Source organism: Molothrus ater, chromosome 4 (genome assembly GCF_012460135.2).
Source record: "Molothrus ater isolate BHLD 08-10-18 breed brown headed cowbird chromosome 4, BPBGC_Mater_1.1, whole genome shotgun sequence".
In the NCBI taxonomy this organism is placed as follows: Eukaryota; Metazoa; Chordata; class Aves; order Passeriformes; family Icteridae; genus Molothrus; species Molothrus ater.
Window position 1 is genome coordinate 30,901,797 of NC_050481.2, and position 144,179 is coordinate 31,045,975.

Below are 144,179 nucleotides of genomic sequence, written 5' to 3' on the forward strand. Positions count from 1 at the left end.
TTTGATTGAGAATGATTTCTCCCATCCCATTTTGGACAGAAGAGTTTGCCCATTGTGCAGTTAAATGAAATAACTGAAAAACACAGGAGTCACAGGCTGGTGGCAGTGCTATTACTATGCCTAATATGTATCTCAAGACACTGAAATGCTGCCTGTGGGGGATATTCCTAAGAACACATTTTCACTACTGTAACTCTACTTCCCTTTTTATGTGTCTTGCCAATTTTAGCTTTAACATATTTAGTTGGCTTTTAATTTCACCAGTCCATTTCAAGAGTGCAATGAATTCTGTAGCTAATAAACAAAAAACCACAAAAAGATACTTGTGAACACAGACAAAGCCAGATAAATTGCAAAGGTAACAAGGGTTTTCAGTTACCAAATGTTTGGGCTTGTAGTCAGAGGTTCATCATACAAGGCTTGTTTTTATTAATTGTTTTTATTAATTCCTACTTTTTTTTTATTAATTCTCCTCAAGATTGAAAGAATGAGAATGAGTGGGTTATATCATGCTTGAAATTACTTTTTTTTAGTGTAAAAAAAAATTGGGGTAGAAGTTGAAAAATTGAGAGCCTGTATTTTTTCCTGTACAAATGAATGTATTTGAACAAGGAAAAGGATGATTATGGTTTGCATAATCATCTGTCGCATGGATGTTACTATGCAAAATAGTATTTGAAGTTCTTTAACTTCTTTAGGAATAAACTTATGACTTTGGAGAGTTATGCCTAATGATCCATCATTAATAATAAACATTTGAGCAGCCTTATAGGTTGATTTTACCTTGTGGAGAAAAAAGACTATTAAAAAATAAGCTGTAAAATGTAATTCAAGTCATATAAAATTATTCTCAGGTCCAGATAATTATTTTATTCTGGTCTTTTTAATAATTGAGTTTTGTGTTATATCACTCTTTCCATTTCAAAGGTACCTGAAATGAACCAGAAAGAATAGTCCTAGTTGTCATTGTAGTACCTATTTTCCCCCAGCCCTATGCTGTTTCTTGCCAACTTGTGGCTCAGTTCCAAGGTTACAATGACACTGTTAGAGAAATAGAAGAAAGTGTCCTGTCAGTCAGCTATTAGCAAGAGATACCAGAAATCAAAAAAAGGTACGTATTTGTACATACATATTGGATTATGGAGCAGAAATCATCTGTTGCATTTGATGACTACAAATGCATACGCTGAATTTTGTTCTTTCTCATGAAAGAAGTAGCTATGTTCTCTTAAAATAAAACAACCCTCCCCAAATGCTTAACTGATAGCACTTTTTAAGGTCTATTTCCTGTGCTATGCTGCCACTGTCTTTTCTCAAGATACTGTGAATCTTTTTCCAGGGAAACAGGGAGAAGGAACTTGGAAAAAAAAATAGCAAAGCTAGTCTCTGAATTGGTTTTGCCACTGCTCTTCAGAAGATTTGTAGAGGTGGACCCAGAGCACCTGTTACCTTGCCAACCATGAAGTAAGTGTATTCAAGTTATTTAATTGATAAATGAAGAGCTCAATGGCTGTTCCATTGGTCTAGGTCTCTAGTGCAGTGGCCAGGTCAGCAGAATCACTACTTCTGTGAGGATAACCTTCTCTTCCTATATATATATGCACAGAGCCCATAGCAAAGCTTTTTTTTTTTTTTTTCAAAGGCAGAAAAACTGGCAAAGTTGAGCAGAGGAAGTCATGGGAATAGGGATGGGTGTAAAAAGGAAGGCTTCTGTCAAGATGAATGGACAAATTGGTCAACCTAAAGATAGATGACTTTGAAACACATGAGACATGCTGCCTGCTTATTTATCTTATAATGAAGAAATGTAATCCAGATGTGGTTTAAATGACCCAAATCCAAGCCCTTTATGCAAAATCAGACTCTTCTTTACTAAATACCAAAATTAAACTCCTTTGAGTAAGAGCTTATAAGAAAAATTACAGTAAGGTAAGCAGGCATGATTGTAATGAATTTTTTTTTGATTAGTAAGAAAGTTCAGCTAGATTATGAATACAGGTTGTTTACTTGTTTGCTGGATTTGCTGAGGAATTAAAACTACTTTAAGTTGAACCTGTCATTCACTATGAATAATCTGTTTTTTTTAAAAATATGTTTCTGTACTTTCTCCAACAACTAGTGAGTGCTGTTCTTTTAATGAGAATTTTGTTGTGTGTTTCCTTGCAACTCCCCCTTTCTATGTTATTTACTGGGAGAATGTGACCTTATTCTGGGTCACAATTCAGTTTAATCTTTTGGTATGATTTTTATCATGGAAGAAAGGACATTATGCAATAGATCACAACATGAACAAGGTTATTTTCATGAAGATTATTTACTGTAATTTTTCAATAGCATGCTAGTAAAGAACCTTTATGGTTGCCATTAACCCTGAGTACAGGGTTATTTCATCCTTCCCGAATTGCTGGAAGGACTTTTAATGAAAATAAAGCCTTCTGCCAGGAGAAACTAGAAATTTCTGTTCATAAAAAATATTTAAAGGGCTGATAAAGTCTCAAACAAAGAGTAAACATGAATGATGTGTATAGATATTATGTTACTGTAATTTGTGGAGAGTGGGTTGATGGACAAAACATTTCTCATCTGTTTTTTCTACGGATTCTAAATTGGGCCTTGAAGAATTCTACATGAATATCTAAAACAAAAGCCTGCTCAGGAAGGCAGGTGTAGGACTGTTGGTCTTATGAGATAGCCATATATTTTAAGAAATTTACCTTCTAAGTCCAGAATCTAGGCCTATCTGTGCAGATGTACTGTAAATATTCTGCTCCACCAGAAGGAGCATTTCCTTAAGCATTTAAAAATGTCAGAAATATTTTTATAATTAACAGAATGTCTGTAAGAAAATGAGAAATGTGAACTTCCTAGGCTTTTTCATGTATTGAAGCCCAGATGTTACAGGAAATAAGAGAGATCTTACTGCCTTCATTGGTCTGCTCTGATCCATCAAAATCTCTGTAGAGGAAATGTATGTTGATTATGAGTCTAATTACAATTCCTTTTTTGAAATCTAATTGCTTGTAAAAGGTAGAAGAATGAGCAAGTAGGAGGTTACTACCCTCTGTACATGTTGGGTAAAATTCCAGCTGACAGGGCACTGCTTTCCTCATCTCATTTATCCTCTGTGCTTTTAGCCTTGATGTGAATATAATAGTGGCTTCTTTTATTTTCAGCCTGATTTGGGTTCCACATTCTCTGGGAATTATTCCTGGTCTGCAGAGATGTAAGGGAAAGAAAAATAGAACTGTAATCCTCTTTTGAAAGAATCAAGGTCTTTTGGATATTTATATATATCTATATAATTGGCAGCTGATTCAGATTCATTGGAGGGCTCTTTTTCTTTCTGCACTTAGGATGTGGCCAAATATGAATCTCTAGGAATAAAAAAATCTGCGGAACTGAGAACAATGAGGCTACAAAGGGGAGAGTGGTTCCAAGGTTATACTTCCCTCAGGTATGTAACTGTGAATGGACTTTGTATTTTCACGTGGAAGGGTCTTTTATCAAAACTGAGATAGCACTGCAGACTCAAAGAAACAGAAAAATCCTGTGAATTCTGCCAGAACTGAGATTAGTGCCATAGGTTATAGAACCATTTTATGATAATAAGACCATTCTTATGGTCTTACATCTATGACTGTATGGCTTATTGGAAAATGAGCAACAGAATTTTGGACAGAAGTAGTGGCATAAGTACTGTTTGTGGAACCTTAACCTGGGCCCAGCAGGCATTTCCCAGAGGAAGGAGCTGTCAGGGGAAATTTCCTTAGGCAATCCCCTTTGGCAGACTTTTTCTGGCCCTGTGCATACTGTAGCTCTGGGTTCTCTTTGGCAATCTCTCCCTAACTAGATGGTCAGATGACTCTTTACCGTGGACCAACAGCCATGACTCACAGAGAAACGTTTCAGGAGAAATTTCTTTTGTCAGCCTTCTTCTTTGGCAGGCCTTTTAGCCCTACTCATACTGCAGCTCTAGGGCGTGTTGTTTTCTCAACCTTAATTCTATATCTTCATCTGAGCCTTAACCCAAGAACTATAAAAATAATTTTCTGCAGCCCGCCTCTTGCTTTGGCAGCCCCTTTTCACACTTACTTGGCAGCTTTAGGCTTTCTTTGTTTGCAAACTATAAAAAAATTTGCAGGTCTTAACAACAGTTTATGAGAGTGTGTTTGGCAACTTTTACTCTTTTAGGAAAATGTATCAGTACTTCATTGTTGCGCTGAATGTGCTGTAAATTCATATGCTGCATGCTGAATAGGCAGGCTGTTAGTGCTACTCTTCTCAAATACTTACATAATTTAGTTTGTACTAAAATTCATTCTGAGGGGAGATAGTTACTTTTATCGTATGGAATGAATGGAAACGAAAGTCTAAACTCCTTCAGATGAACATATGTGGTATCTAAAAGTTTGTGTAAAGAAGACTGTCTTCTATCATCTGACTGCTATGTTCTCTCACTCTCCTAAAGTAATTGAAATACCTAATTTTGTAGATGTTGCATTCATGATTCATACCGAACCAGAGTGCATAACAAGGATATAAGCACCTCTATATTTTACTTCTAGGAGGAAGTGGTCTCTGCTGATTTGAGTGAATATCACTGTCACACTTATTTTAACAGCAAGTCCAACTACATTTTAAACTTGAAATTTAATATATATAAACTTGAAATATATATAATATATATAAACTTGAAATTTAATAATATACGATACCTTTCACTAGAGCATCTGTCAGAAAAAAATAAATTTTCTTCTCTGTGTAGAGGGAAAAGAATCAGCTTTGCTCAGTATGCACATGAAGAATGTAATTTCATATGGTATATCTGTTTTACTGGCAGATTTTGTAACATGGCTGGAGTGATAAAGCTCACAACATAATTAAGTGGCAAGAGTTTAACAATCCCCCAGTTTTATTGCTTAAAACATAACCTGATGATGTTTCAGAAATCATGAGATTTTCAAGTGCTGGGGATAAAAAAAGTAGTATGATAAAGCTACTTCATCTTGAAATATTCAGGAGAGGTGGAATACTAACCCATGTGAGGGTGACTCCATTTTGGTAGGAAAAGGCTTAAAAATATATATGATCAAGGTCTAAAAAGTAATAGATTAGGAGGAAAGTGATGACAAGAAGAAATGTTACTCACAAAATTCCATGGTTCTGGAGTTAAGGGGCAGTCCCTGAAACCACTAGGAAGTCCGTATGAAATGGGTACTTTTTTGTGCAGAATGTAGGAATTCTGAAATTTCTCACTCAGGAAGTTATGGAGTGGCAATGTTTGAGACAAACTTTAGCTGCATGGAATGTAGAATGTCACAATAGAATCTTTTACATTCTTAAATGTCAATCAGTTTCACTTATGTTCTGGTTTCTTTGGTTTTTTCCTTGATAAAGCAACACCTCTTCTGATAACACCTATCAAAAATTTCATCAAAATAAAGACATGTATTTTAAAAATATGAAGAATCTAGTAAGATTCTAAATTTCTTTTTTTAGACTATTAAAATGAAATATTCCATTTATGACCCTTTTCCTCAGTAAATATTGGAAAATCAACATAAATGTTTCATTCTCCTGTTCTTACACACCAATACCAGCAGTCAGATAGTCTTGTCATTGTTCACCAGGGTCTTCCCTTGGGTCTCTTAGAGATTGGGTCTCTTCATGATGGTATGTTTTAGAAGAGACATCTAAATATGAGGCAGCCAGCTAGAGTTCCCCTGGAGGAGTATGAACATCTTAAGTCTATTGGAAATTCTTTTTTATTTTTCAGTAAAACAAGTCAAATTTTTAAAGATAAGAAACATATATGTTCTAGACCCAAACAATTATCTCTAAACAGAAAATTGCTGAGAAATTTGGGTATATTCTCTCCATGCAGTTTGCAAGAGTTCATAATGGAGGCTAGTTAGAACATTAAAGGAAAAAAAGATGGTGGTTTCTCGACCCAGGAAGGGATTGAGCTGCTCAGCAGAAGTTGCTCCAGAAAACTGACTAAGCCTCCTCTACCATTAAGAAAGAGAAAACCAAGGATCCATCACCTTTTCTTCCATACTCTGAGTTTATTAAGTAGCTCTTTTCCACCTTCATCCTATGCAGAACATTATATGTGATCTGTTTGAGAGGATTATATTGTGCAAAACTAGCATGCATGCTTTTTTATATCCTCTTAAAATAGAATAATATTGGTTGTAGATTTTTTTAAAATATCAGAATCATTGCATACAGCATCCCAATTTAAATGATGGCACTGCAGTTTTTCATTTCTATTACTTTTCTCTGAAAACTTGTTCTGCTAAAGGCTCTGCTGTTGACAAGATGATCTCATTTCTCTTTTTGTAAAAAGAAAGTCAACTTTCCAAAATTTTGATTCAATAGAAAACAATACTTATTCTACTGGTACTAAGGGCTTAGAGAGGATTTTTTCATTTTTCTTTTCCCAAAGTAAACATTTCCCTCAGAGTGGTGCAGTCCATTTTGAGAACAGCAGCAGAAATTGATAGTATTTAAAGTAGGACCAATAAGGAGCTTGTCTGTACTTTTGTATCCAGTCACCTTTTTTGAATTTTGGCTAGGAGAAAATAATTTTTGACTCAAATATATTCATAGTGCCTATGCAGAGAAGGCGGTAGACTCTAATTATCTTTTTAAAGTTCCATTTAAAACATAAAAGCAAGGGTAACCAAAAATATTAGAAAGAAAGTATTCTTTGCAAGAACACAGAAATTTATTTCTACTTAGAAAGGCTTAAGAAATTGGAAGATTTTAAAGATAAGATTTCTTTAGTCACAAACATAACTTCTGCTTGCCCCCAGTTCCCCATTTTTATTTTCCTAATTTTTTTTTTTTTCTTTAATATTCATTCTAATTTCAGGACACTGACTTTTAACTGACCAAGTGAAGCGTTGCACATTCTTGGGAGGAGTTTTACTTAAAGATTTGAAAATATTTAGATTTGTCAACTCCTTTTTTAATACCCTTCTTCAAAGAAAGTTCTTGACAATAACCTTCTGGTCATCGGAATTCACTCATGGTTTGAGTTTTTCGTGTCTGTTTTTCATTGTATTTTTTACTGTTATGTTTCTGTTGTGGAAGCCTGTCATGTTCTCTGTGAGTGACTAAGGTAAAAATGATTGAGAACGGTTTAGGTGTTTTTTTTTTAATCTCAGTAATGTTTCCAGTAAATGAATGGATATTTATATATGGTATTAAAGTAAATTTCCTGCATTTTTTTTTAAATAGATTTCTGGCATTCAAGATAAACCAAGGAAAATATTCAGGTACAAATTATGTTCTTTAGTTATTTAATATAGAGGTAGATTTACCTGTTTAATTTTGTGTGGTTTGTTTCCTACCCTTTGATAGTATTGTTTTCTTAACTTATGCTTCAATGAAATTCTAGGAAATAGCCTATTTAGACTTGCAAGTGTATCTTCCCAGAAACCTGTTAATTTCTGAGTGATTACTCTTTGTGGTGAAAGCATATTCATTTTTCATATTTTATTCATCTTAAATGAACTATTTGTTTCAGAAAAGGTCATACTTGTTATATGATTGTGAATTACTAGAAATAATTAAGCATTGGTTTATGTACTGGTAAACAGCATATAATGTAAATTTGCCTTCTCAAACTGTGGTACATTTTAAAGTTTCTTTTCATTGTTTATGTAGTAAACAATGATTGATTTCAGATCTTCTGTTTATTTTCCTGTAGGTTGTTCTTGATGATATAAATTTCAGATTCATTTTAGACAGAATGCTCATCTTTGATGAAAACACATCATTTACTTCTATTAATGATTTCTAGAAAATGTAAATGATGGATTCATTTATGGCTGAGCTAAAAAAATTAGAATTTTAATTTATAATTATTTTTGCTTTGGCTAGTTCTCCCTAGAATGTTAGGAACCAGGACTTAGTCCTAGCAGACATTTGTGTATTTGATCCCAAATAGTTTCAAAGCAATCTTTTCTTGTAGTAAAGTTAGAGCCCGTGATTTAATGTATTATTGCTGCACACCATGGAAAGTTTAATCTTTGTTAGTATACAGTGAAATAGCATGTTTTCTGTGATCCAGAGCCTCAAAAGCCCTTGGGTCTCAGTGATGGAATGGAGTGCCCAAATGGAATTACTTCCTGACATGGTGCTGCCCATCTTGCCTTCATTTAAAGTTCTCTGGGCATCTGGGCTCCTGCAGAGGGTTTGCCTCCATTTCATCACAGTTTGATGACCTAGTACATATTTTGTGCTTGAGTCTGCTCCAGATCCTCACAAAAGTGTCCTTCAAGAGTTTACTGAGAGAGGCTACATTCAATCAGCCTCTTCTTTGATACACCACAAGCATGTGCTTGAATTCCTTTAGCTCAACATTGTAACTCCATTTTGCAAAGGTATGGTAGTCTGAGATCTGCTGTCTTTTAGAGTGTGAGGGATTTTGCCTACTTTTTCCATACAGGGGGATGTTAGAGCTGAAGGCTTTTGCTAATTTGTTTGGAGGCACTTGCCATTCTTTTATTGAAATTGTTCCATTATGCTGTGAGCAACTAAATTATTGTTGGAGCAGAAAAAAAGCAAGCAAAACTGTCTGAAGGGATTTGGAAATTCTGAAGAGGCCTGCTCTTCAACTCATACTTCAAGACAAAGTCAATTTAGAATAGACAGATATTTTATTGAAAGCACAAATCCAGTTTTCAGAACAGGTGTCCTTTCAATTTCTCTTCTCCTGCCCATCTTCCCTCTCCACAAGGTCGAGACATTTTGGGCTGCTGCAGTGACTAAATTTCTTCCTTCCCTGTCAAAATCTCTTATGAAAATACAGTAGACAGTTGTTACTCTCGATCAGTTATGTTCAACTTTTTGAACCTCTTTAGAAAATTCACATTAATAGTGCTATGCAGCATAAGAAATTCTTGTCTTTATGTAATGTAGATTTTTTTAGAGATAGTTGGGACATACCTTGTATTAGCTATAAAACAGACATAGTATTACCTGTAGAAGAAGCAGAATTGTTGCATATTCATGGTTCCCCTCTGAGAATACCAATTTAGATAGAAAACCGAATTTAGTTTTTGTTTGCTGCTTTAAATGATCTGGAATTAGGCTAATGATCTCCAAATAAGAAACTCCATCAATTACAAGTAATTTGGTTTAAATTCCACAGGGTTGGTTTTTTTTTTTCAGCAGAGGAGGTTCAGGGCTAATGATTACTTTGGAGTAAATTATTTAGTGTGAGTGTATAATGCATACATTCAGATACTCCGACTTTTAGCCTGAGATACTCAATAAAAGCATTAAGCCTATATTTAGAATACCTTTAGTTCTTTCATAAAGACAAGCCACCTGCAAAGTCTGTGTGTACATATATTGTGGGAGTGGTGCATTTAGAGGTTACATCTCTAGCAATCTGGTTCACTTAAAGTGAATTCATTTTCTTATGTAACTTGAGTCCTTTTCACTAGGGCTGAAAAAAAATCAATTTCTATGATATGTCACCTCTTCAAAGTCATAACCTATGCTGCTGATTCATGACATGATTACCATGCCTTCAAAACTTCAATTAGCTCAATCTGAAATAGAATTTCTAAAGGCAGTGTTGTCCTTTGAGGTAATATAAATGTCAGAAAAAATGTACTAGCTGAATAAATACCATCCACTTACCGTTAAATACTGACTGCAGATGGATTATGGCACTTAAGCATATAGAGCCATATTATAGAAAAGGTTGCAAATATGCCTTTCAACCCTGTAAGTTCTGTCCAAGAAGAATCAATAGAAACAAAAAATAGACTTGCAGAGTTCTAAACTAAGTTGTGTATTTTTGTGAAAATTTTTCTGCTTTGAAGTCAAATGCACGTGAATTCGTTTAGTTGCTGTTTTGGTTTTTTGTGTACTGCTGATACTCTTAGTTCTTAAGTTTCACTAAATTTCAAATTGAAATTCACATAAATTGAGAAAACAGTACTATTTTCATTTTGAAAGAGTTTAAGTTTTTTTGGTGCACAGAAACTTTGGCACCCAGTGCAGCATCCATGGATGTGGGCTGGGCTCTTCAACTTTGCACATCATGGATACACCTCTGGCTTTTCTTTGGAGAGATGACAATTGCATGCTTTGTACAGTCTTCACTTCTGTTAATCTGGTAATATAAAAAAAGGATTTAGTAGTCACTGGAAAGGGAGGTTGATAGACAAAGTGGTTTAAACGTAGCCCAAGGTTACTCTGTGTTTTTTCTTAAGGGGGCAGAAGAATATCCCAAAAAAGCTGTGAGCTATGGTGACAACTGTGAGGAATGCTTGACTGGCAGGTTTATATGAAGGGTTTGAATGGTCTTGGATTGTGCAGCATGCAATATGTTACAAAGCTGGCTTTAAAAGTTTGCCTACTTGGCCTCAAATTCTTCCAGTAAGTTGTCACAATTTCTTTTCAGAATGTTTGTACTCTCCTTCTCTTTGTGTTGCTGAGTGACTAATGTGGATGTGGGGTATACAGCTTACTGTAACAGATCTAAGGCTTAAGAATACTGTATGTTTAAGGCTTTCACATAAGAATATGAACAGTGAAAAACAGACAGTGGAAGTCTTCAGAAAAAAAAAATCAGAAGCAGTGTGGTTACTGCTACATGGATTTTTTTTGGATATGTGATTCTGAATTCTCTGTATTCAATATACCTCACAGAATATTCTAAGAGCTGCCTAGGCATGCAATGATGTGCTCTGTCCAGGTGATGTCAACATCTTGGTGTTCTTTCTACATCAGACCCTAATTTAAGACAATGTAAAAATGTTTAAGGAGACAGTAAGTGGAGGAAAAGCAGTATGTTTGGTGCTTTTGCAACCCCCTTGTTTCAGCTGTGTTCTGCAAACCTATTTGTTGTGAAAAATATGCAGAAAATAACTAACTTTATAATTTTCTTCAGCCAAATTATGATATGAGGGAACAGGTTGGGATTCCAGTGCACAGCTGAAAGTTATGGGGCAAGGAGGAATAATTTAGTAGGGATGCTCCTCTGTCTAACATTAAATCAGTCAAAACAATGGTTTGGGTTCAACATTCTCATCAGCAAAAATTCCTCCATGAGCCAAAATGGAGAACAGGACAACTATTCATTTTCAGTTCCTCTGCATTGAAAATGGTGGTGGTGTTATAAATGAGTTTCTGAAAGCTGCTAGAACTATCAGGCATAATCCAAGCCCTGCAATTTATTTTTCAGCATTATTCTCTAAATGGCAGATTTTAATACTGCTCACCATCTTTTTTTATCTTCTGGTTGGTGTATCTGAGATGCAGAGCTGTGATAATGACCTTTATTACACAGAACCCTGTGTAACAGCTCAAGCATTTTTTCCAGGGCATAATGAATGGATTTGATATGAACAGCTTACTTTTAGGTTTAGTATTGGAAAAAGTAATTACTACAAGTAAATTGCAATGCTGCTAGTTTTGTTTGGAACATAGAGTGGTTATTCCAGCACAATTTAGGATGAAATCTGGCTGAATTTTGATAAAATCCCAAGTAAAGATGCACCTGAAAGAATCATGCTCTGTCTGATAAATATCCTTTATCAATAAACAAAAGTTGTAGTGGAAACCAAGCAAAACTTCATGTTTCCTATGTTAATCAGATAACCCTGGTGCTGGACAAGATGGATGTTGAAGGGAAAGACCCTTAACTGGTTGAATGTTTTGGGTTTTTTTTCCATGGCATGTCTGCTTTTAATTTTTCATGGTATTTGCCATTTTCTATGTTTTACTTTTTTTTTTTTGCTTAAAAAATAAAATATTAACTTGTTGTGCTTTGGGAATGGTATTCTCCAATTTAATAGTCTTGCCAAAACCATGCCACTGTTCACTTCTGCCCTCCCCCTCCAACTGGAAGCCCAAAAGTCAAAGATAATGGGTGGAGCTGCCTTGTGACATAGGAACTGGCTTTCTGACTATTTCTTTTTTTTAATTACCAGAAATATTAATGTGAGCATAGAACTACAGGAGCTCAAATAGACTCTTGTATTGTTCACTAAATAGTTCACCTTTGTGATGTTGTAACTGGTTATTGTAGAAAGGAGTACAGGGTACCAAAAAGAATTGTGACTTTAAGTATTGAGTAAGAGAAGAAGCCCATTAACACTTGTGGGAAATATTTGAATGATCTCAGAAAGAGAGATATAACTGTCTTGATTTCTTCCTAAAATAATATTCTCCAGGTTTTTGAAAACTGAGTAAGCACTTTTCTCTTGCTGAGGGATACCCGTGAAGTTTGTCATGTGATGTTATGCAGAATATATGGTGTAGAAGTACAGACATTTGGAAGAGCCTGTGGGACAGGTGAATGAAAAGTGTATATCTCCTTTATCAAGTATTACCATAGAGAAGATAGCTCTCTGGCTGTGTAAAGCAATGGGAGGCAGATACTTGCAGTACTTTCCAAATTCAGATCTTAAGCTGCATCAGTCTCTTTGAAAGGTTTGCTTTTGATTGACTCTACATAACTTAAACAGTATCTACTTCATGAAGTTCTGATTTTTTCTTTTTTTTTTTTTTTGCAAAACCAAGTGATACCACTGAAAAATTTTGAAGCAAATCTATTTCACTCTTTTTGATGAGGAAAACAAGAATATAGCTTTACTGACAAGGAGTCCAACAATACTGAAAGAGTAGCACCTCAATTACCTTATCTCTTCAGGACATAAATTAGATAAGTATGGAATCTGAGAAATGGTATTTTTGTAAAGCTCCAAGTATCTTGAAAATAATGAACTTGGTGTAATCCAGTAAAAATATTTCTAACTTAGCTTTATGTTTAAAAGTGTACTTTTTTTCAGCTAAGAAGTGTATATTTAATTGAAGTGTGTGTCAGAGAGTGGCCCTGCAGTTATCTGTGTAAGACACAATGAAACTGGAGAAAGCTGTAAAACTGATTGAAGTTCAAAACTGTTCTAATGAATAGATTTATCCAGAAAGAACTATTTTGTTTTATAAGGACAAAGGGCTGCTTTTTTTATGTTGACAAATTAGAAGCACTGGTGCCACTGAGACTGAGACACTTTCTTGATAGGTCAGTGCTATTTAAAGATCACACAAAAAGCTATCAAAGGAAATACACAAAGAAAGGGCATACAGTTGACTCTCTACTGGAGGTGACCAATAACAAATATAGTTTATGTGGAACTTGTAAGGAATGTGATTATTTTAGGACGTCGGGCATGGAAAGAAAAATAGGAACACCTGAATCTGGTAACACTTTGCATTTAATAAGCACTTTGTGTGCAATAAGTGGTGTTATTTGTAATTGTAAAAGTCATATTCCAAAGCCTTTAGCTTAAGATATTTTGATGTGACTTTCAGAGAGTCAGAGCTAAAGGATATGGAAATAATAATGTACTCCACAGCAGAAATGATTCCTAAGCTTTTGGTTATGCAAGCTCTGAAATGGGGTTTATCAGCATTATAAAATACACAAATTGTTAGAATGACCAGTTTGATATTAGATTAATAACAAAACTAGAGAAGGATGAGTGGGAAACATGCAGCATGAAATTAGTAAGAGAAAGTTGAATGGCTTTCAATTAATCAAGTAATATTTCCAAAATTAGTGGTTACTAGATTTTTCTTTAAAGCAAAACCAAACTATTGAAAATAATATCTTATTATTTGCCAGTTGATCACAACTTACAATATATAGGTACTATATGTTTCTTTGTTTGCTAAAATTATTTTAAAATTTCTTGAAAATATTTGGGAACATATAATTGTGCAAGTAATATTGTGCTGCTCTTGTTTTATGCTGTGGTAACAAAAGCTTTAACTTTTCTTTTTTAAATGCTGCTTATCTTTCTATGTGCACTTAGCCATGTTTTTTCAGCATTTGACACATTTTTTATTAATTATTTTCATTAATTATTGTTTACTTTTTAATTCTGCAGTCTTGGATTTTAGTGTTCTTATGTCTTGTAAGTACCAGAGTATCTGTATCCTTCATTGATTAAGTTAATGTAGCAGCAGACTTAAGGGTGGATTTCTGATTATTTCATGCATTTTCTGAGATTGAGACACATCAGACTGGATGGCTCCTGTTGTCAGCTATTTTCTTACTCTCATCAGGTCAAAATTGAGTTTTTTGGTATGATTTGTATTTAAATACTTTAGATTTGTTTTTGAATCCTCTGGCATCAATGATTGTGTGAAACAGAACATCAGATAAATAGTACAATCAGATGAAGTCTGGATTAGTAAAGTATCAGACTGAAATATAGGATATGCAGGTTCTCTTTACTCTTAACCTAGTGACAGAGCTGGACAACTGCAATCTTTTGAATAACCTAAATTTTTAACTTAACTGTTGAGATTTTTTTTGTTTGTTTGTTTGTTTTTTGCTTTGTTTGTGTCTTGTCTTCCTTTCAAAAGGAAGAAGTAGCTCTGTTCTTTCAAAGATGTACATGTGTGTATATATATAGTATAAGGGAAAAGTGGTGTACTTTAAAAGCCTTATGAAACAGATCAGTAACTTTAAAGTGGTATGGAAATAAACAGTTCTGTTTGATCTAAAAGTATAGCAAGACAAAATATACAGATGTTAACTCACACTTCTAATTTGTAATCCTCTGTGAAGGTGATTCCCTTTATCTGAATTTCTGTCTGCACACCAGAAGTGCACTTATGGAATTAGGAGGATTGGACAACTAGAAATTAATGAAATACTGATAATATCCAGTTTTGAGTAAAAGCATTAAAACAAACTTTAATATGCTCCTCATAAGTAGTAATAGTAGTATGAAATTAATTTCTTGTTAATAATCAAGTATAGCTCTTCTGTTCCAAGCAGTACTAAGATCCTCCTAGTTTGTCATATAAAAAATTACTGCTCAAAAAGTTGCTTTTGACCTTACTTGGTGTTGGTGTGGCCTCCTGCAGTACCTTCCAGCATGCAAAGGTTGCAGCAGGGATTGACAGACAGTAAAAGGGAGCTAAACTCTCTAACCACAGTAAAACACAAGACTGTAGGACAGCAAATACCACTGTAAAGGGAAACTGAAAGGAATTTCTGTTCACACATTATAGTATCCTGGGTTCTGTTTCATGTCTCACCAGCTTGGGCAGGGGATGTTCCCTTGTCTCCGCCCACATTACGGGGTGTCAGTACAGTGAAACAGAGAGTGGCTGCTGTCTGCAGGGGCTTGTCTAGTGTGAACAGAAGAATAAAGTCGGTGTAATAGTAAGAACTAAAGCAGTATGTAATAACACTGAAAAGTACCTCCCTATTCTGTGAATAGTGTGAAACAAAAATTTCTTTGGTACCTTATCCATAGACTGAAAGGACATTGGAAAAGAAACTCCAATCAACCATAGCAAAGATAAAAAAATAAGGTTTTTTTTTTTTCCTGCATGAAAATAGAGTTTTTTAACCATGCTATTTTTATAAAGTAGAATATGGAAGGAAGAAAAGTTTACTTAGAAATATCCAAAAAGTAGATGTGTAATCTGGGATGTGTGAGAACTACATTCCTATTTCGAATCTGTAGGAATCAAAGAACCCAGAATTTCTGACATTTAGGCAAATCCTAAAAGATGATGATGCACTGGCTTGTAACAGTTTCTTAGAAAAGTTTGCCTATGACTCTTTTCTTTAAGGTCCTGTGTGGTCATCAGATAAAAAGGGTGTGAAGTGGTCAGTTAGGAAGGTAAAAGAAGCCAGAGTACAGTGATTTTGGAGGGGCTTAGAGGATTATGCTGCACTGTGTGAAAGGAAAACAGTAATTAAGGTCTCCAGACCTAAAACATTTATACATGCAAGAAAACATCGAAAATGAAACAAAATAATTATGATTCAGCCACTGACTGAATCTGACAATATATTTTGCTACATTCACCTGATTAAAGAGTTGTGGCAGTTGAGGGGTTTTGCTTTGTTTTTTTCCTTAGGCTGAATTTATATAGTTTCAAGTTGAGGTTCTCATTAACTAGGAAACATTAGGATGAAAGAACTTGAATGGCACCTATGTAACCTGTCAAATGGATAAATCTGCAGCCACAATTACAGAAAGGCTTTCATGTGCAAAGTGTGCCCTCAAACTTTAAATAGAGTGTTTGAAATCAAGTTCATCTGGTAGTGACTTGGTTGAAAATATTGACAGGGTCCAGGTAAAAAGCTATATTCATTGTCATCAATGCATGGCAAATAGTTGATTCAGTGTTCAAGAGTTTATCTAGATGATTTAGTACCCTGTAGTATAATTCTTGATATATCACATCTTCATTGCCTTAGCAATTTTGCTTAAAATACCCTGTACTTGCCTTAAAAAATTAATTTTCCCCTTTTTATTTTGAGAAAAGGTTGATGTATATTTATTTGTGGGGAAATAGAAGCAGATACACTTCTACATAATTTTTAGGAACTGTTATTTAAATTGCTTTTTAAAAATTCTGCCCACATCTTCAATGGAAATCTTAATTAGGTTCTCGATGCCAGTCTTATAATGTAAGGTATAGTATACACAGAAGCACAGAGGCTTCTTGTACCAAAAATGTTAAATTGTTGTTTTTTTCCATAATAACTGTGACCTTTTAAAACCATTTTAAAATGAGCTTCTTGGTTTCTTAATTTTATGTCAGATTATATATAAACTCTGTTGTTCTGCTTTGGAGGAAGTCATGCATAATTTAGTAATAAAACAAATATGCTTTGTTATACTCTTTAAAATCTCAGCAGTTCTAGCTCGTATCTGATGTGCCTGGGCACTGCAGTCACTAGGAGATGCCACAGTTCGTGTCCTACAGTGCATTTCACAGGAATCTGTACAATTCTAAGGGAACTGTAAAACACATAGTACATGCCTATATTCTTTTCTATAAAACATGTGTGTATCATATGAATCTCCTGAAGAATCTGATTAATAGTTTCTTCCTTTGTTAATTAAAGGGAAACAGAATAAAATCCGCCCTACAACTTTTATGGTCCATATGAACTAAGATGTAGACTATACCTAGTTGTCATTTCATTTCATATAATGAAAATGCATTTCTTTTCTCTCTAATTGAGAATTGGGATGTCTTTATAAGTCTGTTTTGGTGTCCCTGAGGACACTGTCAGTGAAAATGTAAAACCCACACTGTCTCCACAACTCTCTCCTAAGACCATGTTTTTGTCTGGGAAGTAACAGAGTGCAATATGAGATACAGCAGTTGCCAAGGTAACTGTTCTTTTCCCATTTAATAGCAGCAGGTGAATGGTTGCCTGGATATCCACAGTAATTTGCTGGGGCTCTAGTAATTCATGAAGGATGTACACATTCTTTTCCAGGCTTGTTTTTCTCTCACAGAAGCTTTGACTAAAACCCCAAGGTACATGACCAAGATCTTTTTAAATTATAATAGTTCTTTTCAGAAGAACTTCTTTGATTTTTTTTTTTTAATCTTGGTTTGCTATTTGAAAACACTTCAGAAATTAAACTAATTAACACCATATTTAAGTCTGGGGCTAATGAGACAAATTTTCAAGTGCAATTTCTGGTTTGTTCTTATTGCACTTTCCTTTAGTGATACCAATAAGATGTTTGGAAATAAGACTAGTCTCATTCTAATTCTGCTGCAGCATTCTCCTGAATTTAAAAGGAAATACTCCCAGCAAAGAAGTGTTCAGATTTTATGGACTTTGAGAATAGATGGGAAAGTTCTCATGAAATGTGGCATAATAATTATTTTCAGTGACTAGAACATAAGTCTTCAGTGTGTCATAATTAAGTTTTAGGTTTACTGTATAAGACTGTTTAATTCAGTCTGCTGGCAGGTCTAGAAAGAATCTGTTGCATTGTTTGTAACTCAGTTTATTATCTCATTACATGCAAATAATCAGAATGGAAATAAAATCTTAAGTTTGGGACAAACAAAATATATTTTAGAGATTTCACTTGTGCATAAATTTGGCCATCCAAGTCCCTGAACATGTCATCTATGTGTGGTCTGAATTCCAGCTGTTAAATACCTTAGAACTGTGAAATCTCCTCACATAATCTCTAAATATGCACTTTATGTGAAATAGCATTGATTAAAGAAAAATAAATCTCTCTTAATAATTCAGTTGTTATTATGAATAATACCCAAGTCCCCACATACTAACATTGCAAACAAGCTGGCAGAACATAAGTAATCAGCTAAATAAAGCCAGAAGCCATATTTATGAAGATAAGGACAAGACAGGGTCAAAGCTGTTCCACCTTTAAGAGTTTAATCCATATTCTCAGTGGAACTCTTCTTTGTAATGGCAATCATGACATTCTAAGAGATTTGATGGAAGTCTTGTATTTATTTAATTTCTATAGGTTTTCTCTTCGAGAACTTGCTTTCTGAAAAGCACAATTAGTGCTGGAGATGAGTCTTTTAAAGCTGACAGTGAAACTGCTTTATAACAGAAGTTTAGTCTGCTTTCTTTCAGTTTCTGAAATAAAATAGGAGGTGTGTCATTGTGTGGGATAGACAGTTCTTGGCTCAGAAGCAATTTGTTTTGCCTCCCTAAAAAGGGGTTGGAGAACAAGTAGATTTGTTTTCGGCATCCATCTTAGCCAAGACTACCACCTGACAGGTAGACTCAACATCTTGACACCCTGTCAATTTTAATGCCATCTCTGATTTGTTTTGATAGCCTCATCAGACACCTATTCACCAAAAGTACTTATTTAAGTAGATCAGACTCTCAGAATTAACAAAACTACTGCAATTCCCAGTCTGAGGACACATTTTTACTGGGGTGTGTAACTTCAGAGAGATGTGATAGTTGTTTTCTTCTCCCTTTATGACTTGACACTAAATCCTGTAGCTAAAGTGAGTGACAGCAGTGACCAAAGCACAGCTCTAAGATTCTGAATTGACTTGTAAGTTACCTGAAGTGCAGCAGTTTGTAACAAATAAACCTCCTCAAGGCTTCTGGAGAAGCTTTCACTGAAATTATTTTTAATGTTTAATTAATAAAATAAATTTCTCTCTCTTCCTATAAAGGTTTCCAAATTCAAGTCTGCTAATAAGTAAAGGTGAACCAAAAGAATATTAGTAGAGCTGCTAATAAGTTCTGAACAATAGAAAGAAAATGCCTTATTGATACATGTTTATTCACTCTGGTTCCACATATTTTTGATTTATAAAGCATCTCAATAGTGGAATAGGTTGGAAAATACTGTCCTTTTAAGCTGTCAAACTAGTACTCCTGATTATTTCAGTAGGGCAAAACTGACCTTTCTTCAACAAAGCCCTTGAAGTTTGCAGCTTCAGTACAGTTAAATGTTAGAAACAAAATTAACCCAACCACACATAAAACAACAAACAAAACTGAGAGTATTTAGATCCTCCTATAGCTGAATTTCTCTGTGGTAATTATATTATTTTCTCCCATAAGTGTAAAAGAGCTTAAGAAGCTGTAAGTACCAGGCATGTGTTTTCTTCAAAGTGAGTATTATTGCAGAGGTGAATCATCAAATCATCCATGTGCTGTGTTTTCAAAATTCTTTTTAGTTTTTAGAAGTAAGGGTTGGCACTCACTGAGAATTTTAACAACTCTGGTGAATCAAATCTATGAAATACAGACATGGGAGTCAAGAAAATAGCTTTGAAAGGATTCAATATTACATTTGAATAGAAGAAACAGTGAATTTATTTTTTTTTTACTATTATGTTAAAGGTTGAGTGTTTTTTGTGTATGCAGAAGCTGCATGCACAAAATTAGCAACTTAGCAATGTTTGAAAACACTCATCTTGTGACATGAGTGATCTTTACAAATTAGACAACCATGTGTTCTGCAGCAATCTTCTCAGCATCTCACTTTATCTACTCTTCTTGTGACTGATTTTTGATATCTGAAAGGGTAGGATGGAGGTCACTAGAAAGCAACTTAACCCCTCTGCAGAAGAGTAAAATTATATATGTAAAGCTTTCTTAGGTGAGTTGGTTCTTCCTTATAATATGAGTGAAAAAGTTTTCAGGCTATGGATTGAACTTCTGTCAATAGCGAATCAATATGAGATCAATTAAAATTATGTCTGAACGTCTTTTAAATTTTCTATAGGGCTTCAGTGCAACTACTTATATAAACACTGTTTTTTTCCTTATTGAAATGATACAGAAGTAATTTTACTTGCTATAATTCTTCCAAGGTAAGTTGGTTTGAGCTGGGGGAAAAAGCTGTGAGAAAACAAATGCTTGGACTCATGCAGTCAAGGAGCAGAAATGTATTATTTGCTCTGATTTAGTTACAGGAACTAAAGTAGTTAATAGAAGTGAGTCCTGTGGATGAAGAGGCAGATTAAAATAGATTTTAGTTTGTTTTGAAAAAGTGGCTGTACTAAGGTGGTTTTACAGCAGATTGAAGTGAGCCCTGTGAAGATCAGAGCTCCTAAAACCTATTTCTAGAAATAAGCTGTGACTGCTGTTTACCAGGCAGTGGGAACCCAGTGTGTGTGTTTGGGCTTCACTGCACTGTGGCAGTAAATACTGCTATGGACTGTGTGTGAATTACTGACTATTATAAATGGAATTTATCAATGTAACTGGTTTTGAAAATAGTGGCTTTAAAGAATGGGTTTGAAATGAGCAAAGTTTTTTCTATTGCTTATGATGTACACTTTAAAAAAACACTGATTAGGAAAAACAGAAGTTAAATCACAGTTTAATCTTGTGTCAATCTAAATGGCCACCACAGAACAAATGCTGGTAAAATTCTACTTTGAGTTATTTTGACAACATCAACAGTATTTAGGGACTTAAAAATTGAATGTGTGCAAATGCCATCTAGTATAATGTAAAACTTCAGCTTTCAGTAGTCATTCTCAAGTTCTGTGTGTTGTGGCTAAATACAATCCAGGCATTTATGAGTGCAGATGGTGTTTTTAACCAGCTGTACCACTGTGATGTAAAAGGAATTCCTTGTAACATAGAAGGGCACCTCATCAGCTGAGGGGAATGCAAGGAGAAGTGCTCTAAATGAGCCTGTAGAAACATCTGTTGCAGTCATAAATATATATGAGTCTGTTCAGCTGTATAGAATTAAAATTATGTTTCAATAACACTTATTTTAATAAGCCATAAAAGAGATTGCATTGCAAATTATAGATGCTGACTGAATTTTAAAATCAAACTAATGCTTATTTTTGTGCTGCATTTTCATATCAAGATAACATTGTGTTTCCCTTAATAAAGTTAGAAATAAAGCATTTGGCAAAGAAAGTAACAGGCATGCCCTGTATTTTTTGTGAAGAGTCATAGTCTGGGCTAGAAATTATTAATAGATTTGAAATATATTTGTATATTACTCTTCACTTAAGAAAAAAACATAAGACATTATCTCCTCTTTATCCAAGCATAAAGTCTATTTAACATTCCTGTCATCTTGGAACTAGCAAAAAAGGCTTTTTTAATGAAGCTTCTCATCATCTTCAATGGTTAATGGATTTAATTAGGTTATAAATTAGGTTAATTGTTTTGCAATATTTACAGTCTTAGAGAGCTCTTGTCAGTGCTGGTAAGGTCACAGTGAGTTTGTATACACTTGAAAGAAAAGAGAGAATGAGTCATACCTATATGCCAAGGATGGATTTGTTTTCTTAAGCCTTAATGGCAGAATTCCTAATCACCTAACTAGGGCAAAATTTCTCTTTTCATCTCTTATATCTCTTACCTGCAAAATAACTTTCTTAACATGTTTTCTAAGTCGTGCTTCTGTCAATCCCCAGTAATTTTTCTTTCTGTTTTTTGTTTTCCGGAATGATCTTGTGGTTTAACCCTGGCCAACAACTAAGGACCACACAGCCACTTCCACTTTTCCCCTCTCTCCACCACTGCCATGAGGGGAAGAGAATTGGAAAGGTAAAAGTAAGAAGACTCTTGGGTTGAGATAAAGACAGCTTGATAGGGAAAGCAAAAGCTGTGCACACTGCAGAACACAAGGAATTTGTTTCCTACTTCCCATGAGCAGGCAGGTGTTCAGCCATCTCCAGAAAAATGTGGCTCCAGTGTGTGTGCTGATTACCTGGGAAAACAGGTGCCATCATTTCAAATGTCCTCCTGCTCCTTCTTTCCTCAGCTTTATAGGCTGACCATGATGTCAGATGGTATGAAATATCCCTTTGGTCAGTTGAGGTCACCCCTGCCTCCTTGCTGGCGGGGAGGTGTGAGCAGTAGAAAAGGCTTTGGCTGGTTGTAAGCACTGCTCAGCAATAACTGGAGCACCCCTGTGTTTGGCCACAGTGTTTTCAGTACATATCCAAAGCACAGCCCCATACTAGCTACTGTGAAGAAAATTCACTCTATCCCAGCTAAAACCAGCACAAATGGCTAATTCCAGACTTTTCTCAAGTTGACTACTTGTATGCCCTCTTTAGAGTGATGAACTCAATTGATGATGATTTTTTTTCCATTATTCTATTATTATTTTGTTCTACAGGTACAGCCTACTCTGTTTTCCTGCTGCAAATCCTGTTCCTACTTACTGATCATCTTCAAGCAAATATGGAATACATGCCATAATCAATCTATCTCAGTACTCTAATCAACATCCATTTAAATGCATCACAGGTTTTATGTCTGTCTGGACTTGTCAATCTAACTGACATAATTTTGATTTATTAGAAAAGTCCTAAATACTGTTACACTGTCAATTAAAACTCCTGAAGTAGTCTGAAGAACATGCAAGTTGATATTTAGCACTTAAATTTTTAAAATAAACCATTTAACTATAAATAATGTCATTAATACTTGAAGATCAGATTACTTACTTACAATGCTTAGCAGTGTATTAAAATTGTTATCTCAGAATATTTGAATAGTGATTTAAATGAAACATTGAAATGTATTAATCTTTTTACTCTTCATTTAGGAAGAATACAAGAATGAAAAAATTAATGGTCTGAAATTTGTGTGCACTACTCAGAGAGAAGCCTGGATAAGGACTGAAGGACTATTTCTGTCAGGCCTTGTTATGCTTGACTTGTACCATCCTTGGGAACTGCTCTGTCAAATTGATGTTTATTTGATATATATTTAATTTCTCTCCAGTAAATTTGTCCAAACACATGCATCATGTGCACAAATGCCTGCTTGTATGCTAAGAACATGAGAAGAAAGGGACGCTGGGAGATGTCAATCCATGTTTTGGGTAGTTGTGGCTGTCTGTATGCTGATAGGCATAGTCAGCTTGACTGCACCGTCTACTAACATTCGCTGGGTTCTGCCTCAAGGTGGAGCTGTTATATTTGCAATGGAGATCAAGACTTGAAGAGCATTTTCTTCCCCCAAATGCTGTTTCTGATTTGAATAGATGTATGAGTTATATAGGTAAAGAAAAACAGCGAGCGATTTTCCTCCCTTCAGCGAGAGCTGGAGTCATCAGTGTGTCACGCAGGTGGATGGGCCTCCAACTCTGACTTTTATTCAACCTGACACCACCTTTTGTGGGCTCAGGAAGATGCATGCCTTTCACTTACAGTAGGATTATGACAATGTGTGCATTCCAGCTGTCAAAGGCAGTGCTGTTCTTCTCGTGGCTCTTTGTAATTGGGAATGTTTTCCCAGAAGACAGTATGTGTGTGTGTATTGTGTTCCAATTAAGACTATATGAGGCAGTTATGGCAGGCTGTCAAATCAATGGGACGCTGGGAATATTTTAGTCTCCATGCTATAGTCTAAATAACCTTTTAAGGACTCTGTTCCCTCAATGCAGTAAATAAATGCTGAATGTTTTGTACTTAATAGGCCTTGGAGTAATGTGTTCCACATGGCTTTATTGCTGGAATGAGACCTTCTTATCACGAAATACACAATAGTGACATGAGGTCATTTCAGCATGAAGAGATGTGTAAATCTTATAGATGAATGAAGTCAGTTTATTGTGAAGTTTAGTTAAACAGGAATACTCTAATGTAAACCTTGGTGGCAAATTTAAGGAAAATGAGAGAAATCCATAAGTACTTAATCTAGTCATCTTTAACCTCTCAGTTTAATACTATAAATGTCTATCTCAGCTGGATTTGTGAAAGTGATGCTCATTTCCTGCCTATTTATATTTCTTTGAGTGAGAGTATCTTTATTCTGGTCACTTAAAACTTTGGCTGTACAATGCATTTCTGAATTGGGAGCAAGTCTGGAGGACTTTGATGGGCTGGGTACAAAGCAGCCATTGGTGAGGGGGTTCACACTTTGAAGCCAGTATTCTATACAGAGCTGGGTGACATCCTTTTTGTTAAGATGCTTACTCACCCAAAATGCAGCTTCTAATTTCTGGCAGTTTTGGTAAAATTGGATTCAATTAGGTTTGACTGGCACAAAAATGGAAAAAAAGAAGCATTCTTGAAAGGTGAAACATTTTAGTGTTCTAAAAATCAACATTTTGATCATTTGGGCCTAGACTAGGAACATGGACACTTGAAGATAATGCACAAAACTGAACATTAATTCCTTATTTATATTCAAATCTTGATTTCAATTAATGTTTTATTTGCATATTAATGATGAATGGTTTTGTCCATTTTGTCCAATCGCCTCCAAGTTTTTTATTTTTTTACCTGTTACTGAGAACTTTTTTTGTGCTTCTAATGTATTGATGTATTGATTCATGTATTGATTCATACATGTATTGATTCATACAGGAAGAGAATTCATTTCAGGTAAGTACCCTTCATCACTGTGACAGATTGGTAAAATTAAAAGCGACACTGATTCATATCTTAGTGATGTAAATGATAATTCTGCATTTAACAGAAGAACTAGTTCTTCTGTTAAAAATTACTGTGTTGAAAGTAGTTCCAGCTGGTTGAAATAATTAAGTATTTCCCTAAATAATACTGGGCCTGAAATATTAATAAATAGGACTTATTTGAGCTTTTTGCCTTTTTTTCTTTTTTTTTTTTTTTTTTTTGATTGTTTGTTTGGGGAGCTCTTCCTCGGGAGGAGCTAAACCTTGTGGAATTAGTCTGTTTGCCTTAGTCTGTGTTGGTTGCCTTGCCTAGTGTTTTTCGGAGTATTTAGGGACATATTTAATACCCTTGATGAAAACAGATGTTGAAATTCTCTGCTAACAGGAGTCCAAGGTATTTGGCTGTGCAGTTAGTCCTGCCAATTCACTTCTGTGTTTTCTATGTGTTTTAGGTGCCCCAGGCCCAGTTTTGAGTAATTTTCGTTCCTGCCTCGTATGCTATTTATGGTTCTTGGATGGTTCATGCTTGTTCTGAGGAAGATAATTCCTTATAGCAATATTTAAAGTTATTTGAAACTAATTGGAGGCTGTCTGAAACTCAGAGCACAGTTTTGTCAGTTGATTCTAAGTTGGTGAGAATTAACTTGGACTCATTTTCAGACTAAGAAGCAACTGAACTCAGCCTTGGCAGTTGTCAGGACTTTATTGCAGGATGATGATGATGATGATGATGATTATTTATTGTTGATGTTGTAGTATGCATGCATGAGTGCTTCCTCTTTGTTTTATAGGTAAATTTCTTAACTTTAGAGCTTGGATCCACAAGAATTAAAATTAGTGTGGAATACACCTTCTATCCCAGTCCCATCTTTCTTCTCAGCTTATTCTGAGAGCTTTACTTTCTGTCTTTCTGCTCAGATTTTCAGAAGTACTGCAGATAGCAGCATTTAAAAATCAAACTGTCAGTTTCAGACCCTGCTCTTGCTTATCTGTGCTGGTTCCAGCTGGCAGCTTCAGCTCAGCTCAGCTTGGAGTGGTTGGTGTTGTCAGAAGCAACCTTTGCTATCCTCTCAGCTGAAGTGATCTGAAAAACATGGCAAAAGGAAGAAGATGAGGTGAATAAGCTTCTAGACAGCTAATAAGGGTAAGTTCACAAACCCAGCAGGGCTTGAATGTCTGAAAAGCATACTAATAATGCTCACGTTTCCTGAGAAGGGCTTGCTGTGCTGTTTGGCCTTAGCAGAGCTATGTAGGTGGATAACTCATTTCACAAAGATACTGCTCCCCTTCTGTCAGACAAGGTATGCCATCAGGAAAGAATCTCTAAAATTTATGAACTGCAGACTCACTTGCATTTTTCAGCCTTTGCTGGTATTTTATACATACTGATAAAGTAATGAATAGGATATTCAAAACATACCCCCATTTTCTTTAAACTTTCTGGCACATTTTAGTTTGTTAGAACTAAAAAGAAATCTGAAAGAGAATAATTTAATAATGTTGAGAGACTGACTTGATTATGAAATTAAATTATAGATGACAGCCAAGTTGTCCTGTCCCTCTTAATTCAGTGGTCTCAATCCTCATCCTCCTCTAAATAATTTTCAGAGAGAATGAACTTGGAGTATTTCCTTGGGATTTCAGCAAGTTGTGACACTCTACAAATATCAACTATACTTATTTATGATGAATCTGTACTGGATATTATGATACTCTCAGAATGTACCTGAGTATCTGAAAATGCTGTATTTTGTGCCCATGAGAGTGGGTACCCAGTTGATCAGACACATGCTGAACAGACACCACCTGTATAGAAGAATAGATCCTATACAGAGCACTACTGTGTGAATCGATTTTCACAGTAGTGAAAATGAATGCCTTTGGCGTAGCAGCCTGAAAGAAGAAGAGTCTGTGGGGGGAAAAACCCATAAAAAAGCAACCATCTGAAGTGAATTTTCTAGGGAATGTGTTTTAATACATCTGTAATTTTTTTATTTGTGCATCACACATATAATGAATTTTGTTAAGTAATTCTAAAATAAAAAAAATATTAATCTCATAGGTTGTTTTTTCTGTCAGTCAGGCTGTTAGAGAATCTTCACACTATTTTGAAGTTCTGGAAATCTTGCTCTTATCAAAATAACATTTCTTGAGCAATGAGTTACCCGATTCTGTTTGTGCTCTTCTGCTGTGTCCATCACCAAGTTATTTGTTTTCCTGATCTGTTCCTATGGGAACCATGTGGTTTTAATTACATGTTATGATGTGGAATTATCTTTTTTGCTTTGGCAAGATTGCTTAATGTCATTCCATCTCTGTAATGAAAAAAAATGTATTTTTCAGTTGGCATAAAAATATTGTCAGATGATAAATTAGTGATGATACTTTCCCGAAATTCCATTAGACCGATATTTTGGGACTCCTTATTTCTTCTTTGGGGTTTATTGTTGTTGTTTTTAAAGTATTCTAATTGAAAGTCTTGCTTTAGTGTGCTGATGTGGTGGATGAAGGAAGTAAATGTAGTCATTGTGGAAGATGTAAGCAGAAGTAGAACTGCATTTACTTGCAGAGGAGGAGAGGAGTCAGATGAGGCAGTGTACCATGTAGAGTTTGAAGGGGTATTACAACAGCCTTTGTATTCAGAAGTTCTGGCTTTCTTAAAAAAACCCTGCATTTGCTCAGGATAGTATATTCTCAAGTTGTAGAAACAGTACTGCTCACAGCTTTTTATGCATCTGAACTAATGTATTCAGCAGTAATAACTTTAAAGAAAATTTACTGCCTGGTACCCCATTTTTTACAGGAGCCATTTGTTTGACAGGTAGACCTACTGAGAAGCTGGCAAAAAGTCAGCAGGAGTGCTGGAGGTGATCCATGGTCAGAAGGAGGCCCAGAGGCAGTGGCTTTGTCTACTGACTCTTCTTTTGACTTCTCCTCTTTAATTTTGTGATTTAGTGACCTTTTATAGTTCAGCAGACAAGGGAGCTGGCTGGCAAATACATCAGTGGGGCTTTGGAGACAATTGTATTTCAAGATGCACAAAATACAGTTGTACAGTAGTGGTGTTGAAGGGAGTGTGAAAGTCAGAACTCTTTTGCCCAGGTGTTTCTTGTATGGATTTAGTCAGGTATGCTGCCATGGGTAGTGTCAAAGTGTTTTGTGAGTACAGTGCTTGAAAAAATAGTTATGACCAGCCTTATTCTGGAGTGTGCTGTCTGAGAAATAAATTAAAACCTACAGAAACTGAAACCCTTAATGGAACTTGTCTGAGACTTCTAGTAATGAGGAATTTTCAAGGTCATTTCATAATATTTCATACTAAGGTGAAAGTTGATATAATTTCAGTATTATTTCTCTTCACATGGAGAGAAATCTGCTGAAGGTAATCTGCTCAGTAAATTCTGTAAATTATGCAATTTTTGAAATAAATTCCAGTCTCTTTTTTCTCTCCCTCTCTTGTTTGAAAGGTTTTATGGGACTTCAACATAATCCTTGTATAATAAAAAACAGGGAATCATATTTAGTTTCTAAAGTTTAACCCCTTGAATTAAGAAAGGTGTCACAGCTTTGAGTTTGTGTTAAGAAATTGCTCAGTTTTTGTAATAACTAGGGTGGTTTACATTTTTCTGTCCCTCTTAACCACAGCTTCCAGAAAAAATAACCTTACTTTTACAGTACAGTGAGGACAGTAAAGGGTGTGTGTAGGGTGAGGTAGAGTAGGGTTAGTGTTTTCTTTTACCCTAAGTGTTTTTCTAAGCTGACATAAGCAGAAAATTATAACATTTTCTACACAGTATCAATGCATGGGTTGTTGTCTTCTTAGGGAGAATAGAATGATCCCTTGATTTCTACTTTATGCCAGAAAAACGTCAACTACAGTTTTTTAGTTAGGTATTTGAGTACTTTTAAAACCTGCAGAATAAAAAAGGGTGATGTTATATCCAGGTTTTATCCAATAGCTTCATGATTTCATGTCAGTCTTTAGTGTTTTCATGAAAATATAGATTGGAAGTTAGCATTTTCTTGCATGCTATTCACAAGAGGATGAAATGGTTAATCTAGTTTCTTAAGTATTTCTATTAATTAGTTGGAACTAATTACAAAATGTCATGGGTCATGACCTGAAATTACTTGTATATTTCTATATCTGCTTTTTAGAAAAAAGAAATATTTCTGTTGAGATTTGACATACGTGTTCAGACAGAACAATCAGTTACAAGGATTTCTATGCTATTGGTCATGCTTGATTTCTTAGCATTACTGATCTATAAGTATTAAGCTGTCTTTTATAAAGCATATACTTTATATGGAGATGGAAGTTATATATGAATGGAGTGGGGTTGTTTTAGAATTACAGTGCCCTAGCCAGATGATCTAAGCCTGTAATGTTCATAAACACTGAACTGTAATGTTCATAAACACACTCTGCAAATTCACTTTAACTGCTTTTTAATTGATAGGGACTTATTGAGTACTTTCAAATGCATTTGCAGGAATTAATTGTTTTCTTGTTTTGTATAATCTCAGACCTCACTGACTTTAGTTATAATCAATGATGATCACAGTTTCTAAAATCAGATATATCATAAATATATTCCAGTACTTTTTGTTGACTTTAACAGTAAAAAATTGTGAAATCTAACTTAACAGTTTTAGGACAAGAGTTGTAACATCATTATCCTTTTGATAATCTTACTGTAGAAATTGGTTTTGTTGATGCCTATGTTACAAGAGAAGGAATTTCTCTCTTGAGCCCTTCTAGTGCCACTCAATACAGAAAACCATGCCTCTGATGAGAATGTGTATTTTGAATCATATTTAAAAAGAGAATATTTAAAGGAAATTAACTCCATTATTGCAAGCTCTTGTCACTTGTCTTTCATAGTAAGACCAATGGAGATTGTGTTGCATGGTAAAGAAAATTGGGCTGCTTTTATTCACTTTATAATCTAATTAATTGTAGTATTGCAACATGACCTTTGGTTAAATACTTGTATATTGATGGGAATAGCATTCTACCACCTTTTTCATTATATGTGAACATTTTTTTCTAGTGGAAGAAACTATCTTCCAACAGCTTGAATATCAGGTTTGCATACATTCTCTTCAAAAGCCAGAGTTAATGTCATCACAAAGTTCACCTGAAATAGTCTTCTAAGAGAGGCTTTCTATGTGTGCTATTTAGTGATTTGCTTTCCTTTTGCTATTTGCATTTGGGTTTTGATTGGTTTGCAATCTTTTGAAGATTTTTCAGAACTTTGCACTTGTGTTGTAACAGCGTGTAACAATCAAGGTATTCTGTGTTTAATATTGTATTTAAATTTTATTTTCCTTTTTTTTCTTTTTTTCAATCAGCTTGAACTGTAGTGTTGTGCACAAAGTAAAATATTTCAGGATCACATCATTTCAGTGTGTTACTGTCTCACTTTGCCTAAAGCATTTGAACAGCTGTCTTTAGTAGTTTAATGATCTCATTGCTCAAGTATTTGCTGGATTTAATTCTGAATTTCCACTTAGAAGATAACCTTCTTTTGGAGAAATGCTTAAGAATTGTATGTATTTTAATTGGATCAGTATTTTGAATCTATTCTAATTTTTCTCTAAGGAATATGCCAGCATAAGAAACAAGTTTGATGACTCACTGTAGGGCAACATTTACACAGTATTAACTGAACTTCTGAATCTGTAAAGTGAATGATACAAATGATGAAACTTTTATCACAAATTTTACTAGAATGTATCAAGTAAAATGTTATTAAGTTGTTAATAGCTACTTTATTTACCTGCGAGTGGCCTTTTCTTCATTTTCCCCAGAATTCAATTATTGCTTACTCTTAAATGAAGATTTTTACTATATTATAACTAGGTATACTGGTTTTTTTTTTTTTTTAATTTGGGTTTGAATTGTTTTATTGAGTGATTTGGGTGGGCTTTTTTTGTTTGGGTTTTTTTTCAGGGAGTGGGTTGTTGTGGTGTTTTGTTTTATTTTTATCAGGAGAAATCCAATTGCTTATTTTATATTAAAGTCACATTTTTTACTAATTACATTACTGTAATTCTCAGTACCAGGAATTATTTAGTTATGCATGGATGCCTTTGTCATGGATACTCAGCATTGTCTTTTATGTGTGTGTAGAAATAAATGAAGAAGTTTTAAAGCTGTTGAGGTCAACTAATCTCCTTTCAGTTTTCATGTATATTTTTAATAGGATATGGCTTTTGCTTTGTTCTCTGGATTTTTTGCTAATCTTTTAGTTCTCCAAAATATCCATACTCACAAATGTGTGAATTTCTGGATATCAGTAGTGTCTCACAGCATACACCATTGTTGAAGTAAAATTGTAGTGAGTGGTTGTGGGTTTTTCTAGGTGTGGCTTTTGATTTGAATTTTTTTTTAGCTGAGTATAGGCAAAAAAAAGAGAGTCAGTGCCTGAAACTGAAGTCCTAATAAGAATCACAAGGTAAATGCCTTTGTATCCATAGGCACAGGCAATGGGGTACACTCAGAACAAATTTATTTCCCAAAACACCAAGGAGTAAGTGATTGTTTCTGGAGATTGTTGCTCCTGTATTAGCAATAACTGGAAAAGCTGACAGTATTAAGATAAAGCATCTAGCTACAAAGTAATATTAAGTATTCTGAAAACTGTGTTTTCAGGACCTCATATACTGTGAATTTGGTGCTAAACATGCAGTAGGAGATCTAGAATTTTATGTCTTGAGCTAAGAAACTGGTGTGTTCCACCCTACATTCTTAAAGTAGGAGTATCAGTGGTTTGGAGTGTGATGTTGCACTTTGGGTCTTGTCTGGAAACATTTTCTCTCTTAGTTTGTGCAACTGGACTTCATAATTAAAACTGTTAAGATCTTCCTCTAATGAGTTTGAAGGGGCTTAATGGAAACTTGGAGGTATTTTTATTTACATTTTCACCAAAATAAACAGTTCAGAGCTCTTGATGTAGCTCTGCTAGATGATAGTCTGAAGTAGTTTTGAATTTAAGGCTTGTACTTGTTGGCCACATTATTGGAGATTGGTCACTGCCTCATTTTCCAGTGCATTCTGAGTTTCACTTTATATGCTAGGTAAAGGCAGAGCATGGATAGAAGATTTGTCCCTTCAGGAGTTGCAGGTAAGGTTTGACAAATGTCTGGACATAGAATGTACAGGGGGAATGTATGGATATATACATGGGGGGGGGAAATCTAGTCCTTATATACATGTGGAAGACATTGAAATTCCAAGGTGTTGCACTGATACTCTGGAGTTGGCTGTGATTGTCTACTCATCTTGTTATAGCTGCAGGTCTTCAAGTGTGTATGTGGCAATGAAAAGGAGTAAAAGGAGGGAGGAGTCCCATTAAAATCAAATCAAAAATCTGGCCCATGAAATGTGAGTTGGACACTGATTTAGTTAAGGATAACTAAGTGTAGTTCCCTGCAGTCATAATTCAGTATCATTACATTTTTTCCATGAATTTGCTGGCTGGCACCTGCTCCTTTCTCATCCTAGGTGTCATCCAGCCTTCTGACATGGACAGCTGCAGCATTGGCTCAAGCAGGGCTGTGGGTGGTCTAGTGTGGCTTCTAGCTAGGCCAGCGATCCAGTTCTGTAATTTATCACCTTTTGCAGGCAGTTCTAGTGAGGAGGTGAAGAAAGGCTGGAATTAAAAGGAAAAAAAAAAAAAGCTGTCCTCCTCATGCCTCTGGCAGCTCTTGTCAAACAGCTGAGGTGCACAGTGGGAAGCTGGGCTGCCCATCCTGCTCCCAGCTCTGAGGGAAGGAAGCCCAGAGATTCAGAACCCTTAGTTCAGCACTGATTCTGAAGAATTTACTGAATTTATAAACCTGAAGGAAACTCAGTTTGCCTATCTGTCTCTAGTAATTTGTTCACATCAATTTGGTGAACAACATAACTTGGTAACCTGTCAATGTGTTGCATAGAGGCCTGCTTTTATTCTGGGCTTTTGTGGGGGGGGGGGTTTGGTGTCTTTTTAGCAGATCCTCGCATATTTGCTGGTTTACCAGATTTTATTTGTCACACAAGATCTTGAAAACCTAACACAGAATTTGGCTTTACATCAGATGGGAGATCTCCTAGTTCTGTTTGTATTGAGATGTTTTTTTGAAGATCTCAGCCACTCTCAGCTTTCTGTTAATACAGTGGTCTTAAACAGGGGAAAAAAATCTAAGTCATTAGGTATCAGTGCCTTGTTGTTAATCATATCTTTTAAATAATACAGATATTCAAATAGAATACAGAAATCCTAACATGCTTCAAAATGCAGATAAAGGAACACTACTGAAATTACTTCTGATCAACTTTTAGTTGTCTGCTACATGAGAACTAATTCTTAATGGCATAGTGGAAAAAGAATTTCTACTTTTTTGGTCTATACACCTGGTCCTCTTCATGTATGTCTTGAGAACTTGGCATATGTGAGCCTGGAAGCAGTACTTGACTTCTTTCAGAGAGGAATAAATCTCAAGATATTTTGTTTGTTTGTTTGTTTTAAATTAATTTTATTCCTGTAGTGTCTATGAGGCATTGAAAATACTTTTGGCTAGATTACTTGATTGCATGGCTGTGGGTTAAAGATCTATCTCAACTGTCTCTTATTGCCAGAGGTAAAAATTGTGCTTGTTTTAGGAGAGCTGGTTATCACTTTGACTAGAAAAGTAACCTTAAAATACCTTGTTCTTTATAAACTAAATTATTTTTTTCATTTTTGCATCTTTCTTGTCTTTGTGCATCTGCCATGTCTATAAAACCAACTGCTTACTATATGTGATTTTAATGTGTTGTTAAATTACAGTTTAATGTAACAATTTACTTTAATGAAGTAAATTTCAAGCAGTAAATAGAAAGCAGCTTCAAATGTATTCACAAATGGCTAGAGCATTATTGTACTCGAATGTTTGCAATAGAAATTTTGTCTCTTACATGAACTAAGTAGTTTTTTAAATTTGCTATTTCTCATTTGAAGTTTTTTAACTTAGGAGAAAATAGATATAGAATTTTGCTCTGGTGCCTCTTTCCTTTCATCCTCCCACCCTCACCAGTCAAAAAGAGACTTAGAAATACCACTAAATCTCTCATGTGAATTAGTTCAAGTGCCTTGTGTCCCTCATGCTTGTTCCTAAAGATCCAGTTTTCAATTTAGATTGTTTCCCATGACATGCTGCAGAGATTCCATTAGTTCATTTATTTTTCAGTGCTATAGCATGAACAAAAAGGTTGAAGAATATTTTTTGTAAGGGACCGTGGGACTATTTCCCAACTATTTTATTTTGTTATCTAAAACATTTGGACATTAACATTTATTTTTAGTTATTATATTTTTCTCTAATGCATTGTTTTAGTATTTGAAAATTTACAGTTTCTCATAGGGAAGAACAATACACCTTTTCAGCCGTATTTAATTCAGTAAGTAGTGTTGCAATGTTTCCATTTTGGTCTTGAATTTGTTATTATATTTCTTCCATTAGCACACAGTATTTCATCAGTCATCATTATAGCAAATGTCTTCAAAGATAGTACATTTTCTCTTAGTCTTTTGGCTAAAACCACAACCACTGGCTGCTGCTTTTCATTCCTGTGTCACAAAACAACAAAATACAAGAAGCAATATTTCCACATACTGATTATAAGAGTACGTAACACAATAAAAGCTGCCTTGCGAATGCCTCTCTTTCCATGCAAATTAACTTATTAAAAGTTAAATAATGGAATTAGTGATATTGAACTTATTAATAGTTTGGCAGGCCATGGATTCTCAGCCCCTGAAGTTCACAGGCAGGCTTTGGGGCTGTAACAATTCCAGTGCTTTATAATTGCTGTATAGAAAGGAGATTTTCAAGCAGAAAAGGCTGAAAAAGCTCAGCTTCAAAGTTTTTGCTTCTCAAACTGCAGGGTTTCTGAAGGCAATACTGAGTCAAATCTGACTATTGGGACACAATCCCCTCCAGTTTAAGAAAGTCCCTATTGACCTCAATTAGAGTAGAACCAGATTGTCACTGTGTACTACAAAGGCTTTTGCTCTCATAATTTTCAGAGTATCAGTATTAAAATTGGGTACTATCTTATTATGTGCAATGAGAGATATTACTAGGGTTAGAGAGAGCTTGTCTTCCTGATTCTTGCCTTCAGGTCAGATCTAAATCATTTCTATTGGAAATTGTAAGGTTTGCTCCCAAATTCACATTTTTGAGAGTGAATAGTGTTATGCAGTTTGGTGAAAATGTAAATTGGCAATAACCTTGTCAGGTTGGAAGCAGCTTGGACAAGAATAAAGTAATTTACATAGTTTTGTCAGTTAAAGGAAAGTACTTGATATTTCATTGCCTTTCTGGGAGAGAGGGATTTATGGGGAAAAGGCAGAGATTAAAAAAAAAAATTAAAAGTCCCAAAACCAGGACACCACGCTCTTTAAATTTCTTCTAGGTTATCAACACTTAAGGCTTGAGATGTTGATTCTGAATTTGGCTTCATGAAGCAAAAATAGTTTTTGTTCCTTCTCTCTATGATTCATGTCTTGGAAAACACGGCTGTCTTTGGAAGAACTCTTACCATTCTTGCCATGGTGCCAAAATCAGTTCTCTTAGAATAAGAGATGAAGAGAACCCTTGAATATTGCTGCTCATCCTTAAATTAGGAAAAAAAATTGGCATAAGAAAAGAGAACTTTATAACTTAGAATAATAAATCCAAGTCCTAGATAAGTGACTGGAAGAGAATAGAGAGGAACAAAGTCTGTTTAGTTGAAATATAAACACGTACTTACACTTTATTTCACTGATTTAAAATATATTACCCTTTTTAGCTTTCCCATAACATTTGTTCTACTGGAATGTCATAAACCATTTATTTTAACTTTTCTGGTGATCAGAAAAAAATAAGCAGATGGAGAAAAAGTTGCTTGTCAAAGCACATAATTATTTTGGTAGCTTGCACACCAGGGTTAGCTTTTCACTTTTCTGAGTTCTTCATTCATACAGTGGCTTTTAATTTTGATCTCTTACCGTAAAAATATTTTAAAGTGAAGAGAACTGGAGAGGGGTGAGGGGATGTAGTAACTGGTCACAGTGACATGTTTATTGTGACATGTTAATTTGCAAATCACGGTCACAGTGACGTGTTAATTTGCAAATCAATTGCTAAATAAACATTTTATTTTAGGGCACTGCAAGGATACTTCTCAGTCTGGAAGTTTTTCCAGTGATTTTTCTCTTGGAAACTACAGAATACCAAGAATTCCAGAACATGAAAATGTGCATCTGTACTATGATACTGGTAGCTGGAATAGCTGTCCCTAAAGTCAGTTAGGAATATTTAATCCTAGAATTTTTGAAGAACAAAAACGACCACTCTTTATATTTGTGCAATGTAATCATGATTAAAATTTTTATCTGAAACAAGTGTCCTATTTAATAATAATTCAGTCCCACCAAGTGACATCATCAGCATATATTCTTAAACTAAAAGCGAATATAAAGTAGAACATGTTTGAAGCATTAGGTTCAGATCTAAAAAAATCTTGCTACTGCAAAGGATGCATTTTTTCAAATGGCATTTTAAGTCTCCCAAAAGTGTGAAACAGACTAATGAGAAAATACAGATTTCATGAGAAGAATTTATGTTCGAAGGTTTTATTCCTAGTCCATGTTTTATTATTAATAAGATAATATCTCATAGGAGGAACTTTAAATAAGAGAGCATTAGCAGAGGGCTTTGGTTTTTTGTTTGGGTTTTTTCCCCTTTTCTTTCATATTTTGTTTGCTTAGAAGGAAGTACACCTCAATGTTGATAACTTAGTTTTATACTCATATACTATCAGGTATGCTTCAAAGAAAAAAAAAAACTAAAGTGGCAAGTTCCCTTATTTCTTTATTGACTTTAAAACCAAGTTGCTAGCCTAATTTTTATTGTGAAATAGTTTTTGTGATGTATAAGAAAAAAAAGAAGCCTTTTGCAGCCCAGGTAGTCTTACTGTCTTTTCCACAGCATGGCTACATTTAAAAAAAAAGAAAGGAAAAAACAATGCACTTTTCTGCTCAATGATACTGCATGGAGAATTATTTATAGAGGCCTTATTGACTTCTATGGAATCTTAACATCTGTACTGTTACATATACTTATGTATCGTCTAAACGTTAAGGTACCTAGTTTAGATGTGCACATCTAAACTAGGTACCTTCACTTTAACTACAGGCTTACTGATAGACCTAAATAAATCAGTGTTTATGGAAGTGCTATTACAACAGTCCAATTACCTCTTCCCACTAATCCATTTAATAGCATTGGTATTTTATTTTGTTTAAACACATACTTCATTCAGTTTTCTGTGATAACACAGGAGATGTGGCCAGTTGTTATTCACATGAATTCCATACACAACCAAGCCCAGCTTTTCAGCTGGGTTCTATTTTCTGAGTTTATCTATGTCACACAGGTAGTAAATCTGTTCATTTATACTGGGGCTACCAAAACTTTATTCTTCTGGAACATAGACTTTCATGGACAACTATCCGATCTTTTTCAATGTAATTTTGTTGGGAATGGTCTGGTTGGCTGGCCATGCTCCTGGTAATGTACTTGATGTCAAGTGAGGCAGGGCTCTGGGCTGGGGATGCCAGTGAAGTCGATGACGTACCCTATTAGCTTAAGATGCATTAGTGTCTGTATGGCCTGGAATTCAGGGATGCTGCCTTTGCTTGATCGCAATTCTTGGTTTTGCTTCAGGACTTCTCACTCTGCATCTCACACATACACCACCAGGGGGAAAGGGCAAAGGAAAGGACTGAGAGTATGTTAATGGCAGGGCTGAAGAACACACAGGTCCAAGCACATACAAAAGTAGATGCAATGAGTTTGCCAGATCCTTCTAGACTTGCTTATGTCTTTGTTCCACTTTTACAGATTGGAAGGGAAGGTATTAATACAGCAGATTGTATCTTAATGGTTTTTCCATGGAAAACTATTAAAACTATTGAGAGTGACTCCAAAGGATAGAAAAGATTATGATCTTAGTAATGAAGGTTCCTCCTCCAGAAGTTAATAAGAACTGTTATTTACAGGCATTTTTTAAATGTCTGTACAGCCATGTTCCCATTTAAACCTGTTGTAGTACTTGGATTCTCTAGTTTCCTTTACACATTAGTCAACACCAGAAAGATGATTTCATATATCTACTTAATTAAGAACATTCAACTGTCTTTGTTTGGGAGGGGTTGTTGTTTGTTTTGGGGTTTTTTTGATATTTTGGTTTTGTTTGGGTGGTTTTTTTGGTTCTTATTTGCATCTTGTTTTGGTTTTTGAGTGGGGTGTTGATATTATGGTAGGTTTTGGGTATTTTATGGAAGAAAAATGGATAGTGGTGAGTTAGCCAGATTAATTTCATCTACTTAACTTGTAGTTGAATTTTGTACTTTGACTTGAGTGATATCTGGGACTAACAAAAAAAAAAAAATGAGCCTCTACCCGAACACTGTGAAGCATCTATATTTGATCTATTTTGTTTTATATAAATTAAAGAGGAATGGAGTTCAAGTCTGGTTCAGGTCTCCAGATTCAGAGCCTCATTTTACTTAGCTGCCCCACAGTCTTCTCTTAAACTGGACTTCCACTACTTCCCTTAAAAAAAACATGGTCCCTTCTTAGTGATCTGGGGTTGAATCCATCTGAGATAAGTGTTATGGCAAAGAGAGAACTGCCTGGCAATGACAGTGGGTTTGGAAATGCTCTGTTTACAACCATGGTGAGAAGTTGAGTGAAATTTTTGAGAGAAAGCTGAAGGATATTAAGTTTATTAATTCATGTATATCTGCTCTATGCCCACACACACAGCTGCAACAGAAACTTCTGGTTAAGAGAATTTGATCTATGTGTGCATTTATATGGACAGACCATATTGAAGTATTGCATTTGCTGTGAGATATGATCCTTCTGAGCATGGAAATATTTTATTTCCTAACTAGACATACTGTAGTCTCTGAAATTAAGTTATCTTTGTCTGGTGTAAAAGACCACTTGTGAGTTAAATGGATTTATCATCATCATTGATCATCTTTTAAGATGCAGTCTAGATTTAGTTTCAATCTTTCTTTAGGCTAAATCTAAAGAAAAAATAAAAAAAAGTTTTGTTCTGCACTGAATGTATATATATATATATATAAGAAAAAGGGAAGAAACTACTATTGCTAACTGTTTTTTTTTTTTTCAGCTGATTTTTTTTCCTAGTGTCTTATAAATACTTTCTTACCCTTCCTAGTTATCACAATAGTCTCTTTTACCTTATATTAATAAGGAACTTTTTTTGTCATAGCCCTAATAAATTTTTAAACCAAAGTATTATTTTCTTACTTCAGGAATTTTTTCCTATGTATGCCTGAGGCATAGCAGCAGTGAAAGAAGAAGGAAACATAATGCTTGTTTTGCTTTAGACACCTTCCATATAGTACTAAATAGTTTCAAATGTGGGAAGCAGCCTGTGAGTAATTCTGCTGATAAAAATCTAACCTTTGCACCTACATTTCTGAAAAACCTTCCTTTTTGAAGCAACTTTTTCTTGCAAAAAGACAAAGAAAACCTTCCTGTAGAAAGAAAAAGTGTGTCACAAAATAAATATTAGTGCCTATGAACAAAAAAACACCAACAGGACACTCTAATATATATTTCCTTGTTTTCCTCATACCATTAACTGCCTAACCTTTTACTGGTCTGATTACAAGCCACACCTTCTAAAAATTAAAATGTCCAGTCTTACCACTTCTATTTCATCAAGTGAGCCTGTTCGAATTCTATTAGAAGAAGAGGGTAATGATGCATAAACAGATTAAATTAGTATTGCAATAGCAGTGGGTTTTTTTCAGGTACAGGGCAAATGAGGAAAATATTCTGTTTCTATTATTAAATGCTGCCTAAGTCAGTGAGTGATTCAGAGAATAGTAGAAAACTTCAGGCATCCATTTTCAATATTTGACTACACAGAACTGCTGCAAGAGCTGCTGGAGACCCCAAGTTTCAGACCAAAATTGCACCCTTTCACAGCAGCTTTCAATTAAAATGAGACATGTTCACTTCCATTCCCACCACCAAATCCTCTCATCAATACTCTGAGTGGAAGCCTGTTCCAAAACTTGTTTTTTTGATGGCTAGAAATCTTCTTTTATTAGGCTTTTTTCCCCCTGGTGTTTTTCTCTATAATAACTTCTTGATAAAGAAATCTGTTACTTGTTGTATCCAGGATTAGTCCACAATCTGTTTCTGGAAATTCAGCCTCCTGTAATGATGTGTTTCTTCACTTTTTGTAATAGCAATATATAGATCTTTAATATATCCAGGGTAACATATCTGTATGGAGGAAAATGGACCTCATTAAACTTCCTTTAGTACCTTTGTCAATTTTGGGGGTTATTTTTTAATTTCCTTCCTGAAACGGATTCTATTTATTTTTTTTTAATTCTTTGATCCCTGACAAAAGAGGAGATGCTTTGTGTCTTCACAGTATGAAACATCGGTTTTCTTAGAGCCACTTTTTGGTTTTATCAGGTGACAGCATCTTTTAATTTCATAGCATGTCATTATATTAAATTGGGTATTATTACTGCCATGGATAGATATACTTGTTATGGAAAATCAGGTCCTATTAAATGGGTGAAAATTGCTTAGAAAGAAAAAAAATCATACGTGTGATAGAAAACTTGCTATCTGAATGGAATATTTAAAACATGATATGGAAAGAGAAAACTTCTTGCTCTACATTTGATAGCACCATGGATCTCTGTGTAATCACAGAAGAGAATGACAGAATATTTTGAGCTGGAAGGGATCCACAGGGACCATCAAGTCCAACTCTTTATGTAAATGGTCTGTACAGGGATAAAACCCACAATCTTGGTGTTATCAGCACCATGCTAATCAGGTTATCAGGTCTGGTTTTTTTCCTAAATGGACCTGGTGAGAATAGGCTGAGAGAACTGAGAAAGGGCATGAATAGTCAATTAAAAAAAAAAATTAAAATCAGATCTTTAAGAGACAATAGCATCTTAGCCAAATATGAATATTTGTTAATTAGCAATATGAATTAGTTTAGAAGTAAGTGTTGAGCACTGTATTAGAGAGTAATTGAAGCAATGACAGCTGTGTTCTTGTTAAGGACTACTACATAAAAATGTGTAATATTTCTGTAGTTCTTCTTAATTAAGCTGATTCATAGCAATGCAAGAGCAGAAAGACTAGTGTAAAAGTGTTAAAGCAGCTGCTGTAGGTTTTATCAGGAAAGGAGCCAGCCTGGAGAATCAAGAGTTACAACAAGTTTCTTCATGGACCACAGATATGAGGCCAGTGGGGCAGAGAGAAAAGGGTTGTGATTCTTGTCTTTCTAACAGATTTTAAAATAGGAAGTTTTAGAGATATGGGGAAAATATATCAGAATGGCCTCCTTTTCAGTACTGCACCATAGGAGAATGTTTGATTAACAAGGAAGGTATTGATTTAGTGCAAGTTAAGATGATACAGTTGTGTTTTCTATTATTGCAAATTCAGTCTCTCTGAAACACAGAGATTATGGGTTGTGAATTGATACAGTACCTCCTCCCATACTTGCTTTAATCACTTGGTTAACAACTGCAGTTTCACTTCTTGTTTTTGACTGCTGAGAATAGATAGATATTAATTTCTGAGCTAAGCAAAAGTAATTACTTAAAAATACTTTCAGATGCTTTAAGGAGGTGACTTTTATGCCCTTTTCAGAGAAAATAAAAGTAATTTTATTAAAACTTGATTAATATTTTTACCAGAGCTCTGTAACTTTAAACAGAAGGTCATTTAAAGCTATGAAGCCAAGAAGACATTATAAGATATAAAAAAAAAAAAAAAATGGCAATGTCAAAAGGGTGCTACTTCAGCACTGTTTTGATAAGATCAGGAGGCATTTTTTTACCATTATGAATGTCTCCTTGTCATCAGAGATAAGCATTTCTTCATGACAGGGATTTTGTCTGTTCATCTCTCTGTCCTGGGCCCTTACAGAGGGCTGCTCATCATCTCTCTATCAGAAAACATTCCAAATTGATATAGTGGCAAAGAACCAAATGATTTTTCATGGATTTTCTTGTTGTCTCCCTTTTCAAATGTGTACATTTTTGGATTTGAAGTTTCAATTTGTCTTTTGTTTCAGGGACTGAAGAAGTGTTAATGACCTGGGGAGAGTATAAAAACATAGTGAAAAAAAATTCATATTTCAAAAAAGGATATTATACAAAGAGGGTTGTAAAGGTGCTAGTTATAGAAATCTGCAATATAGGGTTTTTTGCCAGAAAAGTACTATAAACATTGCTATTTTGGCAGGACAAGGAAAGGACTCCATGTAATTTATATCATCCTATACAGTTAAACATTTTGACCATGTGAGTAGAAAAATAATGGTAAATCAAGAAGGTAAAATGGGAAGGCACCTTGTCTCCTGTCATGTGCTCCTGTGCCCTGCAATGTCCCCTGAACAAAGTCCAGGATAGAGAGTAACTATAGGTTAGTTGAATATCTGATGTTTCATGATGTAATAGTTGATTTTGATGAGGAAAGTTTAAAATTTAGTTAATAAATACATTTATTTTGATTCTGTAAGCATAGTCTGCATTATAGCCACCTCCACTAGCAGCAACAGTAAAGTGCCAATTAAATGCCCGCAATGAATACAAACAGTGTAGCTTTCAGAGATACTGAAGCTGAAGAAACTTATGCTCTTAACCTTGTTTTCCAAGTATCAGACCTCAGATAAAGGCAATCTGTGGTTTCTGTATCTGAATTCTGCACATGCATGGAAAAAGAATTTTGGTGTGTTTTTAATTTAATTTTTTTTCTTATGAAGCAGCTATTCTGCATGGGCACTGCTTTCCCAAGAAATTAAGGGTAAGAGCATGATAAAGGTTTATCTTGGTATTAGGGGAGTGTATCTGGGGGAACCCTCATTACTCACAGAAAAAACTACTTATCCAACATAGATATGTATTGTCTAGTGCCTAGAAGGATTGTGTTCTGATCCAGATACTTCTCAGGATCTCCCTTTGGACTCAAGCTTTTGTAGAACTTGGTAATGCATCCAGCAAAGTTGATAATGCCAGGAATGCAACAGTCTTTAGTTGACAGACCATCAATTGAATGCAATAAAACATCTCTCTTTACATTGTTGTTGTAGTTGCTGTAGGTCAATTAATGACTTCTGCATAAATACAAAAATCACATAGTCCAGTGTAATTTTGAATATGTAGCTAATAAAAAAGGTACAGTAATATCAGTTAAAGACTAAAAATACAAATCCTCCATTCATTTGTGGAACGCTGTTCTATTAAATTTCTCATGCTTCTGTTTATGACTGTTTGTGCAAGTAGGTTAAGCAGTTTGCAGTGTAACTTAGACAATGAACTAAATGCTCTAAAGTGTAGTTGTCAAAGAATGGATCTCTTTGATTTCCATTCTCATGTGAATTATCCAGAGATGCAGACAAGCTTAGGCAGATAAAAAAGCTGCTACGTACAATTTTAAGATGAACTCTGTGGAAGAGTCAGCCACTAGAAACAAGAATTCTGAGTCTGATGGTCTATTTCTTTAAACAGCATGAGGATTTATTTGGTGTGTTTCAATCTGATAACCCTCAGCCAAAAAACTGGCTGTGGCACACTCTGCTCTTGCTGCTGATGTGCACTGCATACAGATTGCTTAAACTAAAATGATCTCCTCTTCTTGTGCTCTGATGTTTGCTTTATAGAGATGAAAACAGACTAATTCCCCTTTTCCAGCTGTATCATTCACTTTTTTAGGCACCTAACCAGAACAGATAATATGATCATTACAACTTAGAAATGGAAAAAATATACAGTATAAACACATCTCCTAATGAATACTCAAATTGAATTGAGGTAAAACACACTACTCACTAAACATTACTAAGTGGCACTAAGTGATCCCAGAAAGAATTATTGCTCCTTCACATTATTATTTTGACCATGTGTATGTAGTCCCTGATGCTATGAATGTCTTGTTTTCTGAATATGCCTGTCTGTGGGTCCACACAGGGCTGGAAAAAGATTTTCATATTCTCTCCAGATCTTGAACTGGTTAGAAAGTGAAATGTTTAACTTTTCTCTTGGACTCATTCACCCTTATAGAAGGTGGGAGATGCAAGAACCTCTGGATTTTTTGCTATAGCTATGAACAGCAAACCTTTGTGCAGAGGATTCTTCTGAACAATTGTTTTCAGCTGTGGTGAGATGTCAGGTAAATGCTCTAGTGAAGACCAATAGACCAGTGCTGTAGAACAAGATGAGAGAATTTATCTGTGATAAGCAAGTAAAAAAATGACAATCATGTAACTGGTTTCTTAAAACCACACTTAAATATTGGTGGTTATTGTTGGGAGGTCAAAACAGAGGCCAGAAAATTGTCATCTATTGAATGTGATGTTCCTTGCTAGTACAAAGAAAATTTTCTGGTCACTTTAGAAATTCTTCTTCAATTTAAAGATTTTTCAATACTTCAAATGTGACACTGTGTACAAGCTGAGAAAAAAAACCCCAAAACCAATAAACCACCATCACAATGGGAGGGAGGAAGATTATCCATTTGACCAATTAGACAAGTGATTCTTGAGTTCTGACTGCTATGCTGAACTCTGAGATGAATGCCAAAGCTTATCCAGCCCAGAGGCAGTTCCATTTACACCCTAGAATATAAAAATCATTTTCACTTGTTAAGTAGAATGTAATCTTCTGTATACTGTTCAGAAGACTAATAAATCAGCATTTTTTAGGTATTTCAAGGTGCTACTGAAAAGTAAAAATTCTTATTGTTTCACATTTACAGTTTCCTACTGAGAAATAAGGGAGGCTTACCTTGTATTAAATTTTTGCAGATACTGTATGTATGTAAATAATAAATGTTGCTGTACTGTTACTTGGCAGGTGAAATACTTAATAGCTTAGGAAAATGTTTAATGCTGAGTGAGTATATCCCTAGTTAATAAACTTCCTAAGAAATCAGAAAATCAGAAATCACAGCAAAGTTGATGCTTTCAAAACTGATTATTACAAGAGAATTCTAATAGATCACTAGATTATCAGTACATTTTAAAATAATCCTGAAGCATTTCCAATGCTTTTATCTCAATCTTTTCAACTCCAAGTACCCTGATTTATCTTCTTCAAGATACTTTTCATAGTGTTACTACTGCTAATAATGTCTCAAGTCTAAGCAAATAAATACCTTCAATCTATATGAAATTTATTAAATCTATTTATCAAATAATAAAAGCAATAAAATATCTTTCAGAGTGTTAGGAAAATGTGACCATTGCTTCTTTTTGGCCTTGTTTATATTTTTAAAATATTCAAGCAGTCAAGAGAGGCAAAACTTCAATTGATATCTTTGTCTGGACTAACTCATGAGTTTTCTGGTTTAGTTTCCATTAACCTGACATTTTGGAGTGGAGGGAAGGGAGAAGTAAAATTTACATGCCGACCCTGTGCTGGATGAGACTCTTGAGTCTGTGTAGTTCTGTGCTGTTACTGCTTGAGGAACTGTCCTGATTACACAGCCCTCTTTCCAACATTTCTGAACAGCGGTTTTGGTTGGATTTTCTGTTTGTTTGTTCTTTGGTTTGAGTAGCTTTTTTTCTTATTTCACTCTGAGGAGAAAGAGAGAATTTTTGGGAAGAGTTGTGCTACTGTGTTTTAAAGAGAATTGGAAAATTCTCTAGAAGACATGAGGGTGGATGATTCTGAAGCTGTTGTCAGATTCCTCTTAGCAGCCAAAAATATTCAGTATTCTGCATCTGTGTTTCAGAGAGTACTTTAAAGTAAAATAATATTTTATTTAATTCCAGGAAGCACTCTTTTCTTCTTAATGGCAACCCCCTAAATTTTAAAAGCCTGTAAAATCTGGCATTACACAGAAAATTGAGAGAAGAGAGTAGTGTAGTACTTCTAAATACTGCACTGGTAATTAGATGTTGGATGGCGTAGCTACTGCTGATTATTGACTTCTCTGTTCTTCATATACTCTAAGTGCTTAAAGGATAGCAGAAAATGTCACTGCTTTCCCTGGAGGAAATTGGAAAATCTAATTTGTCTTGCGATCTTTCAGTGAAGCTAAAGACAATAAATTAGGAAGTATATTTTCTACTCTTCACAGACTCTGACATGGACTCCATGTGCTTGCAAAGCAGCTATCAGTGAAGGCAGCATTTCATATTGAACAGCACATGTGCAAAATCCTGAATGATGCTAGTTAAATTGTACTTCCTGATACTGAGCTGATATAAAAAATACAGACTATAAACATGCGTGTAGTGGATGTATTTAATGGATGTTGTAAGTCCTTCCTCATTATTGAAACAAATTTCTCACCTTGGCCCCAATGAAAATCAAATTCCACAGCAAGCAGAAATTGAGTATTCTTCCAGTGTAACATTTCCTCACACATCCATACCTAATTCAAAGTAGCAATTATGAGATTTACATATGTATGTTGCCTTATTAATGAGGAATCCTTGAAGTTTTTCATATTATATTAGCAAAGTTTAAATTAATGCCTGAAAGGCAGACCTTCCCAAGGACTATGACTGTTGTCTGACAGTGAAAATTGGAATAAAACCATTTACCTTTTTGTACTGAAAATATAGATAGCTGGACTGTTAATGGTAGGGCATGGCTGGGCAAGTGTATCAATTGGACCAGCTTATAAGCAGAGAATAACTGAAAGGAAAAAATACTAAAGAAATTATGAAATAATAAAATAATGTTTGTCAGACCTTTGGGAAAATACCAAGGCTGGAATCTGAAAGACAATGTATTAGCATTCTGCAATATTTGTAAAGAGTGGGACAGAAGAGGCTTATAGTGAGTGTATGTGTAAAATTTGTGTTTACCTTTCCCTGTTTGTTTTCTTTTTCTCATATTTATAATCCTGCATTTTCAGGATGCTTTGCTTTATGTGGGGAGATTAACATTGCCATTATGAGTGAAACAAATAACTCTGTCCTTGAGTATCTCCTTGCTATCAAATCTCAAAGTGCCAACTATGCAGATGCTATAATTATTTGAAAGGCCACTTATATGCTAGGATTTGTTTTTTCCTTCCTCTGCTGAGTGAGAGTAGTTTGGTATAAATGCTGAAGAAGCAAAAAAATTGTTTTTACTTCCTTCTTATGAAAAATAATCCTTATTAGAATTACACTATTCATAATCATAAATTCTTAAAATGCTCAGCACTTAGAAGACTACTGAGCACCAGAAAGTTTTCTGAGAATGTATTGCATAAAACCAGATATATGATAGTAAAGGATAATTTTGTACTGATGCTCTCTACATTTTTTTGCTATGCATGTATATATTCTTTTTCAGTATATACTCTGGTAACTGTGACCATCCATATGTGAAATGCTCATAATTTGTAACTTCTTCCCATAGTTTTAGCAGGACTACATTCCACTACTTATTTAGGAAGAAATACAGTAATTTATCCTTACTTAATTATTTGAATGTTGGCTGGCATATAGTATATACAGACGACAGCTGAAAGAAAACAGAGATAAGGGAATTCTAATATAACAAAATGCCTTTTAACACAGAGCTTTGGAAGATTATTAAGACTGGAATAGAAAGGGTATGAGGTTAGTTTTCTGCAATATTAATGTTAATTAAGGCAGAAGAGCCTTGTGCAGTTTTTATGCATGCAGGGAGTTGGTGACTTCAAAGTAAGCAATGTGATGAGGACTAAAAGTCAGAGAACAAGGAATAAGAAGCTGTGATGCATTATGCTGCTTTTCCAGAGACAGAAGTTGCGGAGAGCCTGAGTAAACAGGAGGAAGACTAGGGCAGCAGTCCAGGCAAGCTTGCTGGAAAGAAAAGTTGACAAGTGCTGCTTCTGCTGTGTGAGGAGCCCGAAGAAGACTGCTGATGAGATTCCACAAAAATGAGACGGTCACTGAATTGCACCTTGACAAAATTCAGGTTAATTATGAGCTTGATGAAAAGCATCTTCCATCTCTTCTCTAACTGTATTTCTATATTGATTCATTTGTGTGCCTTTATAGCACACGATACATAGATCATTTTGATATTTCATTGTTGAATTCTGTTAAAGATCCCTGGTGGGTGCTGTCTGGCTCTGGTGGTGTGCTATCCTTTGCTTGGCCTGTGTGTGCTCTATTCTATAGGATTCCCAAGTTAGGACCTTGATGGTTTCTTCCACAGAGAACAAATTCAGAGAATTCACTTTGCTTCTTTGTAATAATCTTGTCCTTTCCCTGTACTGTCTTCATGCCATGAATGCCAATTGGCACTATAGACACTTTGGCAGGCTTTTTTCTTTTTTCTCTGAGGTGTTAGAAGAAGATATAGAACTAGTTTTGATCCCTGCATCTGCTTGCTCCTCAAACTCTTTTCTCAGCCTTGCTACCTAAATTATTAAATTTAATCTGAGTTTGTGATCCTTTCTTTATTGTTCCTTTGGTTAAAATTTTATTATTTTAATGTTATCTTCTTATTTCTATCCCATGCATAGGATTCTAGCTTTTGTGTGGAAATATTTCTGGCTAAATTTCTGTAAATCTTCCCTTATTAAGTGAAAATTCCAGATTTCAAAATTTTAATAAAACTCTTTAAAAGCCCAAGACCTGCTCCTTATTTTGAAAAGTATATGAAAATTCCTTTCAGATTTTATGAACAAGACCCCCTCCCTACCAAAAGTACTTTGCGTGTTGAAAAATTTTGAAGAGGAGAAACAAACAAAATCTAAGAATACATAAGCACATAAGCTAAGAGTAAAGGCATAATTTAAATTATAAAAAAATTATTTTGCAGGAAAGTAACTATAAAGAAAGCAAATGATGCAAGCCATAACCTTCCAAAGTCATCTATTTGTCATGGTGTCTTCTTCGCAACTTCACCCTTCCTTGAATTTTAAAATTTAAAACATTTTGAAATTCACTTGCTAAACCATCTTAAGGCTATTTTTGCTGTTTTGACAATAAATAAATTACAACACATTGTCCTTTTGCAGCATATCAGAGCTGGTGTGGGCTGTTAAGTATATTTCTTGATAAGCTTAGAACACTTTTTCAATAGTTTCCTGTATGCTGACAATCCCATACTTCTGGTTTCAGAATGCTGAAAATTCTCAAGTTTATTATCGTCTATGCTTGTATTTATTATGTAGTATAAATGTAACATTATGTTAATAACTCTTGTCACATTTTCATAACTGTTTCCAAGAAAAAGTGTCCAAGCCAAAGGCGTGAGTCAAAGTATATTCCTCCCTCTCCTACTTTGTTTGTATGTGCCCAGACAATTACCAAATTTCCTTGCAGTGCATTGGCTTTGTGGCCTGGGTGACGTAAATTACTGCAGGAGATGGGAAAATGCCCTTTAAGACTGCAGAAACTGTAAGCCTTTACAGCTATTGCTGTCCTATTTTTATCATTTTTGAGACTGTTTTTTGAGGAGTGAATGCATTTCAATGTATTCACAGGAGGGTACTCCTTATCTGTAGATCTTTGGGGCTTCTCAAAGTGTTCTATTATTTTGTAAAATAATATTGAACTATTTGGTGATGTGAATACTGCATACTATGCTGAAGCAAAGCATATTTCCTGAGGCTGCCTCATTGATCCTGTATGCCTTTCAGCTTTTAGCAGCACAGGACCAAAGTGTGTTTGTGGATCATGTGCTGGAAACATCTTTAATTGTCTAGCTGAGTATCTAGGAAAATAAATTCTCATCTCAAGAGCTGAAAGTAAGACGATTGAGGACAAAAGATTAGCCAGATGGCAGAACTGGCAGAAACTATTGTGAAGCAACTATGATGTTTTTGGAGAAATGATCTGTGCACAAGAGAAGGTGCAAAAGAAAGCCAAAAAATGTGGGAAGGCAATATCAAGAATAAAAAAGAAACTGAGAAAACACAGAAGTAATAAAAGATAAGTGTAACAAGGGAGGCTGAGTTATAGGAAAGTGAAGCTTGATTATGGTAGCTGGCCATTTAAATCAATGTTAATTTTTCATTTCAGTGCAGTTTGGTTCCTTCTGCTTTAGTTTGGTGGTGGTTTTTTTGTTCTTGTTTGTTTGGATTTTGGGCTTTTTTGTGTTATTTTGGGTTTTTTTTTCTTTGGTTGGTTGTTTTTTGGTTGGCTGGAGGTTTTTTGTTAGTTTGGGTTTGGTTTGGGTTTTTTCCTCAAGATGTAAAAAGGCTAGGGCACAGCTGAGGTGTCTCTGGAGCTTATTTGGGCTCTGGTCATCTCAGAAAGCAGTAGTGTAGTACATGGCTCTCCACTTCTCCAGAAGGAATCCCTGCAATTATTAACTGTGCTTGGAAGAAATTATGGCCAAATCATGAGGTAGGACCACAATCTCCTTTTTTGCACTCTCATTATTTATCATTATAGAATATGCTTTTCTGCCTGCTGGACTGCTGTGTGGATCACATTTCCTTTCACACGCTTGTGTGAAAATGTTTAAAGAGTCCCAATGGTGCTATAAGCCTGACTGGTCAGTGAGGCATGTATTGGTAGTGAAAACTAAATATACTGGAATATAAGAGGGACTGAAACCCCAGCATGGTCTAGCAGGATGCCTGTGCAGCGTTGGATACCAAAAGCCTGACCCAGTCACAGCCTCTGGCATGGACTGCAGATTTAGGAATGCAGCTGCTGAGGAATTCAGTAAGTAAGTAAGCTTAGAAAAGCAAGGCAGGATTCTGTTGACTTTTTTGACTTTTTTTTTTTAATTTTTTTTTTTTTCCTGAGGAACCTCACCAGAATCAAGCATTCTCCCTAAAACACTGACCTGGAAAACACCAGTAAGAACATACCTCCATATTTTCCAGCTGACTCTAAAATCCAGAATTATACTTCTACTATGTTGTGTTATATGAATTCTCGTTGCTTAAACAAATATGATGATTAATAACCAAAAGTTTATACAAGGCTGATTTTCTGGACTCTCTGTAATGGCTGACTTTAATTTTCTTTATTTTTTTAAATGCATTGTCAAAGATAAAACTGAAATACGGAGGAGGAAGTGTGTTCTTTTTTTCTCAAAACAGAGAACAGAACTTTCTTCAGGTGGTACCAGCTTGCTTGGGACAAGTTCATTCCAGTGACCTAGATAATGAGGATTAAAATATTTGAGTGAACTAACAATACCAATAATAGAGATCATAGATAAATGTCTATCTCTTTTAAAATTATATAAATACTAGATATAAGTCTAGGTATCTGTTTTGATCTGTTAGATATAGTTAGAATACAGATATCTATGGCATTGTGGGAACTTTCTTGATGTAAGTGAGAATATTAAAAACAATATATTAAAAACTTTTCCTTCTACCTACCTATTGTTTCAATTTTGTAAGGACACCATTAGACTTCAACATGGAAAAGGCAAGAAGGAGAAACCTTTTGGACATAATTTCTTTACAGAGTTTGGGACATTCAGATTAAACTAAGTAATATTAAGACATTTATAATTCCTAAGGCTTGCCTTCATTCCAATAGATTTTACTAATTTTAATGATGCAAGTGTCAAACAATCCTCCCAGGTACTATGCACATAAAATCTAATTGTGAACACTTATCCCAAAATGCCTGATTCATGAGTGCCACAGGGAGCACCAATTAGGCAAACTGCATTCCAGATGGTGCATCCTCTGACTTTGGATATTTGCTTGAAATGATACAGTGTAGAAAAAAATAAAGTAGCAACCTTGCTGCTATCTAAACATAGTATCTAAAAAGCAAAGGACCTTAGCAATTTTCTTGGGCTTTAGTTTTACAACTCACAGGCAATACATTTAGTGAATTCCTGATTCTGGTTTAGTGAATTCCTGATACTGAAGCACTTACTGCAAATGCACAGCAGAAACAAGTTGTTTCACCAATATATTTATAAGGATCAGTTCAGCAGCAATTACACAGAACATTCAGATTGCCTGAGAGTGAAAAAAGCATTATACACCTCTGGCCTCTGATGTGCTTTATCATCATAACATGATTACAAGACTGTAAAAATTTGCCACTCTGTTCTAGTCCTCTAAGAGGGGTACATCCTCTTTCTAAACTGAGACCAGAGTGGTGTGGTAATAGTGTCTCCAGCTGTGGATTTGAAAAGTCCTCCAGTAAAATAAGTAGAGTGTAAAGATCAAACAGCACAGTGTAATTTTTTCCCCTAATTTCTTAGTTTATTGGCTCTCAAAGCAAGGCGCATCATGTGTGAATGTGCATTGTGGAGCTTCTGTTTTGCTGCATGAAACTTCTTACAGCCCTTGGTTACCTGGGCTGTACTTGGTTACTTTTACTATGTAAAACCACAAAATGTTTAGAACCTATTACAGAAGCAAATGAAGGAAAGAAATCCACTGGATAAGAGACAATCTGCTTATGTTGGTGTTACACTTTAATGGACAGAGGGAGAAACAAACTAATTTTTTTCCTCTTTAGTCAGGTTCTGTGTGTAGAAATGGCAGTTGTAGAAGCTTTTCAGTGCTGTCAACCATTGCTGAATGTCAGCTGGCTCTTGTGCTCTTTCTGCTTGAAATGTGCTGGACTTTGGTGAGGGAGACTTTCAAGGGCAGCCTAAATTTCTACTTCTGCAGGGATATCATGGTGTCTTTACATTTTATGGAAGTTCTCTCCATTAGAGAAGGGAACTCATTTTTTATCTCCACAAACTTCTACAATGTTCAGTTTTCTGAGCTGATGTGAGGAAACCTGTCCCATCTCCCTAAGCAGAAGTAATCTGAGTGCTTCTCTTGTTTTCCTTGTCTGACAACTTTGAAGTGAAACTGTAAGAACAGAGCTGCACAATATAGTGTAAAATTATTAATGTTCTAACTTTTTCAGTGGAAACTTTTTTCACAGTGACCCAATCTTCCTATAATATATATCAGATAGTATATCTCTCCCTCTACAGAGTTGAGAGAGATTTCTGAAATACGTTAATAGTTCAGTCTGGTGTGGTTTTGGGTTGGTATTATTGAAAAATCTGTTCTGAATGTTACCTTTCATGTGTTTATAGTTTATCAGCAGTTTAATTTATCCCGGTGTTTTTCTGAACAATGAACTTCAGCCATTTGGTTTATATTTCTATGTCATTTTCTCATTTTTTAAAAGTACCTTTCCTGTTTCCCATGGATTTTTAGAGAGAACTACTTACAGCTTTGAGTTTTCATTGGCAGTTTGATACAATATTCTAAAATGCAGCTTATCATGCCCAGTCCCTCTGAAAACATCTAATTTATCTATATTTCCTTCAACCTGTTCTCTCTTTATCTAGTACTTACCCCTTAAATACAGGTGTGAAAACTAATAGCAAGCAAGTCATAGTTGACATCTTAATGTGTATTGAGGAACTTGAGGCAATAAATACTTTTAAAGTGGGTTAGGAGTTTGGTTTTAATGTGGATTAACAGCCTGAATTTAACCTCAGTTAATCCAAGAGATATTCCATAGAGCTAAAAACTGAAGCTACTAATTAACCTAAATAATATAACTTCTGTCCCCTTCATACCACAATTCCCTTAAATTGACACAGGAGCTATGTACCACCCTCCAGCACATATTCAGATTTCACACATGAACTCAGTTTGAGAGCTATTGTTTTTCTGCACTCTCAGTACTGCTGTTGTTTATGAATTGTTTTTTTATCAATTGGATTCAACAAGTCACATTTTTAAATTGGTATTCCTCTTCCTGTAGTCATGGAATGATTTTAGAATACTTTGCTGCAGTATACCAGGATTAGAAACAAATGACCTCATCAGCATGAAACAGTTCTTTGCTGGACTGCATCTTGCAGTACTGTTCTCTGCAGGTAAAATCATAAAAAAAGAGAAAAGGTGCTGCCCTTTTGATTTATTACATTTGGACTGCCATTTAACTATCTTTCCTTAATAAGTGTCTACATAATGTTCTAGGAAGTAGTCAAAGTATGTCACTTCCTCTACATCATTTTCTATTCTCTCTGTCCCCTTGTATTCATGTCTTTCCTGGAAGAAGTTACTTTGCTAACTTTAGAAACTTTTGTCATGTTTGGGGGCAGAGGTGTTGTGTGTGGGTGTTTTAACAAATATTCTCAATTATATATAAAATATAGTTATAGAACGTAACAAATTCTTTTCCAAGCAATTTAAGAAAAGTCTGTGAAAGTAACACTGCAGCTTGAGTAGTGTTATACACAAGATATACTTAAACCAGTTTCAACTGAACTGTTTCAGAGCTTAATGAATGCAGGTTTTTCAAAGGCCACAAGACTTCTGAACTCTCTCCTTGCTATTTGATCAGTGTTAAATGATCTGAAAAAGAGTCTCCATTCATAGCTGTGTGAAACATGTTGGGTTTATAAATTTTTTTAAAGACTTTAATCTACTTGCCTTTATATTCATTGAATTTTGGTTTGTGTTTGGATTCAGCTGGATCCCAGAACTCCAAGTAAAATACTGGTTTCACCCAATTTCACAATGCAACCATGCAAAACCCACAATTTTCTGACAGGTTTTGATGTGAAACCATAACATATCTTGGCCCAAGTTCATACAAAAGCTATGTAAACCTTTCAGTTAATGTGGGCTGTGTTCCCAGTTTGTAATGAAACATTAAACCAAGCAAGTTTTTTCCATGGCTCTGTATGTGTTGTACATGTTTTGTTTAGAACCCATGTCAAAACATTTCCGATACCTTAAAAGCAAGTCTGTTCTTCTATAGCCTTCAGTGTATAATTGCTTTTTCAGCTGAAACTAGAGGAAGATGTTGAGCTGAAGCCCTTTGAAGGGAAGTTGCTGCCAGAATGTCTCCTATTCAGTTACTGTGGGTCAGAGTCTCATTCTCTCTTGCCTCATTTGTTTCAGCATTAGTCATTGTTCATGATTTCATAGGAAAGAAAAATAGGACTCTGGATATTCTGTTGTGATTTTGGTTTACCTGTTAGCTAGGTCATGTCCCACTCACTGTTGGTTCAAGGTTTTAGTGGGACAGTTATAAATTCGTACTTATTTTGGATCCAGTGTATCAGTAATTAACTCTTTCTGTTATTACAAATATTATGCTTATTAAGCCTGGACAGAGAAGTATTCTTACGGAGAGTGGGAGAAGGTAGTCAAACAAAGGGCTTAGATTTAATCACTTCTTTTGTGAGCCAAACAGTGTGAGATCTTGCATATAATACCAAGAAAAAATATGACTCAATTCTATGAATCATTATCTATATACCCTTTTTACTTTTTCCTGTGCTGATATCTACAAAGATTTCACTGATAGTGAAATAAATTGTTGTCCTTGTTACTTGCTTTTAAATCTATGGCAGTATTACATTCCATTTGTGACTAAGTGAAGACTGTAAGACCTGACACTTTGAGTTCTTTTCAGCTTCAGAAATTCCCAAATACTTGAGAAATTTAATTGTCTGTGTGTGGGAAAAACAGAAGTCGTAGTTCAAAGAGAAGTTTGTCAGTGGTTTTTATCCACCTTAACCAGACCCTTCATTTGTAGAAGCAGAGGGAGGAGTGGCACTTTGGACTTCCTGTGCTCCGCAGTAGGCTGGTTGTACCTAACCCAGCCCACACCTTAAAAGCAGTGAAAAAATGGGGAATGGGTTACATTCAACTCATCCCAGGTACCCATGGAAACCAGTGCTGTAAGGAGCAGTGAGGAATGTCTTAAGTGAATTTAAAAGGGGACATATAATTGGAGGACTCTTTATTTCATATTTTGTTACTTGGCATTGCTGAAAATGCCTTTCATAGTTTCCAGTCTATCTTTAGTCTCGTCTTAGGCTTAGATTGTGTGCTGCTTGGGGAGGAGGTAACCTTGTTTTCTTGTTTCTACTTTTCCAGGTACAAAGGATCTCAGCCTGTTATCTGTTCATACATCCATTTGCAATCATGTAGAAACACTTCCCAAGTTGAGCAAAACAAGAAGTAAGCTTAAAAGCACATAATAGGGGTTTATGATGGTTTGAAACAAGCAGTGGTGAAACCTGCTTATCTTTTAACTCTCTTAGCTAAAATAAAGTCAGCATTGTTTATAAAAGGGAATCATGTTACTAAGAACTATCTATAAAAATCTCTTATGTAAAGCTCAGAGAGGCATATTGTTGTTACTGGTTGTAAGAGGTGAGAGTTTCATTTGTGGGGCCTATTTATTGCACAGCAATGCAGTTTGAGCAGCATGTAATTATTAACCATAAAGAACATCTAGCTGGTATTTTTCTTTCTGTCTACCAGCAGGTGAGATTTCACATACTTTCCCTTTTTTTGGTGAATGCCAAGATTACTCTTCAGTGCCATTCATAAAGATAATTTACACAGGTTTTAGTTGCTTACAGTAATTCTTGGTGTTTTTTGCTTCTCTTTTACTAAACATTTCGGTGTTACCAATAAGTCTGTCTACAGGAACATTTTGTTCTAATTGATCTCTCATTCCTGTATATCCCATCTACATGTACATTTAGGTCATTGTTTGAGTAGATAGGCTTGTTTTTCTTCCTATGCATCAGAATGCTGACCCTGTTCCAGGTTCAGTGTAAAGAGAGTTTTAGAGCTGTTTTTAGCAAGTGAGATCTAATATCTAATCTTATAATTGTTTATAGTGGGCTAAATCCCACCTAAATAACAGTGGTAAACAGTTGCCACAGAAATCAAGAGGGTTCTCCTTTGTCACATTGTTTTGCTACTGCAGAGAGAAAGAATGTAGAGGAAAGTAAACATTACATTCTTCATTTGCTCAGGTTAAATACTAGCTATACTGCATCAAAAATGTATTGTTTTGTTTTGATGGCATTTAGATTGAATTCCAGGGATTTCCTATTCCTTCTTTGACCCAGGTCTTTAGAAGGAAGACAAAGGAGGATGGAAATAAAAAAAAAAGTGCTCAGCTATGCCAGCATCATCAAAATACCAATATGCTTGTGCTAACTAACTCAAATAACTCTTTCTGTGGGAATGATAGTTCCTTATACTCCCCTTGTGAGTGCATCTTTCAGCACTCTCCCTGTAGCATTTGCTGCACAGGAAAGCACAATAGCCTGTTACCACGTTATCTTTTGCTGCCCAAATGATATGGATGGAGGAGACCCAATATGTCAAGGGGAGACGCAAAGTAGTCAAACTGGTTCCTCTACCCATGTCAACTACTTTTGATGCAGCCCCTCAGCATTTATGTGAGAGCTACAGTGAATGACAAGCTCCAAAGAATGATTTCTGCAAAGGGTAGAGCCAGAGGTAAATTTCAACCCTTCTGAGGCTACACTCTTCCTTTCCCATACTGGCACAGTGGGATGCATGCACAAGCAGCATCTGCCCTTCTGAGGCTGAACAGAATTGTTGTACCTACTCAATACTGTATACTATAGATCATAGTTCAAACAGCCCTTTCTGTTGTACTTCTGTTTCCTGAATGACTATTTGCAGTTTGAGAGTAGGTTTGGGTTGTTTTGGTTATTATTATTATTCTACTTTATATAGCTAATATACCCACTGTTTTAAAGGCAGCCTCAACATGCCACTGTATGTAGCATGTGAACAAACCATAAACAAGTAGATGTTTAATGATTTTATTCATCTTTAGTAGAACTTAATAATTATTGTGATTATGTTATTAAATGGAACTCTTCAGTTAGCTCATAATAAGTAATATGATTTAGATATTCAGTAAAGTATCAGAAAAAATTACAGCATACCTTCAATGTGTACACAACTCTAGTTTGATGATTAGTTCTCTTGGGATTGCTACTGGCTGGAGCAATGTACTATAATTAAATAGCTAAATTATAACCAATCTGAAAAATGTAATTCTGAACTATCCCAAAATAGTATAAACCAAAACCAATCATGCTGAGAAACTAATAGGCCAAACCAAAAATGATAATTTGCTACTAATTAAGATGACATGGAGACAGGCATTTAAAAACTAATTGCTAGCTGACTTTTTTCATTTTTTAAAAAGGTTTTGATGCAGTTCATTAAAGCTGATTTTTTTCTGAATGTTTACTGGCATTTTGTTAAAATCTAGTATTAAAGAAGGAATTTAAAGGTTTAAAGCTGGCCTACCCTGATACTTTGTTTATTTCATATTAAATTTATTGCACATGCAGTATACGACAGTTATGGGACAGAAGTTTTGCTAGTGAGTTGGCCCATATGTTGAATTTACTCACTTATTTAAAGTGATAGATTAAGTCTAGAATTCTTTTTGCCAGCTTTGCTCAGAACAGAAGCTAATTGAAACTTGGCAGTAGAACCGTGGGTAAAACATTGGCATGATATTCTTCAAAAGGCAATATAGGAGTATAATAAAAGGGGGTGTTGCTTGCTTTAGGAATTAAGTCTTAATTCTCTAGTAATTGTTATTGTTTCATTTAACTTGTTGCTCTTAGTGACATCAGTTGTAATTTCCTATTGATGAAAGACTTTTTAAGTTATCTTCTGTTGTTATAAAGTATTTTGGTGCATTTATTGTGACAGATGACCAGGCTTCTTGTCCAATAGATGCTTTTACATGACAATTAAATATCACTGACACAGTGAATGACATTTCATAGCTTTTGTCTCTAAGAGGGGTATGGATATTTTTATTCTATCAGCTTCATGTAAATAATTGAAACAAAATATAGGAAACTCATTTCTTCAGGTGCTCAGGCTATTTTAATTGCCACACACCTAAAATTTTCAGGGCTATGCTCAAATATTGGTACAGATAAAGTGTTACCTCTTGTTGACTGAAGTTACTGCAAGCCAGTTGTTTTCTGGCCTGCACATTCAAAAATCTCAAATTTAACCCAGAAATGATAGAAGCCTTATTTTTTGTGGTGCACAGCTTCCAAGATAACTATATTTACAAAATTTGAACACATTCTTGGCATTTTTAAAAATCAATGAGCATTTATGTTTTTTTAATCCTAAGATGACAGCCAAAGTAGAATGTGTTGACTACAGCTCAGTAATCACAAAACTACCAGTCAGAAAAGAGGCTGTCTTTTGATTTTATTTAGAAAAATTTATTAATTAGAAAATAAGAATTAAAAAAAATTAATTTTCCTATTCTCTTTTGAAATAGAGACATTAAATATGTTTCATCAATTTCTGTTCACGTGGGAGAAATTTTATATGTAAACATAAATATATGTAATTAAACATAATATATGTGGAATGTATTCTAAAATTTGAAAAGCTTTGTTTGGGTGTTTGGAATTTTCAGTCCATAAGGCTAAACATTTCATCTCTGTGTAGTAAGATGGTACAATCTGGCTAAGAGAAACATATTAAACTACTACAGCATACAAAATTCATTTACCATAAGGATAATTTTAATGCATTTGTTTTGAAATCCATTAATTCTGCCAATGCCAGTTAAAGCAGTGAATTCTACCCTTCAACAGTCAAGTAAATAACAGTAATGATAGTGATAATGGTGTTTTAGCATCTGTTCTTAGGCACTGCATCAAAGAATAATGGAACCATTTATGCTGGAAAAGACCTCTAAGATCACTGGGTCCAAACACTAACCTGGCACTGCCAAGTCCATCACAAACCATGTCCCAAAGTGCCACATCCACACATCCTTTAAATATCTCTAGGAATGGTGGCTCAACCCCTTCCCTGACATCTTATTCAGCTGTTTAAGCACATTTTCAGAAAAGAAAAATGTGTCTGTTTTTCTACAGTAAATACCTGATCTGCACAGTTGTGAGGCTGTCTGTTGGAGAAAAATAATTTGGGGAACAGAAATTATGCAATCATACCATCATTGAGGTTGAATGGGACCACTGAAGATAATCTAGATGCACTTTTTTAATATTAATTTGACTTTGAGAAGTAATGATTTTTCTTGAGATTAAATCAATCTCAAAGGGTAGCTATTTTACATTTAGCTCATTTATGTTTATAGTGAGGCAATAGTAGACAGATAATATTGAAATATGCACTAATGTTGTTGGACTGCTGTGAATCCAGTATCACTCAGTGAGAGGAAATCAGGCTTACTGTAGATATTTACCCCTAGGTGCACTGCAGACAAAAAATAGATGAAAAATAATCTTAACTTGGTCTTGACTGAAAGACTGAAAAAAGTGACGGCTACCAGAAAATATATTATGAGCATATTTTCTGCATTTATGAAGAAGATAAAAATTAGGTTTTTGATGTTTGAGATATATCTGTCAGAGCCTCAGATGCATGTTTTCAGGTAAATACAGCTTTGCTAGTATGCATTGTTTTGTTAAAATAGGCTATCTAGATGTGTTTTTTATTTTGAAAAGGGGAAGGTAGATAGTGGCCTGCTTTCTGGTCAAAGAATTGCTTATTCAAGTCCTTCCTGTGTTTGATCCAAAACAGAAATCATGAAAAATTCGTGTTAAGCAGTGACTTAATCCTTGTATATTTTGCCTTAATCAAACATGTAATCTGACTGTGGAGGGAGGAAAAACAAAAGTGAAAGTTTGATTACTTCTTTCTAAGGTAAAAATGCATAGATAGAATAATCAAAGCCAGTTAATGTTGCTGTCACTTGATTCAACTGTTGAGAGAGAGGTGCTAAGGAAGTTATGTTGAGGAATCCCTGTAGTGCAGGTAGCTCAGGGGGCAGCTGCAGTACCAGCTGCAGGTTGAGCCCTGGGTGAGGAGAGCCAAGAGGCAGGAGGCTGTGACCTGGCACTGACCCTTTGAACAAATGGCACAGGGACCTGTGGCCCAGCTGGGTGAGAGGACACTCAGAGACACAGCAGGAGCTGGGACCTCCAGAATTTGGCACACTCAAACTGTGAGGGTGTAAAAGCTCAGGAGTTCCTCAGTTCAGGATCCTTCCTCTGAGGCACCAGTTCCAGCTCTTACTTTGCTATTTAGTCATTGAACCGAGATTAAATTATTTTAGGAATTGGGATGTCTGGGATTCTGTCCTGGACCAACACTGGAGGGAAACGTGGCCTGACTGTGGATGTGGGTGTGTAGCAGGAGGGGCCTCGGTTCCAGCTCAGGTGACTGTCAGAGTGGATCCTGAGTGGTTGGACAGGGAAATGTGCATAATAATAAGGAATTTACAGAAATACTTTTACTTTCACAAAAAAGAGTTATATGCTGCATTAGAGTCCTTCTCTTTATTTTGGAGTTTGGAAAAGATGGGACAGTTTTTGGGTTTCAGTGGAAAATGGTGACAGTATTGTCACCCTTCTGTGGCCTCATAAGAAAGATGCTAGGGAAAAAAGTGGGGTTTGAATTTTACCCTGTTTTATTTTGGTTCCTGAAATCAGCTGAAGGAAGTCTTGTGCCTCATTCAATGACTGTAGCTGCCTCCTTGCCCAGTATTCAAAATATTCCTATAGGCTGCACAAAAGAACGAATTGGCTAATATAGGAATTTGGATTATGCTGCAGTGCCTGTGTGCCTGTTTGGAATTTTTTTTTCCCCTTCATAAATACCAAGTGTTGATGTAGTTATGCTCCTGCTGAAGTTGGCTGTGCCACCAACTTTTGGAAATTTAACATCATTGAAAATTCCTGTCCTATGATACTGTTGATGTTGTATTGAGTAGCATTTGAAGATAAATATATCAATCCAAATATGCCACCATTTTCCTTCTTTCAAAATATGTGAAAATATATGAAAAGAAAGGGGGAGTTTTTCAGTGGATGTTAACTTACTTGTACATATGTAAACCAAAACATTTTACCTTCTCCTTCTGTTTTGAGGACTTCATTAGTGCAGCCACCTATTTCACTGCAGAAGTAACCAAAGTCAATGTGCTTTTCTTCTTAATCATTCTTCCTACTCCTTTTATGCTTCTGCTTGATTGTTTTACTCTTTCCAACCTAAGAAATAATTTTGGCCATTGTCTGAAATGTCCAATGTTTCACAGGCAGTTTGAGGAAAGAAATGCACATTTGCCAAGCATAAATTATTGAAACTTACAGCTTGATTAGGTGCCAGAGTTGAAGCATGGCATATTTAACTCTACAGTTTGCTTCTTGCCAGTTGCTTAATGGTTCCACACCAGTCTGCTCCAAGCAAAAGATTAGTTATTGTGGTAAATGCCATTCTCCCAAGCTTTTCAGTGATTTTGGAGCCAGTGTAAGCCTATTCTCTATGCTTAAATTTTACTTCTCACAGTCATAAATTTGGGTTGTAAGTGAACAGATAAAGAATAATAGGTGCCCTAGCTCTTGTGTAAAAAAAACCCCAATCAAACAGCAAACCAAAAGCAGATTATTACATGTAGCATAGTAAGTACGTGCATCTATAGTGACAATCATTTCATTGATCAAACATGATGAGGCTCTGTTCTGATACTGAGAAGTTAAGATCAGGAGTTGAAGCCTTGGTATCGTGTATGGGTGGTATGAATACTGTGTGGAACAAAGGTTCCTGTGTGGGCTATGAAAGACTAAGTGAAATCTTGTGATATTCAAAGCAGCCAAAGCATCAAGCAATTTTAAGTTTTCTTTCTCACATTTAGAGCTAACCAAAGGAAAAACAAAGGACAAAAATAATCCAGGTTAAATCCTTATTCAGAGGTGGAGAAAAATTTCTCCCTGTAGATAAGGTAGCTACCAAAAACTTTATTTGAGAAAATTTGACATGATTTTTTACTTATTTTGAAAAAAAAAGAAATGTGCTAATTCTGCAGGTGTTCTGATTTAAAAAAAAAACCCCATCTAAACTGCCATTTTCTGTCTTACATACTTTAGAGAAATGAACCAATCTCCAAATGAAATGGGTAACTGAAGCTTTAGAGTGAGGTACTTTATAGAAATATGCCTAGCAGAATGCAGAAACTCTTTTCAGAGAGAATCTGTCTTGACAGGTTCAGCTTGATAAGTGAGCAATGATGTTTTGATTAAAATAAATCGATTGGATTTGTATAGAAGGTAGTCTTGGAGCTATTCATCCCAGCCAATGTTTTGTTGGCTTGGGGTGCTCTTAGAAGCATAATAATAGGCTCTGGGAAGCTTTGAAGTGAAAAACAAGGTGATGAAAGATCAGACACTTGTATGGCTAGGCAGCTACTGATGGGGAGTTTACAGAATTTCAGGGAGTTTTTTTGGGAAGTGTTGGTTGCCCAAGGTCAAATTAAGTATGTGCTTTTCTAAATTTATTTACTCGTCATCCTTTATTGAGATGCTCACATAATTTGTTCAGTTAAAGAAAAGAAATATTTAAGAGAAACTGACAAGTGGAGAGGTGGGACACCAAAAGTCACAAGAGGTGATGGATTTTATAATTGCTAAAGTCTGAGGAGGCTGAATAAAACATCAGTAATAGGGGTACAGTTATGGTCTACAAAATGCATTGACTAGGAAAAACAGCTAGTATTTTCTTACTCTGCAGCTGTCTAATCTTATGATTCATCTTTGAATTTTCCTGTATGTGACATCAACCCACTTGTCATTGCTGCTATTTCTTTTTGTTGTCATTTGTTTACCTTCTTTCAGAAACAGTCTTGAATTTTGCATTGGTTTTAACCCTTTCCTTTGTTTCTTTTCTTACATCATCCTATTCTTCAGATGGTGGGCAATTAGCTTTGATACATAGCTAAATATGCTCATATTAATTTTTTCTATGTCCTCTGAAGTAGCAAGTGTTGCTATCCTCAATGATATTTATGCACTTGCTGAGCAGCCATGGCACTTAATATGATGTAGCCCTTCAAAAGCTTCAGTCATGACCCCATCTTCTGCCACCTGGCTTCATTTTACTGACCTGATTGGATTTAGTGTGATATGATTCCTCAGTCCCAAATGCTGCCTCATCATATAAAATAAACAAAAAGCCCCCAGCTATTTGCATTATTTATGGCATTATTATTGACCTGCTTGTTTATTTAAACAAGCAGTTCAAATGATACACCGGAAACATGTGTGTGCTCAGTAATTCAGGTAAGATCTTTGGACTTTAAATGGAGAATCTGGTATTGCAGTAGCAGCTGTTTATGAATCACAGCTGGTTCCAAACCACAGAATCAGTGTCTTACAGTGGGAGTGCAAGAAAGGGAGATGTGGCAAAAGTTTTCAGAGCAGCAATCTAATGGTGCCATGGTTACATTTAAGGAGCTTGAAACTCTTTGCAGAAGCTCATGTTTTAAAAATACCCCACTGGAACCAAATAGTTCCCAAAATGTCATTACATGTTGAAATACAAGGTTAATGACACCCAACTTCTCCAATGTGTAACTCTGTATGTGTGGTTTTATGTAATTTAATTTTTTTGTGTTCACTTTTAGGGAATCTCTCTAAGTTTTGAAGAGCAGCATGGAGTATTGTGCTGGCAACTCTCCAGATGCCTGAGGGTAGCAAAAATTTGCATATTCCTTTGAATTATTTTACATTTCTAATACATCTATTTGAATTCTGGATTAGATAAAAATGAAGCTGCCTTTAATGCATTAAGACCTTTCACTATGCTGTTGTGGATGGAGAAAAGAGAAGAAAATTCCTGAGATTATGCTTATTGTCTTTGAAAGCTATGCTGTATATTTTTTGTCTCTCTGGTGCTTTTGTAGCCGTTAAGGAACAAACAAAAAAACCCAACAAAATATATAGAAACATATCCTCAAAAAAAAAAAAAGGTATAGATGGTATTGATGATGATATATCTTCCCATTTTTTCTTAATGGTTTAATTTTTTTCTTTCATCTACAGTATCTCATTTCACCTCTCTGTTGAACAGTTTGTCTTCCTCACCTCTCCAAATGACTTTCTTACTCCTTGGGTTTTCTTTTTTTTTTTTTCTAAGCACCTTTCTCTATGACTTTTGCAGAAATGTTTATATAAAAGGTATATTAGGTCAGTTGGAGAACTTCTCCCAAACTAGGGCTGTGGTCCATATAAGCAAAGGACCCTAAACTCTCTGTGACTTTGCCTGAGGTCTGAAGGGCCCACAGGTCTTCCTAAAAAACTTTATTACAAAAGCTACCCAGCAGAAAAAATTAACCAATTAATATTTGAAAGTAAATCCATATTTTATAAAGAGGTTGGTGGTGCAAATAATGTGTGTGATAGGAATTGTATGTACAGAGAGAAAAAGCATTAATTTTGTAAGATCTATGTTAGTAAGGTAAAATTCTTTATGAAAACTTGGCTTTTTACTAAACTATTTTTAAGCCAAACAGTGTGGCTATAAGTGATAACAGATATTGCTAATTTGAGATAAAATATCAAATGTTGCTGCAAAGAAAGTGCAAATAATATTTTATTAATGTAAATTTTCTTTCTCTCACCTCATATATCTAATTATGGGTGAAAGAGAAGTAAATCCATTTTTCATGTAAGGTTGTTAACTTGACAGTGTCCCTTTAAGTTGTGAGGATGTGCAGAGTAGTTGGGAATGTGAGATACTGTAGGGTACCAAATGTGTGATGTGATGTTGCTAGGCAACTGCCTTATTGTTTTAAACAAACCTCATAGAGCTGGCAACAGCTGTCAAAGCTCTTGGCTCTTGACAGTAACACAGACCTCAAAAGAACTTAGAACAAAAATCTCCCAAAATAAGCTCTAATATATAACACAATCCCACAGTGCTAGCAAACATGTGAACCTATTTGTTAAGTTAGCAGATACAGTTATCTGTTACAATTCTATAACCAGTATTTCATGACAACTATGTAATTTGTTTACATAGATTTTAAAAAAAGCCCAAACCCCAACTGTTAGTACATCAATTTGTCTTTTTAAAAGAATGCCTTTCAGAGCTGCCAATGGTAGCAAATCTGTTTGCATGTATTCAAAAAGAGCATCATATGTGTGCAGGCAAGAAAGGCAAAATGTTACATAGAAGAATAGCCATGTGTATGTTTGTGGATTTTTTCCTTTTATCTGCTGTTGAATTTTGTATATTTTGGTATGTCAGAAACAGAGGTGAGATCATTTCTGTCAATATTACAGTCCATAAAAATTGATTTAGATATAGCACACTAACATCTATCTATATGGCAAAGCTTTTTAAAACAGGAACCAGCCCCCAAGATTTCAAAAGGGAACCCAGATCTCTACTGAAATAACCCATGATCTGTCAAAATTTTTGACACTAGGAGATAAGTAGGTCTGTAAACAGCTTCTTGTCTGGAAATATGTGTGGAATGCGAAAAATAGAGAGTAGCTCCTTACAGGTTGTCCACTTCCTCCTGACTGCTTGAAAACAACCCAGCTTAAATCTAGCTGCGGGGTCAGTGCTGGGCTTCTGTTAATGTTCCTTAGTGCAGCATCAGAGCTCACATGCAGCATCACACAAGCTTGTCTGGCTGGCTGTTGTATTATTCACACCCCACCAAAGTGCAGGTGAAGTCAGCGTCTCAGTGTCCGGGTATTCTCCTCATTGCTGTGTGAATGATCTCACCATCACACTGCTGGCAGCAGCTTTGCTTTATCTCTGCCAGTAATTGTTCAGTTTTCTCTGTTCTGGTCAACAAAACACAAACTTGACTGCCTAGCTAGTTAAAGCTGTCACAGGAATCTTCTGAGCTCTAGAGATGCTCTCTGTGGTGAAATGAGTGTTTAAATATAGAGAACAGCTGTTTTTCAAGTTGCTGCTTCACCCTACAAATGACAGACTAGCAGAGATTAAGCCTGACTACCCTAGACCCTAGAATGTATGATTTTCTACTTTGTGTGATGTTTTTATCTATATCTATCCAGTTAAGATTTCACCCTGAAGGGAGAATTTTTTCCACTATAAATTTTGTCAAACCTTAGCCTTGCTTTTGGAAAACTTCAGAATGTGAAAATAGCTCAGTGGTTCAGACTTGAGTTGATGTAGCATGATATCCTGACTCTAAGGCATGCATATGCTGATGTCTGAAGAAAAATAAAAAAGAGTTTAAGAGAATATAAATCTTCCTCAAGGTATTCTCTTGTCTGACTGTATTTTGGTGAACAGGATTTCCTGAGCTTTGTATCATTTAGATATTTAGGCATTTAGTGTTGATATGGTTGCAATTCAGTAACATTTAGAAATTCACTTTGCACACTCTTCCTCTGAATCCACAAAACGTTTTGCATCCACCATGTCTTCTGGCTAGGAGTTTCACAATTCAGCGTAGCAGTGTGTAGTGAATCCCAGCCTTTTGTTTGTTCCGAGCCTGTACCTCTTAGTCTCACTTGATCATGCCCAGTGCTCATGTAGACAGAGGCAGTGAATAATCGAGTCAGTTGTTCACCATGTCCATACAATTAATGATTTTGTAGGCTTTGATCTCCTCTTTGCTCAAATTGAACAGTCCTGGGCTATTTAGTTGTTCATATGGAAAGCGTCGCTTATTTTTGCTTGTTTTTTTCCAGTTCTTTTGTGTCCTTTTTGGGAATTGGAGAGAAAGAGATTCAAGGGGTAAAAGAAGGATGTTTTCTACTGTGGTGTAATGTTTTGGGGTTTTCTTCCATTTTTCTTTCATAGTAATGCCTAGAATTTAAGCTGCTTTTTTGACTGCTGCCTAGTACTAGTCCACTGTTGATCGTGACATATTGCTGTTTTCCCACCCCAAGCCATTTCATTACAGAGAAAATGTTCAACTCTTCCCCACAGTACAGACTTATCACTTTTCCAGCAACTTTTTCTGACAACAGCCAATCTAGCTGTTTATTTGCTGTTGTTTTCTCCAGTTTCAAAAGCAGTGGAACATTTTTTAAAAAAATTAAGTATTGATTGAGGGAAGAGGAGGTCATCCAAATGTTTTTATCTGTCAACTGCTATCTGTGAAGCAGGGTTTTCCCTTAGTGGGATCAAATGGAGGTCAGCAATTCAATCTGAAGTCTCTGTGGGAACGTTAGAGAATATTTGAACATCTGCTTTGAGAACCCACTTGAAGAATAACCCTGCACAATAGAGGAGGAACATATGGACTGCATGCTGAAGTGAAGACCACAGGTAATACTGTTGGCACAAGCAAAAAGAGGAAAAAACTCGTATAAGTTACATGGAGGTTACATATGTTACAAAAAATAATTATTATTATGTGGTAATATATGCAATTTTGCATTTTTAAAATAATAGTATAGCAATGAATTTATGGATAGGCAAATGATCACTATGGCGTGAAAGTCAATGGAAACTTAAGTGCCCTGAAAATTAGGCAGAAAATATGTAATGATATTTTCTCTGTTGTTTATTTGGAACTAATACTCTCATATTAGCATTTTGTTTCTGCAAGAAGATCTGTGAGCAAATAGAAAAAAAAATACCACAATTCTTATGCAATGAAAAGATGGCTATTACCAGCTGCTCTCCCAGTATAAATCAGAGTCTATTTTTCAGGCCTGCTGAAAAATAGAGTTCTGCTTCATCCCTGGGTTTTGGGTCTCCAGCATGGACAGAAGTCTTGCAAGTTCTGGTATATTATTGGGGTCTGTCTACATTACTGTTGCATGAGTCGGCAGGATGATGTGCAAGAAAATGTATTTATGCTTTTAATCCTGTGTACTCTACTATCAGTGTTATGCCTATAGATGTGTCAAATCAGCAAGTGTTGATTTTATGGCCTGAGTCATGAAAAGGCCCATTTTCCCTATGTTAATTGAGACAGTTTTTGAATGTATTTCAGTTTAGTCATTCATGGTTTGTAAATATTAAATCTAGTTTAACACTTATTTAATATAGCTTCTGAAAATAATATGCTTTGGCTTTATATGGCACAAACATGATTGAACACAATGTGTAAATTATATGGTTCAAGATATTAAATATATACAGAAAATAGTACACATAGATTGAAATTCAGTGTCTCCTTTTATAGAAGTTGAAAAAGATTTTTCAGTAACTTTTCTTTTCTGTAGTGCAGACATAGTTACATGGAGCTTAAGGTCTAGGCTTCTAACTTGGAAGGACTGGTTACATAAATGAAAGATCGAAAAGGAATTCAGCCTAATAGTCTCTCTGAGAATCTTCTCCAGTCTTAAGACCACCCTAACCATATGGTCAATAAGTAAAAAAAAAAAAAAAAATCAGTTATTTAAAAAAACTGAGTTTCATTTATGTCTACAGTCCTTCTTACTGGCCCAGTTTTCTATTCCCCAGCATGAGTTAGAATCAACATCAACACAAGCATCTCAGGAAAAGATGGACAAGATGACACTATCCATTCTATCCTATACTACTAGAGAGATGTTGAACTTTTTATTAATTTCTGTCATGGTTGTAAAAGAGTGAAGACTGATAGTACTAAGCTGTGGAATACGCTTTTTGCCTAGAGCGCATAGAATATTACACACTGTCAAACTAAAGCTTGATAAGTAGTGGTAAATTTCATGACATGGAAAAATTACATGACCTCAAGTATCTTTTTCATGGGCTGAATTACCAAATAATGCTCATCTTTTGCCAATTCTATTTAAAAATATTTACATTCCTTTACATAGATTTTTCAACAACTACACCTTTTCCATTGGGTAACAGTTCCCTGTGCATGTAAGTTCTGCTTAATGTAGTAGTAATTGCATGAATAAACTATCCTGCTTTCTCAAGTCATGTGAGCTATTAGTATAACTATCTAAACTCTTAAGATTTGACTTACGAATTCAAAAGGAACATCTGTAGCACATACAGGATGTTGTAAACTTGTCAAATTAGAGAAATTTTGAGTAACATATAATTAACTTTGGATGACACATAACTCAGTACACTCAGAAACTTTCTATTTTTCTAATAATAATGAAAATAAACTTCAGTTATTTACCCTACTCACATTTGTAGTTTGAAATAAAACTTTAAAAGGTGAATCACATTCATAGTCACTTGGTAGGAAATAAGAAACAAACCAAAATATACTCATGTTTTCACATCATTTTTATAGCTAGATGGTTACAAGAGCTGAAGATGGTTTCCCCATAAGCATTACTAATACCCAGAGTCAGAAGAGTACCATTTAATCTGATGTACCAGAACCATATTTAGCTTAGTTATGTTCCGTTCACTCTATCCCTAAGTAAATTGCTTTTTCAAAGTAGGAATTTGTGTCAAAAAAGCTTGCAAAATCACAGCCTAAAATGTCTTTCCTAAAAAAAAAAAAGAAAAAAGTAGTAGGAGCCAAGAAACATCAAAGGATAAAGTTTGCAATTACAGCAAAACTATAGAAAAAACATAGTATGTAAATTTACTGTTTTCAAATGTACAGTGCTGTGAGGAAACCTACCTATCTCTGGGGTACTGTGGTTCAGCAGAGTAAAGACTTAGCTCTCCAGCTCTTCACAGCTCATTTTACTTCTGAGACAGTACTGTGACAGAGCAGTTCAACAGACTAATTACACTATTTTGCATGCAAGTGGTGAAATGCGTAGGTAAATGCCGATTTACCACATTAGCACTTCAGAGGGAAGTGATTTTTTTGAGGATGGAAAATGGAATGAATAAGAGTGTATCAGATTTTATTTTTAATCTCTCTTGGTTTTTCACCAGGAACATTAGGAACCTTCTTGCTCCAGTTGCAGATATTGATGTACTGAGTTAATCAGTGCCATATCTAGAAGGTGTTGATTGCTTGCTTCAAATTTAGTGAAACTACAGCGGCATGAATTTTCACCTGCTCTTCAAAAGCTCATTCATCTCCCTGGATGCCTAAAATGCTCACCCTTCTTCAGAGCTGCTTGTACTGAACTCTTTAAACTAAAGAGGGCTTGGATATGCTAATCAGATATCCATCTGTAAAATTTGTTATGAAGTAGCAGAGAGTAATGTATGAGCCTGTCAGCCTTTGTAGATCTCCAACACCTAGGGCATGAGTAGCCACAGCAGTAGAGCCATTAAAGTTGAATACATGGGTGTTGGATGCCAAGGTACTGCTGAAATTCCAGAGATACAACATAGCTATGCTGTTTTGAATTTTTGTCATTTATCCTCAGTTTTATCTGCTTGGTACTAAACAGTGACATTTAGACATTCGCTTGTAGGAGCCAATAAGGGACACACCATGAAGAAATAAAATGGCAAAATGAAAACAGCTTTTATTTTGAGCTAATTAAAATGGTTCATTTTCCTAGGGCTAGCTCTATGTACTAAATCTAAAAAATAGGCTGTTAGCAAAGTAAAGTACAGAAAGAAATTCCCAATGCTTGGATGAACACATAGAAGAGGGTTTTGGAGAAAAAAACTTATACAAGGAGGATGAATGGACTTTTCCCATTCTCTGATGCAGATAAATTAGACAGTGCCCAGTTGAGTTGCTTTGTTGAGCCTCTGAATAGGGAGTGAAGTGACAAAAAGAAATATCAAGTTGTGTTGACATATTGTTTTTTTGTTTTTAAATCAGGACTTCTGAGAAATAAATGTAGTTATTTACTTCAAAACAATAGTTATAAGTCATTACAATGTCAGAGGATGTTGAAAGACAAATATTAAGTGTAGTGCATGGCTACATCTCAAAGAGCTTTTTTGGATAATCTGGCCTTAAGTAGCATAGGGCCTGAGAAGCCAAGTCTATCATGTACTAGTGCACTTGAGCAGAATGTTTTTGTGACACCTTGTCCTTAATGACATTTTTATCTGTAGGTACTGAATGCCTTTTAAAAATCTGAAACTTGCTGCTTGATGAGTCATCACAAAGAAGCCAGGGAGATGGAGGGTGTTAAACTGGCTTCCAAAAAATACTGATGCCAATTTCCCTCTTACCCTGTTTGTTCCTTTTCATTTGTTGTTTTGGTGGGGTTTTTTTGTTTGTGTTTTTTGGGTTGTTGTTCTTTTTTTCCCAGAAATAAGGGGCTGTAGAACCAGTATGTGTACTAATAAATACAGAGGGAAAATCACTAAAGAGGGTCTCATGAGTGCTGAGAGAAAGAGCTGATAAAAGGTCTTTACCTCACTGTCTAATATTGTATCTGAAGGATTCCAAGAGCAGTGTGAGGGCACAGCCTCCTGGTTTCATTTACTGTTAGTCTAGCCAATGTATTTATTGACTCACATGAAACACGTCATTATTTGCACACACACAAATTAAAGCAAACCAAAGCCCCTTATTTCTCATTGTTTATTGACGTCACTGGCTGACAGTGAAACAGGGTGGATGGAATAAAGCATGTCAGTTGTTTTGAGGATGACAGAACATGTGCTGATGCAGGATGATTGCATTGCCTTTTACTGCCTAAAAGCCTGTAACTAAGCATTGCAATCATTCTGGGCACTTATCAGTTAGGCTCTGCAGGGCTGGAGAAAACTGATATAAACTATGCTATTCTAAACCTCAACCCTTAAAAAATATGAAGAGAGACTATTAATAAGCCTGGGATTATATATTTTGAAATGAATCATTATACACTTCTAGGAGCATATTAGTTACCATTCCTGCCATATGTTTATACATTCTTGATCCACATCCATCTGGCACAGAAATCTGTCAGAATGTGTTCAAAAGTGATTTGAAGGATCTTAAAAGCCAAGTGCAAATTTCTACTCTGGCTTGTGTAGACTAAAGGAAAAAAAAAAACCAACAAAACAAGCCTTTTTCAAAATTCAATGTAGTATTTAAATTAAATAGACAGCACAACTTTAAAAATTGTCATTAGACAAACTAAAAAGAAGTTGAAGGGATTAATTAGCTATATTATTTGAATAACTATTTGAAAAGCAAATAAGAGTAACTTGAAAGTGTCTTTGGACATTTCTCAGGGCAGAGCAGCCTTGTCTTTTAGTATACAAAAATAATATTTGATATTGAGCTTTAAATTTTTAAGAGAAAATTTGTTCTTCAGAGAGGAATATCAGGATGTAAAATTACCAATGGTCACACTTTTTCCATTTGCAAATGAAATTGAAACTAGAATTTACTAATCTATAGACAGACTTGTATTTTAACGTAGATGTACCATAGCACAAAGTTAGATCCTTTTCACAGCTGGGGTTCCAAAAATCCTTTCTTGTGGTTAGTTCATGTTAATCAAATTCTTTTTAGCGGACACATGCATTTTGTATTTCTTCACAACAACCTTATGCAGCACTACAGGTAGGAGGAAGGGTGCCTGGAAAGATGCCCAGTGGAAAAGGACCTGGCGGTGATGGTTGACAGATGGCTGAACATGAGCCAGTGTGTGTGCCCAGGTGGCCAGGAAGGCCAGTGGCATCCTGGCCTGGATCAACAATAGTGTGGCCAGCAGGACCAGGGCAGTGATTGTCCCCCTCTACTTGGCACTGGTGAGGCCTCACCTCAAATCCTGTGTCCAGTTCTGAGCCCTTCATTCCAAGGAGGACATGGAGATGGTGGCGTGAGAAGCTTCTCTGGGTGCTGCCCCAGAGAAGGGCAATGGAGCTGGTGAAGGATGTGGAGCACAAGTCCTGTGAGAAGCAGCTGAGGGAGCTGGAGTTGTTTAGCCTGGAGGGAAGGAGGCTCGGGGTGACATTATCACTGTACAGCTGCCTGAAAGGAGGCTGTAGCCAGGTGGGGGTCAGTCTCTTGCCCCAGGCAACCAGCAGCAGGACAAGAGAACATAATCTAAAGCTGCACCAAGGGGGCATTTAACTTGGACATTAGGAAGAATTTCTTCAAGAAAAGGGTGATTAGATATTGGCTGCCCAGCGAGGTGCTGGAATCACAGTTCCTGGAGGTGTTTAGCAAAACATGGGATGTGGAACTCAGGGCCATGGTCTAGTTGACATGGTAGCATTCAGTCATAGTTTGGACTTGATGATCTCAGAGGTCTTTTCCAAGTGAACTGATTCTGTGAATCTTAAAAGTGTTAAAAGCATAAACCAAACTTTGCTTCGGTGATGACAACATCTTCTTAGTGCTAAGTTGCAAGTGTCTCCAGCTGTATCCTCCTTGCGCTCTGAAATGCTTTGGATGGTACCTGTGAGCACAATCTATGATGGAAAGATGTGTGATGAGTGTATAATTAAAAGTATCTATGCCCCTGATGTACTTTTACAACTCCGAATTCCAACTGTCTTCTCAATTAAATACAAATAATTAAAATGCCAACTATTAGCATCCTGTAATTATGACTCTTACCAATTCCATAATTATCTACTCATTTCCCTACATGATAATACCCACCTGGAGAGACCCTTGTATCTACAGTCTTCCGAGACCAGCAGGGTGTTGGGTTTTTTCTTTATTTGATAAAAGAATAGAAAGTTAATAATAATCTTTCAGACATGGCTTGCATGTTTCAATTCCAGAAACTGTTTCACTCTAAAACAATAAGAAAACTTGTGTTTGATCCAAAGCTGATTTAGTGAGTTTTGAATAATGTTACATATGATTTAATAGATTATCATTTTAACAAATTCCTATCCATTTTCACATGTACATATTCAGTAATAAGAGAGGATTTTTATACTGAGAATAGGTTGTTTTTTTACTGATGCAATGGGTGGTTTGAAATTAAGTACAATGGATGTAGTTTTATGCATATAAAAATTAAACTACAATCAGTACAAATGTTTTGAATAACTTGAAAAGAACATGGTTATTCCTACCCCCAACTTTAGTTAGAATGTTGATGTTTAGGGTTTGATTAACACTGTATTTGCTTTAATTCTGGAATCTGACATTTTCAACTGAAGTTGCTTTGCTGTCTGATTTCAAGTGTTCAGGTGCTCTGGTGGAGTGGAACTTGTTAGGGTGATGCTTACCAACCAGGGCCTGCTGACCAGTGAAATGCCACATTGGCAGTGTAGGAACTTACACTGCTCATCTGCCTAATGAGCCACTCAAAATGCCAACCATCAATCCCAGCTTCAAGCTCCCATGTGCTGAATTGGAATAAGAGACCTGGTCCCACTGACTGTACTGATCTTAAGGGACCCAGACAAGGATTGCCTTGTTTCCATGTGCTTATTCCTTGGGCAGTTCCCTTCAGGATATATCTGCTATTACAATATCTACCTCATGGGTGTCGTATGCCATATGCCAGAATTAAGAGCCTGAAGTTGCCATTCAGCTGGGACAGTTCATATCTGGAAGCAGGTGAGTCTTCTTATCCCACACCATGTAGGCCACGTCATGGCATCCTTGTGCCACCTTTACCTTTTGTCAGGCTGCAGCTGCTCCAGCTGTGACATTTTCCAGAGTATTTTCCAGAATATTCCCTTAATTGCCAACATCCAGTTTATCATACCACATGAAAGGTGTTAGCTGATTCCACCAGAGGACACTACTGAAATACACCTAGAACTGCCAAAGATGGGGTGAGTTCAAGCTTTTACTGCTATTCTTCTGTGACCATGGTCACAAGGGTTTTCAGGATGAAGAAGAGATGAGAATGTTGACTCCATGATCAGAAGGCTTGATTTATTATTTTATGGTATATGTTACATTAAGACTATACTAAAAAGAAATAGAAAGGAAAAGGTTTCTTCAGAAGCTAGCTAAGCTAATAGACAAGAATGACTAACAAAGATCTGTGTCTCAGACAGAGCAAGAGCCAGCTCTGCCATGAGTGGTCAGTAAATCCAAACATCCACAGGAGACCAATCACAGGTCTACCTGTTGCATTCCACAGCAGCAGATAACCATTGTTTACTTTTGGTTGCTGAAACTGCAGCTTCTCACAAGGAAAAATCCTAAGAAAGGATTTTTCATGAAAGATGTCTGCGACAGTTCTTCTGTAGAGATTGGTGTAGCAGAGAAAGGAATATTATTAAAATACAAAGATACTAAAATCTATAAATAGAAACAGTGAGCTTATACTTCTTTCTGGCTTCTAGTCTTTCTCTGTTTCTTTTTGTCCCTCTTTTTTTCTCCTCTTTTACTGTCGTTGCAAATGCTGAAAAATGCTAAAATGTAAAATACCTTGTTGAATTCTGGAAAACTAATAAAAATTTGCATAGTAGCTTGACAATTGACTGAATAAAGCCTTAGTGTCATAAAATGCACTTTCAAATTAGTATCAAATGATATATGAATATCACAGTCTCCTAAGTACCTCAGAAAGCATTAATCAACACAGCCCAAGTAGGAACAACTTAATTTTTTTATCAGCAGTGCTTTATCTGCTTTAATTTGTTCTGTATGTATTTCCATGACAACTAAGAAAAAAATAAGCTCTTAACCAAAATTCAGTGAAAGCAAGACAAAACAGGCTGCTTTGATTCATGCTGTTCTGATAAATGCCAGTTTGGCAATCAGCTTTAAATATTTTTTTTCTGTAACAGATAGAATTTTATTTGTTCTCTTTAAAAAAAAAAGTGGGGCAATCATGGAAATATGGCATTTTGTTTATTCATAGAGTTTTGTTTTGAAACATTTACATTTATAGATTTTTCTTCTTTTTAATGCTAATGATTATTTTCTTGGGTTTAAAATCCTTTCTGCTATATCTGTTTTTCTAATCTGTCTTGAAGAGATCTTTAAATATGACTGAGCTAAAAAGATAAGACATAAAAGCAGAATGTTTTGTGCTATGATGTTATGTTTCCTTGAAGAGATGCATTTTATATTTGCCTGGGATGGTTTATGTTTCTCCCAAATCAACCCCCTCTGGAAAGAAATGGAGATACTCTGACTGGGAGCATCAGGTCTCACAACCCACTGTCAGACTTACTAGGGACAATTTTATTGTGTCTTCGTACAAGCTAAGGCACATGCAAATCGTTGTAGTGTTTCATCTTTGATTCTCTGTGATTGGCATCTATTTAGCATGCTTATCTCTATAAACATCTTGTATAAATACAGTTTCCAAACATATGGAAAAGAAGAAATGCCTGAAGCTAGAGCCCATGTCCTGACTTTAGGATTTTAAAAATCTCTTTTTCAAGGTAGTATTGACATGAACTGTTATTTGTCCTCTGTCACAAAACCATTGATACTGGCCTTTGAGTTAAATTTTGAAGTTACATTACTTGGGCACAAACTGGCCCTGGAACATAAGGTTTCTGGTCTGTGAAAGCAGTTGTGCTACTTAAAAAAGGAAAGCCACAAACAAAACGAAAGTAATGTGGGTAGATATTTTGAAAAATAGAAAATATGATAAATTTGCAGTTGAGATATATTTTTTCTTTAAAAATGTGAATTACTACTCTCTCCGATGCCCTTACAGAAAAAATCTACTGCATATATATTTTTGGAAAAGAATTTTCTTTCTTCACATAAATGTGACAGCAAGCAACTTGCTGTGCAAATTAAATATTGACTATTTGCCATCCCTATTATGCTTGGTAGTTCTGACTTCTTACCTAAATCATGTGATACTCCTGCTCTCTATTTACCTGATGACTTCAAAAAGGCCTTTAGATATTAACAAAAGAAAAAAAGTCAGCAACCTCCCCATAACTCAGGAACAAATAATTATAGAATTTTGTACTGTTTTGTACTGTTTCTTGTTTTATGACAACAAAACTGTTAAAATTAGACTGATTTATGATTTAATTTGTGAACAGATAAATTTAAAAATAATTTTGCTGAAAATAAGTATATTTGTATGTATAGCTATCTTGCTAAAAATCTCAGGTCAGATTATTTTTTTGGTTTATTGGACCACATTTGATAATGTGGTGTCTTCCCTCACTGATTTACCACTATGTGCAAGTATCTTGCTGCCAAACCTACCTTATTCATGTAGACAGATCCATCTGGGTTGGTTTGCTTCCAAATGTGAGAATTCATCCAAGAAGCAGTACTTATTGTGAAGAAGATGGAGTGTGCTCAGTGCAGGAAGCAGAACAAAAAAAAGCCCTAAGGTGTTCTTCAAAATTTAGATATTGTGTCCTAAAGATAAAACTTGAAGAGCATTTTGTTTAAAAAATTAAACACAGGAGATTCATCCAGGGACAAAGTGAATTCATTTTAAGTTTGGTAAATAATTATTGTATGATGTTGTTCACTGAGCTTCACAGGTTAGTTTGGCTGGGTCTTTGAATATATTTCTCAATAGCCTCTTCTTGCTGTACTCTCTTTTGTCAAAAATAACTTTTTTAAAAAGTTCAGTCTAATCTATGTGAAAAGTCAGGAAACACAGTTTTGTGTTGGCAAAAAGTAATAGCAGAGCTACATTTGCCATGCATTTGAAAGGCAAATGCAGCTTTTGCTTAAAAGTGAAAGATGATGGGCCTGGTGACCTCCTGCAGCAAAGGGCTTGACCAGCCAAGGGATTGGAGTCCCAGCCAAGGGATGGATCTTGCACATGTGGATAATCTGGCTGTTTTTGGTGGGGTTTACTCCTGGGTTTCTGCAAGAAACAGAAACAGAACAGATTGCTGTGCTTGGCAGCACCGTGAGACCCAGGCAATTTAGGCATAATGGGTTATTGGTTGTGGATGATGAGAATTCACTTTGGCTGCTGAACAGATACTGCAAGAAATTGCTGGCTGCAGGCTGGGTTGCAGTCCATGCACCCATATAAAAATAAACTGCTAGATACCAAGACTCTAAACTCCTATTCAGTGTCTCTTAGGTAATATGACCACATGCAACAGGAGGCTAATGCATAACCTCAGTCTGGGTTATGCATTATCTGCATAATTGAGCTGGGCTTTGCTTACTGAGAAGGCTTAAAAATAAAAATAATTGAGAATTGTGAGGGCAAATGTATGGCATTCAAAGTATAGTCACCCTTTGTTGCCTTTGGTTTGTCCTGGAATTTTGTTAATATACATCCCAAGAGTGTTTAATAGCTCATTTTAATTGGGGACAAAAGCCTCTATGATTTATTCAGATTATTTCAGAAGATAAATATCTGTGGCTTTTTTTAAAATTGGATGTAAATTATATATTGGTTTTTAGGTCAATACCATTTTAGATCTTAAAAACCAAAATACATACATACATAAGAAAAGAAATATTATTTCATACACAGTCTCACCTTGTAATTTTCTGTGGTCATAGTGAATATATGCAAGTCTTATAATGCACTTTGCTTTTTGTGGCATCATCTGCAGAAGTATTACAGGCCAACATAAAGTTATGCAAGACACACCTATTGGTTCTTGTTATTTCCACTACAACAAGTGTTCTTACATCAAGCCCCTGCATGTCCTGGGTACCCTTCAGCTCTGTCCTTTGTGTTCTTGGAATTTAGCTGGGGCAGCCTAGCTGTGTTTCAGAGGATGTATTTTGGTTAAATGTGTGTTTATGTTTAAAGGAAAATGCAACAGGTAAAGCAGGACCTAACTTTTATTCCCTTTTGTTTTAAACTGTGGTTAAGATTTAGGTAGTGTATAAACATACCCTGCTCATGATGATTGCCTTGGGTATCAGTTGGGATTTATGGAAGAAAGAAATTGTAGCTTCTACATTATTACAGTGCATTTCTGGGATTTTTATTGCTGACATCAAGACTGGTTGAATTCTACTCTTATGCTGTCATGGCTGTGACTCCTGGGCTGTGTGCATCTGGTTAAGGACAGATAAATTGTACCCTTAATCAAAAGCCATAACTTAACATACACTTTATACATATAGAAGTAATAGACTGCTATAAGCAACTGTTTTGCTCTACTCTGTAGGTGTTTGGAATCAGGATTTCAGCCATAATCAGGCCCATTGGAAGGAATAGAAATAGGAAGGAAGTTTAAACAAATCTAAAACACATCTGGTCTTTTATAAGGTTTTCCATTAAGAATGAAGAGTGGCTCCTGTGTGACCTATAGCAAGAAAATAATTGGGGAATTTTGGCTTATGGTTTGAATTGCCTTCTTCTAAGTGACTTCTTCGTGTAAAAGAAATTTGGACTTAGAAAATTATTGTGAGCTGTATAATAGGGAGGAAACTAAAGGGAATGAGGCATATGTGTCCTAAAAGGACATAGAATTGGAAAATTGTAACTACCAATACCTACAGAGGGAGAAAAAAAAATTAAATTCCTAACTGGTTCAAAAAGGAGTGAGTTCCATAACGTTCTAAGACTCAATCCTAATTCTTCTATAATTGTATTTAAAGGCCAAATGATTAGACCCTCTTTTTTTTTTAATGTTTTCCCTGCAAGTTGAGCCAAAGCTGGCAAAATGTCATGCAAGTTATTTCATATGTGGAAAACACTGTTTAGAATTTCCTTCACTTCAGCAACATACAGGCTTCTATTTGGAAAAACAGGGAAAGATCAGCACTGATATTTGAAGAGAGAAGCACTGATATTCTCTACAATTGTTAAAGTTGTTATGATGGCTAAAAATACCACCAGTTGCTATAGCAACTGGAATTTGAAGGCTCACATATTCTTGCTACTTCTACTCCCTTTCAAAAATTTATCAAAACAAACCTTTTGTTGCCCATATAAGTTATAATCTTTAGCTGTTATATTAGCTGGTTTATGTAATGCTTCTTTCCTTCCTGCTAAATTGTATTTTACTTTAGGAAAAGAGCATACTGGAACGTATTTTATAAGCTGTAAGCATACATAGGTTACTTATAAATGCTAGGATTGAGGACTAAATAATTTCAACAATCCAAAGATTTTTTTAGCACCAGAATAAGCACTTTTTGCTATTATAAATATACTTTAAAATGCAGAATAATAAATGTGTGGTATAAGGTAAGTGTAAATATCCAACTCCTATTCTCTTAAGTTCTACATCTGGTGGATTTTTAGTGTTTTGGGTTTTTTTGTTGATTTTTGTTGTATTATTTTGTTGTCTTTAACATTCTTCATCTTAAAGAATTCTAATCCCTTGGTTTTTGTCTGCATTATGCTAGCTATGTCCTGAGATAACTTTAAAAAATTTCTGTCTAAGCTTGACAATATTTAATTAGTGTCTTGGGCAATTTCTTTCACTCTGATTTTTCCTCATGCATGAAATGATGTAGTGAAAAACCAGCAACTCTCCAAAAGGCAAAACCATCTTTATCAATTAATAGCCTTGTTTTTTTAATAGTGTGCTCACATCTGTGGTATCATTTCTAGAAAAACAGTTCTCCATGAAATGTTTCAATATTTCTTACTGATCAGCTTTTTTCCTCCACTTGCTGTTTCTCACTAGTGGTGGCTGTATGGAATTTCAATCAGCTTCACCTCATGAGTGGTTGGCAGTAAGGCTTTGTAGATTGAAATTGGCTGTAAAGGCAAGGGCTAAATGACAGAATGAGCAGTCCAAGCCAAATAAAACTCTTTCTTCTGTGTCTAAAATAAATCAAAAGGTTGTGCAGTCCAGAGTAAGGTTTGTATTTTAGGATGTGACTGCCTAACAAGCATATTGTGAGACCAGATATCTGAGCTTACAGTATCAGGATGAGTTTGAGATATTTGTCCACAAATTTGAATAGCCTCAATAAATTAGAATATATTTTTGGTTGAATTTTTAACAACTACCAATTTTATTTCATCCTGAGTGGATTAAATATAAAACATAAACAAAAATATCCAAAATTCCAGCCTTGGAAAAATTAGCTTTTAATGAAATTTTTCTTTTGTTTCTTTCTATCCGCAAAAGGCACTAATGAACATGGTGCCTGTTTAAGGCATTGAGCTCATCCCATACATAAGAATAACTCAGGCCGTTTTCCTATATAAAATTCAGGAGCACTCTGCCTGCCTGCTGCTTACATCCAGTTTGCTTGGTATGACAGAATGAAATTTGCCCAGGAGCTCAAGATTGACCTAGTGCTGCCCTTACTGAAGGCAGAGGTACTTTTGCCACTGAGAGACAGCATTAGGAGCAGATATGACCAAACAGAGCCCTTTAGAAGGTATTAAAAAACCTGTTTCTGGCTTTTAATTTGCCTGTCATAAAGAGGAGAAAGCAGTGAGAATAGAGTTTTGTAATCTTTATTTGCTGCTAAATATTTGTAAAACTTGAAAAAGATGGGCCATGTAAGAATGCTGTAGATACCTCTGTTTGCAGGACTGGTACAAAAAAAAAAAGAAGAAAATAAACCCAAAGCATTTTAATTAGCTCTTGCTGCTATCTTAGAAAATAAATGCTTAGAAGAGCTGAATGAATGTGGGGATCTTAAATATTTTATCAGTGATTAGGAGTGCATTTGGTTTATATTGATTTATATATGTTGGTAATTCTCTGCAAACATCAATCTTTATCCTGTTCTTCATATATCATGACTGAGCAATCATCTATTGCTTGCTTGCCACTAGACTCATTAGCATATTCATCTTTCTTTTAATGAAAAAAATGAACCAGAATACATCAAATCTCTATCTTACTCAGGATGTAAAATATCCTTCCCCAGTCAAAACTAACTCTTAATTTTGAAAAGAAATTTCATAAATTGCTTTTCTGTTAGCAATCAATAACTAAAAGAATTATGGTTTTAATCCCTTAAAATTGGATAAATGTGTAGTTCATCAACTATTGGTTCTAATTGGATGCAATATTCTTTTAGGAGTTTTTAAAGAACTTTATGTATCATCTGGTAAATATTTTGGATAAGTTGATTATATGGTTTAGAATGATATCAAATAACATTGAATCTGAATCCCTCTACCATGGTGGAAGGAAATTTGAAGTTTGATCCATCCAAAGACAGAGGACACTTACATTTCAGCTGCAGAATTCCAACCAGGTATTTCTACAAGATTTTGCCCCAAATTCGCAGTGTTCTCTTAGGGATGAGTTATTTTAATGACTAAGTACAAAAAAGTCCTGTTCTAAAACAGATAGAGTGATACAAACTTGAAAAATATATCAGGGAGAAATTCCAAAATTATGAGTTTGTGGTGAAATAAAATATCTTTTCTCCAACTAGTTTAAACCAGTAAATTAAATTTAAAAAGCCTTACCATTCAGATGCCATTCATTTTTTCCCTTTTTAGAAATTTTCATTGTTATATGTACAAATTTATTCTGTATTTCAGATACTTTAGAGAACATATGAACTTAATTTTGTTTGAAAGTTGAGTTTCTGTCATCCAACTAGCAAAAACCAAACAAAATTTTAAATGTTATCTGACTGGAGGGTGAAGTAGCTTGCCTATTTTGAGGACCACTGTGGTTTCTGTAGTAACAGAAGAGGAGCCTATCAGCAGAGCTAAATATTCCCTTCTATTTCTGTTTTTTACATATTTAATAGTAGGACACTTAGAATTATTTGTAGCTCCTTAAATTTAGATGTCAGACTGATAGTTTTTGCACTTCTAATTACTTTGAGAATCAGAAGTGTACATGTAAACTGCAGATCAAGGTGACAATCATCAATATATTGATATGTAAACCACTGTAATTGGAATTTCTTACTGAACCATGTGATGTCTCAGTTTTGATGTAAGAGAGAGGATTTTACTTTATAGTTTTATCAGTGCCATTCAGTCACTGGGAATGTGTAGGATTACTTTGAGCATGGGTAGACCCATTGTATGCACAGTATTTTAGAATCAATTCCTCAAAATTAGAGATAGGTGAATTTCATTTGATGAGACATATAACCTCTGTCCAACCTGGTCAGAGATACAGAATATACTGCAACAATAGACTACACCTTAAAAAGGGAAAACATTTCAGTGAAATTATTAGAGTTGTTCCTAGAAGGAAGAGCTAAGTCAACTGGGTTTATGTAGTATAAAGAGAAGAGAAAAAAGGCAGCAGGAAAATTGAAGGGAACTATTCATCATAGTGAGGTAAGATCAGGCAAGAATTATACAGTTCAGTTTTCAGCAAGGAAGTTTTCTACTACATATTATTGGAAACTTGCTAAGGGTGAAGATAATAAAGAACTGAAATAAATTGCCTATAAAGTTTGGATTTTCCACTTCAGAAACCTTCAAGAAGTGATTGCTTGTAGATCTGTCAAGTTGATTTCTGTCTTCAGGCACAGTTAAGGACAAAACAAGTGCTTTAATTCCTATCTGATATGATTCCTGGATAATTTTCTTTGATAAATTAACTGTGAGACTTCTAAATAAAGTTAATATATTTAATCAGGGAGTGCTTCAATATAAACCAAGAGAAAACAAAGAAGCACTATTAACAAACGGAATAAAAGGGAGAGTGGTTCAGAAAACAGGATTCATCTCAGAGCTGTTGTTCTAGTACTACCACCACAAAAACTATTAAGGTTTTGCCACTGGCTTTTATGAAAGATAAGCTACTACTACTAAAAGTGTACTTTGAAATGCCCATTTCTGACTATATATACACTGTTATTCAAAATAATAATAGAATAAAAGAACATTAATACCAAAATCAAATTCATTATACAGCTACTCTACTATTTTATTTAGAGATACCTCCCAGTTTTGTTGCTATTGCATACTGTATGTTTTCAGCAATAAACATATTGAGATACTTCAGTACAAACAATTCTCTCTCCTCCACAAGATTTTTATATATAAATAGGTTCAATGTATATCACAAATTATTCACAGATTGCACAGGAAGGCAGCATTACTTGATTTTACACTTCAGGATCTGTACAGCAGACATTGCAGGTCCTGAGAATGTGCCATTACAGATGTCATTTCCTACTTATTGATTTCTCCCCTGCTTCTGAAACCTATAAAGAGATTTCTCTATGGCTGTTTTTCTGTGTGTATTTAGAACAGCACACTAGAATCTGAACATGCATATAATCTCCAAATCCCACTGTTACCTCCTCATAAACCCAGCTAAGCTAGGTAATAGTGCTTCTCTTACCCAGTTTTGTCCTGCTTAATAGTCCACAAACAACTTATGATAACACAGTTGAAGCAATGAATAATAAAACAGCAGATGGAAATAAATGTCCCTGCAAGCAGAGTAATATGCACATCTAGGTCATAAACTGTAACTGTCTGCTGCTTTGGGAAGGAGTGATTCCAGAACATCTTTTTACTAAACAGAGCATTCTTACTAGCTCTAGATTGTGTGGTTCACCAGAAAACTCATTCCTCTGTGCTTGTTTTTGTGCCTGGTCTTCAAGTGCTCCTCATGACCTCGCCCATGAGTGATTCTCTACTGCCTTGATACATCTCAGACATGAGACAGCAGAGCAAATGGAATAAAGAAGAGAATGAATGAAGTATATACAGCTAGGGAAAGAGTTTTCTCCCAGACACTATATTCTCATAGTTTCAGCATTCCTACAAATTAATCATTTTGACTCAGGCAATGTGACACACATACACTGAACATGATAGCTTCTTTTCTTCCATCCCAAAATTTCACAAGTGGTTTGCCTTAGTTGTGTGATTTAGTCACCATTTTGCTTTGCTACGTACTGATTTATCACATTCATTTTTTCTTCTGTTTTTATCACTTTGTCTAAATTTCTCAATCCTTCTGCATCATGCTTTTTTTGAAGCTGTGGGAAAAGTCAAGCCATGTCTAGCAGCAGTAGCTAGAAAAGAGAAATTGGTTCTGCTACTAAAACTGAGGTAAAGAAGGCATTAAGTAGCTTTTCTTTGTGCTTCCCCCTGCATCCAATAAAGGATGGAGATTTTCCTTAGCCCTCCTTTTGTTGCTAATGTATTTATAGAACCATTTTTATTGTATTTTATGGCAGTAACCAGATTAAGTCCTAGTAGGGGTTTTCCCCTTCTAATTTTCTACCTACATGACCTCACAAGGTACTTGGAGTCCTCCTAAGATGTCTGTCTCTTCTTCCAAAGGTCATACATTGTCTATAATAGACTCCCACCAGGATTTCTGCCTTTTTGTCTATAAATACTCAATCCTGTCATCGCCACCATTAGCTCTAAAAAACTGAAGCACTCCCTTGTATACAGGGCCACACCATTGCATCCTAAAAGGTAAAGTTTGAAATGGAAAAATAAAGTGATAGCTTGAGTCTAAATTCAGAAATGTAAAGTTCCAATTGTATTGTGTTTTATTGAAAGCGACTACATTCTGGTTATAAGAACAGAAAATTCTTTCTTATCAATAACCATTAAAAGTGCTTTAAAAACTGTTTAAAAATTTAATTTGTTTTCTTACTTGTTAAAAATCAATATTTTTTGTCTTGACCAATTTGAATAACTTTCTATCATTGGCTACTTTTTGAACATAATATTTACTCTCATTTCTAGTGATTCAATTAATGATTATTCATTAATAAGTATGCTGAACCACACAGACCCTCTCAATTTTCCAAAGGTTACTTCTCTCCTCTGAGAAAATGATCAATTATTCTCTGTTTCTATCTTATGTCTTTCCCTTAGTTATTTATTGAAGTGAGAAATACAGACCTGGTTTGACACTAATCACTGAAGCAAGACACTTAATAGTATAAAAGCATTGCTGCTGTGATAGAATTTATTAGAACTGCTCACTCTGCCTTGTCATTATCCACAGAAAAGATTAATACAGACTTACCTATTATAACAATTTCATGGCAAGATATATAAGAAAAAAAAAAACAAGAAATTCCCCATCAATGTCTTCAGTGCAGTGCAGCTTAGTGTGATCTCAACATGAAAAGTGCTAAATTGACATTAGAAAAGATAAGTAGATGGCAGTAGTTCTTCACTAAACAGGTCTGACTTATCCCATATCAAAAGATTTAGCAACAGTTCTTCCTAAAACAATAGGAGCCAGGACAGCTAAGTTACTTGTCCTTCAGTATTCAAGAATAGCTCAGAGATGTGTCTGTAAAGAATAATACTTTATTATTTATACTCCCTTGTCTTATGGCTACCACTGAAAATGAAGTGAAGCAAGAAACCTCCAAGGCTGAGACAAATGCAGGAATTGTCACATTCATTGGAGTGAGGTGAAATGGCCAGGAGTCTCAATAGTGTTGTGATAAATAAATTAATGCATCATTAATGCAAGACATCCATATGTGGGCTAAGACATGACGAAATTATTTAATTATTTATTCTTTTACTTTTTACTTTGGTAGGTTTTTTTGTTTGGTTGGTTTTGGTTTTTTTTTTTATGTGTGGTTTTTTTTGTTGTTCTTGTTCTTTTGTTTTGTTGAGTTTTTTTGTTTTGGTTTTTTTGTTTTTTTTTTTTTTTTTTTTTTTTTGTTCTAGTCCCAGTAAAATGTTTTGGTTTCTGACACTGCTAGGAATATACTAATTTTATTCTGGAATAAATTTACTTTTACTTGCTGCTGCTTGAGGGTTAATGTTAAACAAAAATGCCAGAAATATGTGAGTCAAGATGTTTAGAACTTAGCTTGAATTTACATAGCTTACTAAATCAAGAATTCATTCTCAGCATTGAAACTAAAACCAGTGTAAAAATAAAAGCAAGTGATTTTGTTAAAATTATAGGCAGAATATAAAAAAAATAAATTTAAAGGCACAGGTAAAATGCAGGTAAAATTTGCTGTGTAAATAACTATGAATATAAGGAGTCATTCAAAGAGAAGCAGAAAAATCTCCCAATAGTAGAAGGTAGATAATTGTAACAATCTGTCCAAATATTTCACTGTAAATTAACTGAAAATGAGTTATAATGAAGAAAGACTAAGATCACAGTTCATTGAACGGTTCAATGTATTTGAGTTCCTGAAGTGATATGGTATGGATTAAGGGCTCAACTGTATTGGGTCAAAGAATTAATTGTCCTTTTAAGGTGAAATTTCATGAGGTTGCTGATCCAATTTAACAGAGTGGGTTGGGGGAATGAATGCCACTTCTATCAGAAGCAATTCCCTGTTATCTGGAGAGACTTCCCCTTTCTAAAACTTTAGCTATAATGCCTTACAGTGTCTAGAGAGAAATGGGAAAACTGTGAAAGGAGAAAAAACCTCACAAGACTCTGAGGGGTTGAGAAAGAGAATTTATTTTGCCTAAGTGGGCACTGCAGCTGTTGAAAACCTCACTTATTCATCACTTAGTTTGGATGATATTCAAAGATCTTGTTATGTTTATAGGTAAGAATCAATTTGTAAATGATTTACTGTGCAGGAAAAACCCCATTTCTGTAGTGTCTTAAGTTTACTTTATGGCATTTGTAATATTTGAAACAATTTGTAATCATTTGTAACTTTATGTCATTTTTGGTTTGTATTTTTAGGCTCTTTCATATATTTGACTCTTTATTCAGAGAGATGACCATCAGACAGTTTTAATACTTGAAGAGAATAAAAAATAATCCAAGTGACCTTGCCTAACACCACCATTTTGTCACACTGATGACTGAAACTTAGGTCTTCTGATAGTCAGCCAAGTATTTATCCCTGCTCTGTTTTTTTCTAGGTAAATTTAACAGAACTAGTTCTGTTGGTGTGAGTAATGCAGCAGCTACAGAACACTGCTTTTTTAAAAAAGAAATGAAACTCTTACTAATAGTGCAGTTGTTGATAATGGGAATGGAGGTATGGCTTACAAATGTGAATTTCAGCTTTTGACTTTATAAAATGCATATCCAGGAGAGGAATTAAAAATTTACAATTTCCTTTTTCACTCCTTCATAAAAGCTTTGTCTTGTTTAGTGGCATGTATCTTTAGTGGCATGTATCTTGTGGTCAGAAGATTTTCTAAGGAATATCTGCTATTTTGAAATATCCAAGTTATGATTCCAAGAACTGAATCTTTTACCTTCTTTCTAGATACACAGCTTATATGTTCTGGTTGATGGTAAAGTCTTGGCTTTGTTTGCTTGTTTGTTCTGTTTGTGATTTTTTCTTATGCTGTGTTTTTCTACTTCTACTAAACTCTAATTTGCCTGTCTGAAACATAGACATGCCATATAAACTATTTGTTTTGACCCACATCTGCTTAGTGTTTTCACCTTTTGTGAATAGATTATTAGAGCAGCTCTGGTGTATAAATGTAATTTATGGAGAAACAGGGGAAAATACCAGGTGGTATTTTGCTGTAACAATGCTCATGGTATTACTGCTACTGTGTAGTATCCTAGTCTTGTAACTATTGACAACAGACATCCCTGCTGTGCTTAATTTTTCTGAGGTTTCTATAAATGGTGCAAAAAACTCATTAGAGTTATGGTGCTTTGTGCAGGGTCAAAACTTTTGTACACTTTTCTTTTTCTTGATAACCTCTTTATGAAAAGGTTTTTAATATTAGACATACACTTCTTTTTTTTCTGTGTATACTGTCCAGTCTATTTACCTTACGTGCTTTCCAAAATCACTTGGTGACACTGCAAATCAGTCAGTACCTGTAAAATGGAAAACCGAAGGATTTGAGGTTCTCGATGACAGAGAGGTGATTTCATAATACCTACTGACAACTCAAGCTCACAGGTTCTGTTTCATGTTATTCTCATCTGTATTCTCCATGCTACTCTCTGTGCTCAACTATTAAGAGACATACAAGATAATATGTAAATGCTTTCATAACTGTCTATGTTGAACCATTTTAGCAGTAGAAATGTTAAATATTGTCAGTCAATACAGTGGAATCATATTTTAATACTACTATGATTGAAGTCATGTTTGGGAAATAGCTCCAAATCATCTCTTTTTAAGAATTCAAATGCATGACACCTTAGAAGGATCTCTGCCTATGGCTCTAGTGATAGAACTATTTTAGAGAGAGTCTCAAGTATTTAAGAGACTTGAAAAAGATGGAAGCATCCAATGTAAATCTCTTCAGAAGCTACATGTACAACTCTTCAGTTCTTTTGAAGGTTTCAAGTACATTTTTTAATATCTTTTTCATTATATTATTTCAAATGCTAGTTAGAAATTGAAGGAAAAAATGCCTATCATTTTCTCATGAAACCCTTGTGTCTTCTTTCTGCATCTTGAATGAAGTCACTGGCATTTAAAGTGGGATTCCTCTCAGGAGGCAATCTGCCTTTCACTTGAACTTATTATTTCCTTAAAAGTCATTTGAAATAGGCAAATAAACAATCACAACATTTCAAGTAATTACTGCACTTAATTTTGACATTTCCTGTTAATTAGTAAAGCATAACAGGTTTCCATTTTTTTCATTAAATTTAATTTAATAAACTTTTGAACACTGGAGAGCTTTCTGAACAGAGAACTGTTCCAGCCCATCCCTGTCAGTGAGGGTAACTCAGGTTCTTGTTTTAGCTTCCTCAGGGGGTTCTACTAACCCTTTAGGTTTCCCTTAGAGTGAAATGATACTGAATGACTGGTGTTTATAAATAAACATATATATATTTTTAAAAAACATAAATAAAACATATATATTATATATAGTTATGTGTAAAAAACACATATAAAACATAAATATATGTGGTTTAATTTCGTACAGTCTTGTTGCACTGGAAAGCAGGTATGTAGCCATTTTGGTTGATATTATCTACTTAAATGCAGCAATATAAAGGAATAAAAATAACACTTCAGAAAATGTATGGGGTGAAAAAAAGAGAAAGGATAAGAGTAGAAAGACATTACCACCTGTTGATCCAGAGATGAAAGTTGATTGTTGCATTGCAAACCTGGTCCCAGCAGAGCACCCTGCCACCTCCACAGATGGCCAAATATTTAAGCCAGTAACCATTAACATCCCAGTCTCTCACAAGCACCAAACATTTGAGAATGACAGATTACACACATTTGCTTTTCTGACTCACTATACATTGTGTATTTTGGCTTATTAACATTATATGAGCGCCAGATCTCAGCATTTTGACCATAAAATAATTGCATAACAAACCAGTCAAGTAGTTGAGGTTGACCTATGAATATGTTTTTTTCTGGTATTACATTTCTTTCCAAAGCCTGTTTAAGTCAATAGATTCTTACTGACAATGCTATTTCAGACGTGAGCTAAAAGTAAACCTGTCTCATTTCTCACTAAGTGTTGTTATTGAAACCAGGGAGAAATTAGTCACTACTGCTGATTTTCAAAACTGAAGTTCTACTCAGTCTTGAGAACCTGAACTTCTCTGAGTAGGATTCTAGCTGTATTTTAATCATCTGGAAGTTAACCACGACTGTTTAACAAGTCTTTAGGCCCTCTCTGTGATTGTTGTAGTTAAATATGCACCTCCAACCTGAGACAGGAGTGTAAAATAGATGGGCTGATTTAGAAGAATGTAGACAATTAAAGATTACACTTAGGTAGGACTGAATCCCAATTTTTATTTAAATTCTCATAGTTTCATCCCAAAATGAACCTCTGATTCGTTCTGTAAGCATATGTTAAAGTAAGTAGCTGACTTTGGATCTGTCAGTAAGGAATTCATGAGAGTGTAGAATATATGAGAATGTAGAATAAATAATAGACATTGAAAATATTGAATTCAAGTCTCTCCATTCCATATTGAGTGCTCTGGTTACCAGCTTGTAGAGATATTTCTGCCTTTTCTTTATTTAGCCTATAATTATTCTGTACTTTGAAAACCAATTTTCATAGGAGAGTGCCTTGTTCCAGACTAGGTTATAGCCTGGGTATCAAGGCTCTCTTCATGAGATAGGTGCATAGCTCCTCAGTCAAAAGACATAATGAACGTTACTGTCTTCTATGTTAAAGGTGCCAGAATTATGCAAAATACAAGTGAAACATCATTTCCAGTTAATGTACTCAGAACCCTGGCTGCCTCAAGAAAAGTGGTATCTGAGCATTGTTTTGTAAGATCTAAGTTATATATTTGAGCACTACACTGAAAATTAAGTGTTCACTCCCTTTGCGCATCTGGCACAGTGTTTCTGTTGGCTTGGTCATCTGCCTCTTTCTCAAGATTTTTTTCTAAAATGTTTCCTCACCTTTGTCAGTTTCCCAGGGAAAGTTATTTGCAAGTTTTGATTTTAAGTCCAGCAGAGATTCAGTACTGGTAAGGATATTTCAGAAAGGTAACGCATTTTCAATGTGTCTCAGAAATAATGGGTGATTCTGTATTTATATCTTGATAAAGTCTTTTTTCCTCTATCTGAGTTACAATTCAAAGAAAAATTAAAAGTCTATTTCAATGCCTGATGTTTAAACATGACATTAACAAAACTTGTCTCTTTCTCATTGCAAGCTCTTTGTAATACAGCATTGAATGTGTTTATATTTCCATTCTATTGTTTATGAATAAATGCAGATAAACAGTGGTAAACCAAACCGGGATCTATTGTGATAGACTGAGACAGTACAATAGTACTGCAAGCTAACTGTCAACCTTTTCTTCCCATCTTGGTATTGCAGTTTAGATTTACCCTCTGGAAGGATCCCAATAAGACAGGTTGGAATACAGAATTAACAGAAGGAAATGGCTTATCATGTGCTTTATGATGCTACCCTTAATTCTCTGTCCATTGGCAGTAAGGCTTAAACTGGATTTTTCTTTCTCAGATACACATAAGACTATAACTTCTAAAGTGATTTTCTTATTCTAAAATCTTTGTACCCTGTTTTCAAGGTCTATTATGTAACTTCACTTTTTGCTGTTATAAACATTTTAAAAACCAATATTTTTTGCTATTTATAACCTTACAGAGTGATATTTGCACCCATTAAATTGTGTGACTACATGTATTCAGGCGCTAATTTAACTTCTACTTAAGTCTTGATGTATAGCAAATAGAAAAATCTGTGTTGGTTTTGAATTTTGTATGTATTGGTGTGTGTGTCCTTACTTTCCCAGAAGCCCATCATGGACATTTTAAACATGTTTACCAAATTATTTATACAGAGACTTAGTAGTATGACTTTGAACTAATTCCCATTGGCCTGCTAAACAGAAAGAATAATTGGGTGTCATGATAAAGTATTATTTACCACAGAGGACAAAATTTTGCGTCTCAGGGGCGAACAAATCATTAGGCTGATTTAAAAGCACCTATTTTATTTGTCAATCCAGAATGGGGGTCTCCTGTGTAAATAAATGAATGGCCTTTCTAGAAGCAGATTTATATCTCTGCAAGTTGTGCCAAAGCTCATGTGTATGCTGTGTCAGTGTGTGCCATGTTTATGGATGGATACAGGATGATGGAGCGCTAATAACCGACTGTGTTGTTGCTATTTTTTCAGGGGTTATAGATACTATTTCCAGAATCTCAGCTTTTCACTGTCTCAGCCTGCCATGTCATCTGCAAGGTGCTAATTTTTTTTCTCTCATTCTGCACTAAATTTGTAATTCTTTTAAATGTGGTGTCATACATAGGCTATTACTGTGTTCACTTGGTGCATGGCTGCTTGTTAAGTCATGGCAACTGAATTATGTGCCTTAGACTTCAGTTTCTTTAATAACTGTCTTTTAATCTTTAAATCCCTGTTTCAAAAGTGGGGTACTTATTTTGCAAGAGTGAGGCAGAGTAGTGGTACTGCTACCTTTTTGTCATGTTTCTATAATGAAAGGGAGTTTGTTCCAGTGTAAGGGGAGTACTTGATACTGCTTGAATACAGCTGGGAGCAGTGGTTCTTTTCCTTGATCACATATATTTATTTATTAAAATAAATATATGACACAGAAACAGAGATGAATGTATAGAATCCATAATGTAATGACAGATTTTGCAGGAAGGAGGATCTATGCCACTGAGTTCTATGGGGAAAAATAAAATGAAGATAATAAATACTAAATTATCTTAGCAGAGTGTAAAGAAGTAAATAGGTTTAGCAAAATTGTTCTTTTAAAATCCCTTTAGATAAACAGAATATTTTACTGAGCTTGATCCCTAAATTTGGCTTCTGGTACATCTGAGGCTTTTTAGATGTTGACAGATATCTTTATAACACTTGTGTATGTAATTTCACACATCATCAGCATCTTAAAGACATTGAATGATGGGAAATCCAGTACAAGATGCATAATAGACATTTTGCAAACCAGATGATCTCCTGCTGTAGAACATACATTTCAGGTAATAACATAAATCTTATGAGGAGGAATTTTCTAATTACTATCCAAATTATAGTAACATTTCTAGTACAGTCCAAACAAAATTTTATGGTGGTGTGTGAAAAAGAAAAAAACACTCAAGAGAATAAGAGTCTGGCATGAACCAGCATACAAAGGGAGTAGCTGATCTCTGTTGGATGTTGCAGATGAATGGACTTAGAGAAAAAAAAAGAATGATGGATTACATTTGATTTTTGAAAATATTTAACAAGCTGAATATACAGAAACCACATAATATTTGTAATTGCAAAAGATCACATAATTTATGGATGTTTGAACATGTGATCAGATTGGATAATAATCCAGTGTGAACATGCCTTTTTATTGTTTCAGTCTGACACACAGCTGTAAAATTGGCCCAGAAATGCTATTTATCAGACATGAAAATATTCTTCTGAAAACTAATGAATGAAACTCATAGTGTAGACAGCACATTCAGCGTGAAAATGAAACGTTTCTCCTTCTATGGTTCTATGAAAGTGGAAGAGATGAATGGAAATATGCTTCCATAGTGCTAACATCATTTCCATAATTGCCTAAGATAACTATGTTTCTGAATATCTGTATTCCTCAAAGCTTTTTAAAATGCACAGAATTTGAAAACAGGGATTAAAATTAGATTTTGTGATGTTCAGGACACTTAGCTGAAAGTTTGCATTCTATTGTACTATGAATGATATTGCTATCCAGTGTTGTATTGAATTTTCATTTAACATGAGAATAGTTTTCAAAAATTGCTGAAATAGGACTTAGTAGTTACTTATCTTGAGTTCTAAAAACAGTAAGAGCCACCAGCCTTAATGTGATCACTCTTAATATCTGTGCAATTAACTGAAAATTAATCTCAGGGTTTAAATTCAGTCATTGCCTTAAGTGTTGGGATAATGAACTTCATTCAGATGTCAAAATTGTGAAGTTTTTATTAAAAGTTCTCCTTTGATGGGTATATCTATGAATTCCAAGTGGGATATGAAATCCAGTATTTAGATCTAAAGTTGCTACAGAAGATGAGTATGAATCATAATGCAATAAATAGGGACAGTGTGTCTTTAAAGTTTTTACAGTGGTGAATACTCAAGTTATATGATGGAATATTTGGTGTCTCTCTGATTGCATTTGCAGTCACTGCAAGCTGCTGTTCTGTGTGTGGCAGCCACATCAGGTTATTCAGCTGCTGACCTGTATGGCTGGTATTATGGACTACTACAAATTGAATGAATCTGCAGTTTTAAGTCTAGCATGAGCTAGAGCACTTCCCTTAATGACTTCAAATCTTCTTAGCATTCATCTTTGCAGACAAATTTTCTCTTAGTTAGCTCATGTAACAATGCTGCCTGGTCTTTCTAATTCACAGAGATCTACTGACCCTTGCTCTCCTTGAGCTCTGCAGACATTTTCCATTCAGTATGAGGGTGAAGCTTAATCTATGATTTCTGATTATATGCCTCTTAGAAGTACTGTGGTGATTTGTCACAAAAGGCCTGACTCCATAGAAAGGATTACAACCCTTTATGCTCCTAGAAGATGTTCTGTGCATACTTTTCTGGAAACTAAGGAAGTAATGTAAATAATAAAAGATATTGTTTGTCCTTAGACCCCGTATTAAACCATTTGCTGCTCTCTCAGTTTGTGAATCTGAATGATCTTTGTGATGTTACTAGACTAATTTTTCTTGTTTCTTGTACAGCTGCCAGTTCAGTTGAACAAACTCAGGTACTACGCCAAAGAAATAGTAAAAGATATTTAAATGCCAAGTGTCTTCTGTAGTTGGTCACAGCTTGTATTGTCTGTGAGACTATGACACGTTCAGTAATTTATACTTAAGCTCTTTTGATTAGATTTACTTCGGATGCAACTGAACTTGTCACTAAATTCAACAAGTGGATTGGAATGATATTGCAAGGAATTTTCCACACAAGTTGCTCTAGTGCTTTTGGTAGAGGTATTTATTGCACTGTATGTGTATTGCACTAAAAGCAAATAGTTTAATGTCTTTCTGATAGCTGGAGAATTCCACTGCAATATCCTCTGTCTTTACTATACAAATATAATAGTGCTTGGGACTAACTCATGAACCAGTTTCCTTTAATCTGTAGGATGCCCATAGACAACATGCATATGACTTTCTTCTATATTAAAATATTATAGCTGCTAGGGGGCTGATGCTAAGCAGCCAGTAAAGTCATAATACCTTGAAGAAGGAAGTAGGGATTTGAGTTTTTTAATCTTTTACTAAGACAGGCGTCATAGAGTCCTTTGAACAATCATTGAGTGATTTTGATGCACAAGATGATAGGGATATTGGTGCCATGGCAAGATGATGTGTAGACATGTGAAGGGGGCTGTCATCCCCTGTTCAAGGTGGCAGGAAGGTGGCAGAAAGATTTACTCATGTTGCAGCCTGTTGTACCTTTGGGAAGAGATTGACAAGCAGGATGTTGAGAGCTGTGTGAGTTGCTCTGATGACTTATTGCAGTTTTCAGTCAGGAGATTGTGTGTTTCCTCTTTTGTGTAATCTTGGTGCTTATCTATCCATCTGTAAGTCAGGTATAACTTGGTCTTTGAGGTTTTTTCTGTCATTGCTCTGCTCTGAGAGCACGTAGTGAAGTTTCCATGTTAGATGATTCCTTCATTATTCCTGTTTGCCAAGAGCATTGTTCTCATTGGTGAGAACAATGAGATTTTATATTATGCTGCTTTTGCCGTCATTATAAAAAGTTCCATGTATTCCTTTCTCTTCATAATGTGAGAAAGGTCATAGGTACCCAGGGGTGTGATATCTCTGTATGAAAGTAGAAAATGTCAATGTGAAATAAAGAATTTGTCTGCATTAATCTCCACTGGGGGAATAAAGCATGAACTAGGAAAACTTGTGACTTGCAATGAAAATCAAACTGTTTATGTTCATTTAAACCAAACTTAGGCTTTTGGCACTGAAAACATCTGCAGATGGAGTTTTTGCATGCTATATATTGCTGCTTGTGTTGTCATTTCAGCCCTTATGGGTATATTTCCATTTATTCTCCAGAAAATATTTTGTTTTTCAAATTGAAAATTTTCAAGCTCACAGTTTGTGTCTTATATCCTCAGAAGATGATGACTGGAAAGAAGAAAATAGCATACCTTTTAATGCTATTGGTGCTATTTAGTACTTTACACATTTACTTAGGATTTTGTATTCTGAGTATGTTTTGAAAACAATAACTATTTCCAGAACTACTTTTTGGGAAATTTTATGGTATTATTACTAGTATGTGGAATACAAAATTAAAATAGAAGTGGAAATTTTCTTGCAAGGAAATTTCTAAAGTTCTTCAGGTGTTGGGTTTGGAACTCACGGACTTGGTACCCCGAAATCCCTTTCAACAGATTATTACATCTAATGGAATGAAGTTTGAATAAATGAGGTTCCTCAGCATTCTGCACTGGCAGACTTGTGGCAGAAGCTGACACTATTGATTTGATGGCACTTTGACTTGACAAAGAAGGAGTTGAGATACATCTATAAGCTCAAATACACGCAATCTGCAAGTGGCTTCATGTATATTTCAAGAGACTGGGATAGAAGCCAGTTTTCTCCTGGCAGCCATGTAAGATTGTACAAAGCCTGAGCTGAGTCATTCATCTTCACATGGTGACCATGTAGGCATGTCTGCAGAGAGAAGGGCTTGTTTACAAGGGAATGGATTGTACACAGCAGTGACTAACTCCTGCTAGGATCGAAGGAATTTCTTATGTGAATGGGAGAATCACATGTGGCACAGAGCAAGTGCTCTAGAGGAATTAATCTCCTTGGCAGTTCATCATTGCAAAACTGTTTCTGTGCGTTTTTAGATGGCTGCATATTTTACCACTATTACAGGAATCTGCTGTATCATTAATCATATTTGGATTTTTTTTTTCCTGGAGCCTTGGCTGTCGTAAAGTAATGAAAATACCTGGTAAAGTATGAGCACATCATCCATTACTGTTCAAATATAAATGGTTTTGATAAGGTTTGAAAGAAGATGAGCCAAAACCCACTGTTGTATACTGCAAAAGTGCAGCTTTCAGGTAACTCTGGAAAAAACAACCAGGCTTTGCATATGAAAAGAAGTGGCCTTTTCCAGCTTTTAAAAACAGGCACGTGATTTTGTTAAATGCTAGTGACAAGCTCCTGCCTAAGTCAACAAAGTCATTTGGTGTTGAACAAATTGTCCAGATTCCTTTGGATTCTATGAGCCTGGGACTAAATGTCAACAGTAAAGTGGTCTCATAATAAAACTTTCTTCTTAGAGAGTTGCAAAACATATTGCTGTTAATTGTGGCAAGTTCAATCAATTATAGATGGACAATATTTTGAGTAGAGATATGTTCTTTCACAAATGCTTAAATGAAATACAAACAATAGTATTTTTTTTCTCTCATTTCTTGTGTTTAATTAAACAGATTTATGTTAAAATCTTCATCTGCCTGCCAAACCTTACATCTCTAGCTTTTCATTTAAGGTAAGATCTGACAGACACATTTTTTACATTTTTATTTCAGAGTAAAACTATAAAAACATGTAAAGATGGGGACTAGAAGTGGATATAAGTAGAAAAGGACAAGAAGGAGATCAAAGCTGATCGCTTTCAAAAATCAAGAGGATTTCCCAGCAAAATTATTTACCCATTTTCTGACACAATTTATAAATATATTAGCAAAAACAAGGGCATAACTATCTGAGGAGAGAGTACAGCCAGGCATCAGTGTTTGCTACAGTAACAGTGCTGTTAGCAGATTTTCAAATAAATCATTTCCTACTTAGTCTTTTGTGGGTTTCTTTTTTTCTTAGTGGGATTTTCAGACATCAAGACATTATTGGTCTTGCTTCTTTTTTTTTAATTTTGTCTTTCATCTCCCACCTCCCCTCTTGTAAGTTGTAAATTAATAGTATGAACATCTTGGGTTTTTCCTTTTTATATTGCCATAGGCACTTTCCCCCCTCTGCTGTTGGATTGTGTCTTTGATTTTCATTTTCTCCATCTTTATATAGTAGCATATGGAAAGGTTATATGAAAAATATTCTTCCTTAAAAAGTAGTCACTTTAGAACAGTAACTTCCAGCATGTAAGGCATAAAAATGTGCCATCAGAGACCAACCCTTTCTTTGCTGTATGAGGAGAGGCTGAGATCACTTGGTCTGTTCAGACTGGAGAAGGAGAGACTGAGGAGAGACCTCATTGAGGTCTTCAGCAAAGAAATGCAAAAGAACAGGCACTGACCTCTTCTCTGTGGTGACCAGGGACAGGACCTGAGGAAATGGCCCAAATTTCTGTGAGGGCAGGTTTAGGTTGGATATTAGGAAAAGGTTCTTCACCCAAAGAGTGTTTGGGAACTGGAACAGCTTCCCAGGAAAGTGGGCACAGCACATAAGTGACCACTGCCAGTGTTCAAGAATCTTTCAGACTATCTTCTCAGGCTCATGGTGTCACTCTTGGGGCCATCCTGTGCAGGGGTGCAGTTTTACACAGTGACCCTTGTGGGTCCCTTCCAACTCAGCGTATTCTATGATTCTGTGCAGCCAGTCACCTTGATTCAAAAAATTAGAATTCATAATGAAACTTAAAACGTTCTCTATTTCTCTAGAGCCTCTGTCCTGTGAGTAGGAAAAAGGCTTTAATATTTGAAGCCTTTAATATTTGAAACAATATTGTAGGACTTTTTTCTCTATCTGCTGTACGTACGAAGTACTTCAAAACTCAAATTTGTGTTCATAGTTAAAAAAATTCACAGTAAAAGCCATAAGCTAGGCCTCTTCCAATATTTCAGTTGAAATACTGGTTAAAAATAAAAACCATAAATGGAATAAAAATAGGGAAATTAAATTTTGCTCCAAGAGGATGCCTTTTTGTTTTATGTGCCTCAAATATCCAGTCTCAGAGACAGTTAAAATGTTAAAGAGTATGGCTAATTCCTGGCAGTGATAAAAAGGCTAAAGAAGCAGATGTTCTGGTCCCACTTGTCTAAAACATGAAGATGATATATTTTGGACAAAAGCCCATGAAAAGGATATAGGTTTAGCAACATGAAAGGACAAAAATTAACATGTCCTTCATAAAAATGTCACCATTTTCCATGGATACTAATAGAACCCAAAGTCATTCTTTGCACAATTCCTAGCTAAAATATGTATTTTCTGCCTATTGATAGCATTGTAGTGGTTGTGTTACCTCAAACTACTCTGATTGATTGACATGTTTCATGCTAATTCCTTAAGATTTTATTTATTATCATACTTGAATATGACTATGTTCTTTCTTGTTCTTTGTTCTTTCTGTGATAGAAACTCTTGCAGACTCCATATGGATGATTGTGCCTAAGTGTGATCTGTCTGTTTGCCTTACAGTGAAAAACTGAATAATTAATTTGAAATCAGGGGGAATTATTGCATGCTGGAAAGAAAAAACAGGTTCCAAGTAACTTAAATCTTCATTGCTGGGATCAGTTAAAGAGTTGGATGTGGAATAATGGTATGGTAGAAATATTGTGTCCAAATGAGTTAAGGAGACGAGGTCTTCATTGCTTTTTATGAAGTTGTGGTTAGTATAGTTTCAGTTTTACTCTGAAAAATTTGTTCCCTTATTCTGTATGGATTTCAAACAAATCAAAGCAAAATGTCTAGACTATAATTTACTTTTAGTCCCGGAATATGGCACAAGTGAGATGAGATCCCTGCCCAGGAATATGCTAGTAAGAAAATTTATAATAATAAATTGACGGTTTAAAAAGTAACAATTGCCATCAAAGTGAGGACTAATCTATGACAGAATAAATAATGACATTTTGATCTTAGATAAAGCAAATTGCTTATGTTTTTGTGGATCTTTTTTAACTTTGGAAACAGAAAATGTTAACATGAGTGTTAGTCAAGAAGATGACACACCCCTGCCTTGCCATGTTCAACAAGGTGCAACTTATTAGATAAGTCACATTTTTGTACATGTAACAAGTGCTTATATATCTTACTGCCCACAAATGCTGGGCAAGGAAGAAGAGTGACTAATGAACAGTGCAGAGTTAACAATTTCCAGAGAACAGACAACATGGTGAAAAAGGGACCATAGTGATAAAGGAATCAATTCCACTGCTTCTTAGTGAGTCTAATGCTGCCCCTGGAAATGCAGATTTATGACTAAAATGTAAATGAAACAGCCATTGTTGGCTCTGACTAGGTATAAAGTACTGAACAAATGGAGGATTAAAACTGAAGCAAATACTCTTTATGTTACAAAATGTCTTTTAAGTAAAAAAGCTGGCAAAAATACACTAGTATAGAATGGAAACATCAAGAAAAATGCTATTTTTATGGTGATTTACTGGAAAAGTCCTTGAAGAAAAACAATTCCTTTGCATAGAACATTTGATGCTAATGCCACAAGAATTTTCTTTGCTATGGAGTTTCCATTGAGGTAGCTCTCTAAAATGTTTCATTTCAGTTACATTGTAGACAACCCAAATATGGCAAGGGAGATTATTTCAATTTTATTAATAACTCTAAATAATACGCGGAGAATAGGAAAGATAAATCTCAGAGCTAAGCAATCATCATTGCAGTAAAAGACATTCAAGGCAGAAAATAGCGTGAGGTAGGTTGCCAAAGAGAAATACTTCCCAGGGTGATTATTCTTTTAGCAGATGTTGCATAGAGGACTAGACTGGTTCTTGTGGCACAGTAGGTATCACACAGCACATGTTGCTCTAAGAATAATGAAGACATTTGCCATCCCCAAAATTAAGGGGAAAATGCATCATGCTATAAGTAATGAGCTGTCTGAGTTATTTTTGACTCAGTTTATTAAGAAAAGATTGGAGCAAACCACAGCAATAAATCTCTAGGACACATACATCCCAGACTGATTTGCATTCAAGGTCATGACAAAGTTCGGCAAAAATGCAGATCTGAGCAGAACAACTCTTCATGTATCATGGATTGCTGTGTTTCTTTTCTTTTTAGGCAGCTTTAATGAATAATGATGATTATCATGGTGGATAGGATGTTAGGGACAGTATGTACTTGTGCATAGTTGTCTTGCAGTGTTTGTCACATACCCACTTGTAGATTTCTAGCTAGAGTGGAAAACATTCAACACTGAACTCCACTGAACAAATTTATAAAAAGCCCTAAAGTAGCTGTTGAGTCATAAAGAATATTTTTTCTGAGGAGACATTCATACTGCTTGATTTTATTAATCCAAAAAAATGCCTCACACAGAAACCTACCTTCCTGTGTTATGAATGAGAAAAAAAAAATATTTGAAGTTGTAGTTTAGGACCTGGGAGCTCATCATGTATGTCATCTGGTGCATGTCATCACTAGATTCAAACTCCATTTCAGTGATCTGATTTCTGTGGCAAAACCAAAGTACTTAAATACAATTCAACTCATCTAGGATCTTAACTTTCTCCATTAATTTTATGTGGAGATAAGTATCCCACCTTAGTAATTTTATTTAGGTTTTAAGTTTAATCAATTAGACAGTTAGATACCATCTGAGCAGTAGTTATCCATATAGCAAATCTGGATAATTTAATTTACATGTGATTTTAGATGGCACTATTTAATATCTTTTTTATAGTTCAATCAGCACATAAATGGCAGTAATGTAGATATACTAAAAAGTAGAATGTGAAATATACCAAGTCTTAAATGAAAGCTAGAGTGAATTTAAGGGTTTGTTGAGGTAAACCAGCTTATTTTTAACATGCAAACCCTAATTTGTACTCTGTGGTCAATAATTAGTCTGCTTTTCTCTCTGGGGGTCATCAGTATGGTCTCCATCAGCTAAGTGATGCTGCTTCTGTTGTGTGATAACTACACTGTGTCTTGTTTGCTTCTATTTTATTTTTATGCCTGGCAATATGTAGCCTTTGCATTCCTGAGATTGTAGGCCTTGGATAACAAGGTTGCAGTGTATAAGAAAATTATTCTTCCTGAGTAAGAGAATAATGTCCTATATATAGGGAGAAACAGTACTGCAGAGAGACCACTAATCTGATAGTTATTGCATGTTTTTATAGAAATATAAATACATTCCTCCTCGTGAAGGAATCTCAGGAGTCATTATTGCTATCATTACCAAAAACTTCTGGAAGAAAACCAAATAATTAAAACATCCATCACCAATGAAATTTCTAGTCATCTAGTCTCTGCATTAGAGGACACTGACTAAAGGATGAGGCAAAGTCAATTTAATGCATTTCAAAAATACTCTTATAAAATGGAAGGAAAAAACATGAAAATTAAGCAAAAAGAATTCTATTTTTTGACATTTTTTGACATTTTTTGACACAGGGAATAGAGATGGATGGATTCTTTTTTTATTCAAAATTATCAAGCTACTAGTAAAAAAAAGGGACTCAGTATAGTCAGTTAAAAAGAATGAAAAGCTTTTTTTTTCCCAGTTGTTTTGTTTCTATTCAATTTAAGTTAAAGCCCCTAGATTTGTCATGTAGAGCAAACCCTAAAGGCAGTTTCATTTAATTTCTTCAACAGGTTTTACATTCAGAGAAAATTCTTACAAATCTTGTGAGTCTCTCCTTCTGCAGTGTTGAAAAGATATAGCGTGAACAAAGGCAGACAAGGATATGGTGTGTCAAATGAATCTGTTCCTCAAGTGTTTCCATGCCTTTGTAAAATTGCTTTTTTCACATAGGCTGATTATACAGTTAGCATATGAAACATTTTCCTGCCAGTGGTATTTTGCTGAAATAAATACCCCAAGAAAAGCAATACTTTTTGCAGGAAATTTCCATTTAGTTCTAGGTCAGGTCAACTTTAATCTCCCTATTGCCTGAGTCACTTTCTTCTTTGTTCTTTTATATTTGTTTCACTGTATAGAAACCAGAGAGCCCAGATGCACCACAGAACATGTGCCCAATTATGTTCTGCCTCTGTATTTGGATAAGTGGGACTGTATGCTGCCATCATCAGACACTGCTTTCCCTGGACAGAAAATCTACACATGAGGATTGCACAGGGGTGTGAGGAGCTGGAATGGGACACCTGAGGAACCGAATGTTGTGCTGTGATGAACAAGCCTTTACCCTTAGCAGCCTTTACCCTTAACAAGCCTTTTACCTTAGCAGCCTTCCTTTTCCCTATCTACTTTTCAGAGGAGGTGCTGATGATTACTTTCTACCACATATCAGCATGGTCTTGTGCAGCTTATGTATTACTTTCTTGGGTAGGAATGGCAGTGAAGGATTGCTCGTGCTAGCAAATGTACGGTCTCTGGAGCACTGTTGCCACACAGTCTTCATTGCTGTTATCTCTTGAGTATGCCTGTGTCTTTTGTAGTTAAGTGCTTAATTTCTCTTTAACCATAATAATCTCATCTGTGTTTGGCATATTTTAGTAGAGTGACTCAAAGTTTTCCATCTCTTTTCCTTCCTTCCTTCTCTACCAGCGATGCAAATTATTTTCCTTTAGAAAGTAGGAATCCTGGGCAGGCTATATGATTTTGCACTACAGATTTCTGCACTACAGACTCACCAATAAATCTGGAAACTACAGCAGCAACCTTCAGCGTTTATAAAACAAGCTGGACCAAATGTGCCACTGTACAGAGCCAAGCTGGAAGTCTTAATATGTGCAGGTTGGATAAACTACTCAGGAATATTTCAGAGCTGACTGTATTTTGATTTTTGCAGCTGTAACAACCTAACCACCAGCCTGTTATAATGCTGCAACATACCACTCTGTGTGAGCTGAAACAATCCCTTGTTGCATAGTAAGGGTGAACTATGCCCTTTGGAAGTGGGAATTGGAAGCAGTATTAAATGAAGTAATTTAATTTCCCTTTGTTTTGCAAATTTTTTTACCATTACTCATGAGCTAGTCATGCTATATTTTTTTTTGTCATGTATTTTATGTCAACTGAAATTTAGAGTGTGTAGAATTAGACACACTGAACAGAAGACTTGATACTGATACTGTCATTTGTTCCTTACTGTTTTCTGTTTCAGCAGGCAGATAATTTTTAATTGTTAGATTTATTTAATAATTTTAGTACCTCACAGAGATGAGGCTGGGTAAAGGTGAATATACTAAAGACACAGTTCAAAAAAACCCCAAACACTCTACTAGTTCTTTGAAGTGACTGAATGCTAGAAGTGTATAATTTTTTAGCAATAAAAGCCTCTAGACATCTTGCTGCTTCTGTGAAACTTGCAAATTGCCTTGGCTTAGGTAATTTAGCACTTGTCTCCCAAATAAAACCACTTAGAATACATGCTTCCATGTATAAACATGTATCCATATCTAAGTAATGATTAATAATTAATTATTATTTTATATATATATATATTCTTTTTTAAAGTGGAACTGATACCTAAGATATTTTTCTAAACGAGTTTATCACAAAATCCTGCTCATGTGGGAAAAAGCTGCTTGGCAACTCAGTAAAGTGCTGTTCTCTTTCTCTCCAGGGTTTGTTCAGTGGGATCAGCGCAGTCAATTGCCAAAGTCTTCAGGTAGGCTGATAAACAGGGAAATATATGTCTCACAAATATAATAGCTAAGTTTATATGTGCTTATGCCAATTTTAGGCTTATATATGAGCACTCTTTAATCCTTGTCCTGAGAGTTCTTTCTGTGGTCCTTGATGTGTTCGTGGCCTAAGTGATAAATAAGACTTCCATTAACACCAAGGTGTTATTCAATTAATATCCAAAGTGTAGCTGCTGTTTTTTGGGTCTAGGCATGAAGATGGGTTGGTAACTGCAAGGGAAATAGGCAAGAAAGGAGGTTTGTAAGCAAAGGGGATTTATTTGCATCCTTAATTTGACAAAAAAAGGATAGAGAGAAGAAGATGAATGAGAAAAATAGAAAATATGAATGAGCAAAGAATTAAGAAATGCTTGAGATTGGAGGAGAGGATTTGGAGGTGAGGAGATAAGCTTTCAAATTTCTTATAGGAGAATTTGCTTTTAATTCTTTAGGGGATAGGTTGGAAGAAAGTAAAGCACGTTGTGTAGACTAGAAAAATACTTCCATTTTACCACTTTTCTCTTTTTTAAAAAATAGCTGTAGTCATTACAGTGTTATAAAAGGAAGCAGGATAAAGGGATAGTTTGAGCACTGAATCAAAGGTGACAAGAGGCAGCCAGGAACAGAGATGTCTATTGTCAACTGGAACAATGGAAGAACCTAAAGTAAAGGGGTTTTACTCAACTTCAAAGCAGATCCACTAAAAATAATTTTTTTTTAGTAAATAGTATGTGTGCCTAAAGTATTAGAATGATTCCATTTATTAACTTAATGACCTCCTTTAAGGTATTCTACTTTATTTTCTTCTTTTTTTTTGATGCAGTGTGTATCTAATGATTAAAATTCACAAAATGTACATGTGTATTATCATGTCACAGGTCCCATGTCAGTCAACTCAAATCCACTCTTCATTCAGGTTACTAAGTTTTCTACTTTGATAAAATAAAAAAAGAGACCTCTGTTAAATCCTGATTTTGTTTTTCAGTTTCAAGGTGGAAAACATGGAGTAAGCTGTAAGTGGTGGTGCTTTCTGCATTATCTGAATTTAAAATGCAGAATGATGTCTGTCCTTCAGACCTTATTTGTTTCCAGGGTAAGTCAGAATATCATAACAGAGTTTCTACTATTCTGAGGTTTTATGACCAGTTTTTTCCTGATTAGTTTACAGCTTTTTTTTTTCTTTAAAACAACTTATTTCATGTGTGTAACTGCCAGTATTCATAGACTGCGGATTGTCTTATGAATTAGATTAAGGTCCTTCAAGGTTATAGAACTGCCTTAACAACACAGTTTCCCTCCTGAGCTGTGTTTCAGAGAAAGGACAAAATACTGCTGCTATCATGGCTGCTGAATTCAGTGCTGCCAGCAGCTCTGAAAGCCTTTGTAGAAAACAGCAAGTCAGTAGCAAGTGTAAGACAGAATATACATTTTCAAAGCAAGTCCACTAGTAGCAAACTGTGAACACAGTGTAAGACAGCCAAAAAGTGTGTTACACCATGAATCACATCAAAATAAATAATTTTGGAAGTCATCAGTAACAGATGACTGTGATGAAATAGTAAGGTAGGGAATGGCAATTTTAAATAATAGCAGGTGCAGTAAATTAAACTGAATTTAGGAAATGAAGGAATCCTAAAATATTGTAATTGGCTCCAATTTCAGATGCAGGGCTGCACTCTGAATGTTCAGCTTGAAGACAAAATGAAACCTATGAAAAATAGATATGAAGAACTGCAACTTTTTGCTGGGTGGAAGACAGGAAGGATGGAAACACACTGTGCTTTATAGGAGCTTTATTCAGCTCTGGTTAAGGCTGTAAGTAACTGATAGCAGGTGACCTAACTCAGCATGGAGGAGCCCTAACCCAGTTCTGGGAGAATTTTGATAACAATTTTTTTTAAAACATACATTGAATTCAGGAGTAGATTTTTAATAACCTGTTGCACAATATGTCGCCAGCTGCTATCAATATGGAAATTCAATTAATCCTAACACATTTGGAATAGTTACAGTAATGTTGTAGCTGCTGTAAGAGCTCAGTTGGACACAGGGCATTTTCTTCTCCAGCTGTCTCTCTTCCAATACACAAGGCTGTGGTGCAGATGGAATTACAGCCAGACCAGGCTTGGCTGTGCTCTTGCAGAGCTTCTTGGCTACTTGTGCTGCAGGGAGGAGCTCTGCAAAAAGCCATGCTGGGGAGGTGCTGGCACCAGTATCTCAGTGGTGAAGTGCACTTGCTTCAAGCCCCGGGTCATTATTGTGAGATCAGAGACTATCCTGGAAAGAAGGTGCTCAGAAGTCAGAGCTGCTCTGGTGTGATAGAACCTGTGTGGTGCTGCGAAAGGGAACCTTCAGGCTGTGTGTTTCCCAGAGAATTGTTACAGAAGGGAAGCTGTGCCTCTTAGTTGTCTGTGGTAACAGCTAGCTTCACATCTGACTTAGATGAACTGAAGGTAGTTTGTGTGCTTCCTTAAATCACAGCTTACAAAGAACCCAAGAGCTTTCCTCAAAGCTCCCTTTACGAGAAGGGCCAACACTTGCCCCCAAATTTGCCATATCAAGTTGATACCCATGTACAAAATTCTTGCCTGGAAGTAAGAAGCTGAGCAAAACACAACTGGAAAAAACAGAAGAATAGCATGCAGTGACTGTTGCCAACCCTGAGACTAAAATAATTTGTGTCTCAATAGAAAACACATGATAGATATGTTCTAGTGAAAGGTATTTGTGCAATACATCACATACATTTATACTTTAATGGGGAGACTGTTATGACTAACACATATTGTATATGGTCTTTCAAGGCCAAAAGATATGTACTGAGCAAATAAGGTAGATTTATAGTTTAATAGGCCTTTTTGAGGACATATAACAAGATAAATTTGAAAAATGTAAACTCTACCCTCTCCAGATCAGTAACTGTAAGTAACCAAATGTTTCGGTTCAGAGGAAATTTCTCTTATTTATATAAAATCCATAACCTTAGCTGTTACTGTGAAAAAAGTATCAGTGTAGAAATCTTTAGTAGGTAAGCAGTATTTCATAAATCACCACATAAATGGAATATTTCAGCTTCTGGAAAGTTCAAATGTTGCCACTAAGGAAAAAACTCTCCTTGCATAACAAGTTACTTTGCCCTAATTAAAACAAAATCCTACATTTTTAAAGATTAGTATACAATGGGAAAGTATGACTTTAGTGCTCTGGCATGAGAAATGAGGAGTTGTTCAGGTCTATCCACAAATTTTGATAAGGAATAGGAATTCTTAAGCAATTTTAAAGTTGAATTGCAGTTTTTGACATTTTGCATCCAGGCATCTAAGTAATTTTCTTTTGTACTGGTGTTACTGTTATTTTATTATAAACCAGAATTCCACATAAAAATGGAGCTTTACTGTGCTAGAATTTTTTCTGTGTTAAAATAAGAGTAAAGTGCACCTGTCAATTTACAGCCTTTAGGTTCAGGAGGGTAAAAGCTGTGAAAAAGTAATCTACAACTTTGTCATTGCTTGAGTCCAAAGCACATGTATTTGTAAGACTAAGAACTAAATATATGTGTGATATGGTAGTTCAGGGAGTTAAGGGGGAATAGGTATTATTGCTAACCAAAATAGTTTTTCAGGACACTCAAAATAATGCATACAGGAAAGGAAAAAAATCACTCTTCTTAATTTTTGTTTTCTGTGCCATATTTAGTTTATTTACACAATTATTAAACTCTTGCCATCAAATTTATTAAGAATTAATAGAAACAGAGACTGGTCAAAAAATCCCAGTATTCAACAGTCACAGAATTGGTCAGGTTGGAAGAGACCACAGTGGGGGGATCTGGTCCAACCTCTCTTCTCAGTCAGGGTCTTCCTAGAGCACATGGCACAAGATTGATTCCAGAGGGTTCTTGAAAATCTCCAGTGAAAGATATTTAGTATTCCATGAGCTGGGACTTCCTTTCTATGTGATAGTATTTTTAGTTATTTCTGAACCAAAGTGAAAAATTGGCAACATAACAGACAGTGTATTCCAGATATTTCGGGGGATATGTCACCTTCTGATCCTTCCCCTAATTTCTAGGCCTAGTGAAAACTGATTTTGGTTCTGAAGTCAAGGGAAGCCTACAATGCAGTGGGGAACTTGAATTATGTCTTTAATCAAACCAGCAGGGACAGGTCATGAAAGCATCCACATAAATTTTGGTGTGGGCTGGAAAGGAGAATGTTTGTTTCCACATGCTCCTCCTGGCCATGCCACAGTGGGGCTGGAACAGGTTGGTCTATTCCTGCTGGCATTCCACCCCCTGCCCACGGGGCAGTGGGACCTCGACAGACAGCAGAGTGGCAGCAGCAGTTCTGAATCTGGTGGTGGACAAAGAGCCCACAGTGTCTGCCCTGCCATCTGGGAATCACAGCAGACTCCAAGTGCCATCCTACTAAACTGAATCCTGTTGTTGCAAACCCTGAGCCTAGTAACAGGAAAAATAGCTGTGGGGTGTTTTGTCCATATAATTTACACTTATAAACAGTTTTTTATTTGCTTTTTCTTTGTGCCTAGTTCATTCAATGCTAAGTGACAGTGAAATTCTTCCTAAACGTTTGAAATTGCATGTGTTTATGAGGATGTATCTCAAAGTTTTCTCTTTCATTAAAGTCCAAAGAGTCTTTATTAAGTCTCCATTTATTTTCCAGTTGTGTCGGTGTGTATGTGTGTATTTTCCTTAAATTGTATTTGTGCAATCTAATTTCTTCAGTGAAAGATTTTGAAGCAATAAAATGTTGCAAATGTTACCATATCAATAAAGATCTTAGAGTACCAAAAATAGTATCTTGTTAAATCCCACTGTAGGGTTGGTACCCCTGCAGCTACAGCATCACTGTCCTTTACTCAGTGAATTTTCTGTTTTTTCTTTGAAACATGGAATGAGTGTGACATCATATACGAGTCATATATGACATGGACATGTCCACTAGCAAAGGTACTTCACATGCGAGTGAAATATGACTGGTTATGAAAATAAAATGAAGGATCATTACAAGTCCCAGGAAAGATACAGGATGTGGCACTTCTCTAATTTATGCTACAGAAATCTTAGAATAAATATGTTAAGGCCAAATTAGTTGTGTAGCTGTTAAATGAGTAGAAGAGAAAGGAGCATGTAAGCAAAATCTTCTGATCCCTGCATGCCAGTTATAACTGCATGGAATTATTACAATATTAATTAAAATCTTCCAACAATGAATATACTGAAGTAGGAAACTTTGGACAAAACCAGTTGAACATTCAACCATTGGTATTAAATAAGAAGGGGTTTGTAACACTGCAGAGATGTTATGCATGTATATACCTGATCCCTTAGCATTAATAGTGACAGGATATTACAGTGAGCCAAAAGTCTGTTGTGCAAAATGAAATACCTTCTTTTGATAAATCAAGCCCTTGTTTCAAAAACTTATTTCCAAACATTGGACTTGATATGTGAAATTTGTGAACTAAATTTTGTATCAAAAGATAATTAAAGGACTCCTAGTGCTCCAAGTCAATTTGCATATGCTCAAATTTGATTTGAGGTCTTATATATTGTATAGAAATCACTGCACATGACATTAATGTTATGCCATAGTAAAAATGTGACATATTCACAGTAGGAAAAATTTGATTTATATTCCGATTTCATTTTTTTTTTACTTTAAATGTTATATATTTAAAAATTTTCAATTTCCTCAGTATATTTTTAACTTGTGGATAAATCTCCAAATAGTGAGGTTTCTGAGACTGCCCAGTGTTTTTCTTTCCTTGCAAGCAAAATTACCTTTTCTACACGAAATGTAAATGTTTTTATGTTTAACATCAGGTTAAGGAAAAATCAACTTCCTCAGATCTCTTCTTTCCCCATGCATTTCTGTCTCCGAGTGGTTTTTGAAAGTCAACGTCTTCTCATGTTTCCTCAGGTGCTTCATAACACAACTGTGAAAGCAATGTTGTAGTTTCATTCATAATGCATATCTCAGATACTTCACTCTTTTTCTGTGTACAGAATTGAAGATATAAGATGTTGGACTCTCTGACAAGGCTTGGCGTGACTTACAGACCTGTTTCATTTAATCTGCAGGTGTTTGCTTTGGAAGGCAATTAGGCATCTCTAGTCTTTTGAAGTTTCCCATGCATTAATATCCCCATCTGTCTCCTTGCTTTTTTGGTATTTCTACTGCGTTTCATAACATAAAGATCAATATTGAAAAGGTAGTGGCTTCTCACATCCTGGTGGATTTGTGATGATTTATCAAATATAAATGATTAATCTAATAGAGTCTGAGAGTTATACTAAACACTTTTTTTTTTGTATGCAGTTACACAGCTGTTTAGTACTTCCTTGTGGGATAGGTGTTTATAGAGGTTATTAGAATTATTTACTATGTTAACCTTTGTTAAATGACCATAATATTGGTATATCTTTTCCTGAAAGAACATAACTGAGTTGCCTGTGCCACAGTTCCTTCCACTGTGGCAATTGGCAATACCTTAAACATCTGCTGAAGTCCCATTGCTTAATCAGTGGTAATTTTGAAAGTCAATATGTTGAAATAGGAATATTGGCTTCTGGAACAATGCTTCAGTGGGAATTACTCATCTATTGTTGTACACCATGATGCTGCATCTCATCACAGTAGTATCTCAGGAATCAGAGTTTATAGCCAGGAAAGATATCATAATGCATTAAATACCTCATGGTTCTTCTACAAAAGAAATAAATTGTCAGATAGCTGGGTTACAATCACGAGTTCTTCTATTTGTCAGTAATAATGTATAATTTTCAAGTATTACTAGCTTCTTATTCAGCACAGGTGTACCATCATTATGATAAACTTATGGATGTCTTTAGAAGTGTCTCTAGAACTAAAGTAATCTATTATCTATGTAATTATACAAAGAACATTTTCCAATTGAAAAAAAAATTATATGAATCAGGAAGTTATCTGTAAATATCGGAGCTAATAATTTATCATTAATTGAAATTAAATTACCAATGTATCAGAGCAGTGTTAAAAATTACAAACATTTCAATCAATACTTTGTGAAAAAAATCAATTTTATGTCACTGATGAGATGGAAATTTTTATTTCTGTATAGGATGTCATGTATCATGTGGCAATATTTCCATTTTTATTGTTTAAATAAGAGGAATGAAAAATACTAGTGGCATAGAACACATCAATTTTGGGTGATATCTTTGTACTTTAACAGAGCTTTATATTTTTACTAATAAATCAATAGTAATTTTTGTCATAAGAACTGATCAAATAGGAATAGGGCTGAGATAATGCATATTTATTAATTTACATATGGATTTTAGTTGTTTGTTTGTTTAGAAGTAGGAAAAATGCTTTAGAATTTGGATATGTCAGCATTGCTTTTCTGTATCACTCATTTGGTCTTCTCTGCCTTCTTTGGTAGCTGAATATTAGCTTGAAAAGATATGTACTGGTATATGTTTCAAGTGATCTGGTGTTCCTTTTGAACCCCATATTGATTAAGCCTTCTTAGTTATTTGGAATGTGAAGTGTCTTGCTGACAGGCTATGAGAATGCCTGATGGAAATAGACTGAATAGACAGCTCTAAATTACAAGGAGCATGCAAGGTTTGCTTACAAACCCTCAGAAGGAAGATACTGTGCTTTTCCCACTGCACACTGATATCAAAAGAACTCTGTGATGCTCCTATTGTGCTGCAGGATATGATTTGGTTATGTTATTGGATCATTTAGTGTGTTTGATGAGAAGTGAAAGTGAAATACCAGGAACATGCAAATAATGTTGTACTTACAGTATTTTGTAATTTTTGCTTAATTAGCTGCAGGGCAAAACCACTGTGCTTTTGAAAAAAGCCCCAGAGGATTTTAATTTTGCTAAAATAATATCTAGACAATGGTTATGAGATGGCACTGGAAATGGGGAATATACCTTGTTCCCTTTGCACATGTCATTTCTGTTAATTTTATAAAAAATATCTTCATTCAGTTGTTGCTTCTAAAGAAGACTTCAAAACATGGCCCTAGTGTTAGATTCTTTAATATCCAGTATATTGCACTCCAAGGATCTCAATGCAGTCAAAAAGGGAATACTCTGTTTTAGACAGCTATGCCTCCATTAGGTTTTTCTCTCAAATTCTCCAGTAAACTTCCCCCAGAAACAATAGGTTTTTCCTTTAGGAACATTCTCCCCCCTCCCACAAGAGATATTAGTAAGTTCAGAATTACAAGGACACTAGAAATTGAAATTCTGCAATTTTCCAGGACTACTTCTTTATAATTTTTTCATTCATTGCATTTAGTCTCAGGAAAAATGTGAATTTTCAATAACTCCTCCAGATAGATACTCAATTTACTATTACTTTCATATGCTTATATTGAAAGAAGAGCTAAAGATTTGCTTCTACAAAGACTTTTTGTTCATGGTAAGTGATGCACTAGGAAAGTAGGTTAAAAATATGTTGCTAGGAAACAGAAGAGGATCCTAGCAACTGCTCTGAAAATGAAAATTGGATGCCTGTGTAAGGATGGAGCTTCAACCCACAGCAATCCAGCTAGCTAATATTGTTTTCTTAAAGGGGATTAATTCTGCAGCCCCAATCTTTGCTATTTTATTAGTGAAATAGTATTTCTTATTTAGAATAATGTTCTTAGAGAAGGAAAATTATTTTTTGTCCATTATAGTATCTTACAACGTGCTGGTAACACACTCAGTATTTAGCTGGACCAGAATTATAAGCTTTTGAGATCCATGTTCCTCATTTATATGCAGGACTCACCTGTTAGAAGGATGCTCATTAACCTGTGGCTTTATGCAATCAATATTCTAACAGAGTACTTGTTTTATTGAATTTTTGTCATTATGTTCAGAGATTTAACACCTCAGGGAGAAAGTATGCATTTGTGATCCCAAATTATTTTTAGGAAAAAAAAATAAGGGATTTTTGAAATATATATAGCCTTCTCTTCTTTCAGCACTAGTTTCACTTCCTTCCTGGACTTTCATTTTTCCATCTTTTTTTCCCTCTCATCTTCCACAATAGTTCACCTCCTAGCATTTGTACCTTTTCTTTTCTGTTAAACCTTTCCTCCCTTCCTCTTGCATTTCTCACACAGTCATCCTCCCTTCTATTTTTCCAGACCTTGCCTTCTCTTCTCTCTCTTTCCTCTTTCCTGATCCACACAGTTATATTCCTTTTCCCTAATGAACCTTTGCCTCGGAAAATAGGGCATTAGTTACAGGACTAATGTGACACTGTGATTCATTCCAGCATTGCTAACTACCTTCAAGGCAGAGAGGCTTTTATTGGTGAAAGCAGCCAGCATGGTACAGAAAATCCTTTTTATCTTCAGTGTGTAGGCTAATGCTGCACAAGCTCAGGACCACTTGATCTACACCCACGTGACTTTTCCATCTGCATATGTATAGACCCTTAAATATAGTCCCAGAAAGCATATTGTCCTAAATTTGTGTGTGTGTTCTTATGCATGTGTGGGTAAGGCTGTCTTGATCTTTGCCTCAATGTCAAGATAAATTCTTATATGGGAGTACTATGAAATAGGTCAACATGCAGAGCTGGTGTGGGTTCCAGCATGTGTTATTCTTCTGTGTACAATACAGAAGAAGAATATTTGTTCAATATTCTTCTTGATTGTTGAGTCAATCTTGAAGCAATAGAAAGAGTTAAGTGTGCAGAAAAACCCAGGCAGTTATTGTGGTATGACATGTTGTACCCTGCAGGTAATGGCCTGTTAAGGAGTAGGAAATCAGGAAGAGATTTAGATATCTAAAGGAGCAGAAATAAGGGATGACAGGTGAAGAAAAGACAATCAGATGTGAATTTACTTTCTACAGCTATCTTGCATAAACTACCTATGCATATAGGCAAATATCCTGAGGAGTAGCTTTAGAGAAATTGTGATTTATAAAGTGGGAGATGGTAGAAATCACTGTAAGGAAGACAGCAATTCCTGAACTAGGAATCATATTCAAGGCTACTGTAGCATCCTGAGTATCTCTCTTTTAGAAAAACTTGTTTCTCTTCTATGCTAATTTCATGGGTCATTGGAGAAACAGATCCATTTTATACTTCATTTTATACTTGTGTTGGTTTTTTTTTTTTTTTTTTTTTTTTTTTTTGTTTAAAGACTTTCTTCAACACTCCTTTCTACTGTGGCAGAACTAGAGCTGTCTACTGTGGCTATGGTATATGCTCTGCAAATATGAGAAATGTACCTGGCTTCAGTGTCTGTTAAACCAATCCATTGCCAGCCTTGTGCAGTGTGGAGATTCTGCATGGACTCACTTAATAAAGGGCTAACTCTGACTGGAAAAAATTATGTACAGTAGCTGGTAAGATAATAATGGGGCATTGCTCCTTTAAGGGAACCCACCTGTTTTGAAGTGACTAAGAGTGTAGTCCTTGTAAACACAGTGGAAACCTCAATAAGTTAAGAAATATCAAAAAGAACTAGCCCTGTGTCAGGGTTCTTGGTTAATAAGTAATTGAACCTCTCAACCTGCTGGATATGGAGTTTAAGTTTGATGAAATTAGATCTCTGTGGTGTGAGTTGATCTCTATTTTAAGTCAAATAAAATCCTCATTGCAGGAATTAGTTTGATGATCTCACTCAGATCCTCAAAATATTTTACTTTGCATTACTAAACCACTTAATTGTTTATCAAAAGCTGGTGAAAGTGTTGATTTACAATATATTAGGTCAGGATGAAACGGCTCTGTTAAAAATGGTGCTAGCACAGAGTAAACTTCAAGTATATTCTGGTATATTTTGCTTCATTAAAAACAAAGACTGATCACATTAGATTTCTCCTTGTGTATGTAGTCATGTATTTGAGAGCATGGGGAATGCAGTGGAGGAGGTGGATAAATTGGGAATTAGAGGTGATTTCTCTATTTTCCTCTATGCGTAGTTCCACATCTTGTTATTTCCTGCAGTACTGTCATTTGGCTTATTTCTCTTTGAAAGAAATAACTTGCATTTCATATATTCAAAGGTATATATTATGAGGACCTTGACAGAAAATTGGCTGTCATGAATAATTTCTCTGTGAATGTCAGTCACCTAAGTCTCTAAGCATGGCTGAGCACACAACACGTTTAATGAAACTTTAACAGACCCAAAAATTTGGTTGACGTGAGCAAATGTTTATGATTAAATTAAGGATTGTTTCCAGTCCAAAGCCCAGCAAAAACAGTCCTAATGGCTCCAGCACACTAAGAAGGATTAAAGAAAATGTGTGCTAAAGCTGACAGTGATGACTGATCAAAACTTCAGTCTTTTTAGCCCTAAGGTAACTAGGTCAGATTTCATCAATGTAAGCCTTAAGGTATAAAATAGAAATTGAACTTGCATGGTGATGCAAGCTGGCTATGAAATTAGGAGGCCTTGGCTCACAAAATATGAAAAGTTGGCATACTCAATGGAAATGATGTTCAAAGCAGTTCACAGTTAGAATGAGGAAAACAGCTTGTGCCACTTTGGAAGAATAAACAGCAGTTCTCTTTTTGCAGTACTCATATTTCACACAGTAATAAGTATGAACAAAAACCAGAAAATTATTATCAAAGTAGCAATAAAAATAGTGATCCTTTGAAGTTTCTAAATGTTTAGAAATTGTCTATTATGAAGCTACTGCATGTAAAAGATAAAAGTTATTTTTTTGTGAAGAAATAAGCATTTAGGAAAAGATCCAAGTAGCTACATATAGTAGTATATTTTCTTCCAGGAAAATATTCGAATAAGAAAACATGCACTTGAAAGCAATTTGAGAAAATCGTGAGTAAAGACATTTTTCTTTTGATACAGATTTTTATGGTTGCATTTGTTACTGCACGAGAGAAGTTTCTTCTGAGGAGATAGGGGACAATTTATTGTATCTCAAAAGCATAACAATTAATTCTTTACATTAAATCCTAGATTTTCAACTCAGCAAGAGGATCAGAATTTGAAATACATCAGGAGAAAGCATTACTTGGTTAGAATATCTGAGCTGCCATCACACAGTGTTAGTTCTAATTTTACTTTCTTCAAAATAGAAGCAGAGCATTGTGTCTATAGGACTACTCCTGAGATATGGGCTGGGATCTCTAAAAGATCACTGGTTAAAAAAGAAGTCCTGACATCTTACCTCCTTCCCCATGCTCTGGGTGTCAGCCCAGGAGCCCCAGTGCTTGTCAGAAGCAGCAGCATAATCAGCTGTCACAGTTTGACAAAATACCCATCCCAGCTCATTGTGCTACAGCACCTGCCCAGGAACACTGGGATCCCAGAGCCAACACTTAATTCTGCAGACAAGCAGGTAAAACTCTGAGTGGTACACGTGGAAGGAATAAGGTCCTCTTCAGCAATTTATGTGAAAGTCATATTTTTCTTTTTGAGGTGCTCTGCTATGTGCTGCTAGAGGCCCTCTAAAGACAGCAAGTACAAACGGTGCATGATGCACTGTTGAGTAGGTGGGCTGTGACCTTTTGTTTCTTCTGAACTGTTTCAACGTGATGTGAACTGCCAACTTTTTTCCCCTTCTTCATTTTTGCCTGTTGATCTTTTGAGTCAAAACCTAAATTAAGGCTGTATAGTTTGTTATGTGTCTCTAAAGTGGAGAAAAAGGATGACAAAGGATGCTAATTTAGAAAGACACAAGTGAAAAGTGATAATGAGAAACTGCCACAAACCCGATATGAAACAAAATATGCCTTCAAAGCAGTGATGGGCCAGTGAAGTACACTCCTATTTAAGACATACTGAAAATAGACTGGATAGCTGGGGGTGCAGCAGGTTGGGGAGTGGAATTTGCTGCAGTACTGGTTGCTGCAGGAGCTGGGGCCTGGGCTTTGCTCTTGTGCACATGCATGTGCCTTACACCACCTTGGAAGAGATACTTCCCTTTCCCACGTACCCTGTGCTCCTCCACTGCTCCAAAGCTGCCAGCTGCAGCAGGCAAGTGCATTTAGCAGCTAAAGCATGAGTAAATCAAGCCATGCCTTGTGGCTGGGAATATCTATTTAGCTGGTAAAGGTTGCATGTGGGAAGAAGGTATCAAACTGGAAATATCAGGAAGGACTGTGATGTTAAGGTGTATGAGCACCTAAAAGCTGAGCTGGCAGGGGTTGGAGAACAGTCCTTCTTGGAAAGAGAAGGCAGCAGCCTGGATTCACCTGAAAAACCCTCACCAAGAATTAATTTAATGCCATGGACTTTTGATTCTGAACCTTAATGATGTGTGTATGCTTCCTATTAAAATGTAAGTATTTTTGCTTAAGCTTATTGTCTGCCACTTATTTTGGAAGTCAGTCTCCTAATAATGTTCCATTTCTTGAAATAAACTTAGGATATTTCCAGTGATGGAAATGTGGTTATTTCCAGGGACTTCTGCCTAGAAAAAACATTGGCATAGAACTGGAAGAATGGATCTCTCAGGCACGTTTTCTCTCTTTCACACACACAACATATCTTTATATTGCAGTATGTATTTACGTGCAAACACATCCAGACCCATATAAGACATTTAGGAGGTGATTTAGGAAATCAGCAAAATGATAAACAAGCATAGCTTTCCTGAACAGTATTTGTACAGAATATGGTAATGTGCACATGAGAGATGTAATTATGAAAAAGGAACAGAGCATGAACACCATATTTATGGTGCTACAAACAGAAATAAAATGAGTAAGAACATTAAGATTCAACTGAAATGTGTAAAGGCACTGTGAAGTGGAGGTGTGTTCAAGCAGTGGGTGATTTCTGCTGGAAGGAGAGCTCTCGCTGAAGCAAGTTCAGAATACACTGGAAAAAATACTGGAATTATGAGTAATCACACTTTGACAGAAGGTAAAGAGAAGTAACACTGTTTCTATTTCTTTTGAGAAACAAGAGGACAAAATGAAATACAGAAAGCACACGTTTTCCAAAAAAAAATTCCATATAGCACTTTGAGTCAAAAATGTGGGAAGATGTTACTCATCAGCATTTCTATAATTTCATTGATAGAGTGCCCTGTTCTGCTTTGATATATACATGTTTGATTACGATAACAATTAGTTAAGTGTAATGATGATTATCTAATGCTAATTTTAAATGGTTAAAGGTGAAGCTCACCAGTGGAAATTGTTGGTCAATCTGCAGTAACATAGTGTAATATTGTTTTTTTTCATATATTCATGCAAGGTGTTTTGTCGAAATCACTCCTTCTATTAAAGGGAAGGCAAAATTACAGTAATAGTTTTCATTTGCATTTTATTTTTGAGGCTGCCTCCTCACCCTTCCCCAAGGAACACTGAGAAGCTCCAAGAAGAGTGTCAGCCTGACTTGAGGGCTGGGAGGTTGTCTTCTGTCAGTGAGTAAAGTGAAAGGACAGATAAAATGCTGGTGCTGAATGTCAGCCTGGGGTTTAAGCATGGGTATCAGCTAGGTTTTTTTATTTTTTGTGAGGGGATTTTCATGTGTTGTATCTGGCTTTTTTTTTTTTTTTTGCCATTAGCCACCTGGCAAAGGGCTTTTAAAGGGTTCAGCAGAAGTTGAAGCAACAGAACCAATGTACACTGTAGTTAATTAAATTGGCCAAAGTACTTTTGGCTCCACTTTAGGGAAAGGCCTTATTAAGATTTTCCAATTTGCTTTCAATGATCTGGAAATTAATAGCAGCACACTATTCCAATATAGAATAAGATATTTTATCAGAAAATTTCAAATTGACCTCTGTAAGTCTGAATTTACCTCTGTATATGAAAAAATATATTTTCAGTGAGCTGTGATAGCAAAAATACTGTTAAAACAATAATTTATATAATGGATCTTTAAGACTGCATACATTTTTACTGGACATTTACAAAATTACCAGCATATACTTTTAAAAAGAGTTTATAAGGTTGAACCTCATTTACACTGGGTTTTAGTGGAGCAGTAAGCTGCAGCAGAAATTAAAGGAGTATTAAATATGAAAATATCATATTTTTTATGCTTCCATGCTGTCAGTACCATTATACCATCCTACATTGCTTATTCTTGTTAATATTTTGGTTTCCAAATGAAGGCATTATTGAAGAGTGGACTTATATTTTAAGAAAATTATTTTTCTTAGAAATTCAAGGAGACTATTTAAATACTCATTGTAAGTAGGATCAGTTTTAAAATGGAGGAAGAACCCAGACTTCAGTACACACAGAGATATGTTTGTACTTTGATGTATTTTTTCCCAAAACATATTTGTGTATCATTTTAAGTCATTTGGGCAGAAATTTGAAAATAGGCACCAAAGATTGTTTTTTTCCCTCCTAAGAACTCAATTCAGCAAGAGCATTCAGGCTGGAGTAAATCTGTAGAACACTGGGCTTCTCTACCTGTGCATTTAGAGTGGTTAATCTTATCAGTAAGCTTAGCCTTCCAGTATAATTTTGGACAGAAACTTTCTGCACTAGCTTTCTCATCTTTGACAAATATCTGAAAAGCTCTATACTATATTCAGTTTTTACAGTAAAGTCTTTAGGCTTATGCTTAACTCTATGCAAAATGTGGGGGCTTTTTTTCTGATTAAAAGCTAGTACTTGTTGACATTGTTTAGGCCATTCCCAGACATTTCATGCTTCATATTTGTATCCTGAATTTGAATCTACGTTATTTCCCTTCCTAAATGTCTTTAAAATTATATGATACTGTATAACAAGTAGGGCTCAGAAATCTTAAGCTTGCTAATGAATCTGTATGTACTTTTTACCCTATTAGGCCTTACCTTTTATTTCTACTCTATTTGTTAATATGAAATTAACTATTGCAGGTCAATTGAAAGATGTAATAAAGTCAAGAGGTAGAAACATGCCAATCTAAAAATACTTCAGAATGAAAATATGAAGTGTAAAGGCATACTAGCAAAAATATGAGGATTGATAAGGAAACAAAGAATATAATGAGTTCATTTCTTATTTATTTCATTTAGTAAGTTTAAAAATCCCGTTTGTTAATATTTCATTTAAATCCTGGTTCTCATTTGTTTGTGTATTGCTGTGCATGTCTTTCTGGGAATACCACAGTGCTTTAGCAACAGAGGAACTGAATAGCTCACATTAGAATACTGGACATTATCTAGAGTTGTATAAAGCTGGCTTAGAGAAAAATATTTTGTGATTTATTTAGGACTATAACTATGACATCTGTTTTCAATCAATCTTCTCATTGATACAAGTTAAATATTGATAGCCTTACTAAAATATCAACTACATAATTACTAGGGGAATGTTGCAAAATTAGGTAGGAAGCTACCACTAAAAGATGTAATTGGGAGTTGGAAGATATGAATAAATTTAGAGCAGTTCATAAATTTAGAACAATTTTTTCCTTGCGCTTCATACGTACATCCTTTAATTTTTTTTGTTTGGTTGCTTTGGTGGGGGGATTTTAATAACTTTTATAGAATAATTGTGAAGAATAAGATTCTGATGATAATAGGTTAGATGTGTATTTTGTGTGAGCATGCCCATAGAAAAATATTCTTATTATCTAACAACTCATGCAAAGTCAAAGGTATTTGAATATGTCATGAGAGAAGGGCTCATGACTGTTCATGAACAGTTTATTGCAGCAGAGGTCAGAGATGCAGTAGCTTTAAAAACTGCTAAACCCTTAGGTATCTTTGTAGTAAAGTTGATATGTGAATTCAGATAGTTCCCAACTGACTTTCCAAGCCCTGCCTTGCCTGAGCAGGGCTATTGCACATATTTTGATGTTCTACTAAAGTATTGCAAAAGTCCAAAGTTACATTTACTGCTTTCTTAACTGTCACTTGGCTTTATATTTCTCCTATATCTGATTACAACCCAAAGATTTTTGAACCTGGCAGCCTAAGCCCCAGATGAAAACTGCTGTTAAATAGCTTCACGATTATCTAGGTTTTTAGGTCTTCACCTTTGGCCATACACTTGTCCCTCAAACTGAATTATCCTTCTGTGATTTCCCTTTCAAAATCAGTATGCTTCCACAAAAAGGCTGTGTTTTGAAGAATTAGAATTTCTTAATGTTTGACCAAAAATTCCAGACAAGTTCTAACTTTTTTCCAGACTCGCCCATTTTCTACTGATTATAGCTTGCCTAAAATCACACTACAAGTATGTGAAGGAGGACATGCCTGCACTGGCACATAGAGGCAGGTCTGAGCTCCCTTTGGTTGTGTTAGCCTACAAAAGCCAGGGAAAGACTGGGCAGAGGCACCTATGCAAGTTCAATTAAATTCCAGCAACCTTAGTGCAGCACTTTCACACAGCCTGGTGTAACCAGCTGAGAATTCACTGTTAGCTCATTGTGTTCACAACACTGTGTAGAACATGATAATTTCACGTGTTCACCATCCTCTGCTTATGAAGTCAGCTCCTCCCAACAAACATGCCTCCAAAGTGGCTCTTTTTTTCCATCCATTCCAAGGGGAGAATGGTCTTCTCTCTTACCTGTATGTGAATCTGTATGTGGAACACTGGAAATGAGTGATTGTTTTCATTACTTGAATTTGCTTAAGCTAATTCTATCCCCACTTATCTTAGCTGGTAGAAGGAGAGGTATGCTCCTGTACAGGGTAATTACACAAAATCTCTACCATAAATCCAAAGCATGAGAGGTTCTGAGACTGAATTCTGTATATACTGGCTAAAATGTTCATTAATCATGGCAGTTTGGCTGGAGCTCAGATATCAGAAATCTCAGACAAAAGCACAGCATGTTGTTGAGTTAATAATGGAGGCTAGAATTTCTTACATACTGGCTCCAGCACCCCCCTGACTATAAATCCAAGTTGGATTAATGAAAAAGTAATACAACTAAAGAGTGGCATGTAGAGCTGCAGCATGAATGAAGCCCCATTTCCTATGGATTGGTGCCTTGTGGTTGTTTCACCTTGATGGCTAAGGTATGAAAATCCTGTGGCTTTTCTTACAACTGAATATTTATAAGTGCTGGCATGCAGATTCTTTGGTGTCATGAAAATTGTGATCTCCTACTGAGGCCTTTTCTTCAGCCACCAACTTACAGGATCTGATCTCAATCCTCAGTTTTATATTTCTACAGAATGTACAGAAACATAATAATCTTTGAGATCAATATCCTTTTGTATCATTTCCACTGAAATCAGACTGTGAGTTCCAAAGCTATTTAGGAAGCACACATGGGGATATGTATGGAGTGTACTCAGACAATGTTTGACAGCAGAGCAAACTATGGCAGAAACAACACTGTATTTTTCCCAACTGTCATTAGTGAAAAGTTAGAGTATATTTTTCATAATTCTGGAAGTCTGTAGGGGAAAATTGTTGTCTTAGAAATTTCTGCTTTGACAAGTTTGGACTAAATCTTGATTTGTGCCTGAGGAAATAATGCCAAATGAACTAGCTGTCTTGGAACTTTCAAGACACAGAAATAGGATGATGGACAATAAAGCAGGAGATTACAAGACTATAGACTTGCAAAATTTAGATTGGTTTTGAAGCTTCAATTTGGCGCTAACCTACAACTGAATTGCCTGATGTTCATAAGTAATGCTTTGCTTTTCTTGTACAGTTACCTTGTCTCTTCTTTCAAACAATAATTTGGAAGTCAATTCTTAATATTTTATAACTTTTGTGATTTTTAAACATCCCAAAGTAAATCCAGATACCTTGGCTAACTTTTAAATGTCAAAGAAATAACTTTTTAGGGGAACATAATAAATATTCTGTGTTTATAACATTGATTTAGTACTGATTAAAACAGAAAACCTAGTTTTTCTCTGAGATATGTCTGTGATGCATATAAATTATGGTTTGAAAAATATAAGTTATCAGAGCCTTTAGCACCAGTAAAATATTATTCTTGGCAGACATCAATTTCAATTATATTTTAATTTCAGTTTATGCAAAGTCCTCATAAGAAATTATTGCATTCATTTGTGTAAGCCTGAAAAATCAGACCAGAAATGACCTGTGCAAAATGTGGAGAAGTCTGGAGAATGAGCCCATGGAAATGGCACTGATTACCTGATCTTACTGCCTCTTCACAGCTGCTCACGTCTAACACAGCTCACCTTTCCTCTGCTTTGGAATGTGACCACACAACAGCCCTTTCTCCCTGCTGGTGTTGTCTCATAATGCTGCTCCTCTGATTTCTGCAGATTTATGGAGAAATGCCAAGAGAGAGCTGAGTTATGAGGCAGTATATTTATTTGTCAGGGGAGTTACCTCATTAGGAACCCTCTTTGCATTTGCCAGTTCAATGCATGTTCCTTCACTGGACAGTGAGCAGGCACTTACACGTGTACTTACTTATACATGCACATGCACAGAGGAGCAGTAGCTTTGGATCTGCATCCTAGAAGCAAAAAGGTCATATTTCAAACTGAGTAGCCTCTGCATTTGGGAATTAAATGGCTGTTTGTCTGTTTTTACAGCTGATCCCGGTACTGAGATGTTTGTAACCCATTTACCATACTCTTGAGATATAGAACAGAGAAGTGGGAGTTTCTGAAGGGAGCAAGGGAATATGTACTCTGGTTGCCAGCACCAATAGAAAAAAAGAAAAGCTATATTTTTGAGAAGAAAGATGTGATATTTATGTGATTTTTTTTTCTTTTGCAGTATGACTTATATCTGTTTTAATTTCCGACATCCTTGCCCTTTTGATTTGATCTCAATGATCAACTAAGCTCTATTCCAAGGCTAGCAATCTAATAATTATTTAAATTTAGGAGTGTAAAAGAAACCTGTTAAAACTCATACTGAGAAACCAGCTATTTCCAGATTAGTATGCTACATCCGTTCTAATTTCCAGTATGGACAGTATTATCTTGTGGCCTTGATGAACAGTAGAGGATACTGAGGAACATGTGGAAATCAATTTGCTATGCCATAGGGTACCTCTGGAAAGCTGCACAAACCTATGAAGTCTCAGATGCATCCACAAGCTCTATCACTAACTATTTTTTTCTGTTGCAATTTTTAGGTCTTACTGGAATATCTGAAATGAGTGATGCTGGACTGATAATCACAGATAAGGTACTTTGTTAGTCTATATCGAGGTACAAAAGAACTCTTTGAAGTTCTTTAAGCATGTCCAGATTAAAAACCTATAAAATATATCTGAGCACTGAAGTTGTATAGTGGTGACTTTTTCTGATTGCCTTTAGAGTTGTCAAAAATATTATATATTTTCTGTGCTGCCTCGAGGTCCAGCTACTCTTGCCTAAAAACCCACACAATTTGCAAGTTATTGTCTCTTCTGAGTAATAAGATTTTCAGAAGTACCTCAATTACTTAGATTGTTAAGACCTTTAAATAGTTTTGAAAAAGTTGTCTAAATAAATTCAATTTCCTAAGGGTGTATATGAGAAAGACCTGTAGAAATAAAAAAAGAGATGATTAGGGGTTTGGAACACCTCTGCTATGGAGACAAGCTGAGGGAGTTGGGGTTGTTCAGCCACGGGTGACCTTAGAGCACTTTCAGGTGCCTAAAGGGGCCTACAAGAGAGCTGGAAATCGACATTTTACATGAGCATGTACTGAGAGGACCTGGGGGCATGACTTTATGCCAAAATGTAGGAGGGTCCCTGGAAACATTCAAGGTCAGGCTGTCCATGGCTCTGGGCTCTGGTCTAGTTGACAATGTCCCTGCTCACTGCAGGGGGGTTGAACTAGATGAGCTTTACAAGGCCTATGACAAAGACAAAACATCCTATGACTCTATGAATAATTTCATTAATCAACACCTGAAATTTAGTCTGAATAACCTGTGATATCACATTCCTATGTCAACAATGACTGCAATGCACTTCTGTTCAGAAAAATCTGAGTTGATACTTTGAATCAATGTTTTCCAAAGGCTCTGGAGAAGTATATGGAAATGCTTTTGAGGATCAATATAAATGTTCACAAGACTAAATTTTAGCTTGTTAATTTGAAAACATTGGGATTTTGGATTTACCTTTGTTCTCTTTGTACAGTAATCAGAGTATTTAGAAACACAGGAACTGTGACATCCGTGATTAAGGGCTGGAAGAAAACTCATGGCAACTATGGTGTGTACTTGCTCTGTTCTTCTGCTCTTCCTGGACCTCCACATTTGTTCCCTGTCAGGAGCAAAATATGAACTAGGCAGATCTTTGTTGTGACTCATGTTCTTGTAAGTCCTTTCTGCCTTTTTTCTGTTGCTTGAATTGTATTCCATTACAACAGTGAAACATGTAAGCTCAGGGGCTGTGCATGTTTTTTCACTATGCCCAGCATAATGGGGCATTGACCTTTGCCACTTCTTGGTCTGCCCTGGAAAAATATCAATAACATGACTAATAATGTAATACTGCATTACTTTCTCCCTCTAATATAAAACTATGGTTTTACATTAGAGGGAGAAAATAATTAAAAAAAACAGTTCAGGGAAATAAAAAGTGAACTTCCATGAAAGTAATGGGAGTGGAATTAAAGAGTAAGCTCAAACACTAAATCAGTGTTCAGGTAAGAATGTGATCTTTTGCAAGTTTACTGAACCTAAAATAAGTTAGGACATTTGGGCTTCACTTTGTATACACCCATAATACCAACACCTGTGTTAATGTTTTAATGCTGTTATTTTAGTAATCCCAAATCCTTCAACCAGATCATGATGTGCTGGTATCCTTTGCTTAATCAGATTTCCAGCTAATGTGGTGATTTTTATAACTGTGTAAATAATTTGAAAATAAATATTGCAAAGTTAACTGAAAATAAACCAAAATATGTGCATCCACAGTATGATTGACAATTTAGCCTGAAGTCTGAAAATATTTCTGCAAGATTGTTCTGTAATGAAGTAGTTGTCTGGCTTAGAGAAACTTGAGGAACTGGACAGATGTGCCAATGAAGTGCTTCTACATACTCACACCTCCCTCATGGCTTGCCTATGCATTGAAGATACAGAACTAGGTGCACATTTCCTGACTCAGAAAAGCTGATCTTTCTCTAGATTGTTGCATGCCACTGATATGTGTGTGTCCTCTTTCCCCCCTGTTAATTTCATCAACTAAATCAAGGTTTCAGATGACATGGTCCATAGAAGCTTCTGATAGATCAGTGCATTATTTGAATTATTCAATATTGCTGGTGTGGGATTAGATGAGTTGTTTTAAGGATCAATGGAAGCGTGCGTGCATGACCATAATGTCTCTCATATCAGAATAGAAATTAATTGCCATTCCTCTTGCTCATCTTGGATGTTCTTCTAGAATATACTCTTTGTTTTACTGCTGGAAGTCTTTGTCAACCCATGCTCACCTTTTAAAAATAATCCTGCTAAAGAAAATAGATGCAAGCTTTCTCTCTCCGGGGTTGCTAATTAAATGAAATAATTGTTTTTAGCTATGTCTAGCTGATTGTTTTTAGCATTTAAGTGACATATCATCAAGTGTGGCCCATCAAAGCGTGTAAATTTCGTTCTTTATCAAAGACTCTTAGGACATGCCACTGCTGCCAGTAATATTCTTTATATCTATCTTAACTGGTGAGTGTAGTTTCTTCTTGAAAGACTTAAAATACAATACTTATGTATAATTGTAAAGTGTATTCCTAATAAAGTGCTTATCTGGCAAAGAGTCATTTGAGTATTTCTTCCACAATGATATGAAAACATATGTTAAATATATTACCTGGGTTTTTTTTATGGCTGAATATGTATAAATTAAAAAGTGTAATAATACTTTTAAATATTCCTGATTTATATTGAGTTGAATTAAAGCAAAATCTGGCATGTATTTTTGTATTAACTTATGGTAATATTCATGCTGCAGAAAAAAAATATATTTCCCAAAGTTTCAGACCTTGTATCCAGCCTTTAAATGTCCTTTCTTGAATTCTCACATTTATCTAATCTTTTACAGTTCTCTAAGGCAGAAGAAAACTTATTGAAAAATAATTCCATGCAATCCAAGAGACTTCTATCAGAGGGGATACAATGCTGGATCCGATGGTCAGCAACATAAGGGAGCAAATCAGGGACTTCAAGATTGAAGGCAGCCTGGTCGAGTTGGTGGAGTTTTCAGTCCTAAAGAATATGAGTCAGGTAAGGATTAGAGTCTGGCACCTGAACTTCAGGAAAGTAAACTTCTAGCTGTTTAAGGAGATGTCAGTTGGATTCCCTGAGAGATTGCCTTCAGGGACAAAGGAGTGAATTGGAGCTGGCAGATATTTAAGAATGCCTTCCATAAAGTGCAAGTCGTCACAATTCCTAGGACCAAGAAATTGGGCAAGGAAGGCAAGAGACCGGAATGGCAGAGTAGGGAACTGCTGGTCAGACTGAAGGGAAAGAAGCAAATGCACAAGCAGAGGACAGGTGGCCTGGGAAGGGCATAGAGTTGATGTATGGTTCTGTACTTGGCAAAGAATAGCAGGAAGGGCTTCTACAGGTATGTAAACCAGAAGAAGAATGTCAAAGAAGGTGTGCCTTCCTGATGAATGATACTGGCAAACTGGTAAAAATGGAGAAGGCTGAGGTACTCAACAGCTTTTTCAATTGAGTCTTCCATGGCAGCTTCTCTTCCCACACCTTACAAGTGGATGGATGGCAGGATGGGGGAGCAATGTCTCTCCCACTGTAAGAAAAGATCCAGTACATGACCACCTGGGAAACCTGAATGTACATAAGTCTATGGGATCCAATGAGATGTATTCAGAGTCCTGAGGAAGTTGGCTGCCATTTGCTTGAGCAGGGTTAGCTGCAGGCAGTGAATAAAAGCTCCCAGAATGACTTACCTCTTTGAATCAAAAAGATCCCTCATCACACTAAAAGAAGTGTTATTTTTCAACCTGGTATTCCTGCTATAATTTCACAATCTCTGGGCAGGCATTACAGCCTCTGAAACAAAGCAGTCTTAAACACAGCAGTTTCAAATCCTGCCTCCTCTGATATCTGTGGCAAAAAATCCCAATGGAGACAAGATTTCACCATGTTTATTCAGACTCAAATGTATTCCTTGATGTTTATGAGATCTCATTATGCAAACAGAATATTATAAAAGTTCCTTTGACAGCAATTTCCTGTCCACTGGCATAAAAGCAGGTCTGGTTTGACACAATTATTAGCATCTGGCACAAGGCAGGGTTGCACCCACCAGTTCTAACACTAGAGAGGCAAAACATGTATGACACAACGATTTTACCACCTCTCCTAGTCCTGTCTTCCGTAAGATAGATCTCAGCTGACACAGACTGCATAATTTCTTCCAAAAATTAGTTAAACATTGAGAAATTGCTTCTCTAATATGCTATGTGTTGTGTAGAGAATTCATGTGAATGTGAGGTGTTGTAATGTTTTATTAGCACTCACTTAGGATGACCTTACACTGCTCACAATTGGCAAAACCACAGGTGAGTCACCTTGGTTAAACCACAACACATGGCCATCCTAAAGGCACACCAAGAAAGTCTGCATGCTGCACTGCACCAGGAAGGCCACTGAGTCATCAGTGAGGCACTTATTAAGTTGTTGACAAGAGTTATTCTCTTCTGGAGAGTAACTCTGGTTCATTATGGCATACCACAGGGAAAAAAAAAAATGATGCTTTTGTTCCTATGATGTGAAGATGAAGGTTTGATTTGCAGATATTGAGTCTAATCAGCAAACAGGACAGGCCAGCTTAACAGACTTCTGACCATGGGAAAAATAAAAACAACATACACTTTTTTTGTACACTAATGGTGTGCTAATTTATCAGTCAAAAACTTCAATAAAGACACAAGTCATGGAACTACAATTTAAATAAAACAGTTAATTTTAGACTGTGGCATTTTGCAGGATATGGTTGGCATATCTAATATGTGAAGGTATGTGACTGGCAATATGTCTGGCTTTATAATCAGAAGAATAAATTGTTAAGTTTGTATCACTGTACAATTATGGAGGGGAAAACTGCTGCAACAAATCTTTTGCTTTCTGCTGTCCTTCTAAATTCTGTATGCATCTCTTCTGCTGACATCATGAATGTGACATGCTGCTCTTGGAAACAGAATAGTAGTTTCAGTATATTTGTCTTCTTTCCTTAGTGAGTCCCTCTATTACCAGCCTACATTTCCTGGTCCACTTTGATGTCCTATTTTGAGTCATGAGTTTAGAATCTTCCACAGTTTTGTCCCAAACTGTATGGGTGCTAATATGTAAAAGAAAGATTGAAAGGGTTAGACCTGCAACTTTTTTCAGATGGAAAGGAAAATAAAACTTTAATTTTGGTTTACTATAGCTATACATTTAATCCTGTGATAAAAGGGAATAAATTGAATGTTGAGAATTGTACCTGTAGCTAGATCTTAGATAGTGAGAACATCCTGTGACAAAAATCTAATCTCTTCACCTTCATGTCTGATATTACTTGTGATTTTCTCTTGTTCTTTCCTACATATGGAGGTCTTCTTTGTGGATATTTTAATTTTCAGTTATTTCTGATTTTCTCACTTTTGCAATGTTCCCTATAAAGTTCCATATGAAAATCTTGTTCAGACTGGTAAGTTTTGTAACAATGACAGTATTTTTCTTTCAATTGCAGTTTCATCCAGAATACTTCACTTCATAGAAATAAGACACTTTTCAAAAGTAGACACTTCTGGGAATGAGAAGAGGTGGCAGTATAACAATAAAGATGCCAGACAGTAGCAAACAAATCATTATTGTTTAAAAACTTGTCACTGGACTGTTAATAATCATGCAAAAATTTACAAAATATATTTATTTTGCTACCCTTTTTTTTTAATGATGCTGTAATTCTGCAAGATTTAGTCACAATTGAATTCACAACATTGAATTTATTCCTCCAATGAGTATTTGGAGTGGCTGAATCAGTGAGAGCATTTGAATGTGTGGTGCCAGAGAGTCTAAGCTGGAGGCTTTAGGATAACGCATTCCTGATTTCTTCTTGCTTTTTAACGGAGTGACTCTTTTTAGATTTACTTAGAAATTCCTATCTCTTATGCCAGAATGTTTGGCAGCTACTTGCTTGATTTATTTAGCTGTGAATTTACTATCTTGCTCTTAATCCCAGTCAAAAATTATCCACCTGCCTGGTATTCACTTCTCTGTTATTTTCTCTAATAAATCTCAGAAATACAATTGGTATAAACTGGTTTGTGTGTTATGGTGATTTTTTTTTCCTGAAGTCTGCTAATGTGTATTTTTTTTAGCTTTGCAATCAAATAGTTTTGTTCAAATAGTATGCAAAACCAGTCATACTCTGCCACTATAACTGCCAGAGTGTGAGATATCCATAGAGTGACCAAAGAACTTGCATAACTTAGCAGAAAGTTAAACATCTAGTGAGTTAGTATTTAATCAGATAGGCATAAGCCCACGTTTTAGGGCGAGAGGTAGCATGCTCCAAATCACAGAGCATGTGCCATGCTACAGCATTCTAGAGTAGTTTGAGCTCTGTGGATGATCAGGGCATTGGTGCATATCCATGCTTAGAGAGAGGAAAGATTCCCTGCTCAGGATGTTAGAGATACAAAGTGAGTGTATCACTGTTCAAGAGTGAAGTAAAATACTTCAGAATGGAGCATCATCTCCCTAAGAATCTTGCTAGGGTCTTTCCTGTGCAGCATTTATCTTAGGACATGAGATTTTTTAATAAAAATATTCCTTTGTGTATTTTTTGTTATTTTCAAAAAAAAAATAGCATCCCAAATGAAGTAAAGTGCCTCAGAATGATATTTGTATCAACCAGTGAGTCGAAAGGATGTAGTCTAGTAGCTAATCTGGAAGTAAGAAGAGATTTCTGCACCCTGGTTGCTTGGCGTGTAGCTGTTGATTCTGAAGGAAATGCAAATCTATTACAGAGCTTTGGAGCTATGCACTCAGGTGAGCAGATTTCTTTTCACAAAAGTTTAGCAGTGGAGATATTTACTAGAATAAAAGTGAGGTTGTTTCAATTACCTTCTGTTTGACTTAGAATGGTTTAGAAGAGTTTGAAGTTATTTCTGTTATGTCTTAAGGAATGTCAGATAAAGTGGGCAGTCTGGGAGCATTATTGCTCAGTCTCTCAGATTGGAAAAATCTCTTAGATTTTGTAGAAACAAACGTTAATTTCAGGAGTCACTTAAACCTCTCTTTTCCTTGACATTATTAAGTGTTATGGTTCTGAAACTAAAGAACCACTTTCTCATATTTGATGGGGTGGTGTTTCTGCCTGTACATGTCTGTCTTCTGCCATCATACAATGACTGGTTTTGTTTGGGCAGAGGAGTGACAGAAAGTGTTGGGTGAGCACTGAACCACTGAATTTTTGTGTAAAATAAGAAGCAAAGCCTCTCCTAAATCTGGTTTCATCCCAAGCCTTTTTATGGAGGTCTCATTAGTGAGTATGCTTTCAGAATATCCTAAGAACTTCAAAGAACAGATGAATACAAAATCTGTTGAGGTGATTCCCACCAGCAACACCAGAATTTGAGAATTTCAAATATTTGCTGACATAGGGACCATATACTATGTTAGACAAGTGCACCAATTTTGGATCACAGGGAACCCAACTATTTGTTCTCCAGAGTACCTGTGCTTCAAACCTTCTAACATGAATGCAATTTTTAAGTCAGAGGGGATGGCTTTTTCACTGCCTTCTTCACAGATGCACTGCTGTTAGTTCACTGGTAACTGTTTTAATCACAGCCACTGTAGGTGGCTAACCTTGGACTATTTCATGTTATTTTCTCCAACATAACTTCATAAAGCAGTAGAGTATGGTAATTGGGAAGGAAAGAGAACATGTCACATGTATTACAGGAAAGAACACTTAAAATGCAAGATGCAGTTTTCATAATACTTAAACAGTAACGTTTTCACACTTTTTATTAACATCAGGGAGATTTTTCAGCCTATTCATTAGGATTTTTTTTTCCTTTAAGTAGAGATCTTGTTATTGCAATAATTTCATTTTTTATCTGCTGTTATGGATAAATATGGTTGTTAGTTGGTATCCAGAACAACCTAATGTGCAAACTAATGGGAATAAAATATGTTCTACAATGAGCACATCTCATATCTAGTGAGATGATGACAGAAATACTTCTATTGTAGTCCAGATTTCTTTTTCTTTTATCTTTTAACCTTTGTTTCTTTTCCTTTTCTGTACTCATGACAAAGTTGCAGCAAGGTTTGTCTTCAAAGGAACCTCTTTGGTTTTGAAGTTCAGACCACTCAGAAATGGATGACACATTACTGATTTAAAGGCAGAGTTTCAAAGTTTTTATAATGAGAAGTTTTATTTTCAAAATATAAGCTTTTTTGGTGTGCTTAGAGAATCAAACATCTCCAGGAAAACTGCCACTTTTTCTTTTTTCCCCTTTCTTTTAGCGGGGCTTTTAGAGACACTAAATTATTTCAGTTCTGTCTGGAGGATTTTGTGTTGAAAAGCAGCCTTCGCTGAGGACAGTGTCATGTTTGCATAACCTGCATGCCATATTTTTCCAATTTGCACCACAAGAGAAGAAATAAAGTTTATAGCATTTATCAGGCACTGGTTAGAGTGCCAAATCCCAGACAAGGTTTTTCTGAAGTCTGCACGTGCCAGGAAGGTAATGGATAATGGATTGGTAGTAAAATGTCAGTGCCAGGGGAAAATACTGGCCTGCCATGAAAGTCCCAAAAGGAAAAAGGAAAGCTGCAGCATGAGAAGTCTATTGCCAAAAAGCAATGAGATCAAGTAAATGAGTGCAGCTGCCAGGCAGCAACATGAGTGACATTTTTACAGGCTGTGAGCCTATTTTTCTAATTCTGCACTTCCAAACTGAGTAAAACCACACTAATGTTCATTCCTACCACCAGGCCTACTGAGGTGCTCTCTCCCAGTGGTACTGTGGTCATGGTCATGGAATGGGAGCCATCAGCAGTGGCCTGAAGATGAGACTTCCCTCAGCAGAGCCACTCACAGGCTGGATAAAACTAAGGACTCCTATGGAATAGACAAAATTTATTTTCCCTTCTTCAATAGTTCTATCATAGAGAGCCACATTCCTCTTCATGCTCACTGTTTATGTGACACAATCACATTTCAGTTTCCATATTCCAGGTCTGTTTACCATGCCACTAAGACACTGCTGAGCCTCTGCTAAAGTGGAATGTTGGAGGTAGGTTGTTGTCCTGTGACCTAAAAGAAATAATGGGTTTATGTCTGATCTGATCCATGCCATTTCATTAAAGGAAATTGAAAAAACAGAGACTCCCAAACACTTAATAGGGCAGTAATTCTATTTTCTTTTTTTCAATTCTAGTTTGGTTCAGTGTGATGTGATAGTGTATAAGGTATGAAATTCAGTTATTTTCGCAACAGAAGAGAGCCAGTATATAACACAGCTGGCTTTAAACAGTACTAGGAACCAAATTTATATGAAATTGAAAAGCTGTGAAGACTAGAAGTATTTTTTGTCAAATAATACTTTTTTCTGTCCTTAATTTTGCATCTTCCTGAAATAGCATAAACCACAATTATTTTGGAAATTATTAAAATTTAGTCTTTATTGCATTCTACATGTGCTGCAGGCACAGAGGTAGATTTTGGTGTTGTTTTTTTTTTTCTTTTGCTAAAGAGAGAATTAAAATGATTACTCAGTATTTCACCAGACAAAAAATCTGAGAAGTAAAAGCAAATTCCATGGGTAAGACCCTATCTAGAATTCAAGACACAAACTAGATTTGCTGTGCTACTGAATACTTCCAATACATTCCTGAATATATTGCTTGGTTTCCCTTGCACTTTGGCTTGGCTCAGCAGCACTCCTGTACCTTGTAGGCCATTCTGAGGCAAGGCTGCAATAAAGGCTTTGGAGAGCTCAGCTCTACAGGCACAATGCACAATAGGCATCCTCTATTGAATCTTACAGGTCTAATGATGTGACAAGGAGAGACCTTGCTTAGGGAACAGATAACAGAAAAAATGTATCATAATCAGGTAGTGTGGGCTACAGAACTTCTAAAGCTCATTAATAGCATGCAAACAGGAGCTCAGGGTTCATAAAAATGAGTTTATTCTATAAATGATGCCTTTTGTCTGTATCTTGTTAGGTGTTCCAGCTGCTATTCAAGCTGGTGTTTGCAAAGGCCCCTGGATACACAAGTGTCCCCACAACCACAAACCAAATAAAGGACGTGATTGCATGTTTGTTTTAACAGTGAGGACTAACAGAGTTCCTAAATTATGATAGGAAATCATATTTTATTCACATTTAAGCAGATAATGCAGTTATTCTTTGCTGTAAGTGAATCTTGCATATGCCAAAGATGCTGAGTTGAACCCTCTACAATACGATATGCAGGGGTCGTTCCACTTGTATCCAGAACAGCTGAAGGAGCTCAGCTCCACCAATTTCTCTCCCTGAGAGGCAAAAAGAAAGGAAGGTTTCTTGCTTGCATGCTGACCCTCCTTTCCATGCCTATGAAGATGACAATTTGAAAACTATGATTAGTTTACAAGATTAAACTACTTCAAACTCTTCTGAGAAGTGGTGCTGCTGTGCTTTGTTCTGAGATTTCCAAATAATAAATATTCTGACTTGGTTCTCTGGAAAGTAATTTTTCTGTTGAAGGAAGTATGCTGTAATCACTTCTGTCATCTGCCTATATTTTTTCCTTGTTAATCCATAGCAGTAAGGATTTGCAGTGAATAGTTTTGCCTTAAATATCAGGATTAAATTTCTGCTGTATGTTCCTTCTCTTGTTGATGTTGCTCTTAATTACAATCTTGCTTCCTTTGCTCTTGTAGTAGATATGACTATTATCTGAGATTTTTTGGATGTATTCTAAAATCAAGAGAAAAAATGTGTATATGATTATAATGTAATGCAATGTATTGATAAAATATTAGTAATGTAATTTACTCCTAACTAAGCAATAGTGGATCAAATTTTCTCTTAGAATGTATGATATTGTATTGATATGAAAGAGAAATCCTAAATGTTAGAGGTATATTTTTATGATAATTTGGTAATGACCATAGCCTTAGCTGTACTTGAAACAGCTCTTTCCTTTTCCTAAACATCTACTATATTCCATGTTTAGTTTTAAACTAACAAAACAGTCAATACAATCTCTTTTATTTTCTTATGAATCATATTCTTCACAAAAGCAAAACTGAAATATTTTTTTGTGTAAAGTCTCAATGGGTATGCAAGAGTTGTTTTTATCTCTCTGAAACTGCTTGACTTCATTTTTAGGGATGATTAGGAACCAGAAATGGTGTAGAAAAAATAGCACAGTTTAAAAAGTTGTGAAGGAGTACAATCTGTTTCATTTCTCATTTGGTTTAAGCTCAGGTGCCAGAGGTCACTGGTGATTGCTGCTGATTAAGGCTGCAGGCTGGGGTAGTTTTTTCCAGCCTAGATCTGAAAAAGGCTTTTCTTCTCAGTCTCCTCTTCTGTGTTGTTTTTTGATTAGCAGGACTGAGGACTTGCATTATCAAAACCTTTGCTGTTGAAAAGTTGTAAGGTTGATTTATTTACTTGTATTTGGTGATGGTGGCAGCCTGTGTTATTCCTAGGAAGGAAAGGTAAAAAGGAAGTCAGTGTTGCAGAGACATCCTGAGACTCATAGTAAACACACCATAGGTAAGAAGAAGGGTAGATCTAGGTTACACTCAGCAGGTATGTTCTGGAGGAGGGTGACTATTTACTTGGTGTGTGTAGTACTCATGTGTTGGCAATACTGTAAAGTGCTGGAATGTGGAATTGTCTGGAAGAGAGGAATCCTGGCTTTTGTGTGTGTCTTCTTCTGGTTTGGAAAAACTTTCATATATGGAGGTGTTCTGATCCAAATATTGCTTTCAGTTGATATCATTAAGGGTAAGGGATGCAAATTGTGGAGGAGCAGCCCCATACTGTGTTCCTGTATAAGCTGTGTCAGTGCTTACTAATATGTGTGCTATAATTATATAATTAGGGAAGGTTTTGCCTTGTTTGTTGCCAGAGCTAAATAATTTTACATAACATAAATGTTGATCTCCTCCCTTGCTTTATTGAATATTGAACTTTCATTCACTAATGGAACTGTACATGTGATCTAGAGGAGTATTACACCTTTTTTTTTTTTTACTTGGAGAATCTAATTTAGAAAGGATGAAGCAATAGGTAAAACTGCAGTTAAAGTAAGTCTGTTAATGCTGAAAACTCTACAGAAGAAAATCATTATTATTTCACTCTCTCTTCTTAAGTGTAAATCATATGCTTCATTGGGAATTTTGCTTCTTGGTAAAACTTTAAATAAATCCTTACCAATACTAAAAACCAGAGATGAAAAATACCCTTCCTAATTCATGAGTCTCTGAAATCAGCAAGTAGCTTGCTCATTAGATTAGTTTTTAATCTATAAAATATATGACTTCTCACTTGGTATATCTAGCCAAAAACACTGCAAAACTTTCCCTCGAGACATAATCACAGTTTTTTGGGCCTTCTGATATAAATAGATTTCCTTTTATGTCTTTTAAGAGGCATTAAAATGGAATTATCATCTTCATGGGAAGGAATGTGAAATTAAAAAGCACAGGGAATAATGTCTTGGAGCTTCTTTTTTTCTGTGGGCCATGGTGACCTGGCAGGATCTGAGTAGTGTGTAAGTGAAGGCACCTGCTGCAAATTCCCTCCATAATGTATTTTTATTTTTTTTTCCAAAGCTGCTCTTTGGTTCTCTGCCAGGGAGCTTTCTCAGTCAGTCTGTTTTCATTCAGTTGAGACCAGACATGTTTATTTCTCATGTTTTCCATGTTGAGGTGATGTGGCTTCAGATTGCTCACTGAAAACAGAGTGAGGCCCCAGACACCAATGCTGGCTGAGGAGAGAGCACGTTGTAGCCCAAGAATTTGGGGTGGAATTTGCAAGTAGTTTCAGACATCCTTCATGATTTGGTGATTTTCAGTTGTGTAAAGTAATCAGAGGGTTCTGTGGTGGGTATACACTGTTCTGGGAAATGCCATGTCATTTGTGAGTGAGAATGGCCATGGTTTGGTGGTTTTGGTGCCTGTTTGTTTCAGTTTTTTGTTTGTTTTTCTATACTGCCTGACTACTTGATGTGGGCACATGCTAAAAGACTGGACAATTGGGATTTGTTATAACTTTATGAGGCATTAAATAGTAATTAGTGTTGGTGCTTTAGGTTAGAGAAGGAAAAAATAATCAATATCTGTGAAGAACAATAATGAAGTTTTGGACAGTAGGGAATGTGTTTAGAGATCATGTTGGACTTAATTACTGTGCTTTTTTAATAGTGATGGGGGAGCACATTATACTTGAAATAGCTCACCAAGGCTGCTTTGAGTTGTTTTAATTTAGAGAATTAAAAAACTTTTAATGGGAAAGTAGCCTCTCAACAGAGAGAAAAAATGGAAAGCAGTAAATTCGTTTGATTTTCTTTGTCTTAAAATACACACACACACACACACACAACTATACTTCTCTAGAAGTTTTGTATATCTGCTTATCTATACTTACACACTTACATGAATATGTATGTATCATAATGAATTTTACCAGGTTGTCAAGTGTTGGTGGTACTTTTTTTGGTCCTTCTAATAAGTAGCAGAAGTAGCACCCAAATAAAGTGCACCATAGGGCTTATTTAGAAACTTCTAAGAACTTTCTCGAATGACAATTTTTGGTCAAATGCTGCATCTGTAGGCTTTGGTATGGAACAGTCTTAAGAATTGTCATGCTGTTTAAATAATTGCAGTAGCATGTATGGCCAACCAGTCACACATTTTCTTTTCAAGCTTCTAAAAGAATTTCAATAGCAGAAATTGAAATGTCACAACAGTGTTAGATGTTCTTACAGAATTGAACTTTGCAATAATTTTCCATTTGTACTATTACTACATTGGACATTGTGATCCTCAGCAGGCTCTGTGAGTGAAAATGGAACATTGTGAAAACTAAATTCCAGGGCTGTCAAATCAGGGTGCAGAAAGAATATTAACTCTTGTAGCACTCTACATTTTAAAAGTCTTCAGTGCAACACTGAACATGGCAATGACTTTGGTGATTGCTAAATGGAACCTGTGTCTTGGTTCGTGCCTCAAAAAACCAGTTATGACAAATGGCCTGAGCAGAGAGAGAGGGGAGAGTTTGGAGAACTGGATCACTTCATTTCACAATTACTAGTTATTATGGCAGTGTTAACTGAGATTTCCACCAAAACAATGCAGAGGGCTTTCAAACTGAACTAATCTTAACTGGTCTAAGCATCACAGGCATTGTGGCCTCTGTTTTGTTAGGAGTTACATAGCCTAATGAATTAGAAAAAAAATGAGAAAAAATTAAGCATGTTTCTGAGTACAAGCTTCATCCATCTGAGTCCTATTAATTTGTGTGCAGAATTGAGAGCAGATTTAATATTGCAGGCTTTCCAATTTGAATTTTTAGGACAAGGCTAGACTTCCAAACATATTCACTGGCAGCCCAACCAAGAGCAAGAAAACTTTCTTGCTGTCCCTGGAGATGTTGTAAGAGGCCTCTAGATTTTGATTAAAATGCAGAGGTAAACAGGGTAGAACCAACTGACTATAAGGCAAAATAATAGCCTTCAGCTGAATATTCAGAGAGGCTGAAGTATCTTGGCCAGTAAAGCTTTTGACAGTCTTGTTATTCTGCTTGTCAGCTTTGAATCTGTGTTGTCAAAATCTTGCAAATCACTTGCAAATGGATATGGTTTTCAGGCAGGGCTTTTTAAAGGTAAGTGACTTTGAATTTCATGATTGCAAACCAATCAACAAACACAGTTGTGGTTGCTATAAAAATTGATCTGAAGATTTAATATTGTAGAAAAAGTGACATAACTTTAGATTAAAGGAACATAATGAAAACTATTTGTCATATACAGTTTTAAAAGATAGACATAAGGAAAACCAATGGAACAATCAAGCAAGCATTCATTTTACTGTGGGCCATCTACAGTCTACATAAGATGCAGAGAAACCAATATAGGCCTGGCAAAACTCCATTTGTTAGACATTTATAAAGAAAAGCCTTTTACTTTTAGATGAGGTATTCTCACAGTCTGGGGAGGATATCAGAAGTGTAAGAAAAAGTTTCTGAAAGAAGACCAAAAAAATTGTTACACTGCTTTAGTCATTGGCCTGTCTTATTTGAAATACTTTATTTTCCATAGAGCCTGTAAATCCTTTCTTGAAAGTTCAGTAAAATTTTGTAGCCCTATAAACATCTGAGCTACAAATCAGACTTTGTTCAGAAGTTTGGGTCTGTGACAGGAAGAAAATAATTAAAATGATTCCCTGAGAAGAAAGGGCAGACTGAATACTTTGGCAGAACCTAAGATATTTTCATTACTGGTATTAAGGGATGAAGGTTCCCCTTGTGGCAAGTATAACTTGGGTTCTCCAGCAAAAGTGACTGACAATGAAATTTATAAGGGAATGAGTCTGGCAAAAAAAAAAAAAAAGCCAGCAAAAAAAAAACCAAAGAAGGGAAGGCAGTAGAGGACATTTGAAATGCAACTGAATTTGCTTGTAGATATTAAATGACAGTAGAGGAAGTAGGGCTCTCATTACATCTGAATCTATTTGCCTGGGAAGGGCTGGCAAATAATACTTTGCACGATCCTCACAGAGCTCTGATTGCTGTCAGCCCACTCTCAGTCTAATGCTGTATTTCACATAGCTTGATCTGGGACATATAAAGTCTTTTCTCCAAAAGTGGTAAAATTACTTCAGCTTTTGCTGGATTGGGGTTTGCTAGTTTATTCTAAGGTTTTGGGGTTGCTAGTTTATTCTAAGTTTTGGAGAGTAGTATTGCTACTGTGTGTAGACAATTTCAAGTGACCTGGTAGAAAATAAGACTGGAGCCATTATGACATTACTGTTAGCAGTTAAAAGAGAAGGAAGTGCAAAGTAGCATCATCTGCTATCAAGATGCTTTCTAGCTTGGAAGACCTAACGTGATTTAAGGCAAAAATCCTTGGCTTAGGAAGTACTCTGCTTACTGTCCTCCTGAGGAAACATCCCTTTCAGTTCTGAGCTTGTCAACAAAGAACATAAGCTCCATCACCCAGTACATGTAGATCACCTTTCATGAAGTAAACAGAGCCAAATTGCTCTGAAAGGCAAATGGAAAATACTGGCGGATCCTTTTGTAGAGCTACCAGTCCTGGAGCCAGTAGCTGTATGTACTCTGACTCACACTAAATTGTTGCCCTTCTACTCTTCCCCCCTCTCTGCAAAGCCATGATTAAGTGCTAGAAAGAAAATCTGTGTTTCAGACAGCCAAGGGACAGTGGGAAAGAAGTGATCTGTGATTTAATCCAAGTGGGTTCCTGGGTGTGAATGGGTAATGCAGAGACCTAAAAATTCTGTGTAGAATAATATCAAAAAAAAAAAAAAAAAAAAAAAAAAAAAAGAAGCAACTGGTGGCTTTAAAATGATTTAATGTTTTTGCAAACAACACAATTTGAAAATGGCTTTTTCTGAGTCTAGAATGTTCCATGTAGAACAATACATCTTGAATAACTCAAGGCATAGCCTCAACTGTAGTTCATTTATGCTCATGATTGCTGGGCTAAATATCTGTTGGAATACACATATCTATAAAATTGACCCTTCATCTGATACAGAAAGAAATCCCATTAAGATGGGGTTTTTTTCCAGATTAGCTGCTTTGGATAATTGTACCACTTCCAGGAGCTAGGAGAAACTGAAGAGACAGAGAAATATAGATTTGCTCTATTTGACAAATTTGTTCCTTCCATTGTTAATAAAAGTTATCTCAGGAGTCTTCTGTAAAAATCTGTACATCCATGTGTTCTGTGTTCCAACATTTTAGAATGTGATACAGAAGTGCCTGGTGTGGGTAACAGCCCAGCCTGATAATAGGAGTAGCGCATCTCAATGCTGTGCACTGTGGTTAGGGTAATAAACATTAATTTCATGCTAGGAACACAGCATGCTAAATATAATTTTCTTTCTTTTCCCCACCTTTTTATGTTGCGAGGAAACATGACATTTTTTGTCCTATTTCTTGGTCAGGACACAAGAGAAGATCTATTTGAAGGACATGTGAAAGAAATGAACTTTTCATGTAAAAATACTTGAATAAATACTTTGGCATTCGGATTAAAATTGAAGCATGTTCCATCTCCCTGCACCTTGCCCTCCCCCTCGCTACTTTCTGAATTTGCTTGTCTTCAGGTGCCCTGAATTATCACTATTCCATCCTGGACTTTTGGGCAAGGCTGGTATCACAGGCTGAGCTTCTTCAGTAAAATAATACCTGCCATCTTTTTTTCTCAGTAGTAGCTAGCTTGACACAGATCAGAAAGTAGGACAGAGTAATTTTTTTAAAAATTCATAATAAATCTAATATGTTTTTATTTTTTTGCAGGTTGCTTTTCTCAGAACAGATCTATTCTAGCCTCCACAAACACACCAACATCCAGCAACTGAAATAATTTTAAAAGAATAAATAAGGTTAAATTGGCAGTGTAAGTATCTCTTGCTGTGACTTCAGAAAAATTTACGTGACCTGTAAGTACAAAATGATGAAGTCTGTTTCCAGCTGGAAAAGGCAGTCTTTCCATGGGTGAGGTGGGAGAGGAAATGGCATTGAATGTTTTGTGACTCTCGCTTCCCTGAAATCCTTCAGATGCAGCATCCCCAGAGACCATTTTGCTGAGAGGAACAAGTATTCAGTAACTTCCTCGGGGAAAAAAATAAGCCAATGTGTCTGTCTTTGAGAAGTTGTACTGCAGTACAGATGCCTTCTTTCTCTCTCCTGTGTTTTCAGACTGCCTCTTAAGGCAGTATTATGAGAATTTAAAAATATTTTTATGCTGTCTTCAGGAAATATGATTGCCCAAGATATTAAACTCCAAAGGATGTTATTAATCAGTAGAAATTATACATTAAGGCCAAAGAAAATTAGTTTTTCCTTTGTGCTCACATTTTTCTCACTTAAAACGTAAGTTTTGTGGATCATCTGGGACAAAACTATTTCCCACTTGAGGCCATTTAAATTCATTATCACAAAGCCTTATTTTTGCAAATACTTTACTTTTTTCTTCACAGATAAATAATTAGATGAAAAAAGTAAAAGGGCACCAGATGCCAGAAGCTATCATATTTTCTGCAACTTTGCTCTAAGTCAAGGTGGTATATCCTGATTTTGCCTACAGAAATAAGCATTTGTCTTGGGGCAAATATGTCTATAAATTCACTTTCTCGTGTGTCATCATCAGTTTCCCCAGATTCCTTCATGTCAGCCAAGGCATTGAGAATCCTAGAGACACAGGGTGAAAAAATGAGAGCCAACCATTCCAGAGACTGGATAAGGTGGGATCATGATATTTGTTGAGAAGCAGTTTTTAGAGGGAATATTCCAAAGTCCCTGTTTTGGTCTTGTTTTGTTTATTTGGTATTTGAGAGACTCATTCTCTCAGACTCTGTTGCTTGCAAAGCACTGCGGGTGGATTCCAAAATGCAACACCGAGTGAGGTGAAGCAGGCTGTGCCAGCTGCTGAGAGTTTTGGTGAAACCCTCGACTGTCCAGAGGCATTGAGGCATTTTTCTTGTGCTGCAGCTCTGTGTGAAGTGCCCTGGTCTCTGAAATGTGCAGCTGCTCCAAACAAGGTCTGCATTTCTTGCAGGGCTGTTCTGGGGCTGCCCAGGGGTGTGTGTCTGTGATGGGCGTGTTGCTGTGGGAACTAATGCAGCTCTAAAGTCATCAGTAACATTTCCTTCTGCTTTGATTCCCTGGAGAGGATGAGCAAGTCCTTTTCAAATGCAAATCTTCAGTGTGCAGCCTTAGTAGAGGGAATAAAGATGGGAAGGACAATAAATCTGTATTAAGCTTCAGGCATTTTCAAATTGCTTGTGCTACTGGTGCCCTTTTTTAACCTTTCTTTTTTCATTTCTGCAGAGCATTACCTTGCATAAGCTCTGCTATGCTAAAATCAGCCTGATGTTTGGGAGTGATTTTTTTTCTCTGTGCAGGAAGTTGGTGGTTTTAGTGAAAGTCTACATTCTTCTTTCCTCAATGATGGGGAAGTAGAAAGCTTCCTGCTCCCCCAGAATGATCATGTGCAATTGTTGACCTTTTTCAGTAATGCACATTGTGGGTTTTTTCGGTTTGTTGGTTGGTTTTTATGTAAGGTTTTGTGGTTTTTCCCCACAAGTAAATATAAGCACAGGATGTGGCATGAATTCTGCCAGTGCCAATTTATAGCTCTCTTATTCCCTGGGCTCAGGGAGTTACCATTGCCCTTGTTCCCTTCTTTTCCTCTGTCTGTGACAGCCCCCACCTTATGGTTTCATCATTGCTTAATACTGGATTGCAGAGAATTAATTTTAGATTTCCTTTTTTGACTTGCAGAAATACTTTGTTCTGCAACTTGTCATCAGTGCTAAGCTATTAATTACAAAGTACATTCTTCCAACATTACCAAAGTATTTATTTCCTCAAAATCCTGCAAAGTATTCAGCACCTTTCCTGCAAGGACATGCAG

General features: G+C 35.7%; 2 long non-coding RNA genes across 3 annotated transcripts; one reads left to right on the forward strand and one right to left on the reverse strand.

Moving 5' to 3' along the window:
• Positions 1 to 1,345: 1,345 nt before the first annotated feature.
• On the forward strand, positions 1,346 to 23,720 carry LOC118686368 (uncharacterized). Of its 2 annotated transcripts, XR_008508352.1 has the most exons (5): positions 1,346 to 1,464; positions 3,354 to 3,454; positions 7,246 to 7,283; positions 21,778 to 21,844; positions 22,854 to 23,720. It is a non-coding gene; the product is annotated as an uncharacterized LOC118686368 (long non-coding RNA). The 2 variants fall into 2 exon arrangements; XR_004980148.2 differs by lacking the exons at positions 1,346 to 1,464; positions 3,354 to 3,454 and having other exon boundaries at positions 7,164 to 7,283.
• A 1,632-nt stretch (positions 23,721 to 25,352) lies between these two features.
• LOC118686370 (uncharacterized) lies at positions 25,353 to 69,874 on the reverse strand. Its single transcript, XR_004980151.1, has 2 exons — positions 69,814 to 69,874; positions 25,353 to 25,752 (listed from the first exon to the last, which is right to left on the reverse strand). It is a non-coding gene; the product is annotated as an uncharacterized LOC118686370 (long non-coding RNA).
• Positions 69,875 to 144,179: the final 74,305 nt, after the last annotated feature.